The sequence below is a fragment of the Panthera leo genome, chromosome B1 (assembly GCF_018350215.1).
Source record: "Panthera leo isolate Ple1 chromosome B1, P.leo_Ple1_pat1.1, whole genome shotgun sequence".
Lineage (NCBI taxonomy): Eukaryota > Metazoa > Chordata > Mammalia > Carnivora > Felidae > Panthera > Panthera leo.
In genome coordinates, this window is record NC_056682.1 from 63,625,806 (window position 1) to 63,742,031 (window position 116,226).

Consider the following 116,226-nt stretch of genomic DNA (forward strand, 5'->3'; position numbering starts at 1 on the left):
TTTTTAAAGCAATATGGATTATAAGGCAAGTTTCAAAATTCTTGACCTATTATTAAAAAGCACTATAATACATTACTACATCTATAATATTATCAAGGACTCTTAATCCAGTGATTATTCGCCTGCTAGACAGTGAATGAGTCACATTTTTTAGAAATATTGTGATTTATCATCTTAATAGGAACTTGACTATTTTAGAAATGAGATGGGCTATAACCTCAGGACTCTTTTCTGCTGTTGCCAGAGTGCTTTTTCACCTGGGAAGTTTATATAGCGAACAGTTAAAAGGATATGCCCAATGAATGGTGTCTCTGCTGCATAGCCCGATTGCTTTTTCATTTTTCTTGTAAATTCCTCTAGGCATTAGGCCACCATAGAATACTGGCCAATGACTCATTGCTTTTAAAAATGTAAAGGGCCCATATTCAAAGGATTCTCAGCCTTCTGCCTTTCTCCTTGTTTTGTAATACATATAACCTGCTATCTTTGGTTATTGTGTGTGTGTGTGTGTGTGTGTGTATGTGTGTGTGTGTGTATATATTTTTTTTTTTTCCAAAACAGAGAGAGCACGAGTGGGTGAAAGGAGCAAGGGGGTGAGAGGGAGAGACAGAGAGAGAGAAAATCTTAAGCAGGCTCCACGCTGAGCATGGGCTTGACTCCATGACCCTGGGGCCATGACTTGAGCCAAAATCAAGAGTGGGATGCTCAACTGACTGGAGCACCCATGCCCACCCATGCTCCCCTGGTTGTTGTATTTTTAAATAAAAATCCTCTCTTATAGTCTTCTTCTTGCCCTGTAGCAGCCCATTCACAATTCTTGGAGCCACAATAGAGAGCAGAACTATGCAGAGTTTAGGGTGCAGGTATAGATTGGGTTTTTAACACAGAAGGAATCCTGAGGTTCTTAGGAAAAGTTATTCAAGTCATATTGAAAATAGTGGTGTTTTCACCATGGTTAACTAATGTTTTCTCCTTTCCCTTCTGGTTACAGTTTTTCCCTGCTTTAGGGAGCTGCACTTACTTTTGCTTGTTCCAAGACCATCCTCTTGGTCACAGGAGTGATAGTATTACTCAAGATACAATACGTAGAGTACTTGCTTATTTTTCATTTTGTTGCTTGTGCTTTAGGGGTCATATCCAAAATATCTGTGCCAACACCATGTCAAAGGACTTTTCTCCTGTGTTTTTTTTTCTGGGAGTGTTATGGTTTCACATCTTAAATTTAAGTCTTTGATCCATTTCAACTTAATTTGTGTAGTATAAAATAGGGTCTAGTTTATTGTTTTACATGAAGATTCAAATTTGCCAGCACCATTTATTGAAGAGACTCTTTTTTTCATTAAATATTCTTGCCTGCGTTCTCAAATATTGCTTGACCATGCAAGCAAGGGTTTATCTCTGGGCTCTTGATTCTGTTCCATTGGTCTATGTGTCTGTTTTGATGACAATACCACTCTGTTTTGATAACTATAGCCATGTAATATAGCTTGAGCTCAGGAAGTGTGATGTCTCCAGCTTTGATCTTCTGTCTCAGGATTGCTTTGGCTATTTGGGGTCTTTTGTGGTGTATTTTTAAATATCAGGGAAAATTGCCACTATCAGCAAAACTAATACAGTCAAACTAATAGTATCTTATTATGAATGTTTTTTCTTAGCAAAAAAATGTTTATTTTATATTAATATTTTAATTTTTTGAATGTCAGCATTTTGATTAAAGTTTTAAAGTACTTTAAGTATGAAATGTGCTTTTTTTTTTTTTTTAAAGTAGGCTCCATACCCAATGTGGGCCTTGAACTCACAACCCTGAGATTAAGAGTTGCATGCTCTACCAACTTAGCCAGACAGGCGTGCCTGAAACGCTCTTTTCATTAACAAAAATAAATTAGGCACTATGTTGAAATAAGGGATTACACAGACAGTTTAGTCTTCACTATTCTTGTCTTATTTAAAGTTTAAAAAAGCAGGACAAAATATTCTGCCTTTTCCTCTCATAAATAGTTTCTTTATTTAGAATGAATGAATAATATATGAAAAAGAAATACTCATTTTCTAACTGCAGCAGCAATTACTACTATTACAAACCAGATTATCTTTAATGGCTTCTGATTACCCAGTACTTCAGTGACTTTCTATGAGGTCACTTGGGGAGATATTCTTTAAAACTTCGCAGGTTCCTAAAGTTCACTGTGGTTGGTATTATGAATCATATTTATAACATTCCTGTGTCACTTGTGGTTTGTTGCTACAAGAGATTTCCTTTTGTGCTACACTGACAGGGACAGAGAATTGGCGGCATCCCCAAAGGCCCGATTATAGAACAAGAGGGCTGAGGTCTCTGCAGCCTAACAGGGTTGGGTGTGTAAACACAGGAGAAAGAAACATGAGACTGTTGTTTTGGGTGTTTCAAAGCTGTTTGAATCTGGGAAATCTGATGTAGAGGCGGGGGAAAAGCAACAGGAGCATGCTTTTGGAAAGGGTCAGACTGAGAGGAATCGCAGATATCTGTTCCACTACATAAACTTGGAGGTCTGGATGAGAAGGGTGGGGATGTTGGGAAGATCCATGAGCGACTATTAAGGAGCTGGTTGTGGGGATGTTGGGATAGAGCACCCAGGAATCTGGATGCTGGGTAGACCTGGACCCCAGGCATGGAATTCCAGCACTGGGAAGAGTGTGGGTTCAGAATCTGGGTAATGTAAGAGTTAAGTCACTGAGGCCCTGGGTACTGGTCAGGAAGCTCATTTTGCACTGGTTGTGAGGAAGGGCCCAGTCATAGGGAACTCAATCAATCCAGAACTGCTATGGGCTTCCTTGCTCCAAAGAATATGCTCAATTATTCCCAAATTAGACTGAAACCAGACTAAAAATAATATCACCAATACTAATAGTAGCTAAGACTGATGACTTTCTACATTCTAAGCATTATTCTAGGTTCTATCATATGTATTCATTTAAATCTCCAAGCAACCCTATAAGGCAGGCTCTACCTTTATCTACATTTTACAGAAAAAGAAAGGCTAAGTGACTTGCCCACAGCCATACAGCTAGGAGGTGGTGAGCCTAGATTAGAACCAGACGGTCTGACTTCAGAGCCTGTGGTCACTTTGCCATTGGGTGTCAATGTCAAATTGACCATATCAATGTCAAGCATTGTCCCAGGTTGGGATTTCCGGGAAGCAGGTTCTGAGATAGAGCTTAGTATGCAAGATGATTTTAGGGAGTTCCCTTGAGATAAACACCTGTGGGAAAGGAAACATTATTGGGGAGTTGGAGAAGTCAATCCATGGGGAGCTCTGAGTCTAAATGACCTGAGAGAGTTGTCTCGTGTTGGAATGAAACGGCCTGGGCTGCCCTAGGAAAGGCACAATCTTGGGACAAGACAGCCCTCTGTAGCTGAGGCATGAATGAAGGGACTGACAGTGGAGGCTGCCTGTCTACACCATTCCTAGGAGTTGGGGAACTTTCTTAAGGTGGGGGGGGGGTGTCTTATCTGAGTAGTACATCTCTATGTCCATTACAAGTATACTCATATTTCTGAAAGTTTCTAGAAAATACTAATTAGGATTTATTCCACCTATTCCTGTTCATTTATAGAGTGAACTTAAATCCCTATCTGCTCAACAGTCTTCTGGTTTACACTTGTATTTCCAGGATAATTATTAGTAGTTCCCCCTTTTACTCTTAAAAGTGTCCTGGTTGGATATACATTGTTTTGCCTTCCTAACGTTCTTCTGCTTCTTCTTGTTCCTCTACTAATCATACTTTGTTATTATAGTTTCTATAAAAATTTTATTTTTATAGAAATAAGCACCCTGATTTGTGTACAAAATCTTTCAAAGATAAACAATTACCAGGTTTGCCACCATTTATCTGTTACAAGCAGGCTAGCTGAAAGAAAAACTCAAAGTTTGAAAATCACAGCTAAATATCTCTTCTTGGGGCACCTGAGTGGCTTAGTCATTTGGGCATATAAATTTGGTTCAGGTCTTGATCTTGCAGTTCGTGAGTTCCAGCCCCCCATTGGGTTCTCTGCTGTCAACTTAGAGCCCGCTTCAGATCCTCAGTCTTCCTCTCTCTGCCCCTCCTCTGCTCATACAAGCTCTCTCTTTCTCTCTCAAAAATAAATAAACATTAAAATTTTTAAAAAATAAATATATTTTATTATACTGATATTCATGGGATACTATTACCTATTACTAAGGATAACTTTTCTTTAGTCTTGTAAAATATAATGTAAAGATGACTCTAGAATTCCTTAAGACTGGCTACCTAAATAGAAATAACGTCCATTGTCACACTTTCATGAAAATTTACACTTAATTCAAATGAAGTAACATCAATATAAACATGTGAGTTTTGCTAAGGCATCACTCACACCCTATACCCCTTACCTTGAGTCCAAAATAAGTTTACCAATTTTTCTCAATTATTTGTGTGGATTTCAAGGAGGTGTCCCCTATGTCCTGAGAAATAAGACCGTGCATATTCTTCTGCTATGGCCTCCTAACTAAATTGTTATTCTCACAAGCCATCAGAAAGGACAGCCTGGCTTTTAGAGGGCAGCCACCATTGCCCTTGTGATCACTGTGTTTCCCTGATAATACGCTGCAGTGCTCAGAGCTCTCCGCCTCATGGCCTCTGCTATCTCCTGGGTATGGGGAGTTGCCCCTCCCCATGTCAGGGCTGTGTTCAGATGCAACACTGATTGTTTGGAGCTTCATCAAGATAGTCCTGTTACTTGCATACCTTGGTCTTAGTGGATCACATCTACTCCCTGGAGTGGGGCCAAGGACAGATCACAGATACTCTCTATTCTCTTGTGTCTCTCAAGTTTGGTCCAGGCATCTCAACACAAAATATCAAGGGCAGTATTGCACCAGGCACACAAACTCATTAAACAGATGCCTCGAGATCACTGACCCATCAGTTTGTCAGATATTTTATTAAGGTAACATAGTGTTATAGTTAACATTTTATTAACATTTCATTAATGTCATTAAGATTGTATTTTCAAAAAGTTAAGTAGGTAAGTCCCTTAGTGGGTACATGTTAAAGATTCATAGATTTATTTATCTTATTGATGATACATTATGACAAAATTGATTAGAGACACACATACACAAATACACACACGTGTGTGTGGAAAATGAATTATGGAAAGAATTCTAAGTAAGAGTAAAAACTGCTTAATGTCCTACAGGGAAATACAATGGTAACCTTTGAGTTATCTTACCTATTGTAATAGAAACCATATTCATTTCTCCTGGACAAAATAATTTGTAACCTATACATTTTCTAGAAGAGAACATCTAATTTTTCAAAGTCTGAGCCCTAATAACAGTAAATAATAATTCAAATAAAGTTACATTTCCTAGGGAGACAAACAACCTTCAGGGAACCAGTTATCCCCCAGATGGACTTGTTACACAATGTTCTGGCATGATTTTGAAAGAGTTTGCTGTGATATTCTTGCCTTGTTTTCAAGTTTTGGATGAGTTTTTCTAATATAGATATACCATAACAGGACTCTGATTCTCTATTTAGGCTCAACTGAATCCCCACACATATAAATATGGATGCTCAGAAATAGAGTTTGTATTTAGTGAATATTAGGAGCCCCAGTAGCTCACTATAGGGAACAGCTTGGTTGGCATTGCATTTTTGAAAAGATCATTTGTTTCTGAAAACTTCCCCAATTCTACATGTGGATAGCTACATGACACATAACAACACATCGGTGTGTTAGTGTCTTAAAGCACTTTCTGAATTTTAAGTAAAAATTAAGTATTTTGCAAATGCATATGCTTTGTGCATATAAACATTGAAAATAAAGTAATTATATGTAATGTAATTGAAATTGTAAAGATTTTTCCACTTCCAATGTGGGAGGGAATATAAGAGCTTGCTAATCTCATATGGCAGCAGCTTTTGCCAACTGGCTTTTCTCCAGAACTATTACTTGTTAATGTTCCTAAATGTGCTACTATTATCACCGTTCAACAACGTGACACTGGTAACACTGTGCAGTGCTCTGAAGCATCTAAATTGAATTGAGAAAACCGTACTGCCCCTGCTTTTGAACTATTTCATTTTTTTTTCTAGAGGAGGAATCCAAGAACTAGCTTAAGTAATAATTATTAGTTATTAATTTAAATATATCTTACAGGCTGTTAAAGATATTGGCAATCGAGGGCACTTTGTTGCACGTGAAGGAAATCTGGAATTATTTTTTCCAGTAAAAAGACACCTTTTATTAAATTCTAAGTTGCTACCTACATTAACCCACATTTTTTGATATATATTTATCTTTCAAAGAGCTTTGTCTCATTACTTATATTTTTATATGGTCATATATGAAATAAGTCTTTAGATAGGGCTCACTTCTCTGAAGCACCATTCTTTACTGTGCACTGAAACTCACTAAGAAAAATTATCATTCATAAAGACTTCAGAGTTTTTAGGAAGGCACAAAGAAAATGTGAAATATTCATTATAATGGGAACATTTAAACATTTTTTCTTTGACTATTATTCTGCAGAGAATTTTACCATTATCTACTAAGAAGTTCATATTTGGCTGTTTTTAAAGAATTTTAAATAATTGGTGATGTTGACCCTAATTCACCCAATGACTTTTTTATTTTTTATTTTTTGCAAGATGGACATTAACCTTCCTGCCTCCTAAGTATTTACTTTATTAAATCTAGGTTCTATGTCCACCACACTATAGAAATATCCTATGGAAAATCACAGAAAATTAAACTTGCTTATCTATTGTTGATTTGATATTCAATGGAATTATATTAAAATTTTTGTCTTCAGTGACTGCTTTTTCAGAGGTCATAGATCCAAGCTTTTGTAATGCACATCACTGAATATTTTTTCTCATGTTACTTGGTAAAATGATGTATTTCAGATCAGGGAGATACGTTAAGATACAGCTTTTTGAAGACAACTTGATCAGATTGCAAAAGGTCATTCAAGTACCTTATTTTATTTTCAAAGTGGTTGGCTTATAGTCAGACTAAGCATCAAGAAATTCTATTTACCCAATTGTGCACAGCAGGGATAGGAAAAAATGTACACAGGACTAAAGTAGTAGGGGAAATCAAACATAATCCAGGGGCAATCACATCACACCTAAATGGGAAAAAAGTATTTATTGGTTGACTGACTATAATGTAGCACCATTTTATACATAGTAAAGAAATATGAGCACTGGGTGTTCTATGGAAACCAATTTGACAATAAATTATATTTCAAAAAAGAAATATGGGCACAATTCTTTTCCCTTTTCTTTTGAGAGAGAGCGAGCATGAGCAGGGGAGAGGGGCAGAAGGAGAGAGAGAGAGAGAATCTTAAGCAGCCTTCACACTCAGCACAGAGCCTGACATGGGGCTCGATTCTACAACCCTGGGATCATGACCTGAGCTGAAGTCGAGAGCAGATGCTCAACCAACTGACCCACCCAGGTGCACCATGCATACTTCTTACCTAATAGTTCTTCCAATGGCCATAGGGTGCAGAAATATTTTGAAATTTTTTTAATGTTTTTTAAATTTATTTTTGAGAGAGAGAGAGGGAGAGAGAGAGAGAGAGAGAACAAGCAGGGGAGGGGCAGAGAGAGAGGGAGACAGAATCCACAAAGTAGGCTCTAGGCTCTGAGCTGTCTGCACAGAGCAGGACGCAGGGCCTGAACCTGTGAGCCACGAGATCATGACCTGAGCCGAAGTCAGACGCTCAACCTACTGAGCCACCCAGTCACCCCATAGGGTGCAGAAATATTTTGAATTTCTGTTGGTCCTTCTTGTCTGCATTACTTACACTATGTGTATCCAGAAAGATGAAAGAAACTCCTTAAATATATGGGTCCATTTTTGAGACACAATGCAAAGATCCACTATTCTTAAATACTTAGCAGATGTTTCTTAAAGGTACAAAAATGAAGACAATTCCTATATTTATTTTTGAATTTTGAAAGAAGTCTTAAAGCTGCATAGCTGAGATATGGTTAACTCCATCCTTCAAACATGAATCATCACTCAACATTCTGACTATAAGTCCATATCAAAGAAGCAAAACATTTTATCTTTTAGCATGTAAATGATATGGAAAAAAATTACTTCTTCATTGAAGCCAAATGCTATAAAATCCTACTTATTTTTCTAATTACTTTTTTAAATTTATTGTCAAGTTACCTAACACACAGTGTATACAGTGTGCTCTTGGTTTGGGGGCAGATTCCCATGATTCATCACTTACATACAGTACCCAGAGAACTGATAAAATAAATTATGGCATATTATTGCAATGGAATGTTCCGTAGCTAACTAAATATAGTGGAGTAGATTCATAATGGAGTAGATGAAAGTCATGTATTATATAGTACTAACTGCATAAACAAAGTTTTAAAAGACTCCATTCTGTATGGCTTTTATTTTTGTGTACTCCAACAGTTTCCTAGAAGGAAATCTAGGAATCGCCAGTGAAAACTTGGGCTGTTTTGAGTGGGAAAACTTTTACTTTAGTATTCTTATGTAATGTTTGGTTTTTTATTCATGTTGATGTTTTATAATTCAAAAAATGATTTTAAATATCACTTGGTTTGCTCAGACCCTGCTTTCTTGGTGTTATATTCCAGGGGTGGAGGTTTAAAATAACAGAAACTCCACTTAATCTTGCTTATGCAAAGAGCAGAAGATTTTTTTTTTCATTTTTTATGTTTTCTTTCTACCATTCTTTATGAGTTGTCTCCATTCCAACTTCACAATGTTGTGAAGGAGACAGCTACTTCCAGCTTTTTTTTTTTTTTAATTTTTTTTTTAACGTTTATTTATTTTTGGGACAGAGAGAGACAGAGCATGAACAGTGGAGGGGCAGGGAGAGAGGGAGACAGAATCGGAAGCAGGCTCCAGGCTCTGAGCCATCAGCCCAGAGCCCGACGCAGGGCTCGAACTCACAAACCGCGAGATCGTGACCTGAGCTGAAGTCAGAGGCTCAACCGACTGAGCCACCCAGGCGCCCCAGCTACTTCCAGCTTTTAAGCTCACACCCTCATGGCTGTACCATTAAGCATAAAAGGGCTCTTCTCCCCAGTCACATGAAGGAGCTCTGTCCCAATTTGAGCCATTTGCTAAAACCCTGGACCAATCTCTAACATAAGGAATGGTGTTTGCAAACATGCGTAATGTGATTGCTCCAAGACCCAAGGCCAATTATTGTGGTTAAGAAAACACAACCAGAATTAAAAAGGGTGACCTCTTTCCTAAATAAGAGAGAGGTGCTAGGCAAGCAGAAACCACACCATATACACGTTTGGGAAATGCATTTTGATATTATTATGATTAATAAAGTAGAAATCATTTAAATATGTTAATAATAAATCAATAGTAGCTTTTGCCATTATAGGTTTTCTCAAACATTAGACACTAAAAGTGTAAGTTTCTTTTTGTAGGAGGGAGAGACAATTTTCATGACATTTAAAATCTCCTCGTGTTCAGAGTTGAGACCACTGGTTGAGGTCTGAAGTAGACTATCGCTAGTATTCATGGAGAGTGGGTACAGATGAGGAGAGATTTTGGTAATAGAAAGTAGAGAAGCCGGAAACTGCCAATTATGGGGGCAGAAAAGAAGAAAGAGTAAAAATTATACAAATGTTCTGATAATTATTTTTAAAATTTCATAAGGAAATAAGAGTGTCTAGATAAATGACAGCCAAGAATCAAACCTAGCAACAAATATTTTGTCTTTCTGCTTTGCATTTTACCCAATACACTTATGTAGAAGCAATGTATCTTTTCTTATTGTTTATTTAAAAAAAGCGTATTATTGTGTACAAGAGTATGGGAATGACATACCTAGGGAGAAGTGGGCAGGCTAGGGAGACAAATGCAGGACTTTGGGGTTTGAGTTTGGTTTCTATAAGGAGAACTTTCTATAGCAAATGCTTGATGGCACTATCAAAATGTTTTTGGCAGAACAATATCGAGAAAACCCACTGGCCTCTGAGGACAAGAAAGAGTTATTTCATAGTGATGCTGCGTCTTGGGGCTGCTGTTTGGGTCCGATAGCCAGTGCACTTTCAGGGTGAGTAAACTGAGGTGCTAAGGGAGTTTGAAAGGATCAGCTATTACATTTGAAAAATGTTTTTCACTGTAAGAAACATCACCACCATCATGAACAACACACACATATTTTTAAACACCTACTTTTTGATATAGTTCCAAGGTTTCTGAAAAGAATTTGAATTGCCCCTTGCTTCCAGCAAGGAAATTCATTAAGGGAGAATATGCCATCAGCTCTGCTTCCTAATGTAACTTAATGAATACCTGGTTCATATAAATCACAGTTAACTTAATGCTTAGTTAATATTTATGGCCCAAAGTGAAATCAGTCCTACTGAAGTTCATGACACAGGGTGTTTTCTGGGACTGTCCAGTCTGGGCTTTAGAATCTTCCCTGAAAGTGGCAGCTTTGTTTGTTGGGTTGTTTTGTTTTGTTTTGTTTTGTTTTTTGTTTTGCTTTGCTTTGTTTTGTTTTGTTTTGTTAGAGTCAGTATCTTTTTGACAAATTTTTGAAGGAACTTTTTTATTTTAGAATTTAAAGAAAGCCAACAGAAGAAATTTTAGTCTCCCATTACTAAATGTCTCCCTGACTGCAGTAGCTGGGACAAAAAAAATGGCTCAGTGAGTTGGGAGTGGGAGTCCCAGCACCTGGTCCCAGGAGCCACATAGGGGTGGTCATGACCACTGCAGCAGTTTTGCCCAATGCCCCATGGAGGCAGCCACCTGCAGGTTGTGCAAGGTGTGTCGGGGCAGCCCTGGCTTCCTGGGGACTCTGTTGTGCCAGTCCTGAAGGGCTAGGACCGGCTGAGGAGCCCGTGCTTGTCAAGGCCGAGAGTCAGTGGTGAACGTGGTTCTTCTGGGCCCATGGCCCCTTGAAGTAAGAAATTAAGAGTGAGCAAGGGAGGAAAACACAAAGGAGGAGGTGCTGATGGTGGTAAAGTGCCACCAGCGGCAGCTACAGGCACCACACAGGTCTGGGCCAGAGATCTAGCCCCCATTTCCTTTCGGAAGGAAGAAGACAAACAGCCAAGCGTCATCTGAAATTATGATTGGCTGACTAATAATCCTAGGGCAAATTAGAGCCTATTCAAGTCTAAATTTTCCTAATATTGCTACAGAGATGTTTGGTGGAAAGGTTTGCTCAGTATGTTATGGAATGGACTGTGAAAGCCCCACATGGCTTCCTTACAGCAGTTCTGTGGGCCCCTTCCCCTCTGCGCCTAGTGAGTGTGAGCTGTCTTGGAAACTGGCCCAGAAGACAAAGGCCAGAGAAAAAGAGCAAAGGAAGAAATAAATATTGCAAAAGCTACGCAACCAACACAGAGTTGAAGAAATAGACAGGCTCTCCAGCTAGAATGAAATCATTTGGCATATTATGAAGCTCTGGAAGGGACCCACTAAGATCTTTCTTTTCTTTCTTTCTTTCTGTTTGCATTTTTTTTGATAAGTTTATTTATTTTGAGAGAGAGAGAGAGAGAGAGAGAGAGAAAATATGAGTGGGGAAGGGGCAGAGAGAGAGGGAGAGAGAAGTCGAAGCAGGCTCCATTGGGTTTAAACCCACCAACTGTGAGATCAGGACCTGAGCTGAATCAAGAGTCCAATCAAGAGTCAGATGCTTAACCAGCTGGGCTTCCCAGGCTCCCCCACACCCCACCCCGCCATAATACTTTATGAAAGTATTATTTAGTAAATAAAGTTGTAGGTTTGGGAGTAGAAATTGGTTGGGTTTGTTGACAGTCATTGTAAATTAGCATTTTTTTATGCTACAAATTCATTATAATTGACTTAGTCATTTGCTGTTTTGTAGTTTATGTACTGAAATGAAAACATCATATGGAGAAAAATGACTTTAGAATATGGATTCTATTCAAATAATGGTTTAAAAGAGGATCCTGTTCTGGATGAAGGAAATTGAGAATGAAAAAGTCAGAACTGTCCTCCTTGAGGTGAAAATGTGCTTTGGCTTAAAAGAGATATGGTAGATTCATCACACCTTTTATCATTATTGCTAATTGGTTGAAATAGAGTTATTTCTGGCTTTCTCAAAACTAAATAACATTATGAGTGAGTAGTTCTATTTTCTGTGGTTTTCTGATTTTGGCCTTTGAGGTATTAGTAATTATTGACATTATTTTTTAAGCCAAATTTTATAAAGAATTCCTTTACCTTAAAATGTAGAAAACCATCTACTGGATATAACAGTTTTGGTAGTTATGAACACTGACATTTTCTTAGAAATGACGTGTTGGAGAAGACTAATGCTGTGACTTAAAACTTGCAGTAAAAATGTTACATATTGTGGTCCCTCAGAGCCAGCTTATTCTTATTTGTGCTGAGCAGAAATGTGACATAGTTAAAATGTCTTGTCAGCTAATTTGCTGACTATATAGATATCACTTTTGTTTTTTATTCCATTCTTTGTTTCATCTCTCATGGTAGTGATGTTCTGTACTCTTTGATCAAGCAGGTTCAAAGCAAAAATTTAAATTTCAAATTCATTTTAAGGAACTCTTAAAGAGTAACAGCTGAGTTATACTGAATAAGTGGTAAAGTATTAAAATTTGAAAAAAAAATTGTCAGGAATAGTAGTAATTTGGTGAAAAATGTAAATTATGTTAAAATGAGAATATGTTACAATTAGGGGAGCTGTAAGATTTTATTCAATTAAGTAGTATAACTGAAACTTTATACTATTAAGTGTAGCTTTTATAAATGGATGACCCCCCAATTTTATTTGCTGTCAGGATTTAACAGCTTATTACTGTTTTCCCTACCTCTGATAAAGAATTTTGTTACAAAAACTGCCCAACAGCTCTAATTCAAAACTGAAACCAGCTACAAATAAATTTGATACTTTTTTATAAATAAAGGAAACAATTGATAACACTATTTAAGTGTTCCAGGCTCTCTACCATAAGAATTATTCCAGGGTATTTTTATAATTCATTTGTTTAACAAATTTTTATTGAAAACCTACTATATGTGTGGCTCTGTGCTAAATATTAAGGATACAAAGGAAGTAATTCACTGTTTTTATTAGTCTTATAATTTAATGAGAGAAGATAGACATTGATTAAGCAATAGTCAATTTTCATTATTTGTGGATTCCATATTTGTGAATTCATTTACTTGCTAAAATGAACTTTTGTTGTCCTTTGAAGACATGTTCAGAGTGGCAAGAAACCTGCAGCACCTCTGCATGTTTCCAGTTGAGGTGGGACAAGACAAGGCTCTACCTTCTCGTTTTAGCTTTCATACTGTAAACAAATGTACTTTTCACGCCCTGTTTAGTGCCACATTTTCCACATTATTATACTCTTTGTGGATGGTTTCTCCATTCTGAATGGCCCCCAAGCATAGTGCTGGAGTGCTGTCTAGTGTTCCTGAGCTCAAGAAGGCTGGGATGTGCCTTAAGGAGAACATATGCATATTAGATAAGCTTCCTTCAGGCATGAGTTAATAGTGCTGTTGGCTGCGATTTCAGTATTACTGAATCAACAATATATAATAAGTAAAGTGTCTTTAAAACAGAAAAGCATAGAAAACAATGTCATGTATTGATTAGTTAATGAAAATACTGTGACTAGGGGCTTGCAGGAACCTAACTATTCAATGTTCATGGTGAATTTATATAGCATAACCACCAATGAATAACAAGAATTGACAAATTAAGAGGGAAGAGTTAAGATGGTGGAGGAGTAGGGAGACCCTAGACTTGCTTCCTCCCTTGAACACAGCTAGATAAATATCAAATCATTTTGAACACCCAAGAAATTGATTTAAGGACTGAAAGAGCAAAATACACAACTAGAGATGAAAAAACTGCCACATTGTGGAAGGTGGGAGCTGTGGAGGGTTAATTTGGGGGAGAGAAGAGCTCTCTTTCCCTGGGAAGGGAATTCTGATCAGGGAGAGAGGAGCAAGAGAGAAAGAAGGAGAGGGAGAGAAAGAGTGAAAGTGTGTGCAGGGACTTTCACAAGAAAAACTCTTCCCCAAAACCATAGTATGGGAAAAGGAGAGGGGCTGACTACTGCAAGTTTTTATAAACAGCTGAGTGCAGAGGCTGAAGTTTCAGAAGTCTGCACCATCACCAGGGTCATAAGTGGTGGGCTTTAGCGGTGCTCTGGTGGGGAAGTAGGATGGAGACATGGGAGCAGGCAGTGTGGTCTGAGAATCTCCTGGGTTGGCAGGGGAGAAACATTTCCCCTGCTTGGAGAAGAGGTGATTGTTTGCTTTTCTATGAGAGCTTCCTGAAGAGTGGCAGATGCGAGCTCCGCACTCTGAGGGTGGACAGTGGGGTGTTGCCATTTTCACCCTGCCCATCAGCACTGACCAACTTCAGTGAGCAAGACAGCGCCACCAAGTGGAGGCCAGAGCCGCTTACAATAAACCCTGCCCCCTGCACCCTGTAGGTGTGTCTCCACTAGGACAAGTCAGCCTGAGAATCAGCACAGCATGCCCCACCCCCAGAAGATCAGCATGAACCCCCTCTCTCTACAAAGTTAACTGCTCAGAGAGTGCTGCAAAGCTTCAGCTCTAGGGGAAATAGGACCTAGCTTCATTTTGTTTTGTTTTGTTTTGTTTTGTTTTGTTTTGTTTTCCTTGGGTTACAGAAAAAAAGCAATTTTTAAAAAGTTATTTTTATTTTTACTTATTTATACTTAATTTTTTTTGGTTGGATCAGCTGTCTTTAAGAAGCAGACCAAAACACACCTAGGATCTAGCTTCCTTTTTTTTTTTTTTTTTGACCTTGACAATATGACAAGATGGAGCAACTGACCCCAAAAGAAAACAGGAAGAAACAATGGCCAGGGCTTTAATCAATGCAGATATAAGTAAGATGTCTAACTAGAATTTAAAAGAACAATTATAAAGATACCAGCTGGGCTTGAAAAAAAAGCATAGAAGACACTAGGGAATCCCTTACTGCAGAGAGAAAAGAACTAAAAACTAGTCAGGCTGAAATTAGAAATGTAACTGAGATTCAACCTCAAATGGATATGATAACAATGAAGATGGGTGAATCAGAAGAACAAATCAGTGATATAGAAGATAAAAATTATGAAAATAATGAAGCTGAAAAGAAGAAAAGAAAGGTATTAAATCACAAATGTAGACTTAGGGAGCTCAGCGACTTCTTAAAGTGTAATAACATTTATATCATAGGTGCCCAAGATGAAAAAGGGGAAGAAGGTTTATTAGAGTAAATTATAACTGAAAATTTGCATAACCTAGAGAAGGAAACAGACATCGAAATCCAAGAAGCACATAGAACTCCCACTAAATGCAACAAAAGCTGGCCTTCATCAAGACCTATCATAGTTAAGTTCACAAAATATTACAGACAAGGAAAGAACCCTGAAGGCAGCAAGGGGGAAAAGTCCTTAACCTACAATGGAAGATAGATCAGGCTCGCAGAAGATCTCTCCACAGAAACTTGGCAGGTCAGAAGGGAGTGACAGGATATATTCAGCATGCTGAATATTAGGTCATATATTTATGTGCTCATTCAGAATATAGAACATTATGTCCTCTTATGTTATCAAAATGCACAAAATGTATATTCAATTGAACATAAAGCAAAAATTTCCACCTAAAAGATTACAGATGTTTGTACTTCTGTCTTATAAGTTATTATCGGTAGTATCTGTAACTCTCCTTTGCTAAGATTCTTTAACATAATCTGAATTATTATACTACTTCATGGCAATTGGCTCTAAGGTGTGGTATCTGGGAATATGTGAAGGAGCAAGACAGAACTTTAAGTACTTCAGTGCTCCTTAAATGTATTGGGTTGGAAAGTAAATATGTCTACCCACATTTTATAAGGTTGCACTGATTGTCTTTTATGATTTGTATACGTGCATCTTGATTTATTTAGTATTTTTAAATTTTAGTTTTTAAATATAGGAAAAATATTTCAAGAATCCTGACTATCATCATACCTCCCTATGACCTAAATATGTAGTCTTTATGAGATATCAAAGAAAGCTAAGATTAGTATATTTTTGACCTCTGACAATGTGAATTACTCTTTTTGTTAATCAAAATTAAACAATGGAAGTTGCTCCTGAAGTGCTGTGCATAGTTAGCTATCACTTGGAAGTTTGAAAAGTTTTGTTTAACTACATCTCCTTATTTTAACAGAGCAAAAACTTCTGCAGGTCACAAAAGCAAGAAAAGGATGAAAACATTAGGTGAATCATGTAAAACTGCAGTTTTTGTAGCTCCAAATTGTCAAAAGTCAGCAATTTTGTATGGTTTCAACTTAGTTAGCCAGCTGGTGGCGAGCAGTAGCTGATAAAGCTGCCAAATGGAGGCTAGAGGTTTGGAAGCAAAGACTGTCAACAGGAGCAATGATCTTTTTTGTCCTGTTTCCTTTTTTTCTCTCTCCCTTGCACTCTCTTTTCCTTCCTTCCTTTCTTTCTTTTTGGTAACAACTTCATTGAGATATAATTTATGTCGAATTAAATTCACTTAACTTTTTATTATATATAAATATATGTACATTTTGTATGATATATATATATATATCTATATATATATATATATACATATATATATATATAGATATAGATATATAAACAAGAGGACAAATATACACTTTTGTTTACTTACTTTTCAATAAGTTTAAACCCTTGGGCAGGGGTAGGGGGCAGCATCACACAGGAAAAAGCAATGGCCCTAGCAGGAAGGTTGCTCCAGAATTTGGCCTGAACTATGCCACTGTTTCCATGAGCATGAGTTACTTTTCCCTGGATAATTCTGGTTTTGTTCAGCTTGCCACCAGGAGTCACTGTGTTGTTCTTTGCTTTATACCCATAAGCACATGGCTTGCCTACATAAAATTCAGTTTCATCTCAAGTATAAACACCTTCAATTTTAATAAGAGCTGTGTGTCCTCTGGTTCCAGAGACCTCGCTTACAGCCAGAAAATATGGTCTTGAACCACTGTCTTCCAGACATATTTGTCGTTTCAGCAGCTCTGTTTCCAGTGGTCTCCACAGGTTCCAAGATGGTGGTAAAACTTAACCACTCATCTTAAGTATACAAGTCAATGGCTTTTAGAATAATGAATTTTTAAAGCTAATGCAAGATCAATGGCTGGGAGTTACTCATATGGTTGATGATTGTCTCAGTCAATGTTAACTAGAAAAGCAGAGCCAGTAGGAGATATTATGGAGGTAGATTTCAAGTAATTGGCTTATATGATTGGGGGGGGGCTGGCTAGGATAGTCTGAAATTCATAGCACAAGCCTTCAGAAAGCGCAGGCTGGAAGATCTTTGGGCAGGCTGAAGTGGCAATCCACAGGTGGAATTTAATCCTCAGGGAAATTTCAGCCCTGCTGAATTGAAATTCCTTTGAAACTGGTTGACTCTGGTCCATCCAGATTATCTAGGATAAATCTCCCTTACTTAAAACCAATTGACTTTTTTTCCATTTTAGTCCTTATGATTTTTTTCTGAATTCATTTTTAAAATTTATTTATTTATTTATTTATTTATTTATTTAATATGAAATTTATTGTCAAATTGGTTTCCATACAACACCCAGTGCTCATCCCAACAGGTGCCCTCCTCAATGCCCAACACCCACTTTTCCCTCCCCCCCCCCCCCATCAACCCTCAGTTTATTCTCAGTTTTTAAGAGTCGCTTATGGTTTGCCTCCCTCCCTCTCTAACTTTTTTTTCCCCTTCCCCTCCCCCATTGTCTTCTGTTAAGTTTCTCAGGATCCACATAAGAGTGAAAACATATGGTATCTGTCTTTCTCTGTATGACTTATTTCACTTAGCATAACACTCTTCAGTTCCATCCATGTTGCTACAAAAGGCCAGATTTCATTCTTTCTCATTGCCAAGTAGTATCCCATTGTATATATAAACCACAACTTCTTTATCCATTCATTAGTTGATGGACATTTAGGCTTTTTCCATAATTTGGCTATTGTTGAAAGTGCTGCTATAAACATTGGGGTACAAGTGCCCCTATGCATCAGTACTCCTGTATCCCTTGCGTAAATTCCTAGCAGTGTTATTGCTGGGTCATAGGATAGATCTATTTTTAATTTTTTGAGAAACCTCCACACTGTTTTCCAGAGCGGCTGCAGCAGTTTGCATTCCCACCAATACTGCAACAGGGTTCGCATTTCTCCACATCCTCGCCAGCATCTATAGTCTCCTGATTTGTACACTGTAGCCACTCTGAGTGGTGTGAGGTGATATCTGAGTGTGGTTTTGATTTGTATTTCCCTGATAAGGAGTGACGTTGAGCATCTTTTCAAGTGCCTGTTGGCTATCTGGATGTCTTCTTTAAAGAAGTGTCTATTCATGTCTTCTGCCCATTTCTTCCTTGGATTATTTGTTTTCTGGGTATGGAGTTTGGTGAGTTCTTTTTAGATTTTGGATACTAGCCCTTTGTCCGACATATCATTTGCAAATATCTTTTCCCATTCCATTGGTTTCCTTTTAGTTTTGTTGATTGTTTCCTTGGAAGTGCAGAAGCTTTTTATCTTCATGAGGTCCCAATAGTTCATTTTTGCTGCTAATTCCCTTGCTTTTCGGGATGTGTCAAGTAAGAAATTGCTGCGGCTGAGGTCAGAGAGGTTTTTTCCTGCTTTCTCCTCTAAGGGTTTGATGGTTTCCTGTCTCACATTCAGGTCCTTTATCCATTCTGAGTTCATTTTTGTGAATGGTGTAAGAAAGTGGTCTAGTTTCATTCTTCTGCATGTTGCTATCCAGTTCTCCCAGTACCATTTGTTAAAGAGACTTTTTTCCATTGGGTATTCTTTCCTGCTTTGTCAAAGATTAGTTGGCCATACTTTTGTGGGTCCAATTCTGGAGTTTCTATGCTATTTCACTGGTCTATGTGTCTGTTTTTATGCCACTACCATGCTGTCTTGATGTTTACAGCTTTGTAGTAGAGGCTAAAGTCTAGGTTTGTAATGCCTCCTGATTTGGTCATTTTCAATATTACTTTGGCTATTCAGGGCCTTTTGTGGTTCCATATGAATTTTAGGATTGCTTGTTCTAGCTTCGAGAAGAATGCTGGTGCAATTTTGATTGGGATTGCATTGAATGTGTAGATTGCTTTGGGTAGTATTGACATTTTGACAATATTTATTCTTCCAATCCATGAGCAGGGAATGTTTTTCCATTTCTTTGTATCTTCTTCAATTTCCTTCATAATCTTTCTGTGGTTTTCATCATACAGATCTTTTACATCTTTGGTTAGGTTTATTCCTAGGTATTTTATGCTTCTTGGTGCAACTGTGAATGGGATCAGTTTCTTTATTTGTCTTTCTGTTGTTTCATTATTAGTGTATAAGAATGCAACTGATTTCTGTACATTGATTTTGTATCCTGTGACTTTGCTGAATTCATGTATCAGTTCTAGAAGACTCTTGGTGGAGTCTATCTGGTTTTCCACATATAATATCATGTCATCTACCAAAAGTGAAAGCTTGACTTCATCTTTGCCGGTTTTGATGCCTTTGATTTCCCTTTGTTGTTTGATTGCTGATGCTAGAACTTCCAACACTATGTTAAACAACAGCGGTGAGAGTGGACATCCCTGTCGTGTTCCTGATCTCAGGGAAAAAGCTCTCAGTTTTTCCCCGTTGAGGATGATATTAGCTGTGGGCTTTTCATGAATGGCTTTTATGATGTTTAAGTATGATCCTCCTATCCCGACTTTCTCGAGGGTTTTTATTAAGAAGTGATGCTGAATTTTGTCAAATGCTTTTTCTGCATCCATTAACAGGACCATATGGTTCTTCTCTTTTCTTTTATTAATGTGATGTATCACGTTGATTGATTTGCGAATGTTGAACCAGCCCTGCAGCCCAGGAATGAATCCTACTTGATCATGGTGAATAATTCTTTTTATATGCTGTTGAATTTGATTTGCTAGTATCTTGTTGAGAATTTTTGCATCCATATTCATCAGGGATATTGGCCTGTAGTTCTCTTTTTTTTGCTGGGTCTCTGGTTTAGGAATCAAAGTAGTTTGGCTTCATAGACTGAGTCTGGAAATTTTCCTTCCCTTTCTATTTTTTTGGAACAGCTTGTGAAGGATAGGTATTACCTCTGCTTTAAATGTCTGGTAGAATTCCCCAGGGAAGCCATCTGGTCCTGGACTCTTATTTGTTGGGAGATATTTGATAACTGAGTCAATTTCTTTGCTGGTTATGGGTATGTTCAAATTTTCGATTTCTTCCTGTTTGAGTTTGGGAAGTGTGTGGGTGCTTAGGAATTTGTCCATTTCTTCCAGGTTGTCCAGTTTGTTGGCATATAACCTTTCATAGTATTGCCTGATAATTGCTTGTATTTCTGAGGGATTGGTTGTAATAATTCTACTTTCATTCATGATTTTATCCATTTGGGTCATCTCCCTTTTCTTTTTGAGAATCCTGGCTAGAGGTCTATCAATTTTGTTTATTTTTTCAAAAAACCAATTCTTGGTTTCATTGATCTGCTCTACAGTTTTTTTATTTATTTTTTTTTTGTTTTATTTTTTATTTTTTTATTTTTTAATATATGAAATTTATTGTCAAATTGGTTTCCATACAACACCCAGTGCTCATCCCAAAAGGTGCCCTCCTCAATACCCATCACCCACCCTCCCCTCCCTCCCACCCCCCATCAACCCTCAGTTTGTTCTCAGTTTTTTTTTTTCTTTTTTTTTTTCTTTTTTTTTTAATATATGAAATTTACTGTCAAATTGGTTTCCATACAACACCCAGTGCTCATCCCAAAAGGTGCCCTCCTCAATACCCATCACCCACCCTGCCCTCCCTCCCACCCTGCCCTCCCTCCCACTCCCCATCAACCCTCAGTTTGTTCTCAGTTTTTAACAGTCTCTTATGCTTTGGCTCTCTCCCACTCTAACCTCTTTTTTTTTTTTCTTCCTTCCCCTCCCCCATGGATTTCTGTTAAGTTTCTCAGGATCCACATAAGAGTGAAACCATATGGTATCTGTCTTTCTCTGTATGGCTTATTTCACTTAGCATCACACTCTCCAGTTCCATCCACGTTGCTACAAAAGGCCATATTTCATTCTTTCTCATTGCCACGTAGTATTCCATTGTGTATATAAACCACAATTTCTTTATCCATTCATCAGTTGATGGACATTTAGGCTCTTTCCATAATTTGGCTATTGTTGAGAGTGCTGCTATAAACATTGGGGTACAAGTGCCCCTATGCATCAGTACTCCTGTATCCCTTGGATAAATTCCTAGCAGTACTATTGCTGGGTCATAGGGTAGGTCTATTTTTAATTTTCTGAGGAACCTCCACACTGCTTTCCAGAGCGGCTGCACCAATTTGCATTCCCACCAACAGTGTAAGAGGGTTCCCGTTTCTCCACATCCTCTCCAGCATCTATAGTCTTCTGATTTGTTCATTTTGGCCACTCTGACTGGCGTGAGGTGATATCTGAGTGTGGTTTTGATTTGTATTTCCCTGATAAGGAGCGACGTTGAACATCTTTTCATGTGCCTGTTGGCCATCCAGATGTCTTCTTTAGAGAAGTGTCTATTCATGTTTTCTTCCCATTTCTTCACTGGGTTATTTGTTTTTCGGGTGTGGAGTTTGGTGAGCTCTTTATAGATTTTGGATACTAGCCCTTTGTCTGATATGTCATTTGCAAATATCTTTTCCCATTCCGTTGGTTGCCTTTTAGTTTTGTTGGTTGTTTCCTTTGCTGTGCAGAAGCTTTTTATCTTCATGAGGTCCCAGTAATTCACTTTTGCTTTTAATTCCCTTGCCTTTGGGGATATGTCGAGTAAGAGATTGCTACGGCTGAGGTCAGAGAGGTCTTTTCCTGCTTTCTCATCTAAGGTTTGCTGGTTTCCTGTCTCACATTCAGGTCCTTTATCCATTTTGAGTTTATTTTTGTGAATGGTGTGAGAAAGTGGTCTAGTTTCAACCTTCTGCATGTTGCTGTCCAGTTCTCCCAGCACCATTTGTTAAAGAGACTGTCTTTTTTCCATTGGATGTTCTTTCCTGCTTTGTCAAAGATGATTTGGCCATACGTTTGTGTGTCTAGTTCTGGGGTTTCTATTCTATTCCATTGGTCTATGTGTCTGTTTTTGTGCCAATACCATGCTGTCTTGATGATGACAGCTTTGTAGTAGAGGCTAAAGTCTGGGATTGTGATGCCTCCTGCTTTGGTCTTCTTCTTCAAAATTACGTTGGCTATTCGGGGCCTTTTGTGGTTCCATATGAATTTTAGGATTGCTTGTTCTAGTTTCGAGAAGAATGCTGGTGCAATTTTGATTGGGATTGCATTGAATGTGTAGATACCTTTGGGCAGTATTGACATTTTGACAATATTTATTCTTCCAATCCATGAGCAGGGAATGTCTTTCCATTTCTTTATACCTTCTTCAATTACCTTCATAAGCTCTCTATAGTTTTCAGCATACAGTTCTTTTACATCTTTGGTTAGATTTATTCCTAGGTATTTTATGCTTCTTGGTGCAATTGTGAATGGGATCAGTTTCTTTATTTGTCTTTCTGTTGCTTCATTGTTAGTGTATAAGAATGCAACTGATTTCTGTACATTGATTTTGTATCCTGCAACTTTGCTGAATTCATGTATCAGTTCTAGCAGACTTTTGGTGGAGTCTATCGGATTTTCCATGTATAATATCATGTCATCTGCAAAAAGCGAAAGCTTGACTTCATCTTTGCCAATTTTGATGCCTTTGATTTCCTTTTGTTGTCTGATTGCTGATGCTAGAACTTCCAGCACTATGTTAAACAACAGCGGTGAGAGTGGGCATCCCTGTCGTGTTCCTGATCTCAGGGAAAAAGCTCTCAGTTTTTCCCCGTTGAGGATGATGTTAGCTGTGGGCTCTTCATAAATGGCTTTTATGATCTTTAAGTATGTTCCTTCTATCCCGACTTTCTCAAGGGTTTTTATTAAGAAAGGGTGCTGGATTTTGTCAAAGGCCTTTTCTGCATCGATTGACAGGATCATATGGTTCTTTTCTTTTTTTTTTTTGTTAATGTGATGTATCACGTTGATTGGTTTGCGAATGTTGAACCAGCCCTGCATCCCAGGAATGAATCCCACTTGATCATGGTGAGTAATTCTTTTTATATGCTGTTGAATTCGATTTGCTAGTATCTTATTGAGAATTTTTGCATCCATATTCATCAGGGATATTGGCCTCTACAGTTTTTTTAGATTCTATATTGTTTATTTCTGCTCTGATCTTTATTATTTCTCTTCTTCTGCTGGATTTAGGCTGTCTTTGCTGTTCTGCTTCTATTTCCTTTTGGTTTGCTGTTAGATTTTGTATTTGGGATTTTTTTTGTTTCTTGAGATAGGCCTGGATTGCAATGTATTTTCCTCTCAGGACTGCCTTTGCTGCATCCCAAAGCGTTTGAATTGTTGTATTTTCATTTTCATTTGTTTCCATATATTTTTTAAATTCTTCTGTAATTGCCTGGTTGACCCATTCATTCTTTAATAGGGTCTTCTTTAACCTCCATGCTTTTGGAGGTTTTCCAGACGTTTCCCTGTGATTTATTTCAAGTTTCATAGCATTGTGGTCTGAAAGTGTGCATGGTATGATCTCAATTCTTTTATACTTATGAAGGGCTGTTTTGTGACCCAGTATGTGATCTATCTTGGAGAATGTTCCATGTGCACTTGAGAAGAAAGTATATTCTGTTGCTTTGGGATGCAGAGTTCTAAATATATCTGTCAAATCCATCTGATCCAATGTATCATTCAGGGCCCTTGATTCTTTATTGATCCTGTGTCTACATGATCTATCCATTGTTGTAAGTGGGGTATTAAAGTCCCCTGCAATGACCACATTCTTATCAATAGGTTGCTTATGTTTGTGATTAACTGTTTTATATACTTGGGGGCTCCTGTATTCGGCACATAGACATTTATAATTGTTAGCTCTTCCTGATGGATAGACCCTGTAATTATTATATAATGCCCTTCTTCATCTCTTGTTACAACCTTTAATTTAAGGTCCAGTTTGTCTGATATAAGTATGCTACTCCAGCTTTCTTTTCACTTCCAGTAGCATGATAGATAGTTCTCCATCCCCTCACTCTCAATCTGAAGATGTCCTCATATCTAAAATGAGTCTCTTGTAGACAGCAAATAGATGGGTCTTGTTTTTTTGTTTTTTTTTTTTTTATCCATTCTGATACCCTATGTCTTTGGGTTGGAGCATTTAATCCTTTTACATTCAGCATTATTATAGAAAGATATGGGTTTAGAGTCATTGTGATGTCTGTAGGTTTCATGCTTGTAGTGATGTCTCTGGTACTTTGTCTCACAGGATCCCCCTTAGGACTCTTGTAGGGCTGGTTTAGTGGTGATGAATTCCCTCAGTTTTTGTTTGTTTGGGAAGACCTTTATTTCTCCTTCTATTCTGAATGACAGACTTGCTGGATAAAGGATTCTCGGCTGCATATTTTCTCTGTTCATCACATTGAAGATTTCCTGCCATTCCTTTTTGGCCTGCCAAGTTTAGTATATAGGTCTGCTACTACCCTTATGTGTCTACCTTTGTAAGTTAGGGCCTGTTTATCCCTAGCTGCTTTCAGAATTGTCTCTATATCCTTGTATTTTGCCAGTTTCACTATGATATGTCGTACAGAAGATCGATTCAAGTTACGTCTGAAGGGAGTTCTCTGTGCCTCTTGGATTTCAATGCCTTTTTCCTTCCCCAGATCAGGGAAGTTCTCAGCTATGATTTGTTCAAGTGCACCTTCAGCCCATTTCTCTCTCTCTTCTTCTGGAATTCCTATGATACAGATATTGTTCCATTTTATTGCATCACTTAGTTCTCTAATTCTCCCCTCATACTCCTGGCTTTTTTTTATCTCTCTTTTTCTCAGCTTCCTCTTTTTCCATAATTTTATCTTCTAATTCACCTATTCTCTCCTTTGCCTCTTCAATCCATGCTGTGGCCACCTCCATTTTATTTTGCACCTCATTTATAGCATTTTTTAGCTCCTCATGACTGTTTCTTAGTCCCTGATCTCTGTAGCAATAGATTCTCTGCTGTCCTCTATCCTTTTTTCAAGCCCAGTGATTAATTTTATGACTATTATTCTAAATTCTTGTTCCATTATATTGCTTAAATCAGTTTTGATCACTTCGTTAGCTGTTGCTACTACCTGGAGTTTCTCTTGATGAGAATTCTTCCGTTTTGTCATTCTGGGTAGTCCCCACAATAGCTCCAAACTTCAGGGCACTTCCCCTGTGCTGTCGGGAGTAACTTGTGTTGGTGGGCGGTCTGCAGTCAGACCCGATGTCTGCCCCCAGCCCACCATTGGGGCCACAGTCAGACTGGTGTGTACCTTATCTTCCCCTCTCCCAGGGTAAGGACTCACTGTGGAGTGGTGTGGCCGCTGTCTGGGCTGCTTGCATACTGCCAGGCTTGTGGTGCTGCCTGGATGGGATCTGGTGTATTAGCTGTGGTGGATCCACAAGGTGCACAGGTTTGGGAGGGGCAGGCTTATCTAGTTTTGCTGTCGGTGGTCCCCTGAGGGAGGGGCCCTGCAGCACTGGAAGGGAGGCAGTCCCATCCGAGGGATGAATCCACAGAAGCACAGTGTTGGGCGTTTGTGTGGTACAAGCATGTTTGGTGAAGGGTACCGGTTCCCTTTGGAATTTCGGCTGGGGGATGGGACAGCGAAATGGCGCTTGCCAGCGTCTTGTTCCCTCACTGAGCTCTGTCTTTCTGGGGCTCAACAATTCTCCCTCCCGGTGTCCTCTGGCCCTCCCCACACTCCAAGAGCAGAGCTGTTGACTTTTAACATTCCAGGTGTTAAGTCCAACTGGCTGTCAGAACTCACACAGTCCGGGTCCCCGCTTTTGCAAGCCAGACTTCAGGGGCTCTGCCTTGCCAGATGGGCTGCCTCTCCACCACCCTGGCTCCCTCGCTCCAGTCTGTGTAGCATGCACCGCCTTTCCACCTTTCCTGCCCTCTTCTGTGGGCCTCTTGTCTACACTTGGCTGTGGAGAGTCTGTTCTGCTAGTCTTCTGGTGGTTTTCTGGGTTATTTAGGCCGATGTGGTGGAATCTAAGCGATCAGGAGGACGAGGTGAGCCCAGCGTCCTCCTACACTGCCATCTTCCTTGTAGTCCTCTGATTATTGACTTTAATCACATCCACAAAATACCTTCATAGCAACAACTAGATTAGTATTCAGTTGAATAATTGAGTTCTGTAGCCTAGACAAATTGACACATCACGTTGACCATCACAGTGACTTGGAAAAATCCTTTCAACATCTGAGTAGAGATATGAAAGGATTTTATAGAAAGATGAACACAAAGCTCCCATAGCATTGAATTCTAGTCTTGCTTCTGATAGCTTTCAAGAGTGGTTGAGGCAGATCAAAGAATCAAGATTTTAAACTGAAATTAAAAAGTTTCTTTATTATAAAACACCTAAAACATTTATATGCCAAAATAGTCAAGAGAATTATTTTGTGGTTCTCTCTTCTGAGAGCAAATTGAGTTGTTCTTATCTGGATTTTATTTTAATTTATTTATTTGGTTAATTAGTTAGTTCTTACCTAGATTTTAGGCTAATTTTAATGTCTGAGTAATATTCCTTAACCATATGCATCATAACTTACTTTGTCATAGAACACTGGGAAGGCTTCCAATATTTCAGTTATAAATAATGTACCAGTGAATATTGTTCTGCACATAACGTCTTCTCTTTTAGTGTTTTAGAAAACTTTTTCTTGAGAAATAATTCCAAATTTATAGGAAATTTTCACAAGTAATCCAAAGAATTTCTGTATGCACTTTACCCAGATTCCCCAAATGTTAATATTATGCCATATTTGCTTCATTTTTCTCTCTCACTTTCGCTTCCTTTACTATTTTCTATTACTATTATTATTATTTCCTAAGAAGTTTTAGAATAAGTTGCAGACATGATATTTTGCCCCAAATGTTTTGGTGTAAATTTCCTAAAGATTGACATTTTCTTACACAACCACAGTAATTAAAATCAGGAAAATTACAGTACATAAACAGAACAGTACTAAATTTTATGGATCTTATTAATATTTACAACCATCTCACAAATTATAGCAGAGAAAATAATCATTTAGAGTGTATCTAGAATCACGCATTGCATTTACATAATGCCTTTTTAGTGTCCTTAATGGAATAGTTTCATAGTCTTGGTCTCTCATGACCTTGATATTTTTTAAAAGAACAAGTTGTTTTTTTTGTAGAATGTCCCTCAACATGGATTTATCTGATGTTTCTTCATGATTAGATTCAAGTTACACATTTGGGGCTGGAATACCATGAGAGTGCTGCTCTGCCTTTATCCATGACTTATATCAGAAGGCATATAGTATTGATTGCCTTTTACTGGTGATGTTAACTTTGACCACTTGGTTGAAGTGTCATTTGCTAAGTTTTTTCACTGTCAATTTACTATTTTTATGTTTGAAGTTAGTAAGTATCTTGTGTAAGAGATACTTTAAAACAATGGAAATATCTTACGAGCAAGAGAAGAATAGCTCCTGATCCAGGACTTGGCCTGGTATAACCATATAGCCCTTGATATTGCTATGAACGGTCTACGGCCATACTACCCTGAGTGCACCTGATCTCCTCTGATATTGCTGTGAACTGGCTGAGTTAGGATTTGACCAAAGATGAAAACATAAATATTGCCCAAACCACAAAATGTCCAAACATCCCCATATCCTGGTTACTATGCATGAGTGTTGCTTCTTTACCAATTAAAACTATAGCCTTATTCTAGTCTTTTCTCCTAGATAATATTTATTAAGATAATCATAGAAATAGCCCCATCCAAAAAAATCCCCCTTCCTTAAACCCTCTTGGACACCACCTAACACAAGTATAAATCCTAAAGCAAGTACTTTCTAATACCTTCTTATAGAGGAACAATACTGAAAGAAAAATATTCATGATTTTACTAATAATCAGAATAACAGAGATAAAATTACTACATTGAACTTAAGGACTTATTTCTTTATTAAAGATGCTTGACGGAAAGTGATAAGATAGAAAAATAAAAGATGTTTGTGATATATACAACTGCCAAAGAATTGCCATAAATCAATAAGAATATAGACTCAAAATCAAAATGGAAAAATGGACAAAATTTGTGAAGAAACTTTCACAGGAAGAAAATATGAATGACAAATAAGTATTTCAAAGTATACTTAACCTGATTAATAGAGAAATGAAATATAACATTGTTTATAGCTACTAGATTCACAAAACCTGAAGCCTATCAATATCAAGTGTTGCAGAGAATGTGACTCAGTAGGACAGCTTAAATACACTGTTGGTAGGAGTATAAATTAGTGCTAACAAATTGGAAAAATATTTGGCATTTTCATATGATAGAGATATTCCCATTTAAAGTGAATTTTCTAAATTAACTTCTGTACCAGAGATGTACAAAGATGTCCCTAGCAGCACAATTTATTATAATAATAATAATCAAGACCAACTCAAATATTTGTCAATCAAAGGTAGAATTGGAAAAAAAAAACAAAGGTAGAATTGGAAAAAAAAACACACATTGATGGGTTATGTCAAAGGGGCAACAACAACAACAAAAGCCAACTGAAAAATCTCCCAGTGGCCAAAACTTAAACAATTAGAGGAACAAAATTAACTAATTAATGAAGCAGTATTTAGTTATTACCTGAAGTTAGAATTAGATTAGATAGAGATAAAGGTTGCACACATTGTGAATACACTAACTGCCACTGAATTATTTGCTTTAATGCGGTTAATTTTATGTTCATGTGAATTTCATCTCAAACGAAAGTAGCAATTGGCAGCAGGATTAACAACAACCCTTAAGAGCACAATAATAATAAAGTCGACAGAATAGCATGATATAGCTCCACATTCTTCCATAACAGTCTCTGTTTCCTTAGATTTTTAGGAAAAAAAATTCTACGGTGAGAAATATTGGATTTGCATGGTAGGGAAATAAGAGCTCAGATAACTGATATTTGGAGAATTACTCTATAAGGTGTATGCTCTCCAGAAAGTGTAGCTGGGGTCGTATCGACTCAGAGTATTAACAGTTGCTATTAATGAATAAAGGGATTTTTCATTTACTAAATTATTTTTTAAAGAATGGGACACTAAAAAGCTGATTGGGAGCTCTTTGCACATGAATGGGGCTTTTTAAAATTTAAACTGTTTAGGGGACACTGAATATCAGTATCTTTAGGTTTTCTCAAAGACTGTTCAGATTTTTCAAGCAAGTAGGTTGCCATTTTTAGCAAATAAAAATTTAAAGTGCTCAATTAAATTTTATTTTATTTAAGCAAAGAGTAATTTTTGTAGAAGAAATGTGGCCCAATTATCCCAAGGGAATATACTTACATTGAAAAATTATTCATTCTTTGCCACGTAGTATTCCATTGTGTATATAAACCACAATTTCTTTATCCATTCATCAGGAGGGGAAGGAAAAAAAAAAAAGAGGTTAGAGTGGGAGAGAGACAAAGCATAAGAGACTGTTAAAAACTGAGAACAAACTGAGGGTTGATGGGGGGTGGGAGGGAGGGGAGGGTGGGTGATGGGTATTGAGGAGGGCACCTTTTGGGATGAGCACTGGGTGTTGTATGGAAACCAATTTGACAATAAATTTCATATATTGAAAAAAAAAAGAAAAATTATTCATTCTTTATCTGAAATTCAAATTTAATTGAGCACCCTATATTTCATCTGACAACCCTGTAGACAAGTCTCTTACAATCTGCTGCTTGGGATGTAGACATTTTTTTTCACGTTTCTACCAATTTCTTATTATTTTTATTAAGTTTTTATTTTAATGCCAGTGTAGTTAACATACAGTGTTACATTAATTTCAGGTGTACAATATAGTGATTCAACACTTCCATAGCATTCCAACACCCAGTGCTCTTCACAAGTGCCCTCCTTAATCCCTATCACCTATTTCACCCATTTCTGCACCCACTTGCCCTCTGGAAACCACCAGTTCGTTCTCTATAGTTAAGAGTCTGTTTCTTGAGTTGTAGAATTTTTGCTGCCAGGATTCTTAGAGTTAGTTTCAAACAAAAGGCTGGAGCTACCATTTTTCCTATATAAAATTTCAAAGAAAGCCTCAGTTTTTAGTGTTGCTTTTTTACTCCTTTGGGAGAATAAACTTCCAGTCTTCTGTGGGGTGGAGAAGGCCATTTAGCAACTTAAATATTCTTAATCAACTTTTAAAATTCTATACCTATTTTTAGTTCTATGTTTACACCTACCTTCAGTTCTACCTTCATCCTCACTTCTAGATGTATGTTTCAACACCAGTTCCTGGTGAGTTTCACCATCTCTGGTGACAATTGTGTCTCTTCCTGGCTTTCTTTGCACCCAATTTAGGATTAACTTTACACTTCTTCTATGACAGTTACCACTCATTCATCTATTTTTCAGCTTTATAAATCCCTCCATCTGGGAAGGGAGCAGAGGCACATATTCACTTCAAATATTCTTTGAGCAGAAATCAGCCTATCTAAGTCTGTTCAGATTGCTTTAACAGAATACAATAGACTATTATGCCATACTGGTTATAACAATAGAAATTTCTGTGTAACAGTTCTGTAGGCTCGGAAGTCCAAGATCAGGATGCCAGGAGATTTGATGTCCCGTGAGGTCCTACTTCTGATTCATAGAGCTGTCATCTTTCTGTGGAGTCCTCACATGATAGAAGAGGCAAGAAAGCTCTCTGGTGTCTCTTTTATAAGGACACTAATCCCACTCTTGAGGAATCCACCCTCACGACCTAATAACCTCCAAGGTCTCTTCCTCAAATATCATCATATTGGGGATTAAGTTTCAATATATAAATTTCAGGGGCACATGAACATTCATTCTATAGCACAGATCTGGATGTTATAGTAGATGGCATTTAAAAAACAGATAATCTTGAGGCACCTGGGTGGCTCAGTCTGTTGACTCCAGCTCAGGTCATGATCTCATGGTTTGTGGGTTTGAGCCCCATGTCAGGTTTTGTGCTGACAGTGCAGAGCCTGCTTCAAATTCTCTCTCCCTGTCTCTCTGCTCCTCCCCCAGTCGTGCTCTCTCTGTCTCAAAAATAAACATTAAATTTTTAAATAGGTAACAGATAATCTTAAGTAAACTCTTTCTGACACTAAAAAGTGAGAGGACAATTCCCACTCATTTTATGAGGGAATATAATTTTGATTAAACAAGTCAGAAAAATATTTGCAAGAAAATGCATTTCACTTTTTTCACAGATATTAGGAAGCTATATCAAGCAATTTATTTTCTGTTAGAGTATTTATATTAAATTATTTATACTAAGATATTGAAAAATAAACATCTTGAGCAAGTTGAATTTATACCAGGAAAGTAAGGATTTTCTTAACCTTAGAAAACATGTTAATGTAATTAATCAAAAGACACAAAGTAAAAATATATAAACGGAAGAGGCATCTGATTAAATTCACTATCTTTTTAAGGGGAAACATTCACAGAAAACTAGAAATAGAAAAATAGGGATAACTTATATTCCTACCAAATATCAAGACTAAATAGCATATTATCTACCAAATATCAAAACTAAACTTCATATTTATCATTAATTCCAATTCATGTCAAGAACGACGAAAAGATGCCCACTATCTCTGGTATTAATCAGATTGTGCTAGGAGCTTTAATCAGCTCAGTAGGTGGGAATACGAAATAAAAGAAAAATAAATATAGCTCTCACTCTTTACATAAAAAGATGGTCTACCAGGAAAATCCAAAAGAATCTACAGGCAGACTATCTAAGAGAACTCAGCACACTGTGATTGCACAATAAATATACAAAAGCCAATTGCATCTTTCTACATCAGCAACATTTATTTTAATTGAAAATGTAGTTTTTCAAAGACAGGAAACCTAAGTACTTAGGTAAAATCTAAGAAATGAAGTTTTAGACTTTTAAAGAGAAAAATATAAAATTCCGTGGGAAGATATATTAGAATACCTGAGTAAAAGGAAGTTTGGAGTTTGGAAAATTCAAAAGAACAAAAGTGTCACTTAGCTCCTAATTTATTTTTATTACAATCGCATTTAAAGTTCAATACAGTTGTTTTCTCATGTGATTTTATATGGAAATTTAAAAGCCAATTCAAAAATTCTCATTTATCAGTAAAAGGTGAAGAATAACCCTAAAAATTTAAGGAGTACAGACAGGATAGATTCACCTCGGCAGATATGAAGACCCATGATGAGGCTGTCAAAATGCAAAAAGTTACAAACTGATGCAGAGTTTGAATATCAGTCTAATGTAATGCAACCAAGAGCTAAGAATGAGACTCATTCGTATGAAGCCACTTTGTAAATTATAGAGGTGTCATTACAAATCTAGGAAGGACAGATGGTCTGTTCAATACATGGTGCTGGGACAATTGGGACAATAAAATTATATTCTTATCTCACAGTATGCATAAATTAATTTCAGATAGATTAAAGGCCTAAATATGAGCAAGCAACACTTTCAAATATTTAGCAAAAATATTGGGGAAAATATTGTGTCAGCATAGATAGAGGAGACTTTCTTAAGTAAGATGCAAAAGACACAAACAAAAAGTTAAAATAATTGATAATTTGGTTTACATCAAAATTATAAATTTCTGCATTCAAAAGACACTATACTCAAAGTCATAGCTTGAGGAAAAAAAATATTTCTGACAAAGGATTAGTATCCAGAAGGTTTAGAGAACTGCAAATCAATAAGAAAAAAGACATCACACACAACTCATAGATAAGTAAGCCCAAACTGGCAATTCAACTGTGAAGTGGCATCATTATTAGCCAGGAAAATACAAGTTAAGATATGGACGAAATACTTTATGCTCATCAGATTGGAATATTTTTAACTTGGTTTATTTTTTTATTTTTTAAAATTTACATCCAAATGAGTTAGCATATAGTGCAACAATGATTTCAGGAGTAGATTCCTTAGTGCCCCTTACCCATTTAGCCCATCCCCACTCCCACAACCCCTCCAGTAACCCTCTGTTTGTTCTCCATATGGAATATTTTTAAATTTATATTTAATTTAAATTTTAGTTAGCATACCATGCAATATTGGTTTCAGGAGTAGAATTCAGTGATTTATCACTTACCTACCACACCCAGTGACCATCACAAGTGTCCTTCTTGGTACCCATCACCCATCCAGCCCATCTCTCACCTACCTCCTTCCATCAACCCATGATTTGTTCTCTACCATTAAGAATCTCTTATGGTATATTTCCCTCTCTTTTCTCCCTGCCTTCCCGTATGTTTATCTGTTTTGTTTCTTAAATTCCACATTTGAGTGAAATCATATGGTATTTGTCTTTCTCTGATTGACTTATTTCACTTAGCATAATACACTCTAGCTCCATCCACATTGCAAATGGCAAGATTTCATTCTTTTTGATGGTTGAGTAATATTCCATTATATATATATTCATATATATATGAATATATGTATTCATATATATATTCATATATATATGAATATATGTATTCATATATATATTCATATATATATGAATATATGTATTCATATATATATTCATATATATATGAATATATGTATTCATATATATATTCATATATATATGAATATATGTATTCATATATATATTCATATATTCATATATATTCATATATTCATATATTCATATATACATTCATATATATTCATATATATATTCATATATATTCATATATATTCATTCATCTTCTTTATATATTCATCAGTAGATGGATGTTTGGGGTCTCTCCATAGTTTGGCTACTGTTGATAATGCTGCTATAAACATTGGGGTATAAACACATCACATCTGTATTTTTGTATACATTGGCTAAATACCTCATAGTGTAATTGCTGGATTGTAGGGTGGATTTTTTTTTTTAATCTGAAAGTACTAAATGCTGTTGAAGATTTGGAGGAACAGGAACTCTCATACACAGCATGAAGGGGAGAGTGTAATTCAGTACAACCATGTTGGAAAGTTACTTGCTTATATTTACAGGATACTATTGAAATTTCAACCTGGAAATTTCATTCTAGGTACATATGCATCAGGAAATATATGGTAAGAATCTTCAGTGAAGCATTGTTTTTAAGAGAAGAACTGGAAACAACTTAAATATTCATTAGTTGGATAATAAATGTATTAGTTGTGGTATTTTCATACAGCAGAGTACTATTCAGCAGTTAAAATGAATGAATAGCACTGTATGCATCAACATTGACAATGCTATTCAGAACATGGAGAATAAAAAATGTGAGTTGAGAAATAATAGGTACAGTTTGATACCATTTTAGAATTAAAAATTTGTATAATAATATAGGGGCACCTGGGTGGCTCAGTCGGTGAAGCATCCGACTTCGGCTCAGGTCATGATCTCATGGTTTGTAGGTTCAAGTCCTGCATCGGGCTCTGTGCTGACAGCTCAGAGTCTGGAGCCTTTTTTAGCTTCTGTGTCTCTCCCTCTCTCTCTGCCCCTCCCCTGCTCATTCTCTGTCTCTCTCTGTCTCTCAAAAATAAATAAATGTTAAACAAATTTTAAAAATGTGTACAGTAATATAAAATATTGTTTATGGCTACATGCACATGTAGCAAAATTGTAAAATTATGCACAAAAATGATTCATGCCAAATTCAGGATGGAAGTTATGTCTGGGAAAAGAAGGAGAATGGAAAATCGAAAAGGTATACAGTAGGCTTTAACTGTATCTGAAATGTCTAATTTCCTAAAAAAAAAAAAAACTCTAAGGCAAATATAGTGTAATATTAAGGTTGACAAAGCTTGTGTTAACTGTATTGTTATATCGTTTTTTCATGAAATATTTTATAAAATGTAAACAAGGTGAAGATAAAAGATCTGGGCATAAAAATAAGAAACTTCAGGGGATAAGTTAAAATATTAGATGTACCATGCCATAGGTCACTCTAAAAATGTTTCAGCTTCTTTCTTCACTTTTTCCAGGGGGCAGTTTTTTCTAGTATGCCCCCCTAATGAAGAAAACCTGGTAGCAGAGACTTTAATTGTATTTTAAATATAGAGATTAAGTCTTGTTACAAGTCAGTGGGCATCTAAGTGTTTTTATTGGCAGGTTACTTGGCAATTCTCTGTACTACTTCCAATAGTGCCCATTTCATATCTTCACCACTCTTTTCCCTGGTTACATTTAATCTTGTTTTCTCATTCTTGTCCAGTGACCTGTCCCTGAGGAGATGCCAGGTGGGAGTGAACTCAGATACTTGCATCTGCTCCCATCTTTTCCCTTTCCTCTCTAGTCTCAGAGGATGATAGGTCCTGCCTTTTATGAACTTGGTGCTGCACCATAGGCCTCTCTAGAGCACTTCCTCCCTTTCACTGTATCTGCAACCTCTTCCCTCTGACTTACTTTCTCTGTGTCTGTTCTCTTATCTGTAAAATGGAGGCAGTATATACTAATTTCCATCATTGTGATAAGCATCAAATGAGATCAGAGAACCTATGTAAATGTTAACTTTTACTGGAACAGCCATATGTCTTCAAGATATAATAATTTGTAACCTAGGTTTTTAAGTATAGAAAGACTTTATTGCCTTCCTTGCAAGGGTTCTTTTGATATGATATAATATTTTTCTCTAAAATACCTACAGAAAGCACTTGCACAAATAAATTCATAAACAGAAACCAGGAAAGGAAAAGAGAATTAAATGTATGCCAAGTGTTAAGAGGGAACTACAGGGAAGATATTCAAAAGTTTGTAGAGAATTATTCATTTGATAATCATTTTGGATTGCCCTCACTCTAATTTTTTTTTCTCATAAGGTGATATTTTCTTCTCTAGAGCTAATCAGAAAAATGTTTGAGTTCTGAAAGTACATGTTTTAAAGTTGATAAAAAATAGCGTGTTGTCTTATGTTCAAATTTGTAAATTGATAGTGCTTTGAATGAACAGCAGGACATAAAAACACTTTTGAACAGGAACAGTATTATGAAGCATTACAGATGCTCCTTTTGGACTAGCTGCTCACTTCCTAAATAGATTTATTTGATAGCTTTTCTCATTTAATAAAAGTATGAATTAGAAAAATATGAACAGATTGTAATAACCAAAAATAAATGAACTTGACAACCTGGAAGAGGAGCATTTGCCAACGGACTGAATAATAATGTAGGAGAACTTTGGCATGCACAATTTGTGTATGAATAAGAAACAAAATTTTTGACATTTAAGTTTAGAACAGACTGCTTAGAAGTGGATTTTGGAAAAAATAACATTTTTAATATCCTAAAATGTGTTTTCTAAAATATAGAGTCAACTATGTTTTACCTGATAATTTTAAATATCTTGTTTCTCTCTGTCCCCCCTTCTTTCTTCTTTCATTTCAAAAATGCAAAAATATAATCCAGATAAAGATGACTATAATGAACACTATTGAACTTCTGATTTTGAATCCATATTACCCATGAAAAGTGTAAAAGTCAACCTTTGACTTAAATATCTTGATGACAGTTGATAGCTCTGAAAGTAGAATCATCATCTTTTTAGAAAACTGGCATGTTCATTTCAGCTGTTTCCTGCTACCTGTGTAATTTTTTTAAACTTAAGTTTTATTTTAATTCCAGTGAGTTAACACATAGTGTTGTATTAGTTTCAGGAGTACAGGTTTACAGTATAGTGATTCAGCACTTTCATACAACACCCAATGCTCATCACAAGTGCACTCCTTAACTCCCATCACCCATTTAACCCATTCCCCGCCCTCCCTCCCCTCTGGGAACCATCAGTGTGTTCTCTATAGTTAAGAGTCTCTTTCTTGGTTTGTTTCTCTCTCTCTCTACTGCTCTTTTTTTTCCCTTTGCTGGTTTGTTTTGTTTCTTAAAATCATATGGTATTTGTCTTTCTCTGACTAACTTTTCTCGTATACTCTCTAGCTCCATCCATGTCATTGCAAATAGCAATATTTCCTTCCTCTCTATAGATGCATAATATTCCGTTACATATATATATACATACACACACACACACACACACATATATATATATATATATATATATATATATATATATATATATATATATACCACATCTTCTTTATCCATTCATCAACTGATGGACACTTGGACTGCTTCTGTATCTTGGCTACTTCTGTATCTTGGCTACTGTAAATAATGCTGCTATAAACATAGGGGTGCATGTATCCCTTTAAATTAGTGTTCTGCTATCTGTGTAGTCTTAAGCAAGTCACTTAACATCTCCAAACCCCAGATTCCTTATATATATGAAGAAAATAATAATTTAAGAGTGATATGATAATCAAAATGAAGCAATGCATCTGACAGTGTTAAAAACTATACATTTTATAAACTATGCAAAAAGAAGATATGTATACATTTTACACATCATCATTTCCTCACTGTAATTGTCTAGAACCATATATCAGAGCATCCAGGCAACTGAGCTTTTATTTTTCTTTCATATATTTGGCATTGTGTAGAATCATCCAAGTCGCCATAAACCAATTGTGCTTGAATCTAGTTAAGCATTTAAGTAAAGAAGCTTTAAAAAAAATTTTTTTAATGTTTGTTTATTTTTGAGAGAGAAAGAGACTGACAGAACATGAATGGGGTGGGGGTGGGGAGGGGGGAGACAGAGAGAGATGGAAACACAGAATCTGAAGCAGGCTCCAGGCTCTGAGCTTCAGCATACATGGGGATTGAACTCATGAGCTGTGAAATCATGACCTGAGCCGAAGTCGGATGCTTAACCGACTGAGCCACCCAGGCACCCCTAAGTAAAGAACCTTAAAGAGGTGATCTACTCTCTTTGTATTATAGCTAAAGAAACAAAGGTACAGAGAAGGGAGAAACCCAAGGAAAAAGAAGTAGCTCACTAATAATTAGAGCAGGACCGAGGGCTCAGGTGTTCTGAATCTCTCCTGATAGTAATCTTTTTATTCTTCCATTCTCCCTTCCTACCCAAAGGATAGGGATACAAACCCGTGCTTATTGATTTTGTGAACCCTGTGTCAGGTATTTTCTATGGGTTCTTCCAAATGACAAACATTTCCTGAATACCTGATGTGGAATTGGAATTTAAAGATAAAGATAAATAAAGTACCACCATTGTCCGCCAGCAACCACAAAATAATAGAGGAATAAATGTGTCTGAAAAGAGCTGCAATAAATTGGGATATGCGCTTTAACAGAAGTATGTTTTTATAAAAAGGGTCAGGAATAATACTTTAAAAAGGGACCAGAGAGGACAGGGTAGATTTCTGAAAAAGGAGACACTAATTTTGATGAGTCACATCGTGTGTGTGTGTGTGTGTGTGTGTGTGTGTGTGTGTGTACAAGAAGGTGGGAGGACTTGAAAGAGAACACCCCCCCAAATGACAACACGTGCAAAAGTATGGAAGAACAACAATGACAACAAAAACCATGATGTGTGTGCAAAATAGACAGCAGGCAATTTAGCTGTCTGTATACTGTGTGTAAGGGAGGGAGCAATAGGGGGCGGGTCGCGAGAGGGAACAGCTGGAGAGAGGTGAGTCCAGCTCTGACCTGAGTCTAACTCCAGACCTGAGTTAAGATGCAGGAATCAAGAGTCAAAGCAAGTACTGTAGCGTGGAGTGCTTACAATCAAAACCAGCGGGAAAGCTATTAATGGGTTTCATGTTGGTGGACTGGACTCCTGTAAGTATTGCTTTTGGTGTTGTTGTTGTTGTTGTTTTTCCAATTAAAAAAAATCTCCCTGGAGCAGAACCTAGGGAGAATTAAGATGCTAAAAACTGGAGTGGAAAGGCAAGTTAGGAGACCACCGAGAAATGGCGGGATTTGCTGTGAAGCATCGGGAAACATGGAAATGCAAGAAGAGATGACAGAAAAGATAAGGTGGGTATTGATAGCCCCATGCCGCAAGTGAACAAATCAAAGCTCAAAAAAGCTAAGTAATTAGCCCAAGGCCACACAAGCTGGGAAGGAGAAAAATCAAGATTGAAACATCTGTCTCTGTTAACTCTAATGCCAGGGCCAGCCTCCAAGCTGCATTCCCTTGGGTGGGTCCCATCTTCTTCCCTGGAGGAAGAGGACCACTTTCTTCACACCCAAAAGCTCTGTATGGCCGGAAGGTGGCGTTCTTCAACACAATTCTTTCTTTTTTTTTTTTTTTTAATGTTTACTTATTTTTGAGAGACAGAGTACGAGAGGGGGAAGGGCAGAGAGAGAGGGAGACACAGAATCCGAAGCAGGCTCCAGGCTCTGAGCTGTCAGCACAGAGCCTGACATGGGGCTTAACCCTCAAACCATGAGATCATGACCTGAGCTGAAGTCAGACGCTCAACCGACTGAGCACCTAGGTGCCCCAGCACAACACTAATTCTAATGTGGCAGCATGTGTCCTCGGTTAGACATTTTACTTTAGCAATGTTATATTTACTCTTGACAAAACTGCTGCGAGAATACATTTTACTTACTTTTTGGCAATGTTATTGATAGTAGTATCTCTGAGTTAGTCTGAATCCCGGGGGGGGGGGGGGGGGAATGTACTTTAAAAATTTATTAATACAACTTGTTTTTACTTCTGAATAGGCTCGCTGATCCTAAGTAATTTGTCTAGACTTCTCACTCTCTCTCTCTCTCTCTCTCACATTTTCTTATAGAATGGTGGGAAATAATCTGTAAAAATTATGAAGATAGGGAAAATTTGATAGAATTTTAGTAAATTTTAATAAAATCAAAGCTTGCTTACTACTTGGAATCATTTAAAATTTTTCATGTATATTAAATTTAATATACTGTTTAATGTCTATTTTATAATAAAAATAAGATGAAGATTAAACTTTTTCTGACTTTTACCTGGATACTAATCTATAAATAAGAAAATCACTCTTAGATTTCTTGTAGAAATCTTTTACTTGACTAAATGAAACTTTGTCAATGGAACTCTAAAGTAAAACAAATTCTTTTTTCCACAAAACTGTACAATTTTGAATTGTATAATTCGAATACTTAACAGGACATTTTAATCTTGGCACGTTTGGGAGGGGACCATTTTAGGGACAACTTTGGTCAAAGAAGTGAAAAGATTTGCAGAATCTAGGCTTTCGTGATGACACTGGGTCAAACTGACAGCTGCTTTAGGTGTGAGTTGCTCTTAGTAAATTTCCTGTCGTTGGAATAAACAAACTCACGTTTTATGGGTGCTCTCAGCTACGTGGAATGTCTGATTATTTAAGTGCCTTGTGGTTCAGTGCTTTAAACAGTAGAATTAAAAATGAGCTTAAGAAATTGTGAAAACCCAGCCAGGGGTTGCAAGTTGATTCAAGACAAATGTAGCTAACAATCCTCAGTTTCCTCATCTAAGGACAAAAAATAACAGTACCTATCTGTGTTAGCCAGGGTGCTGCAGAGAAACAGAAACGATAGGATATGTTGCAGAAAGAATTGTCATCTGAGCCCAAAGGCAGTCAGTTGTCAGAATTCCTTCTTGCTGGGGGAGGCCATTCTTTTTCTGTTAAGGTCTTCAATTGATTGGATGAGACCCCTCCACATTACAGAGGGCAATCTGCTTTACTCACTGATTTAATTGTTAGTCTCATTAAAAACAAAAGCAAAAACAAACAACTTTCACAGAAATATCCAGAATAATGTTTGACCAAATATCTGAATGTCATGGCCCAGTCGGGTTGACATAAAATTAACCATCATACTATTTCAAAAGAATGTTCTGAGCATTAAATTATTTAATACATGTAAAACACTGTATTAGGACATTGGCACCTAACACGCACTGAATATTAAATCCTATTATTTTGTTGTTATTAATATTCAAGCAGTGACCTAGAGTGGTAGTGAAAAAAAAAAAAAGACTATTGTTTTATACCTTGTATAGGAACGATGAGAGACATTTTAAGTGAGCATGAAAAATAGTGAACATGATGTAGATAGGAACTTCCTAGTAAATTATCAGATGTTCTCATTCAAATCGAACTTTTGTGAAGAGAAATGCATTTATGTATCTATCCCAAAGTAAACACACTGAGAAAAAAATTATTTTACATCGTTCTCCTTGGCACTTTTAGAGATACAACTCTTTCCTTTCCAGTGGCAAGAGAGAGTTCAATTCTTCAAATCTGGTCAGGAAAAGCAGCTTGCTTCTATTTAAAGTTAAAATTCATTCTTCATCTTTCTCTCTCCCTTTTGCTACTGCTGGGAAATCAGTATAAAATAAAGGCCCATCTCATAAAATCTTAGGCAGCAGCATAGTTACATTATTCACACTTAGTTCAAATGGAGAAGTTCATTCCAACCAGAAAAGTTATGAAAGATATGCAGTTCCCAGGAGGAGTGGGCCTTCTGCCAGATAAATCATTCACCAACGCACGAGGCTGCAGCCTGGCCTTCCCTCCTTGCACCTGTTTCATTGCAGGATCCTTTACCGCCTGGCTTCGGCTGCCCACGTGCTCATCTAACAACTGAAGCCCAAAGTTCAGAGATCAGCAGTTTCTTGTTCTGACAGTGATGATGATCTCCCTTTCTTCATTAATTGTGAATTCTATGGAGTTTTTTTTTTTTATTATTATAATCTGTCAGGAACTCTTTACTCAGACTCCTTAATAAATCATCTCTTTTCTCAAGCGACTGTTCTGACTTTCCATTTATTCCAAGATGGGTTGAAATTACTAACTTTTATTATAAACACCCTTGGCTCCTTTTCTCCCCCCTACAGACTTTGAATTGCTTTCTTTCCCCTCTCCTGTCATCTGGGAGTTCGTTCTGTGTGCAGAATGTTTTGCCGCTTTGGGTATGAGAAAGCATTGTTCTGCTGCTCTTTTCTTGTCCTGTGTTCTTTGTTTCTCAGCCTTATTAATAGTTAATCTTATAAAGGCCTCTGCTCACTTTGCAGTTGCAGGTGTGCTAGGCAGGTACTGGTGTAACTCAGCCTGCCAGAGGGCTGGACTAGCTGCTCAACTGGGCAAAATGAGAAAATGAGGCAACAATGCTATGCTGCCCTTTGCCTCTCCTCTTGGGTGCCCACCCCTCCAATTCTTTTGTTTTTAATGTTTATTTTTATTTTTGAGACAGAGAGAGAGAGAGAGCAGGGGAAGGGCAGAGAGAGTAAGACAGAGGACCTGAAGCAGGTTCTGTGCTGACAGCAGGGCTCAAACTCACGAACCGTGAGATCACGACCTGAACTGAAGTTGGAAGCTTAACCAGCTGAGCCACCCAGGCACCCCAACCCCTCCAATTCTTGAAGCTGTGCTCCCTTTCCATTCCCCCAGCCAATTCTCTTCCTCAGCCTTAAGGAAGCTAATTAGCTTCTCCAAGAAGCTAATTTTCATTTAGGAGCTAAGGATCTCATGTTGCATGGTACATGCTGGTTAGGTAGCTTGTGCAAGCACACCCTGAATGCCTCTGTTAATCACTCTATAGAGAATGTAGAGATCCTGTTCCCCCTCCATATTCCCATCAAACAGAATATGCAGAAGAATGTTTGCTCGGCATTCAAGGTCAGGGGATCTGGGGATGGCCATCCAGGAGCATCTCCCTTATAATGAAAAGCGTCTGGATGGCAGGCCTTGATATCCTTGGAAACAGTGGCTGTGCAGGAAGGGGAAGGGCCATTGATAGTTGCTAGGTGAAGTTCCTATGATATAAAAACTTGCTGCACATAGATCCTGTAGTACATGGTTTGTCCAATTGGCCGCTCTTGGACTTGCTGTATATAAGTTCTCCCAATAAACCTATGTCTCCTTCCCTGTTTCTGGGTCTTTTCTTGGCTTAGAGTCTACTGGGGGTGCGGCTACACATGTTACCTCTTATTTCCATTATATTTGAGTACCATGTGAAGAGAGAAGTATTCAACCCAAAGAAATAAGAGTTGAATATCCTGGCTCATTTCAACCACATTATATAGGTAATTACATACTCTATTTGTTTGGGAGTCTTTAAAGAAAGTCTCATTATAAAGTAGATTGTTCTGGATTCCTGATAAGCATAGCAAATGTAGTGGAAACTTCTGGTTTCCCATTCTGACCCCCCTTGCTGTGCTGGTATAGTCATCCCTAGTCGCTTACAGTGTTAGCTGCTAATAGTTCACAGCTATACCCTCCCAGAAGAATTCCCATTCACCAATTGAAGCCACCTAGCCTGAAATTTTCTGGGAAGTTATGCCCATCTCTGGGACAATCTACGGCTATGGCCAATGGCTGACTGATACACAGTACAAAATCCCACCCAAAGCTAGAACTACTGAGGGTTACCATTCAGGCTCCTGAACCCATAAACTCAGCCTGAAACTGGTTTCGGTTAACTCACATCTTTGTTTAGGATACTACGTATGCATACTCTGTTTCCTTCACTTCCGTCTAGAGTTATCCTGAGAAAACTGTCTCAAAATCAGTTGCACAGGAGCACCTTGATTGATAAGTTGGTTTCGCGTCCAACTTCAGCTCAGGTCATGATTTCGTGGGTTCGTGGGATCAAGCATTGCATCTGGCTCACTGCTGTCAGCCTGCCAGCACTGAGCCCCCGTTGGGTCCTCTGTCCCACTCTCTCTGCTCCTCCCCCACCCATACTCGCAAAAAATAAATAAAACATTAAGAAAAATGAGTTGCACTAGAATGTACTTTTAGACTCTTGCTTCTAGGAGACTTGACTGAAGACCCTGAGAATAAGCTTTGGGAACCAGCAAACCATGAGACTGGAAAGAAAGGAGGGGCATTTTTTTGCACAAAAAATTGGTATTTCAAATTTTAAAAAATAGCATTGAAGCACTCATCAGAGAGAAAATCAGAATTTTGACTTTTTAAAAGAGTTTCATATTGCTTTTATTTTGGATTACATGGGGCAGGACACACAATCTCCTGAGTGCTCAGTTACTCTGTATGTCTTAATCAAACATTGGCAGTAAGAAAAGGAATCTATCACAAACTCTTGTTTTTCAGTCATCCAAAACTACATGCCTCTATGGCTTCATGAAAGAAAAACATACATAAATAGTAGAATTCACAAATTTAACTATGTGCAAATCTCCTAACTATAAATGAATCTTCCAAAAGGAGAGCATTGGTGAGTTGCTAGGTGGTGATGTCTACTGCAGGATTTTGCACATGGCCATCTAGGAGCAAATTATGGTGCAGGGAGGTGTGGGAGGCTCTGGTATTTTCTGTGTATTAGAGGAAGTCAGACCACTTCTAGTCAAAACCGTGAGCTTCTTTTGCTGGGCATCTTGTGTAGAAATCTATCTCAAACACAGAGAAAACCCAAAGATTTTATCCTTCAGTGGCAGTAGGCTCCTTATTGAACACAGAACCATTTAAATGTAGGTTATCCTCTTATTAGATGGGCCATATCTCTTCAGTTTTCTACAACCCAGAGTCATGTCTATCTATGCTCGCGTCTCAAATTTAAAGCAGCTAGATTCATCCATGTAAAGCACACTTTCTACCCATGAAATTAACACCTTCCTTGTTCTCATTCTTCATCTTCTATGGTTCTGCCCTGATTGAAGGATTTTTCACCCCATCCCTGATCTGCCTCTGGACCTTCTCATTGTACCATGGTGTTTGGTTTCACTTGGTTTGACTCTCTGCTCCTCCTTTACTTTCCTCTCTTCTCTACCTCTTCATACAAGCTCCTGCAGATGGATAATCCACTTGGGCATCCTCCGGAATAAGTGTACCTGCACTGACTCATTCTTCAGTCATACCCCTGCCTCATAATGTTTTTGACAATGTCTTCAATGTATCTTTTACAACAGAATAAGACAAATAGAACACAAGGGAAGCCACCAAACAACCACTGCCAAGCTCCAAATAGATTAAGCTCTGAAATTCTACCACCTTTGCTCCAAGTTTTGTGAGATCCCAGTGGGATGGAAGGTGAGCTGACTTCTGAAATCTCTCCATTGACCTGATCCCATCAATCAGTTTTCTCACTAGGGGGATGCTAGCTTACAGAATGCCTCCTGTCCATGTTGCAATTACTAGAGCTCTGGGAACAGGGTCAAAACTCTTTTTGTATAATGACTGTATCTATTGCTGAGTATCTCTTATTGCACAACAACTACATGACAGGCACCATGCCAGATACTTTTTTTTCTTTATTTTTAATCCATATTGCTGCATGCAGGCATAAGTATTATCTCCATTCTTCAAATGAAGTTGTGGTTTAGAGGGGTTAAAGTCAGACATCAGACATAAAGGGACAGATTTGGATGTGTCTGTTTTCCAAGGCTGTATTTCATTCTCTCTCTTTTCATTGTCATCCAACTACTCACCTCAGCCTAGCAACTATCCACTTGCAGAATCCCCTGTATTAGTTATCTATTGCTGGTAGCAAGCTTAGTGACCTAAAACAACATACATTTATTATCTCAGTTTCCATTGGTCAGAGGTTGCTATGACTTAGCTGGATTCTTTGCTCAAGGTCTCAAAAAGTGCAATCAAGGTGTCAACTGGGCTTCGTACCTTTCTGAAGCTTGGTGTCCTTTTCCAAGGTATTAACAAAATTCATTTCCTTGCAGCTGCATGGCTGATAGCTCTGGCTTTACTGGCTGTTGATTAGGGGTCACCGTCATATCCTAAAGGTCTTCTTCCAATTCCATTGGCAAAATATGGTGGTCACTTCTTGAAGAGCAGCAGGAGAATCTCTCTGCAGTGTGTTATGACAGAGTCTTATCAACTTAACCTAATTAAAGGAGTCATCTCTCACACCTTTGCCATATTCCATTGATTAGAAACAAATCACAAGTCATACCCACACTCGAGTGGAGGGGATCCCATGGGGAGGATCTAATTGGGGGTCACATTAGGGTGTTTCTGCCACCCTCCCTTTCCAATATTCTCACAGGGCTGCTGGTGAAGGTTCAAGAAACACAGCCCAGAGTACAAGAGATAAAGTTCCCACTGAAGCTGCTGGTTCCAGCTGCCATTTTCCTCCCCCATTTAAGTGGGGAGGATATTATTTATCTACTTTGCTGGGGCAGGGTGACAATTTGGCCATAGAATGCTTTGATACCCATGATGAAAGGCTTCTTTATAAAGCCAAAGTACATTTTTTTTTTCCCAAAAAAGAAAAATAGAAAGAAGTCATCTGTTGCTAGGGAAACCACAACCTTTTGCTGTGCTTATTTAGAAAAGAGACATATTCAAGACTCTTCACCGTAGGAACTGGGGTTGTGCTTTATGTTGGTGAGAATAAACAAAGAAAAAATATCAATCCTATCAAATGAAAAAAAATCCATTATCTTGTATCTTGCTGAAAAGGTTTTATTCTCAGGGGTTCAATTCAAGATTCACCCCCTCTTTTCCCTTGCTATTTTTGTCTAGAAATTTCCTTTAAATTCGGCAGAATCTTTGGGTCTCAGCAAAACATGAGAAGCTGAAGGGATATTGGGCAAGCTAGAAAAATTCATTCCAGAAGGGCATGGCTAAGAGGCTATAGACTCTTCCCCTTCTGTTCAGATTGTGCCTGGGCACTAAGTCAAGAAAGAGTCTCAGAGAATTTTTTTAGTACTCTTGCTTAGTATGTCATTAGACTTTTCATATTGCTTAAATGATCACATTCTTGCACACATACTGTGGTTCAAGTCACACTTTTAAAAGGCAGTTCTATTTTCAGGTGTCTGGAATTTTAGCTAAAATAGTTTGATGCAGGGGTGCCTGGGTGGCTCAGTCAGTTAAGCATCCGACTTCGCTCAGGTCATGGTCTAGTTCATGGGTTTGAGCCTCCCGTCGGACTCTGTGATGACAGCTCAGAGCCTGGAGCCTGCCACGGACTCTGTGTCTCCCTTGCTCTCTGCCCCTCCTTCGCTTGCACTCTGTCTTTCTCTCTCTCAAAAATAAACATTAAAAATTTTTTAAATACAATAAAATAAAAAAAATAAAATAAGTTTGATGAAGTTTGACCCCAAACGCTTCCTTTTCAGACCCTTTAGATCCAACTCTTCTTTGTGGCACGATAAGAGGCTTCCTCTTCTAGTGCCCTGGTGAGCAGGCTCACTGAGACAAGCCTCCAAACTGCTAGGCCAGACTGCCTGCCACCATCTCTTGAGGCCCAATGGAGCTTCTGGTTGACGTCTCTTCAGGGATATTCTGGGGGATACTTTACTTGTGAAAATGTGGAGATGGGACAGGATGGGGCAAAGAGATAGTAACTAGAATATTCTGACCTACGGAAATAGTGTTACATAACAATGGTGTATGCCTGAGGACATGGCCCTGATTAGCCTCACTTAAAATCTAAAAATGAAAAGTCGTGTGGAAACTGAGGAGAATTTTATTCTGGATTGGCCTTGTGTGTAGTCTGTATGTCACTAATTCCTCTGTTGTTAGTCTCCGTAGGAAAAATATCCCAAAGTGGGTTTTTGGCTTCTCTTCTCTACTCCTAGGTGAAGAACGTGTGCTATTGAAGATCATTCTCTCCTATTTCTTCAAAAGGCCCATGCTCATCAAGAGGCTAGGGAGAGGAGTGTGGATTCAGGAACCCGAGTTATGGAAAGCCCATGTACTGGGTAAGCAGAGCTTTGCAGGCAGTTTGCTACAATGTGAATTGCAGATAGTTACCTAATAAAGGGAACGGCTATTTTATTTCTTCTTTTTGTTTGGAATGTGTCTTTCATATATCTGTGCTCTGTGAGCCTATGTCTGTGTTCATGAGGTGATATTTTATTCAGTATTGTGGTGACATTAAAGCTTGTTAAGTCAGGCTCTAAATCAGACTCTAAGTCAGGCTGGTTAAGTTCTCTAAAAAAAATTCTCAAATTATTACAGCCAAAGTGTAACCAATGTTACACTGAGAATCATAAATACAATTCAAATAAATACAAAATAAAAAATGTATTCTTTAGTTCAACTTAAAAGTTAAAATGTAATATTTAAAACAGTGGTTTGTATCACTATTTTGTCATAGTCATTTTTATGATACTAAAAGAACTATGTGAACTACGTTTCTAATTATCATTTAATCTCAATAGGGTTTAAATGTATAACTTTCTAAAGAAAAGGCAGCCATTTTAATTTCTGCATCTGCAAAAGTAACGTTACATGAGGCCAGATGTGTGAATTACTTCAAGTTATATGGAAAATTTTGTCTAGGGAATATTAGAAGGATAAGGGTTTGAAAAAATAAATATGCCATTGTATTCCCCAATTTTCAGTATTACTATACTAATAACTATTAGAAACTAGGAGTGAAAATGCTAATATTCTTCTAATTATAAGTTATGGGCAGCACAATATGTTCCTAATAGCACTACATGCTTTGTTCATATTCAGTAGTGTAAGGAAAAAAATTAAAACCACTCAGTTTAACACGGTTGCATATCAGTAAAGCTTAGCTGTTTTTAAGCTCTTCTTCAAAAGTAAACCCGACAGGCTGGTTTAAAAATATCTACCCATAATCTCTGCCTCATAGGTGTCTATGTTTCTGTAAGGTAAAAAGCATCAAGAAGGTCAATGAAATGTGCAGAAAGAGTAAGAATAACTGGAAACACTTACCTGTGGTTAGCCTGCTCTGTCTGAATATAACAGAGTATAATGGCTTACAGTGGTGAATTGAGTCATCAAATTTATTTACTGATAGTCCATCTACTTGCTATTTTAGATCAATTCACAACTTTCAGGGGGAAATAATTTCATAAACTGGAAAAGAGAATTAAAGATGAAATATAATTCTAGAAAACAATTCAAGAAAAAAATTTACTGAGTTTGAGAAAAACATCTTTTGATATCAAACTAAACTTAATTCTAGACCACACACAAATATTTTTCTTCTTTTTAAAAACTGTTGGAAATTGAAATAATCATGGGCTTATTTGGAAATAATTTAATTACCTTGGATCACATATCAAGTCATAAACATGAACTGCATATTTAGTGGTTATAGAACTTAGAAATAAGATTTCATCAACCAACATTCTAACCAGCCTATTCTAAAAGTTAGTAATTATATGCTTTATGACCTTCTCCATGTACTCTCTGCCTGTGAAGTTGTTCCCCAAAATATTTTCAATAGAATTTGACAATTAAAATGGTGAAGTTTCAAATACCTGATTAGAGAATCTCCTAATCTTTTGCATTGACCAGATCATTTCATATGGCTTATCACTAACCTGTGGAGTGAGATGATTACAGACCCATTGTTTCTACCTTGTTTTGCTCTCTGGAAGATGAACAGAGATGGCACCAGATTTTTTTCAAATCCCGCACTCACTTTGTACAAATACAAATGCAGACAAAACATTGCTCTGAAATGTACTTTAGCAATGAACAAATGATAGATCTGAGACTCAGATAAAGGTATTTGCCTCAGGTTGTGAAGACAGCATTGGAGCTGAGACGAAAGCGAAGATTTCCTGGTTCTTAGTTCAGCGATCTCACAGTACACTGTTGAGGCATCAGAATTTGTTTTAATTGTGGGAAGGAAATACAAAAGTACTACACTGTGATTTTCAGAACTATTTATGGACTTCCATAGGACACAGTTTCCAAATTATTTTGGAAACTTAGGTTAACACCTGCTACTTTTATTTTTATTTTTTTTAAATTTTTTTTTCAACATTTTTTTTTTTTAATTTATTTTTGGGACAGAGAGAGACAGAGCATGAACGGGGGAGGGGCAGAGAGAGAGGGAGACACAGAATCGGAAACAGGCTCCAGGCTCGGAGCCATCAGCCCAGAGCCTGATGCGGGGCTCGAACTCACAGACCGCGAGATCGTGACCTGGCTGAAGTCGGATGCTTAACCGACTGCGCCACCCAGGCGCCCCGACACCTGCTACTTTTAAATAAAGGAAAACATTTTCATTCTTTATACAATTTTCCTGCTTCCACTAGAAGTGCCAAACAGTACACAAGCTGTCAGTATCTCCATTAAAAAAATACAACAGAAAGGGGTTTAAAAAGTTTTATTAGGGAAATGAGGAGCTTAAGTAGAGCCTGTTATGCCCAGAATTCGTGATCCCCAAAGACCACTAGGGAGCCGAGTCGGATGCAAAAGCAAAAGAGACTTTATTCGAGCTAGCTTGAGCTCAATCCCCTACCTGCACGGACGCAGCGGTGAGATACCAGGGAGAGAGAGCGAGTTTCAAAAGCATAAAGGTTTTATAGGGGTCTAGGGGCAGTTGGTGAGGTAATGGCTGTGGCCTCGGCCGATTGGCTGGGGAAGGGTTGGAGTCCTGTTAGGCAGGTCGCTGGGCATGTTTTGATCAGTAAGTTTGAATGGGTGAGCGGGAGGTTACTCAAGGGGAGGAGGCACGGTCTGAGGTTTCTGCGATTTTCCCAGAAAAGGGGTCATGTCAGGGACATAGTCACTCAAGGTGGAGAACACAGAGCAAGATGGAGTCGGCGGGTGTAGGCCCGCCCTTTCAGAGCCCAAGTTGTGGCTCTGCTTTCTCCAGTTGGATGTGGTTGGTTACTAATTTCCATAGTTTGATCACCTTTTATATTCCCATAGGTACTACACTGTACAGAAACCCCAAGAAGAGTGAGCAGCAAGTTAAACATCTTTTACTAAGGTTAGCATATTTAAAAAGAAACAAGAAATGCATTTGGCTGGATTTCAGCGTCTTTTCAGTGAATTGTTTCAATAGCAATGCTGTTGCCAGTGGATTTTAAATATCTTAAAAGAGTTTACAGGTGCACACCAAAATTCTGTAACAGCCCATGGTCATTTGGAGCTCAGTGGGTAAGCGCTAATGTCAAGGGTTCTAGCCTGTATTTTCCCTGAAAGCACAAATACATGATATGATAGAACTTGAATTCACACTTGCCTTGTCAGATAGACCGAGGCACATAAAAGTTGGTTAGCGAGAAATGATATTGAACTTACCCTTAGCTTTCCCAGTAAAGAGAAGTTCTTATAGGAACTACTTGTTGGGAACCACAATTTGGCCTTGGCATCCTCAGGTCAAGCTGAAAATCTTAGCTGCTGTCTGACTACAAATTGCCATTTTGAGTGGCTTGCATGCATAGTAACCATGAGTCCATACTTACTAGATATGATTCTAATTGCAGTTAGATGCATGATGACTGTAGTAGTGTATTATCAAGGAACCAGTGGTTTACAAACCTACAAATATTTTTGTTGGCAACACTGCTGTGGTTTTTAAATCTAGAAAAAAAATGTAATGAGTAAGTTTTGGTGGGACATTTTCCTCTCACTACTGTCACTTGGTACAATGCAATGAGAATACACCCAGATCTTAAAATTGGGTACCTGTATCTTACCTCAGCTAGATAACAGTTCTCCCTGTTTACTTTGTGATGTGTCAGAGTTACAAACTTTCACTATAAAGGGCAAGATAGGAAATATTTTAGGTTTTCCAGGCTATGTGGTCTCTGTCACAACCACTAGACTCTGCTGTTATAGTGCAAAAGTAGCCACGTGCAGTAGGTAAATGAATGAGCGGGACTGTGTTCCAGTACAACTTTATCCACAAAATCAAGAGGTGGGCTGGATTTGGCTGACGAGCGGTAGTTATAGTAACATATCTAGAGTGAGAAAACTCTTCTTAAAAAATCCCTAAACTTTAAAAGTCTCTTTGCTTCAACCCCTGGTAAAAGCATTCCATAGAATGAGTTTTGCAAAAATAGCTATTTTAACTTTATTTCAATTCATGGGATATGTGAAGATATATTAAGGTTAGTTGGTGGGAAGTAAAAGAAAAAAAAATTGGCCATTATTTTCTTCATTGAACAAATTTTAAAGGAGTATAAGAGTTGTTTTTTTTTTTGGTTTTTTTTTTTTTTTGCAGAGATTACAAAATACATTTAACTGATTTGTCAATGTCAAAAGATAGAAGTAATGAATTTAGATCACTACAGTCAGGAAGTCTACTAAACAGAATGAATTATCCAGCCCATTAATTTAAGAATTGGCTTGTGTTGTGAGAACTTCTCTAGTTATTGATACTTTCATTTGTATTTTGGTCAATAGAAGGATGACTTGCTATTAAAATTGACCTCTTAGATCTTGGGGAAAAAACACTAATTGATAATTCCTATTTTAGAGGCATATGTTTTGTCATCTGAATTTGCTAAGAATTTGTAATACCACTAGATAAATAAATAAGAATTGGCCAAGAATGATGCTTATGGAAAGCCAGGGACCCTGCCAGATTTAAAAAAAAAATCATATATAGGAAAATTTGACATATTCTGCCTCTATTCTGACATGCTATTTTTATGAATATTTCATTTGAGTTTTAGTCTCCATTTAGAGAACAGAAGCTAGGAGAGTATTGTTTCTAGATACACTATATTTGTGTTGTTATAACTTACATGACAAGTAGACTGACAAGGGCTGAGGAGGTTTAGGATCAAGAATGAAGTTGAAGGGTATGATGAAAATAATAGAACCAATATGCCTGATAGTTTAAATAAGTTTATTATAGGTTCAATTATGAGTGGAAAATTAATAGAAAAGTTTTGTTAAAAAAGGAACATGATAAGCAGGTATGTAAAACTTGATTTAATCATATTCCAGTTCTAGAAAAGGCAAGGTGTGATAGCCAACCTCCAGGATGGTGCTCAATGTTCCTGCCTTCTGGTATTCAGTCCCTTTGTTTAGTACCGTACCACAATGAATAAATACTGACCTATAGAATGTGTAAGAAATAATGATATGTGACTTTTTAGGCTAGATCATAAAAGGTGTTTTGACATCTGCTTTGCTCTCTTTAGAATTGCTCGTTTATTTTAAGGTCTATGTTTAAAGTGTGTAACATGATGATTTGATATACATATACATGATGAAATGATTAGTCAAGCTAATGAATGTATCATCTCCTCACATAGGTACCGTTTTGTGTGTGTGATAAGGGCATTTGAAATCTACAGTATTCCATACAACATGATTGTCTAGGGTCACCATGGTATACATTAGATCTCTAGACTTATTAACCCTACATAACTGCAACTTTGTACCCTTTGAACAATATCACCCCCCCACCCCCATAAACAGCTTCTGATAACCACTGTTTAACTCTCTGCTTCTATGAGTTTGACTTTTTTTTTTTTTTTTATAGATTCCTCATATAAGAAAGATCATAAAGCATTTCTTTGTCTGGCTTATTTCCTTCAGGTTTATGTTGTCACAAATGGCAGGATTTCCTTTTTTTCTCATGGCTGAATAACATCCCAAGTGTGTGAGTGGGGGTGGGTGTGCGTGTATACATACAAATTTATATACATACATATACATATATGTATATGGACATTTTCTTTATTTATTCCTCTGTTGACAGACATTTGGGGTTTTTTTCATATCTTGGCTACTGTAAATAATGCTACAGTGGACATGAAAGTGCAGATATTTTAAGATACTGTTTTCATTTCTTTTAAATATATACCCAGAAGTGGGATTGCTGAATCAAATGGTAGTTCTATTTTTAATCTTTTGAAGACCTTTATACTATTTTCCAGAGTGGCTGCACCAATTTACATTCCCACCAACAATGTACAGAAGTTCCCTTTTCTTGACATTCTTGCCAGCACTTGTTATCTTTTCTCTTTAGGATCATAGCCATTTAAGAAGTGTGAGATGATTTTTGTCTATAGTTTTGTGGGGGCAGAGAGGGTACTTTTAAGATTACTTTTCTTCATCACTGATTTTTAAAAATTTGTTTATGATGTGTCTTGATGAAACATTTTTCATATACCTTGTTCCTGAGGTTTGTTGAGATTCTGGGTCTGAGGGCTTAAAATTTTCACCAAATTTGGGAAGATATCAGCCATTATTTCTTCCAACTTTTTTTTAAAAAAATATTTAAATCCAAGTTAGTTAACATATATATAACACCCAATGCTCATCCAAACAAGTGCCTTGCTTAATGCCCATCACCCATTTATCTCATCCCCCTGCCCAACACCCCTCCAACAACCCTGTTTGGTCTCTATATTTAACAGTCTCTTAAGGTTTGCCTTCTTCTCTCTTTTTATCTTACTTTTCCTTCCCTTCCCTATGTTCACCTGTTTTGTTTCTTAAATTCCACATATGAATGAAATCATATGATATTTGTCTTTCTCTGACTGACTTCTTTTGCTTAGCATAATACGTTCTAGTTCCATCCATGTTGTTGCAAATAGCAGGATTTCATTCTTTTTGATCACCGAGTAATATTCTATTTTTTTTTTTTTTTTTTGTGTGTGTGTGTGTGTGTGTGTGTGTGTGTGTCTGTACACACCACATCTTCTTCATCCATTCATCAGTTGATGGGCATTTAAGCTCTTCCCATAGTTTGGCTATTGTTGATAGTGCTACTATAGACATTGGTGTGCATGTGCCCCTTCAAATCAGAATTTTTGTATCCTTTGGATAAATACCTAGTAGTACAATTGCTGGGTTGTAGGGTAATTATATTTTTAATTTTTTGAGGAATCTCCATACTGTTTTCTTCAGAGAGGCTGCACCAGTTTGTATTCCCATTAGCAGTGTGAAAGTGTTTCCCTTTCTTTGCATCCTCGCCAGCATCTATTATTTCCTGAGTTGTTAATTTTAGCCATTCTGATAGGTGTGAGGTGGTATCTCATCATGGTTTTGATTTGTATTCCACTGATGATGAGTGACATTGAGCATGTTTTCACATATCTGTTAGCCATCTAGATGTCTTCTTTGGAAAAGTGTCTAATCATGTCTTTTGCCCATTTCTTCACTGGATTATTTGTTGTTTTGGATGTTGAGTTTGGTAAGTTCTTTATAGATCGTGGATGCTCTTTATCTGATATGTCATTTACAATATCTTTTCCCATTCCATTGGTATCCTTTTAGTTTTATTGATTGTTTCCTTCACTGCACAGAAGCCTTTTATCTTGATGAGGTCCCAATAGTTTATTTTGCTTTTGTTTCCCTTGCCTCTGGAGACATGTTTAGTAAGAAGTTGCTGCAGCCAAGGTCAAAGAGGTTGTTGCCTGTTCTCTCCTCTAGGATTTTGATGGTATCCTGTCTCACAAGTAGTTCTTCATCAATTTTGAGTTTATTTTGGTGTATGGTGTAAGAAAGTGGTCCAGGTTCATTGTTCTGCGTGTCGTTGTCCAGTTTTCCAACACCATTTGCTGAAGAGACAGTCTTTTTTTCCACTGGATATTCTTCCCTATTTTGTCAAAGATTAGTTGGCCATACACTTGTGGGTCCATTTCTGGGTTTTCTATTCTGTTCCATTGATTTATGTGTTGGTTTTTGTGCCAGTACCATAATGTCTTGAAGTCCAGAATAGTGATGCTTCAGCTTTGGTCTTCTTTTTCAACATTTCAACATTATTTCTTTTTCAACATTACAACGTTCAACATTACTCTATTTGGGGTCTTTTCTAGTTCTATGCAAATTTTAGAATTACTTGGTATAGCCCTGTGAATAATGCTGATTTTATTTCGGTAGGGATTGCATTGAAGGTGTAGATTGTTTTCAGTAGTGTCAACATTTTAACAATATTTGTTCTTCCAGTCCATGAGCATGGAATGTTTTTCAACTTGTGTCTTCTTCAACTTCTTTCATAAGCTTTCTATAGTTTTAAGTGTATGTATTTTTCACCTCTTTGGTTAGGTTAATTCCTAGGTATTTTATGGTTTTTGGTGCAATTGTAGATGGGATTGATTTCTTATTTTCTCTTTCTGCTGCTTCATTATTGGTGTATAGAAATGCAACCAACTTCTGTACATTGGTTTTATATCCTACGACTTTGCTGAATTCATGGATCAATTCTAGCAAGTTTTTTGGTGGAGTCTTTCAGGTTTTCATGTAGAGAATCATATCATCTATGAAGAGTGAAAATTTGACTTCTTTCTTGCCTATCTGGATGCTTTTTATTTCTTTGTGTTGTCTGATTGCTGAAGCTAGGACTTCCAACACTAGGCTGAACAGCAGTGGTGAGAGTGGACGTCTTGTCGTGTTCCTGACCTCAGGGGTAAAGTTCTCAGTTTTTCCCCCAGGGATGATGATATTAGCTGTGGCTCTTTCATATATGGCCTTTCTAATCTTGAGGTATGTTCTTTCTACCCCTACTTTCTTGAAAGTTTTTATCAAGAAAGTGTGCTGTATTTTGTCAACTATTGAGAGGATCATGTGGTTCTTGTCCTTTCTTTTATTAATGTGATGTATCATGTTGATTGATTTGTGAATATTGAACCAGCCCAGCAGCCCAGGAATAAGTCCAACTTGATCATTTGAATACTTTTTTTTTAAGGCATTGCCGGATCCATTTTGCTAGTATCTTTTTGATAATTTTTGCATCCAAGTTCATCAGGGAAATTGGTCTATAGTTCTCCTTTTTAGTGGGGTCTTTGGTTTTAGAATCAAGGTAATGCTGGCCTCATACAATGAGTTTAGAAGTTTTCTTTCCATTTCTATTTTTTGGAACAGCTTCAAAAGAATAGTATTGATGCTCCTCCTCCTCCTCCTCCTTTTAGTATTGACTTTTCTTTAAATGTTTGGTAGAATTCCCTTGGGAAGCCACCTGACCCTGGACTTTTGTTTGTTGGGAGATTTTTTTATTACTGATTCAATTTCTTTACTGGTTATGGGTCTGTTCAAATCTTCTATTTCTTCCTGTTTCAGTTTTGGTAGTTTGTATGTTTGTAGGAATTTGTTCATTTTTTCCAGATTGCCCAATTTGTTGGCATCTAATTGCTCATAATATTCTCTTAGTATTATTTTGTGTTTCTGCTATGTTGGTTGTGATCTCTCCTCTTTCATTCGTGATTTTACTTATTTGGGTCCTTTCCTTTTTCTTTTTGATAAATCTGGCTAGGCAATGGACAGTTCATCTAAGCAGAAAATCAACAAGGAAACAATGGCTTTGAATGACACACTGGACCAGAGGGACTTAACAGATATATTCAGAACATTTCATCTTAAAGCAGAAAAATACACATTCTTCTCAAGTGCACATGGAACATTCTCTAGAATAGATCACACACGAGGTCACAGATCAGTCCTCAGCAAGTACAAAAAGATCTAGATCATACCCTGCATATGTTCAGACCATAACACTACAAAATGTGAGGTCAAACACAGGAAAAATTTTGGAAAGACCACAAATACTTGGAAATTAAAAAACTTCCTTCTAAAGAATAAATGGGTTAGCCAATAAATTAAAGACAAAATTGAAAAGTACATGGAAGCCAATGAAAATAAAAACATGACAGTCTTAAACTTTTGGAATGAGGCAAAGACAGTCATAAGAGGGAAGTAAGTATATAGCAATCCAGGCCTTCCTAAAGAAGGAAGAAATGTCTCAAATACACCATCTAACCTTACAACTAAAGGAGCTGGAAAAAAACCAGCAAATAAGTCCCAAAACCAGCAGAAGGGAAATAAAGAGCAGAAATCAATGGTATTGAAGTCAGAAAAACAGTAGAAAAGATTAAAAAAAAAAAAAACCAGGAGCTTGTTTTTTGAAAGAATTAACAAAATTGATAAACTCCTAGGCAGATCTATCAAAGAGAAAAAGGAAACGACCCAAATAAGTAAAATCTTCAATTTTCATTCTGCTCCCCTCCTGACTTCCATGGGTCAGGCTCATTTTTTCTCATTCCATAGCTCATGTCACAGTTTTTTTTCTTAGTCTTATTTCTTTCATTTTAGATAGCTTCTACTACAATGTCTTTATAATCATTAATATTTTCTTATGCAGTGTTTAATCTACTGTTAATTTCATTCAGTGTATTTTTTCCATGTATTTCTTTTTCATTTCCGGAAGTTTGATCTGGATTCTTTACTTGTCTTCCATGTTTCTTATTATGCTCATACTTTTCTCTACCTTCTTGAATATATGGAGCATATTTATAATAGCTGTTTCAGCATTCTTGTTTATTAATTCAGTTTATCATCTGTATCATTTTTGCATCCCCTATAGTTATTTACTCATTGCACATTGTGTTTTCCTGCTTCTTTGCATACCTGTTATTTTCTGATCGAATTCTAAACTAGACATTGCAAATTTTACCTATTACATGCCAGAGATATTGTTTTGGTTTCTTTAAATATTTTTTTGCCTTTATTCTGGGGTGGAATTAAGTTACTCGGAAATAATTTGATCCTTCTAAGTCTTATTTAGAAGTTTTGTTAGATGGTCCAGGACAGCTTTTAATCTGGGCTAATTTCATATCAGCACTATGGCACAATATCCTTATAAAGACTCTTCGTGATGCCTCGTGTTAGAAAGTCTCTCCATTCTGTCTGGTTAGAACATGAACTATTCTTGGTCCTTTTTAAGCTCTATGGATTTCTACTCCTTTTGAGTGGTTCTTTCCCCAGAGACAGAGTTTCTCTAATGGCATGCACTGATCAGTGATCAAGTAAAGACACAAAGAGGACCCCATGCATATCCCCACAACCCTCTTCCTCCTCCCGCCCCTCCGTGCAACGCTCTCCTCTTCAGTTCTCTGCCTTAACAGTTTTAGCTACTGCCTTTCTGAACCCTGAACTTTGTCTTCTCAACTCAAGAAAACCACTGAGTTCTGTTTGGGTTCCCCCTCTCTATACTGCAACTTGAAAACTCTCTCCTGGCAGTAAGCTGGGGCATTTTCAGCTTTCACTTTGTGTCTTTCTTCTCTCTCAATGCTGCTTGTTGTTTCATATATTTTGTCTAAGTCTTTTAGGTGAGAGGGAATGTCTAGTCCCTTCCATTCCTTAATGAATGAAAGCAGAAATTCTGGGCCTGAGGTTTTGATGGGATGTGGGAGGAGATTTTCTTGTGATGTAATTTTATATCTAGGACATGAGGTAAGGCTGTACTATAAGGCAATGTCCCTTAAAGGTAAAATCAATTTTAATATATTTTTCAAGTATATTGATTCTTGACTCTCATACCTTAAGTGGATGGTTAGGAAGATTATAATTGGCAATTATTTGCCTCATTAAGTAACTGTAATTTTCTGTTTTAGCATCATAGTATTTGTTATTAACTGATGAATTGAAGAAAATGTTATTTTTTCCTGTTTCATATTTGTAAGCATATATTTAAAAAATTCCATTAGTTAGGGGCATCTGGGTGGCTCAGTTGGTTAAGCATCCAACTTCGGCCTAGGTCATGATCTCACCGTTCCCAAGTTTGAGCCCCGCGACAGGCTCTGTGCTGACAGCTCAAAGCCTGGAGCCTGTTTCAGATTCTGTGTCTCCCTCTCTCTCTCTCTCTCTGCCCCTCCCCCACTCACACTCTGTCTCTCTCTCTCTCTCTCTCTCTCTCTCTCTCTCAAAAACAAATAAACATTAAAAAATTTCATTAGTTGGGGCGCTTGGGTGGCTCAGTCGTTTGGGTGTCCAACTTCGGCTCAGGTAATGATCTTGCAGTTCGTGGGTTCGAGCCCCCCCCCCCCCCCCCCCGCGTTGGGCTCTGTGCTGACAGCTCGGAGCCTTGGAGCCTGCTTTGGATTCTGTGTCTCCCTCTCTCTCTGCCCTCCTCCACTCATGCTCTGTATCTCTCTCTCTCAAGAATAAATAAACATTAAAATGATTCCATTAGTTAAAAATTTTAATTAATTGTATTATTTTATTGGTAAATTTTCTTTAGGTACTAATTATATTTCTTAAATTCTAAAACACTAAAACTATTGATTTATGATTTGGCTGACAATATATGGTTATGTTCTCTAAACAAGATGCCTGGATCAATTGTGTGTAACCATATGTAATTCTAAAGTTCTCCAGGAAATACTAGCTTTGGGGCACAAGTGAAATCACATTTTTTTATACCCCAATTCTGATGATTCTTGACAATAGCTTCATGTTCAAGCAGTGTCTCAAAGCATATCTTAGCTATTTGTGGGAACCCCCAAGGCATGTCTCATAATGCCTATAAACCAATCTTAATGCCAATGAATCACCTGCAGTTCATCATATAGCATCCACCATTTTTGACATCCACTGTGTATAAAGTCACTCTATGAAGCCACTCTGCTGATACAGCTGATGGCACTCATGGTGAAAATATCACAGTCCTTGCCAAGAGCATCATCTCATGATTCTTAGAGTAATAGTGCAGGATTAGTTTCTATAGGGAAGTGTTTGAAGTGTTTCCCCAAATCTCTCTTAAAATAGGTCAATTTCTGGCATTCATTCTTCACACAGAATCTCATCAAGTATTTTATGAAAAATAGTTTCATCAGCTTCTAGCCTTTACTTCTTTAATCAATGTGATTCGAACTGGCCTAAGGGAGCCTAAAGGGTAAGAGATATAATAAATTTACTTAATTTCCTTTTCACTTTCCTCCCTAGGGAAACTTGACCTAACCAAGCTACTACCTCCTTCTGCATTACAAAATAATCTCCATGTGTATTAAAGTATACAAATATGTACTAAAAGAAGATGGGTGCTATTCCCACCAAATCATATTGCCCAGGTACTTTTAGACAATTGATACCAGAGAAGCTTTAAACAAATACATTATAAAATTTCTAGTTTCTATTAGTTATGGATAATTAATCCTATTTTTGAAAAACCAGTATGTATCAATAATTGGGCCTTTTCCTATATCTAGGTTGTTCAGTTTATTTTCCTGAATAATGATCCATTGTTCTAAGTGCTTTAAATGTATTAGCCTATTTCTCACAATAACTTTATGCATTAGAAGCATTCATATTTCCATCTCCCAACTTGCCTGAGTTACCAGGGTAGAAAGTGAGGAGCTATAATCAGAGCTGTGTTAGTCTTGCTATGATGCTCTGCCACTCTAAAGAGGAAGTAAATTCTATAAAGATTTAACTTGATTATAATTTTGACCCCCACTTTGAACACTTGTGCATAAATTTTTTGTACCTTTATTACCTGCTTGTCCTTTAAAAATTATAAATAGTCACTCATCTGTGGAATTTAAGAAATAAAACAAATGAGGAAAGGGGAAAAAAGAGCGAGAAAACAAGAAGTAGATTTTTTTTTATTAATTTAATTGTTTTTAATTTTACATCCAGATTAGTTAGCATATAGTGCAACAATGATTTCAGGAGTAGATTCCTTAATGCCCCTTAACCATTTAGACCATCCCCCCTCTGACAACCCCTCCAGTAACCTTCTGTTTGTTCTCCATATTTATGAGTCTCTTCTGTTTTGTCCCCCTCCCTATTTTTACATTATTTTTGTTTCCCTTCCCTTATGTTCATCTGTTTTGTCTCTTAAAGTCCTCATATGAGTGCAGTCATATGATATTTGTCTTTCTTTGACTGACTAATTTCACTTAGCATAATACCCTCCAGTTCCATCCACGTAGTTGGAAATAGCAAGATTTCATTCTTTTTGATTGCCAAGGAATACTCCATTGTATATATATATACCACCTCTTCTTTATCCATTCATCCATTGATGGACATTTGGGCTCTTTCCATGCTTTGGCTATTGTTGATGGTGCTGCTATAAACATTGGGGTGCATGTGTCCCTTTGAAACAGCACACCTGTATCCCTTGGATAAATACCTAGTAGTGCAATTGCTGGGTTGTAGGGTAGTTCTCCATACTGTTCTCCAGAGTGGCTGCACCAGCTTGCATTCCCACCAACAATGCAAAAGAGATCCCCTTTCTCTGTATCCTCACCAACATCTGTTGTTGCCGGAGGTGTTAATGTTAGCGTTCTGACAGGTTTGAGGTGGTACCTCATTGTGGTTTTGATTTGTATTTCCCTGATGATGAGTGATGTTGAGCATTTTTTCATGTGTCAGTTGGCCATCTGGATGTCTTCTTTGGAGAAATGTCTATTCATGTCTTTTGCCCATTTCTTCACTGGATTATTTATTTTTGGGGTGTTAGTTTGAGAAGTTATTTATAGATTTTGGATACTAACCCTTTATCTGATATGTCATCCTGTCGGTTGCCTTTTAGTTTTGCTGATTGTTTCCTTCACTGTGCAGAAGCCTTTTATTTTGATGAGGTCCCAGTAGTTCATTTTTGCTTTTGTTTCCCTTGCCTCTGGAGACATATCAAGTCAGAACCCAACTGCCATTGTAGACTTGTAAAGTTCACCTTAAGCTTTTAGTTTTCATTCTGATCTCCAATTTCTCACCAGAAATGTAAGAATTAAAGAGAAAATGTAGTATAATTCAGTCTTTTTTGGAGAACCTCTATTATTGCTCATGCTCCCCAGGACTTCTGGTTGCATGAAGGGAGTGAAACCAGTTTTTACAAATCCATGTATCCTTTCTTGACCAAAATTTAGTGCTACAACATGAAGGTGGGGATTTGCAGACCATTAAGCTCAAACTTAAGCACCATCTTGTCTTTTTCATTAAGAAGGAAAAATGCAGCCTATGTTTCCAGCTTGATAAAATAGACTACTGCCTTCTAATTGGTCATTTTAATAAAAGAAAGTGACTTGTAATCATATAAGCTCCAGCTATTAAAAAATGTTGCTTCAGTAACTGTTGTTATACGTGCCTGCTCTAATGAGCTTTCCTAGATCTCTATGTGGTAGGAGATTCATTTGGGCCATTTAAAGTCAATTCTATGAACCTTTAAACATGCAAAATGATGTTAGTACCCTATCCTGTGGTTTCTAAATTTTAAACTAATGCTGAAATGGTTTTTATTGAGTTAATTGGCTCAAATATGAAGTTTCTAATTACCAAGTGCATACAGTATGTAGGGGAAAAAAAGATGAAAATCTGCTTTTATAGAATAAGATAAAGCTCTTTACAGCTTCAGTTGGCTAGCTGTTCAGAAATTAAAGAATGTAACAGTGAAAAACCCAGGAAATACTCCTCTTCCTGGAGTATTTTTATTCTCTAGTTTTCTAAAACCCTTATGGAATTTCCAATATGACAGTTTTAAAAGGCTGGGTCTGAAGTCAACATACCGACATTTATATCACAGCTCTTCACCTGTCATGCAAAAATGGCATTATTTAACTCCCTTTAGATCTGATTTTGTGGTCTATAACAAACTTCTTCAGGTCGTTGTAGTCACCAAATGGGAAGGTGTGCACGAAAGCACTCTGTAAGCTTAACAAGGTTTATACTGGTATCAAATTTTTTCCCTGTATTTTCAAAACTAGAAAACAGAATTGGCTTATTTTGAGAAAAGTTATTAGGTATTTTGTGAGGAAAATGAGGCAAACATATTCCTATCAAGAAGTCATCATTACTTAACCACAAAGAGCCTGTACAGCTTGGAAGGGCATCTTGACTATGACTCAAGTTGACGATCTTTGTGCCTTTGAGCTTTGTCCATCATAGAGTGTGCAATCAGACAGAAGTCTTTGCCAGATTCACTTGCTAAGTGACCACGTACCTCTGAATTTGAAATATCTACAGTTACATGTATTTGTTGAGGACTTGTTGGTTTTTATATAATGTACTCTTGCTCACATATTCATGTATATGCAAATTCTAATCATCCTTTTTTTCTCTTCTTTTTTCTTCTTATTTTAGTTAAAGAATACTTTTGCATTGAGTAATATGTGGCCATATATGTGAAATTATACAATAAGAAAATTCTTTCATGGCATAACTTGAACCGACATTATTTTCTTCCAACAGGACTGCCTTTCTTTTAACTATCTTTCTGTATCCTGGAGCTCATTGGTCTTACTGTGGCATTCTTCTGCGAAGGTAGTCTGATTTCATTAAGTGAGAGAGTGACAGGATGTTTCCTGAGATGTGTTTTGCCAATAGGAATACAGCATACAATGCATAAGGTATGTATTAAAAAATCATCAGAAATGCTATATAGGTATAAGTCACTACATCAAAACATATTTCTGTTCAAAACAATATATTTTTATTCAGTCCAGAAATACTTTTTGAATATATGTCAAAAGTTTTAAGGTGTTAATATCACATTGTATTCTTTAGCTACTCAAGAAGATAGGCATTGTCCCTTAGTTAATACATTTGATTTTCTTTGGGTTTTAAAATAAAAATTAATATACTCACTTTATTAAAATTTCAATATTACACAAGATTGACATAAAATGGAAAGTAAAGATCTCCTTCCTCCCTCCAAAATTTCTATTAACACTCCTCAGAAATAGCCACCCTTAACAGTTTTTTTGTGTATCTTTTCAAAATGTGTGTGTGTGTGTGTGTGTGCATGTGTGTGTTTAGTGTTTGTTCAGACTGCTATAACAAAATCCTTAGACTGAGTGCATTAAATAACAGACATTTGAGACATTTATTTACCACAGGTCTGGAGGCTGGGAAGTATAAGATCAACGTTCCAGACTTTTTGGTTTCTGGTGAAAATTCTCTTCCTGGCTTGTGGATGGTTGCCTTCTCACTGTGTCCTAAAATGGTGGAGAGAGAAATCTCTCTCTTCCTCTTCCCATCATGAGAGATTACTCTCAAGATCTCATTTTACACTGACTGCCTTTCAAAGTTCTCATCTCTGAATGTCATCCCATTGGGTTAGGACTTCAACATACAAATTTGGGGGAGGACACAATTCAGTCCATAGTGTGATAGGTAGATACACACACATATATATGTAAAGGTATAAAATATATATATAAAACACTTGAAGATATATGTAAATATATGAAATATATTATAAATATGTGTATACATAAAAATATTTGAATTTGAAAAAACATTTGAAGTATATAATAATTTGAATCATGTGCTAACAATTATAAAGCATTGTGATTTTTCACTGCAGTAATTTTTAAAAATTTTATTTTTTATATTTGAGAGAGAGGGAGAGAGAGACAGTGCACAAGCAGGGGGAGGGGCAGAGAGAGACAGAGAATCTGAAGGAGGCTCCAGGCTCTGAACTGTCAGCCCAGAGCCCATGCAGGGCTCGAACTCATGTTTAGCAGACTGAGCCACCCAGGCACCTCTAAAAAATTTATTTTTTAAAGCACTTGTAGGTTAACAGAAAAATTGAGTGGGAGGTATAGAGATTTCCCATATACCCCCTGCCCCCTCACATGTATAACCTCCCCCATTATCAACATCCCCTACCAGAGTGGTACATTTACTACAATTAATGGACATATTGACACATAATTATTTCCCAGAGTTCATAATTGAAATGGGGTTCATTCTTAGTCTTATGCATTCTATGGGTTTGGACAAACTTAGAATTACATGTAACTACCATTATAGTATCATACAGAGTAGTTCAACTGCTCTGAAAATTCTTTGTGTTCTGTTTATTCATCCTTCCCTCTCCCCTAATACCTGGCAATCATTGATCTTTTACCTGTCCCCAGAGTTTTGCTTTTCCAGAATGTCATGTAGTCAGGCAGTATGTAGTCTTTCAGATTGGCTTCTATCACTTAGTAATAAGCATTTAGGTTTCTTCCATGTCTTTTCATGTTTTGATAGCTCATATCTTTTTAGCTTTCAGTAATATTCCATTGTCTGGATGTACCACAGTTAATTCATTCACCTACTGAAGAACATCTTGGCTGCTTCCAAATTTTGGCAATTATGAATAAAGCTGCTATAAACACCCATGTGCAGGTTTTTGTGTCAACATAAGTGTTTAATTCCTTTAAGCAAATATTAAGGGATGAATTGCTGGATTTTATGGTAAGAATGTGTTTAGACTGCCACACTGTCTTCCAAAGTGGCTGTACTATTTTATATTCCCACCAGCAATGAATGAGAGTTCCTGTAGCTCCACATCCTCACCAACATTTGTTGTTGTCAGTATTCTGGAATTTGGCTATTCTAATAGGTGTGTAGTGCTATCTCACTTAAAAATATTTTTTTTAGTATTTATTTATTTATCTTGAGGGGCAGAGAGAGAGAGAGAGAGAGAGAATCCCAAGCAGACTCTGCGCTGTCAGTGCAGAGCCCAGTGTGGGGCTTGAACTCATGAACCATGAGATCATGACCTGAGCAGAAATCAAGAGTCAGAGGCTTAACCAACTGAGCCTACCAGGTGCCTTCACTTTTGTTCGAATCTGAATTTCCCTGATGGTATTTGATGTGGAACGTCTTTTAATATGTTTATTTGCCATCTGTATATCTTCTTTGTTGCAGTTTTTGTTCAGGAATTTCCCCCATTTTTAAATTAGGTTGTTTGTATTCTTATTGTTGAATTTAGGAGTTCTTTTTATTTTTTGGGTAACAGTTCTTCATCAGATATGTCTTTTGCAAATATTTTCTCCCAGTGTGTTTCTTGTGTCATTCTCTTAACAGTGTCTCTCACAGAACAGAAAGGATTTTTTTAATGAAGTCCAGATTATCCATTTTTCCTTTCATGAATCATGCCTTTGGTGTTGTACCTAAAATATCTTTGCCACACCCAAGGTCATTTAGATTTTTCTCTTATGTTATCTTCTAAGAATTGTACAGTTTTGTACTTTGCATTTAGATCTGTGACCCACTTTCAGTTAATTTTTGTGAGGGGTATGAAGTCTGTGTCTAGATCTTTTTTTTCTTTGAATGTTCATGTCCAGTTCCAGCTCTATTTGTTGAAAAGACTACCTTTTATCTATTGTATTGCCTTTGACTTTGTCAAAGATTAGTTGGCTATATTTATATGGGGTTTTTTTTTTTTTTTGAGTTCTCTATTCTGCCGCATTGTATTATTTCACCAATACCACATTCTCTGTATTACTGTTTTATCATTCATCTTGAAGTCAAGTGTCAAGTGTCAATCCCCCAATTTTGCTCTTCTCTTCTAACGTTGTGTTTGACTATTCTGAGTATTTTCCCTCTCCATATAAACTTTAGAATCATTTTGTTGATATCCACAAAATCATCTGCTGGGATTTGATTGGAATCGCATTGAATCTATATTTCAAGTTGGGAAAAACTGACATCTTGACAATATTGAATTTTTCTGTCAATGAACATGGAATATTTCTCCACTTATTTAGTTTTTCTGTGATCTCTTTCATCAGAGCTCTGTAATTTCCTTCATAAAGATCCTATACGTATTTTGTTATATTTGTAACTATTTCATTTTGAGGGGTGCATTTGACTAATTTTAACATGAATAATTTTCATTGTATGAATAATGCAGTAAAAATATTAAGAGAAATTTCAAAAAACTGAAGTCATCAAAATAATGTTGCTTATCTAGTTTTGCTTATTAATATTCTCTTCCAGTTCTTTACTACCTGAATACCTACTTTGCACAGTTATATTTGCATTGCACATACCATTTTTAAATCCCATGCTTAAAAAATTGACATTGGTGTGAATATTTTCCTCATGACTATGTGGTCTTAATAATTAGCCTTGTCGGGGCACCTGGGTGGCTCAGTCGGTTAAGTGTCCAACTTCAGGTCAGGTCATGATCTCACAGCTCGTGGTTGAGCCCCGCATCGGGCTCTGTGCTGACGGCTCAGAGCCTGGAGCCTGCTTTGGACTCAGAAGACACAGAATCCCCCTCTTGCTGCCCCTCCCCTGCTCATGCTCTGTCTCTCTCTGTCTCTCAATAATAAATAAACGTTTAAAAAAATAATTAGCCTTGTCAAAAATTAAAAGTGTGTATATCATTATTCATTGTTGTTGATACCTGATTTTTTTTCTTACTCATAAGTAAGAAGTTGGCTTTGAAGTTCACAGTTTCCTAGGAAAAGTACTATAAAAATACTCATATATGACTACAAGTGTTGTGTTACTTTCTAGCTATGTGGCTCTAAGTTCAAAGTTTAACTGTACCTTATTTTTCTCATTTGTAAAGTGAGTTAAAATAATACAGCTATCTTTTTCTTGGAACATAATAAAGGCTAAACCCCATAAACCATTTAAAGCTGTTAGACTATTTACTAGCATACAGTATGAGCTCAATAAATATTATATGTATATATTTATTAATCAAAAATATTATTCACAAATGCTTATTAAATGATCAACAAATTTTAAATGTTAGTTATATAGTTAAATCAACATCAGATGATTTAAGGTCCACAAATCGACCAAAAGATACAGCAATAATTTTAGCAAAAAAAAAAAAAATCCAGTATTAAAGCTATCTTTCTTTTCTGTTAGCACAACAGTAAAAGATGAATAGGCCAGTCATAGATGACTCAACTTTCCCCATTAATCAGAAACTTCAGTTGACTCAGTTGATTGCTGACAGCTATTTTCTGAATATTTACAGAAGACAGTGAATTGATGACCTACAGAAAATATTATTATGAGAATATGCCAGATAAAAATGCAGTAGACCATGAAGAGTTTACTGTACTTAGCAAAAAACATTCCCAGGGCTTCTTCCTTGCCAGTGATGAAATAGTAAGCTTTTATGCCTAAAATGCTGGCATTCCAGAGAGATAGATGTCTTTTCTTTCAAGTTCTCCCGAACAAGCCATGAAGAACAGCATTAGCTGACCCTTAGGGTATGGTTGATTTTGCTACACAGAGCAGCAAGAGTGACCTCAATTCCATATCCATCAATGAGATTTATGATCTGCTTATAAAAGGCAAAAAGCAGAAAATGCATTAAATGCTAATAGAATCCACAATATAAAGGAATATACATATGCATGTGCATATGCACACATGTACATACATGGATATACTTTGTCATTTTGCCAGAAAGATATACATAAGAGCCTTCAGTGTGTGACTCTTCTTGATTAAAAAATTGCTGAAAATAATGAAAAAATATATTTTAAAGTAAATCATGGCTCTATCCTCCTTCTCTTTACTTCTAATGATCCTGAAATTTTCCCTTAATGTTTTCATTCTGGTTGAGAAGAAAGTCTGAGTAGGCTGGATCTATGTAAAATCATTTTATGGTGGAGCAACATTTTATGTTCCTCTATGACAATCCAAGAGAGACTGGGATTTCTTCCAGGAGCGATCCCATGCTTCATTAATTTTAGGGCCACCTTCAACTGCACACTTCATAGTTACTTAAGAAGAATTCTTATACCATAAGGACAGATAAAATTTCTATTGGATATTTAGGCGTTTGATTCTTTTCCAAAAATCATAGAGAATGTTTTCTGAAATTCTAAGGACAAATGCAACATTTAACACATTCAGTGATGGGGCCATCTTGCTTTGCAATAGTTTATGTAAAAAATATTTGAGTATATTATGCATCACAAGTTGTTTCCTGCTCAGGTTAAAATAATAAAATAGGATTCAATAGAACCATTGGAGAAAATCAGAAGTTGAAATTTGGGTTACCACCAAATTTTTAATAGTCTAATAACTCCAGTCTTATTTTTACAAAACTGGGGGGGAAAAGATAAGAAAATCTTACTATGTATGGAGATTTTTAGTTCATAGAATCTCAGGCAGCTTGGATATCATTCAGCAACCCCACACCACCCCCATTAAAAGACCATCTCTCATATCTCCCATGGTGTTTTTGTCATATGATCATTCAACCTCTCCTCCGATGTCCCAGCAGTTCTACTGTTGGACACTTCTAGTTGCTGAAGTCCCTAATATGGAGATGAGACTCCTCCCTGAAATGCTCACTAATTGTTACTGGATCTGCCTCTGAATAGGAGAGAAGATTTGTTCCTTTAATTTACTGATGCCATTTTATAAAATTAAAAAAATCATAATAGCTTTAGGAAAACTTTTTTGTTATTCTCAGTCTTTTCTTGCTTAGGTTAAGCGGAGTTATACACACAGGCTTTGGAGCCAAGCTGAGATAAAATTCCTCTTTGCCTCTTCCTAGTTGTGTGACATTACTGAACTAAGTCTTAATTTCCTTGCCTATAAAATAGAGAAGAAGCAAGTAACCTTATACATCTCTGATGATTAAATAGCAACCCATACTTTTAACTATTTTTTACTATAGTAAAAACTTAGATTGCGAGTAACTTGTTCTGCAAGTGTTCCACAAGACAAGCAAAAATATCTAACAAAATTTAGCTTAATACAAGAGTGATGTCTTGCAATGCAAGTAGTACATGACGCCGAATGTCACATGATCAAAACAGAGCCAATGGTTCTTGAAATTTGCTTTGATATACAAGTGCTTTGGATTATAAGCATGTTTCAGGGATGAATTATGCTTGCAAACCAAGGTTTTACTGTATTTTTATTCTCTTCAACCATTCCTTGTGTAACTTAAATCCTTAAGAGCTAGAATGGATCCAGGTAAGTTTGATTTGAATCCATTTTTTTGAAAAAGGTCATTGTTTAATTTCTATAAATTTCTGGGAGTGGAGGTTGAAAGAGGCAGGCAGGGAGGGAGGGAGAGGTATTTGTGTGATGCAGTTACATTTCTCGGGCATCTGAGGCTCTGAGATTTTATCTCCATTGAAGTCTTGCTTTCTATTATGTAGGTTATGTTACTTCCTTTATTTCTCCTGGAGTCAATCTAAACATGAAATTCAGACCCTTTTTTATTTTAAAGGGGTTCAGAACAAGTTTCCCCAAAATGTGCCACTTTGGGGACATTTTGTGGGCTATTTTGAACTGAAGGCAGTTGTGATCCTCTGGGCTCAAGGAAAACTTTTTTCCTCCCTTAACAAATCTAGAAGAATATAAGTTGGAGTTATTTCCCAGACTTAAGAGTTATTACCAGAGTTAAATTTTATCTGGGTGACCCATTTGTATGGCAGGACAAACATCTAGTTATTAAACATCTGCTCATCTTATTGCCTGTGAGTTGCCCTCCTTCCTTTGAAGCCCCAGGCTTCTATCCCATTGCTTAGCTCAAGATGGCACATATACCTCATTTTACATTTCTGCATTTGAATCTCTCATGTAAGTACGCTTCCTGTATACACAAAATTAGATTTTCTCCTGTTCACCTATCTCATGTCAATTTAATTTTTAGATCAGCCAGAAGAATCTTTGAAGGATACAATAGCATTTTTCCTTCTCAACAATTACATACACTCATCCCTACACAGATATACACACTCATGTCAAGTCTCTGAAGATGTAGCAATATTAATAAAAGTTTTGGGAAATTAAGTCTTGGCATCATATAAAAGCTTAAATTGAATATCTGACATCTTTATTCTTGCAAGAAAGGAAAAAAAATCATTTTCCCTCTATCCTTCTGGGTTCTTGGCCGAGACCGATCTGTAATAAAAAGATAGAGTGGAGTACCTGGGTGGCTCAGTGGGTTAAGTGTCTGACTTCAGCTCAGGTCATGAGCTTGCAGTTTGTGAATTCGAGCCCTGCGTCGGGCTCTGTGCTGACAGCTCAGAGAGCCTGGAGCCTGCTTTGAAATCTGTGTCTCCCCCTCTATCTGAACCTCTACCGCTCCTGCTCTATCTCTCTATCTTTCTCAAAAATAAACATTTAAAAAAATTTTTAGAAAGACAGATTAACAGGAGAATAGCAAACAAGTTTAATAATGTGTATAGCTCCTGTGTACATGGGAGATACCCAGGAAAACTGAAATACCCAGAAATGTCCCCCCAAGCCACCACCTTAAGTACCATCTCCAGCTAAAAACAAGAGATGTTGGGGGTGAGGTGGGTTCATGGGGGGAGACCAGTTATGGGAGTCTACCAGAAAAAGCACGATAAACCAGGATAAGGTTGCTATGCATTAAGCCATCGCCTTCTCCCTTGATAAGAGTTTCTTGAGACTTAGAGGCATCCTCCTCTTCCTGGTACAGAGAGGGAGACACCCTTCCAAATGGAGATCTCTCTTATAAATGTAAATGTCTCTTACAAAAGGGTAACTTCTACCTAGTTGCCAAAACTTTTCCTAGCTGCTGTTTCTTAAAAATAATCACCCTAAAATAATCCTTTTGCCAAAGAGAACTATTTCGGTGTGGCAGATTCTTCTCTTAAACCATTTTCTCTACATTCACATATATGTCTTTGTCGCCTCTCCTTGCTGGTCTTCTCCCTCTCTTCCATGAGCAAAAGCTCCAAAACTCCTCTAAGGAGTTTTTCTCATTAAAATGATCAGATTCTTAAGATTCAATTAGTCTAAGAGTATTAGTGACAGGTATTAAAAAAGTGATTTGGCTCTAATTAATACATTTCTCTTTTTTTGGAGATCATATCCTTTTATAGAATTCAATAACAAAATAATGTAATCCTTACAGAAAGTTTTTGGTATCGTCAATTTGAGGAGGCAATTTAGCTATTTATGGAAGATCTTTAAACAAGATCAGTTTTTATTGCTTTGAAATCACTTGCAGATGTTATTTAATATCTTCACTTGCAGATGTTATTCAATATCTTCACAGTTGCCAGATCAAGACTAAGATATGGCACTTGTTATGGGCATCTGTTTAATGCTTCATTGAGAAACCTTATTCTTTTAGTTTTTTCAGGATTACTTTTATGAGTCTAAATTCTTCAAAGGTGAATGTTTAAAATCACTGTCTTCGTGAGTACCTAAGTACTTCCTTGTGGGGTTCTAAGTCTGTCTTCACTGCTAAATGAGATTGTGGGCTATACAAAGGCAGACCTTCTGGCTGCGTTGTTTCCTGTTATTTGCTTATCACATGGCCCAATGTCTGGCACATGGTAGAGTTTCAATGAATGTTGGTCGAATGAATGGGTAAATGAACACAATTTTAAGATTCAACAGAATAAAAATGGGAAAATCACCCTTAATTCATTTTTAGATAAGGAAATAAGAGCCTTAACATCTGTCTAGTTGCCTCGTATTTAAAAAGTTAAAACCACAGTTTCAATAATTATAAGCATTGTTACTGTGATTTGGCATTAATCATAACTGCATAATCAAAATGCCTAATTATGAGTTGATATTAAAATTAAAAGTTAAGGAGAAAAGCAAAGAAACAGTGCAGTGAGGCCTAATTTGAATTATTTGGGTAATGGTTGATATTTCTGTTCGCTATTCATGTTAGAATAATACTTATTGGTAAAAAATACTATAGGAATAACCTGTTATCATTTGGATAAATGTAGATAGAATTTTTCTAAGAACCATTTCTCAGATATTAATACACAAGTGCCACCCTCCCCTGTCCTCCCCCAGTGAAAGGCAAATTGACATAGAGGTCCAAGAGGATGAACTCTGAAGCCAGGCTGTTTGAGTGCAAATCTTGGCTCTGTGCCTTGTGGGAGGCCGGACCCCGGTGCCAGGCTGAGACCGGGTCGAGCTCCCTGTTGACTCAGCCAACCTGGTGGCTCCCCCTCCCATTCCCCCACTTGCAAAGGCATACGAAAGCCTTGTCAAGGCTGAGAAATCTAATTCCTGAAGCCTGTGGTCTGTGGGTGTTGGCAGTAATGTTACCCCCCTTTCTACCCCAGGTCAAATAGAAACAAACATGGGAACTGTGTTTTGCTAGCAATCTATCAGCAAGGTCTTGTTGTGACCCGTTTAGAAAGTTCACAAGGTACACAGAACTAAATGTTTTGGCTGGCAACGATCATGTGAAACCTGTTTATTCTTAGAATGACCTGATCCATAAGAGTCTTGATATAAAAGATTGTGTACAGCACAGTAAAGCCGTCACTTGGGCCATCAGCCCAGGGGACCCTCCTGTTCCCAAACTGGCTTCTCTTCTCTTTTCTTTCTTACATCCCCTACCCTCAGGACCCTGATCGCGGTGTTTGTTGCGCCGGTTGCAACAGTGCCTCCCAAGTCATTAGTCTCTGGACAAGCTGTATAACTCTCATTGCTTCATTTCCCTAATTGGAAAATGGAAAATGACAGTGTGCCTATTCCCTAGTATTATTTACTATTTCTAAATTTCCTAGCTCCCTCCCTCTTTCTCTCTGTCTGACTTCCTTCCTCCCTTCCTCCCTGCTTCCTCCCTTTCTCTCTTCCTTCTTTCCTTCCTTCCTTCCTTCCTTCCTTTCTTCTTTCTTTCTCTCTTCCAAAGTAGTGTCCCCTTAATCGCTGCATCCTTTTATAACAATTTTCTTTTTTTTTAATGTTTATTTATTTTTAAGAGAGAGAGACTGAGCTCAAGCAGGGGAGGGGCAGAGAGAGAGGGAGACACAGAATCCGAAGCAGGCTCCAGGCTCTGAGCTGACACCACAGAGACTGATGAGGGTTCAAACCCACACACGAACCATGAGGTCATGACCTGAGCCAAAGTCAGATGCTTAACTGACTGAGCCACCCAGGTGCCCCTTTATAACAATTTTCTAATCTATTTTATATTTAATTGAGCCATATAAAATTGGCTCAATGTTGAAGGGGAGCAGAATATATCACTACAAATCTGCCTCTTTGGAAAAGGCTTATTTTAGGTTGATTATTTTTAAAAAACAGGAGACACAGGAGAAGTAGAAGTTACCCTTTTGTAAATCACATTTACAGGGGAAATCTCCACTTATAAGGGTGTCTTTCTCTCTATTCCAGAAACAGGAGGATGCCTCTAAGTTTCAAGAAACTCTTAATCAAGAGAGAAGGCAATGACTTAATGTATAACAACCTTACCCTGGTTTATTGTACTTTTCCTGGTAGCCTCCCATAACTGGTCTCCCCCCACCAACCTACCCCATCTCCCTCAGTTTCTTCTGCTTTTAGCTGGAGATGGTACTTAAAGTGGTCACTCAGAGGCCCATTGCCAGGAGTTACTCAGTTTTCCTGGGTATCTCCCATGAACACAGGAGGTATACATGCTATTAAACTTTTGTTTGTTTTTTTCTCCTGTTAGTCTGTCTTTTTTATTACAGATCAGTCTCAGCCAAGAACCTAGAAGGATAGAGGGAAAATGGTTTTTCCTTTCCCACAATGTTTTTTGGAGGGATTATAAAATGGGAATGTATAGCTTTCAGGAAAAAGATACAGCAAACTTAAATAAGCAGGTAAACATAGTCATGCCTAGATGATGTTTAAATTAAGATTTGATTTATTCTCTGTTTTCCATAAGAGTTCATTTTATTTCCATGCTGAAGAGGACTATAGCAGCTATCACATTATTACACCGATTACTTTATTTTATTTTATGACATATTTTTTTCACACTTCCATGTCTCTGAAACTGGGATGCATTTTACAATCCATAGAGTTTACTAGCTGCTGTCATAGAGATGCTCCATTTGTCATAGAGTGGCTGTCATTGTGTGTACATGAATCTAGTCATAACTGTACATATTGTCACTGGAGTTACGTGCATTGCTGATACTACACATTTGAGTTGAATTGTGATTTCAAATGCCTAAAATATATTAACCTATGATTTGGCTTTTTTTCCCCTAAAAGCCATAAAGAAAAGCAAAGGAAACAGAACAATGAGGCCTAATTTTTTTATATTGATGAAACAAATATTTGTCATTGCAGCAGTAACCACAATTGCATTATTTTCTTTGAAGGTAAATATACATGCTTTGTGGAAACTCACAAGAGCAGAGTCTCACAAGAAGATAAAGTTGTTTTATGTTTTGTTACCAAACTATTTTCTCAATGATTACATCTTTCACAGTAATGCAAGTCAAGGCAAGATAAATTGTTAAAATCTTCAGATGAGATTTTTTTAAATTTCAAAGTAAAGAAAGACTGGTGTAATGAAAGAGGCATTTCAGAAAGTATAATGTGAAAAACATTCCTAAGTGAAAAGAAAACATCATATCATAGTGTAATTTGTAGTATTTAGTTAGTTATTTTAATAAATGCTACATAAAATAAGGATCTATAATACAGTAAGCATCATTTTAGATTCATTGAAATAAAAGATAAAATATTTTGTGTTTAGGCAGTAAGCGCAATGGATTTGAATTTCTTTGAAATGTATTACTTCACTGCTTCCCACATGTAAGACAATAAATGAATTCAGTGCTAAATTAGTTTCCTAGGGCTGCCACAAAAGTACTACAAAGTTGGTAGCTTAAAACAATAGAACTATATTGTTCTACAGTTCTGGAGGCTAGAAGCCACAAATTCAAAGTGATGGCAGGGCCTGTTCCCACTGGAGCCTGGAGGGGAAAGTCCTTCCCTGCCTCTTCCTAACTCTTTGTAGAGGCTACCAATCCTTGATATTCCTTGGCTTGTAGCTGCATTACTCCAATTTCTGCCTATGTTGTCTGTCACATGTTGTTTGTCTGTATCTGGATCTTCACATGGTCTTTATCTCATCTTATAAGGACACCAGTCATATTAGATCAGGGCCTACCCTAATGACCTCATCTTAATCTGCAAATACCCTATTTCCAAAAAAGGTCACATTCACAGGTAACAGGTTAGAATTTAAACAGAGTTTTTTGGCAGACACAAGTCAGCTAGCTCATAACAGATGCTATTTCTAAAACAGAAAATATAAATATGTGTTCATCCCACAAACTGTTTACATTCTGGTAAAGTATTTATTATATTATTTGTATAATCCCCTCCTTTGAGTTTGGATGTTCTAAAAATGGAATACGGCAAACATGATGGGACGTCATTACTGTGGTTACATTACAATATATGCTACAAGACTGTCTTGCTTGCAGACATCTTAGAGAGGTTGCCCTCCAATGGCTCTGAAGAAGCAAGCTGCCCTGTGTAAGTGCCCATCTTGGAAAAACCCATGTAGTGAGGACCTATGGGCAGCCTCCAGGAGTTAAGGGTTTACCAGCAATAAACTGAAGCATTGCTATCATGCAGACACAAGAGGATGAATTGTGCCAACAATCCAAGGAAGATTAAAAGATCTTTCCCCACCCACACCTTTATTGAGATCACGCCAGAACCTAAATAAGCAGTATGGCAAGAGCCTAAAGCAGCCAAGCTATGCCCGGAATTCTGACCCACAGAAATTATAAAATAATAAATGTATGTTGTTGTAAGTGGCTAATTTGTAGTCACTTTTTATGCAGCAATATAAAACTAATACAATGTAGATGATATTATAAGCTTTTCAGAGTAGTTGTGAGAAGTAAAAAAGGGATGCATCTAAAAGACTCAGGAGAGGGCATAGCATATCATAGGCACTAAACACATTAGTCCCCATGAGTTTCCTTTCTCTGAATGCAGAATATGAAATTCTAGTCACAACTTAAAACTAGGTCAACATATAAAAGGTGGAAAAACAGACAATAAATTGGCCTGTGTAAAGATTAAGTGTATTAACACATGGCTGCTTTTAATAGCAGTAATTAAAAAATTCAAATCAAAATCTGTTAAAATTTCCATACGACACAAAGAGATCTACAGATTCAATGCAATCCTTATTAAAATCTCAATGGAATTCTTTACAGACCCAGAAAGACGATCCTAAAATTCACATGGAACCACAAAGACCCCACTAGTCAAAGCAATCTTGAGTAGAAAGAACAAAGCTGGAAGCATCATGCTTCCTGATTTCAAAATATATTACATAGCTACAATTACATAGCTACAAAATCATATGGACTGACATAAGAGCAGACATATAGCCCAATGGAACAAAATAGAGAACCCAAAGATAAGCCCACACATGTATGGTCAACTTATCTTGGACAAAGCTGTCAAGAATACACAATAGGGGAAGGACAGTCTCTTTAGCAAATAGTTCTGGGGAAAATGGATACCCACATGCAAAAGTATGAAACTGGAAACTTATCTTACATCGTACACAAAGATGAACTCAGAATAGATTAAATATTTAAATATGAGACCTGGAACTGTGACACTCTTGGAAAAAAACATAGGGAAAAACTTCATGACATTGGTCTTGGAAATGATTTCTTGGATAGGACATCAAAAGCACAAACAACAAAAACAAAAATACAAAAAAAAAAAAAAACAGTGGGACTACATCAAATTAAAAAGCTTCTGTATAGCAAAGGAAACAATCAAAAGAATTAAGAGGTAATCTACAGAATAGGAGAAAATCAATCTGATAAGGGATTCATATCCAAAATATATAAGAATCCCTACAACTCAATAACAAGAAAGTGAACAACCAAATTTAAAAATGAGCAAAGGACTTGAATAGACATTTCTCTAAGATTCAACAGGAATATGATAAAATGTTCAATGGGGAGTCAACAGAGGAAGGGTTAATCAAAAATCACAGGGGTGCCTGGGTGGCTCAGTCGGTTAAGCAGCAGACTTCGGCTCAGGTCATGATCTCGCAGTCTGTGGGTTTGAGCCCCGCATCGGGCTCTGTGCTGACAGCTCAGAGTCTGGAGCCTGTTTCAGATTCTGTGTCTCCCTCTTTCTCTGACCCTCCCCTGTTCATGCTCTCTCTCTGTCTCAAAAATAAATAAGTGTTAAAAAAAATTTTTTTTTAAATCACAACATTACATCATGCCTGTTATGATGGCTATTATGAAAAAGGATAATGAGTGTTGTCAATGATGTGGAGGGATTGGACATTCATATACTATTGGTGGAAATGTAAAATGGTGCAGCCATTATGGAAAAGACTTTGGTGGCTCCTCAAAACTTTAAAAATTGAATTAACGCAAAGTCTGGCAATCCCACAGAAGGATATATCCAAAACAATTGAAATTAGGATCTTAAAGAGACATATGCACTCCCATATTTATTGCGGCATTATTCAGAATAGCCAAAAATATAGAAATAATCTAAATGTCCATCAACAAAGGAAGAGGTAAAGAAAAAAATCGTCTTCATTGTCTTATAAACATTCATTGCTGATGAGAAGTCTTACATCAGTCTAGTTTTTGTCCCTTTGTAAATAAACTCTTTTATTTCTTCTTTGGAAGCATTTCAAATCTACTTTTCATTATTGGTATTCTGAAATTTTATAATTATATGCCTTTCTTTGTGTTGTAGTTGTTTTTAATTTTATTTAAATCCAAGTTAGTTAACATACACAGTAATAATGATTTCAGGAGCAGAATTTAGTGATTTATCACTTACATGTAACACTCAATGCTCAGTATTCTATTTGGTATTTGTTTGCATGTTTGTTTGGCTAATATACTGGGTAGTTGTAGGTGTTTAAATATGAAGGCTTGTGTCTTTCAGTTCTAGGAAATGCTCTTATCTTTTTTATGGTTTCGTTGTCCATATTTTCCTTATTCTTTCTCTCTAGAATTTCTAAAATCAGAAGGTGGACTATTTCATTTATGTGTGTATTTTATCTTTCCTCCTATCTTTTAAATTTAATCAGTCAAGAAATATACAGCCATAAGTATTTTGCACACTGCATTTCTTCTTTATCTTCAGTTCTACTATTGGATTTATATTAATTTCTGCAATCATCTTAATTTCATAATATTTTTCTTATTCACTGAACAAACATTCTGTTCTTATTCTATGTATGCATTATCTTATTAAGTGACTCTGAAGTATTAATCTTTTTAAGTTCTCTTCTGTTCCTGGAATTGTCCCTTTTTGAGATTTTTTATTTTTAAGTTTGAAATTCCTCTTTTACATTCAAGGTGCTTCTTAAATATTTGGTACTTTTTAGTTGTCCTGTGTATGACTGAAATAAAATAAAACTTGATTTAAGACTGGTGTATTGAGGGGCGCCTGGGTGGCGCAGTCGGTTAAGCGTCCGACTTCAGCCAGGTCACGATCTCGCGGTCCGTGAGTTCGAGCCCCGCGTCAGGCTGTGGGCTGATGGCTCGGAGCCTGGAGCCTGTTTCCGATTCTGTGTCTCCCTCTCTCTCTGCCCCTCCCCCGTTCATGCTCTGTCTCTCTCTGTCTGTCCCAAAAATAAATAAAAAACGTTGAAAAAAAAAATTAAAAAAAAAAAAAAAGACTGGTGTATTGAGCTTGTCTTTTGATAGTCAGGTGTCACTTTAATACGTTTGACTGGTAAACACTAATTGACAATATTGGGGCCATGTTGCCCAGATCACAATCCCAGAAGGCAGAATATTCATTTAATTTTAGTTTACTTAGAGAAAATCTTCTAGATTTTTGTGCTTTGATTTTTTTGTTTAAGTCAGGGAGTTAAACAATTTTGGAGGCCATTGGAAAATGAATATTTGTATGTGCATGTTATAAATATACATGTATTTATATATATTCAGAATATTCTTATTGATAAGAGTACATGATCAAAAAAGAATTCAGAGCTCATTGTTGACAATAATATATCTATTCAAGTGAATATGATTGTTCAAATGAACATGAATCAAATGAAATGAATGAATGAATGAATGAATGAAAATGAATTCAAGTGATTTCAAATGAAATGAATTTCAAATGAAAATGATTGAATCATTAGACTTTGGCTTATATGATACCAAATTAAATGGCCTTTTATATTACATGTAATGGGCAGCTAAATTAACTTTAAAAAAATTTTTTAATGTTTATTTATTTTGGGGAGAGAAAGAGAGACAGAGTATGATTGGGGGAGGGGCAGAAAGAGGGGGACACAGAATCTGAAGCAGACTCAGCACAGAATATGAGCTGTCAGCACAAAGCCGGACCCGGGGCTCGAACTCACGAACCAGGAGATCATGACCTGAGCGGAAGTCAGCTGTTTAACCAAATGAGCCACCCAGCAGCCCCCTAAATTAATTTAGGTAGGTCATTTATATAACTAAAATTTGGAGTGGGATTGCAACAGGTGAGAACATGAAATTCATTTATATTAAGACAGGTAACTTTATGTGTACTGGTTCATTGATATAAAATATAGTTTATATAAAATCACTCTAAACAGAATGTTATCCTGCTTGATATGCTCACATGTTGAGCTCCTTTCTTATCTGAATCCTCTGAGCTTTTGAAGCACAAGAGAAGTAGTACTGTAGTGCCCTATCCAAAATGCAAGCCAGCAGAATTCTGTAGAAGTTCTACCCGTGACAGTATACCATGACACAATGAGTAATCTGGCTTATTCTTTGGGGGATCTTAAGAAAGATCTTTTATTATGGAAATTATCTAGTTTCTGTCTTCTCATTAATTATCAAATACTTTGTGCAGATACTTTACCAAGCAGTCTAATAATAACAATTATTATTATTAATATACACAAATGACCAAATATTTCTATGTGTAACAAAAATTTAATATAATTTCCACTTTCAGAAAGTTTTCTGAATGTAAACATTTTATTTTATTATGGTAAGAACATAATATGAAATTTACTCTCTTAAATTTTTAAGTATAACAATGTATTATTGTTGACTGTGGTTACAATGTTGTTTATCAGAATGCTAGCGTTTATTCAACATGTTTAACTGAAACTTTATGTTTGTTGATTAGTAACTCCCCATTTCCCCCTTCTCCCAGCCCCTGGTAATCACCATTCCACTCGTTGAATCTATGAATTTGACTAATTTAGATACCTCATATAAGTGGAGTCATGCAGTATTTATCTTTCTGTGGCTAATTTTACTTAGCATAATGTCTAAAGTTTCATCCATGCTGTCCCATATTGCAGAATTTTCTTCTTTTTTAAGGATAACTACTCTTTTAAGGCTAAATATATACAATGGTATGTGTTCTATTACATGAATATGTCATGTTTTCCTTATTTATTTATCAATGGACAGTTAGATTGTTCCCAAATCTTGCCTATTGTAAATAATGCTGAAATGAGATAGGACTGCTAATATATCTTTGAGATCTTTATTTCAATTTTTTTGGGTAAATACCCAGAAGTGGGATTACTGGGTCATATGGTAATTCTACAAAATTTTTTGAGAAACTTTCATAGTGTTTTCTATAGCAGCTATATCATTTTGCTTCTTGCCAACAGTGGGCAAACCTTCAAATCTCTCCATATCCTTACCAATAATTGTTATCTTTTGTTTTTCTTGATAATAGCCATCCTAACGGGTGTGATATTGCATTGAGGTTTTGATTTGCATTTCCCTGCTAATTAGTGATGTTATGTGTTTTTCATGTATGTGTTGGCCACTTTATGTCTTCTTTGAAGAAATACTTATTCAAGCCCTCAGCCCATTTTTAAATCTGGTTATTAGTTTTTTTAATTAATTTTAATGAAACCTAATTTACTGTGCAAAGGGTATTTCCAATGTATTTGGTTAGACAAAATAACTAAAATATAAAGGAAAACTCACTTTGCCTTTGCCTTCTGCCTCCTCCCCAACTCCTTCCTCCCCTTTATTTGCTCTTAATTCTGAGAGAATAAACTGAAGTAAAGGGAGGAATGGCTCTGCTGTCAGATTTCTCTTTCTAATACCTCTTAATTGTGATGCTGAGCAAATTGGTTGCTTAGTCAGTTTCAATTTATCATATGCATAAGGATAATAACAGCAGTGAACCCACTAGATTCCTTGGAAGATTGAATGAGATAACATATGTGACAGCGCCCAATATTGGCTAAGTATACAATGTGATCTTGGAAATAATATTCCTTTTCCAGTCTAATTTTTACTCTTCCTGCCCAGGTTTTTCCATAGCCCAGTTGACATTTAGTTAAGCTCTTTGCAATGTTGTTCTCTCCCCTCTAGTACGCAACATCCTTCACATCTTAATCCTTAGGCAATTTAGGTCCATGGGAAAATATAGCCCACCAATGCAAGATCCCTTAGCCAAGCTAGACTCAGCAATTCTTTTATGAAGAGATTTCCTTTGTAAGAGAAACCAAAATAAAAGTTCTATAAATATAAGATTTTTGGGGGGCAAAGACCTTAAAGAATTCTTTCTGTTCTTCAGTATGTTAAAACAAAACCAAACCAAACCATATTTTTGGAGATAATCTCATCATTTCACTGAATCATTAACCAACTCTTGATTTTTGTGGGAGCAATTTTTTTACTTTGTAGATTATCCTTGTTCTTCATTTCTCCACCATTTTTTTTGTCTGCCTCTTGGCTATTTTTATAGCTCATTAGTGCCTCTCTCAGAGGATGAGAAATGGAAATAAAAGAAGTTGAAAGTCAAACGCAGGCAGTACCTATGTAACATAAAACGGACCTTTAGGGATGAAAGAAAACCCACGGGGTTGACTGTAGGGATCTTAATGACAGAATTATACTCACTATTTGATTTCAGACTGTAATCCACAAAGTGCTGGCCAGCTACTTAAACTCATTTTATTCTTGAAATAGTTGATTGGTACTCATTACTACAGTGCTATCCATCAGCCACCCAGGCCATCAAGCATGTTTGAGTTATTGTCATGATCTTTGACTGGTAGGCATGTGTCTACACATAGCTTTTAGCCTCACCCTAGTCTGTAATGCTGACTCACTTACCTATTCTCATTCCACATCTGCTTGCTAGGACTTGGCATCTCAAAACAACTTCAGATTTAGTAGGGACCTGTCACATACACTGATATCCTGGGAACCAATATAGCTGGTGACTTCAAGTGCATAAAAAGATTGGACTTCACTCACTTTTCATGCTTCGGTGAGAAAGGATTGGTTTACATTCTTGAGTGATCTGTTCTGTGTAAGTTTTGGCCACCAATAGTTTTCCATTTTTTCCTGAGAGTGTGTTTTTCTATACATGTCATAGTCCTTGTCAAAAATATAACTTTGACAAAAACTGGCTTGTTTTTCAAAACATTAAAATCCAGTATTACAACCAAATTACATCATATATAGTTATCTTTGTGTTTCTTATATTTTGTTAACATTTCCTAATCATACAATTGGTTGTGGGACTATGGATGTCTATGTATTTCAAGTAAGTCTGCTTTAATTTCTCATTAGCATGAGAATTAAGAGTGACATCGTTGTGTATTGGCTTGATATGATTTCAAATCCACTTGTTTGTGACTTAAGTGAAGTTGTTTTAATCCACATGTTTATGACAAAGACAAAAAAATGAGGTCATGTTCAGAAATAAAGTCGTTTTGATATAATAGCGAAGTAAGTTGCGTCAGGATATCATCATCTTATCTGTTCTTACTGATAAGAACTAAGTAGACCCGCTGCTAAGGGCCGCCACTGGGGGCTTATCAATAAAAACATAGGAACATGCAACTATGGCAAGGGGACATTTAGATTATAATTACTGAGAGTTTGTGAAGACTATCAAAGTGTGCCAGCGGGCCAGGCAGCACTTTGCTGATCTAGGATAGCTCTCCAGGGGCACCTGGGTGGCTCAGTTAGTTAAACGTCCGGCTCATGGTTTCGGCTCAGGTCACGATCTCCCTGAGCTGGAGCAACTGTGGCAGAAGTCTTTTCTGGCCAGGTTTATTTTTGCAATACTTAGACTGAAAACGTTTATGACAGGACACGCTGATAAGGCAAAGAAAAATGGGATTAGGAAGAAAAGGGAGGAACAGAAAATTAGTGGGGGAATTTGTGTGAAGAATAAGGAAGAAAAGAGCTGCGGTCTCTTGATTTAGGACTGTATGAATATGTTCTGCGTCCTGCAATCTGAGAGAGAGGTAAGCCAGTTGCTGAAAGTCTACTCTTCTTTGAATACCTCTTTATTGTTATTATTTCTGGAGGAACTAGGCTGAAAAAGAAATGTGTGAGGTAAGTTGGCAAAGTGTAAAATTCATTTCACACCCATTACTGGGTCTCAAGAAACTGGCTCAAAGATTTGAAAGGGCAAGTCACTGTATGTGTGAGGAGTAATGACCAGGTCTTCAGAACACTGCAGTGGCAGACAATAATCCCATTGTGAAAACTTATGACAGTAGTGAAATTAATTAGCTCTCTCCGCCAACTGTGTGAAGCTACAGCAAGAGTTAGAGCTCAGATGAGCACCCCAGCAGGGGGCATGGACTTCAGAGGGGAACAAGGAGGGGAAGTATTTTTCCCTCACCAAATTGTCATGTTCATGTCACAAAGAAAATGGATGCAAACAACAAAAATGGCACTTTTTCCCCATCTTGAGCATTTAATTGAGATCTTAGGTTGCTTTTAAAAATGAAATATGGGATAATTAACTCTCTTATCAGACAACAGCCAGACTGCAATGATTATTTAGAAGAATTAGAAAGGGAGTCTGTTCTACAGTCAACATGACCTTTTTCATTTATTAGGTTGTTTATCTGGCTGCTTTAAAAAGTTTTTCCAGAAACTTTTCTTTTTAACGACATGGGTAAATATCTTTGTAGTCTATATTAATTGATTTTTAAAAGTCATATTCAGAATTCCATGCCTTGCATTTGCAAAGGTCAGGAATGTGTTGCACATAAATAGCATGGGGGCCATCCTATAAATAATATTTCTGATTTTAAAAGGTCATATGAGAAGGAAGAAAAAGATCATCTTTGTATTTCATGTGTCTCAGACATATCATGTGCTTTTTTGTAAATGAGTCCTTTGCCAACATGTCATGTAATAAGCTCTTCTTAACAACATTTCCCCCTCTATAATCTGGATTTTACTGTAACTAGGTTAGATGGAAAGGGTATGCCTCATATGGCTTACATCTAACTAGGGGAATCATTGGAACCATGAGACTTTTGGAATTCAGAGGAATGTTAAAAATTAGCTTAAATACTCTCTTTTACCAAAGGAGAAATGAAGACCAGGTAGGTTACATGACTGTTCCAGTAAAAGAAGTACTTATGTCACAGAGGAACTAGAACTTAGGTGCCCTGACTCCCAATTTTGTATTCTGTTGATGTTACTTCAATGAGCTGCTGGAAATACTTCCTTTAGAAGGAGGGTCTTCACAAAGCTCATTCTCAAAAAAAAAAAGTCCTAATTAGAATTTATTTTGTTTTATTCATATTTTATTTTAAATGTCTTTAATGAAGTATTATATAAATGTATGAAGGCATCAAATAATACATGTATAGTTTGGTGAAGTCACAAAGTAAAAACATTCAGAGAACCAATACTCAAGGAAATGGAATATTGCCTGCAACCCAAAAGCTACCCCTAGAATCTATTTTCAATCACTATGACCTCCTGTCCAGAGACAATCACAATCCTGATTTCTGTCACTGTATATTGGATTTTGCCTGGTTTTGAACTTTATATATAAATACATTCTTCTAGTGTGGCTTCTATTCCTTCAAGATTTTGTTTGAAAAATTTATCAATGTTGTTTCACAAGGTTTGTTCCTTTTTATAGACGCACAGTCTTCCTTTGTATGAATATGTCACCATGTGTTTATCTCCTCAAAGACTGATGAATAAGTAGGTTGTTTCCAGTTTGGGACAATTACAAACAATACTCCTATGGACATTCTTGTTCTTGTCTTTGGATGCATGTTTATACCATATGTTTAAGTATATTCCTGAATCGCTTCTCGGCCTTTTGGCTAAGATCAAGTGAAGTATATTCCTGAAAGTGAAATAAGATTACGAAATATGCATATGTATAGTTGATGCGTTCAGCTTTCCAAAGTGGTTGTGCCAGTGTAAACTCCCGACAGCAGTATGTAACTTGCTAACACTCAGACCAAAACATGGTGTTACCACAGTTTTTAATGTTACTTATTGTGGAATATAAATAGTGGGGTCTTACTGTGATTTTGCTTTTCATTTTCCTGGTTGCTAATTATTTTGAACACTTTTTCATATTGCTTATTGACCTTTTTGCATTTTCCCTTTTTGAAGTGACTGTTCAAGTCTTTTACACATTTTTCTCCTGATTTGTCTACCTTTTTTCTTATTGATTGGTAGGAGTTCTTTAGGCTTTCTGGATGAGTTATGTCAGTTAAACACATTACAAGTATGTTTTTGGCTTTTTGCTTTTTTAATAGTGTGTTTTGATAATAAGATGTTCCTAATTTTAATGCATTCCAAAGTAACAAGTTTTTCTTTATGGTTAGTGTTTTTGCGTGTGTGTTCTGTTTAAAAATATGTGCTTACCCTCAAGACCTTGAAAACATTCTCTCATGCTATTGTTTAGTTGATTTATTGTTACACATCTATAAGTCACCTGAAATAGCTTTTATGTGCATGATATAAGGTAGAGAATTGACATTAATTTTTTTTTCTCACAAAGACTTCAATTTTTTCAGTGTGATTTCTTGAAAAGACTGGCCTTTCACCACTGCTTTATTTTTAATTCATTTCAATGTTTATTTATTTATTTATTTTGAGAGAGAGAGAACATGAACACAGATTGGGGAGGGGCAGAGAGAGAGGGAGACAGAGAATTTCAAGCAGGATCCGCACTGACAGCATGGAGCCTGATGCGGGCCTTGAACCCACAAACTGTGAGATCATGACCTGAGCTGAAATCAAGAGTTGGATGTTTAACCCACTGAGCTACCCAGGTGCCCTTCACCACTGCTTTATAATTCACTTCCTTCATAATTTGTGAGTCCATATATGGGTGTTGTTCAAGGCTCTATTCCATTCCATTGGTCTGTCTTTGTGCCAATATCCTACTGGTTGAAATTCCTTCTATTTTTTAAAACATCTGTTTATTGTAGGAGTTGGCCCTTTCCTTCCATGTTTTCGTATTTATACACACAACATTCTGGGTAATTTTTTCAGATTTGTTTGCCACTTTCTTAATTCCTTCTTCTGAATATTTAATTTGCTGGTAAATCATTCCATCAATATTAAATTTTTGTCTTGAAGTTCCATTGAAGTCTAACTCTATCCCTATGATTGTGTTTACTTTCTTATGTCTTTAAACATGCTTATATTCTCTTTCAGATTATATTCCATTTCACAAAGTTTTTTTTTTATATTAGTGTTTATTTGATGACTCTCACAATTGTGTTTGTTTTGTAAGTATTGATTATATGTTCACCTTTAGTTAGGATTTTTTTTTTCCTGTGATAATCCCTCATGACAACAAGCAATTCCTCCAAAGAGGTTTAGAGGTATCTAATCTTCTGTTGGGTATCTTATGTATATCATTATTCTGGGGCTAATTTTAATGTTAAATCCTAGCTTTCTGGCCCATATACTAATTCAAATTCAAAATCTGTGTTAAGTCAGGCCCAAGATTTCTTGGTGGTTTATTTTTTACCTGGAACCCTCATAGTCATGGACCTTATTATACATCAAAGAGAGTAGAATTAAGGTCAGGTGTGCTCCTGGCAGCAATATATGTGAAATATTCCAAAAAGGAAAAAGTATGGAACAAATATAAATTGTGAGGTGAAGATGTAAAGCAAAGGAAACCCTTGTGCATTGTTAGTAGGAGTGTCTATTGGTACAACCTCTATGGAAAACTATATGGAAGTTCCCCCCAAAATTAAAAATAGTATTACCATATGATCCAGCAATTTAATTTCTGGGTATTTATTTGAAGAAAATGAAAACACTAACTTGAAAAGATATACACACCCCATGTTCACCACAGACATACACACCCCATTTCATACACCCCATGTTCATTCACAATGGCCATGATATGGAAACAATGTAAGTGTCCATCCATGGGTGAATGGCTAAAGAAAAAGTGGTATAATATACAATGGGATGTTAGCCATAAAAAGGAATAAAATCTTGCCATTTGAAAAAAACATGGATGGAACTTGAGGGCATTATGCTAAATGGTATAAGTCAGACAGAGATAAATAGATACCATTTGATCTCACTTATGGTGAGATCTTTGGTTTGTGGAACCAAATGAAAACAAAAATCCAAGATTGTAGATGCAGAAAATAGACTGGTGGTTGCCAGAGACAGGGGAAGAGGGAAGATGAAATGGGTTGAGGTCAAAGGTGCAAACTTCCAGTTATAAAATAAATAAGTTTGTAACCTGCAGTATGAGGACTATAGTTAATAATAAATACTGTATTGTATCTTTGAAAGTTGCTAAAAGAATGGATCTTAAAAGTTCTCAGCACAAGAGAAAACATTTTGTACTTATGTATGGTGACATATGTTAATTAGAATTATTGTGATCATTTTGCAATATATACAAATATTGAATCATTCTGTTGTACATCTGAAACTGATATAAGATTATATGTCATTTTTACCTCATGAGCAAATGTCATTTCCTTTTATATAAAGATGCTATTTGTATATGTTCAATACCAATAAACCTTACAATACTTAACTGCATTCATTATTACAACAGTTGCAGTAATGAATTGAAAATCTAATTTAAAAACTACAGGGGGAGGGGAGCCTGGGTGGCTCAGTCGGTTAAGCATCTGACTTTGGTTCAGGTCATGATCTTGTGGTTCATGAGTTCAAGCCCCACGAGCTCTGCGTTGACAACTCAGAGCATGGAGCCTGTTGCAGATTCTGTGTCTCCCTCTCTCTCTGCTCCTCCCTTGCTTCTCTCTCTCTCTTTCTCTCTAAAATAAATAAACATTAAAAAAATTTTTTAACTACAGGGAGGAATTTTTCTGTGGTAGTCTGCCCACAGAATATTGGAACTGAAGGTGCCCACATTTTGCTTTTTCCCCCATTTACATTTTACAGTACACCTTACCTCATCTCTCCCCTTCCCCGCTTTGTTTAATAACAGAACGTGCCTGCCATGTCGGATGCATAGGGAAGTATACAAACTTAAGTCATTGCTTCAGTGACTATGTATTAAGCAGAGCAGGTGAACCAGAGAGTTTTCCTCCTGTCACTAGCTGCTCTAGAAACTAAGTCTCATTACATATACTAAAGGTAAATACACAGCACTTTGTGAATCATGCACTCTCCTTCAGATCAATGGTCAGAAAGATTCTAGGCTTAGCAAAGAAGGAGATAATGAGAGAAAAAAAATCAAGGAGAGCAGGGTTGGAGTTAATTCATCTTTGTTACGAATCTTCATTGCAAAAATATTGGCAGCACCAGCCGTGAGATTCTAGCTAAGGATAAAAGGAAGAAACTCCTATTTTCATTCTCCTGGGGAAATAAGGACTAAGAATGAATTGGGCTGGGGAAAAAATACCAAGCAGAACATTCTCATCTGACTGAATAAATTTCTTCATAAAGCTGCATATCTAAGATTTTGAACTTGCTCCTGGAGAGAATTGGAAACATGGAGAGATACAAATTATAGGTGTGGTAAGAAGGAAAGTAAATCCAACAAAAAGCTTTCATTCTATTTATTTAAGTGAAATATCTCTGCATTTCTTAGTTCCTAAGTTAGTTTTTTTTTGTTTGTTTCTCAGTTATTTATTTATTTATTTATTTATTTATTTAACTTGTTTTATTATTATTATTTTTTAATTTACATCCAAATTAGTTAGCATATAGTGCAACAATGATTTCAGGAGTACATTCCTTAATGCCCCTTACCCATTTAGCCCATCCCCCCTCTCGCAACCCCTCCAGTAACCTTCTGTTTGTTCTCCATATTTATGAGTCTCTTCTGTTTTGTCCCCCTCCCTGTTTTTATATTATTTTTGTTACCCTTCCCTTATGTTCATCTGTTTTGTCTCTTAAAGTCCTCATATGAGTGCAGTCATATGATATTTGTCTTTCTTTGACTGACTAATTTCACTTAGCATAATACCCTCCATTTGCATCCACATAGTTGGAAATGGCAAGATTTCATTCTTTTTGATTGCCGAGGAATACTCCATTGTGTATGTATATATATATATATATATATATATATATATATATATATATATATATATATATATACCACCTCTTCTTTATGCATTCACCCATCGATGGACATTTGGGCTCTTTCCATGCTTTGGCTATTGTTGATGGTGCTGCTATAAACATTGGGCTGTATGTGTCCCTTCGAAACAGCACACCTGTATCCCTTGGATAAACACCTAGTAGAGCAATTGCTGGGTCATAGGGTAGTTCTATTTTTAGTTTTTTGAGAAACCTCCATACTGTTTTCCAGAATGGCTGCACCAGCTTGCACTCCCACCAACAATGCAAAAGAGATCCTCTTTCTCTGCATCCTCACCAACATCTGTTGTTGCCTGAGTTGTTAATGTGAGCCATTCTGACAGGTGTGAGGTGGTATCTCATTGTGGTTTTGATATGTATTTCCCTGATGATGAGTGATGTTGAGCATTTTTTCATGTGTCGTTTGGCCATCTGGATATCTTTTTGGAGAAGTGTCTATTCATGTCTTTTGCCCATTTCTTCACTGGATTTTTGGTTTTTTGGGTGTTGAGTTTGAGAAGTTCTTTATAGATTTTGGATACTAACCCTTTATCTGATGGGTCATTTGCATATATCTTCTCCCATTCCGTTGGTTGCCTTTTAGTTTTGCTGATTGTTTCCTTCACTGTGCAGAAGCTTTTTATTTTGATGACGTCCCAGTAGTTCATTTTTGCTTTTGTTTCCCTTGCCTCTGGAGACGTGTTGAGTAAGAAGTTGCTGTGGCCAAGATCAAAGAGGTTTTTGCCTGCTTTCTCCTCAAGGATTTTGATGGCTTCCTGTCTTACATTGAGGTCTTTCATCCATTTTGAATTTATTTTTGTGTGTGGTGTAAGAAATTGGTCCAGTTTCATTCTTCTGCATGTTGCTGTCCAGTTTTCCCAGTATCACTTGCTGAAGAGACTGTCTTTATTGCATTGGATATTCTTTTCTGCTTTGTCAAAAATTAGTTGGCCATGCCTTTGTGGGTCCATTTCTGGGTTCTCTAATCAGTTCCATTGATCTGAGTGTTCTTGTGCCAGTACCATACTGTCTTGATGATTACAGCTTTGCAATATAGCTTGAAGTCTGGGATTGTGATGCCTCCTGCTTTGGTTTTCTTTTTAAAGATTGCTTTGGCTATTCAGGGTCTTTTCTGGTTCCATACAAATTTTAGGATTATTGTTCTAGCTCTGTGAATAATGCTGGTGTTACTTTGATAGGGATTGCATTGAATATGTAGATTGTTTTTGGTAGTATCGACATTTTAACAATATTTGTTCTTCCTATCCAGGAGCATGGAATCTTTTTCCATTTTTTTGTGTCTTCAATTGCTTTCATAAACTTTCTATCGTTTTCAGTGTATAGATTTTTCACCTCTTTGGTTAGATTTATTCCTAGGTATTTTATGGTTTTTGGTGCAACTGTAAATGGGATCGATTCCTTGATTTCTCTTTCTTTCTCTTCATTGTTGGTGTATAGGAATGCAACCAATTTCTGTGCATTGATTTTATATCCTACAACTTCACTGAATTCAGTAATTAGTTCTAGCAGTTTTTTGGTGTAATCTTTTGGGTTTTCCATACAGAGTATCATGTCATCTGCGAAGAGTGAAAGTTTGACCTCCTCCTGGCCAATTTGGATGCCTTTTATTTTTTGTGTTGTCTGATTGCAGAGGCTAAGACTTCCAATACTATGTTGAAGAAGAGTGGTGAGAGTGGACATCCCTGTCTTGTTCTTGACCTTAGGGGGAAAGCTGTCAGGTTTTCACCATTGAGGATGATATTAGCATTGGGTAGTTCATATATAGCTTTTATGATCTCGAGGTAGGTATCCCTACTTTCTTGAGGGTTTTTATCAAGAAAGAATGCTGTATTTTGTCAAATGCTTTCTCTGCATCTGTTGACAGGATCATGTGGTTCTGGTCCTTTCTTTTGTTGTTGTGATGAATCACATTGATTGTTTTGCAGATATTGAACCAGCCCTGTATCCCAGGTATAAATCCCACTTGGTCGTGGTGCATAAGTTTTTTAATGTATTGTTGAAGCCGGTTGGCTAATATCTTGTTGAGGATTTTTGCATCCATGTTCATCAGGGAAATTGGTCTATAGTTCTCCTTTTTAGTGGGGTCTCTGTCTGGTTTTGGAATCAAGGTAATGTTGGCTCCATAGAATGAGTTTGGAAGTTTTCTTTCCATTTCTATTTTTTGGAACAGCTTCAAGAGAATAGGTGTTCACTCTTCCTTAAATGTTAGTAGAATTCCCCTTGAAGGCGATCTGGCCCTTGACTGTTGTTTTTTGGCAGATTTTTGATTACTAATTTGATTTCCTTACTGATTATGGGTCTGCTCACATTTACTATTTCTTCCTTTTCAGTTTTGGTATTGTATATGTTTCTAGGAATTTGTCCATTTCTTCCAGATTGCCCATTTTATTGGCATATAATTGCTCATAATATTCTCTTATTATTGTTTTTATTTCTGCTGTGTTGGTTGTGATCTCTCCTCTTTTATTCTTGATTTTATTTATTTGGGTCCTTTCCTTTTTCTTTTTGATCAAACTGGCTAGTGGTTTATCAATTTTGTTAATTCTTTCAAAGAACCAGCCTCTGGTTTCACTGATCCATTCTACTGGGTTTTTTTTGTTTCAATAGCATTAATTTCTGTCTAATCTTTATTTTTTCCTATCTTCTGCTGGTTTTGGGTTTTATTTGCTGTTCTTTTTCCAGCTCTTTAAGGCATAAGGTTAGGTTGTGTATCTGAGATCTGTCTTCCTTCTTTAGGAAGGCCTGGATTGCTATATACTTTCGTCTTATGACTGTTTTGCTGCATCCCAGAGGTTTTGGGTTGTGGTGTTATCATTTTCATTGACTTCTATATACTTTTTAATTTCCTCTTTAACTTCTTGGTTAGCCCATTCATTCTTCAGCAGGATGTTCTTCAGTCTCCAAGTATTTGTTAACTTTCCAATTTTTTTCTTGTGGTTGATTTCGAGTTTCATAGCGTTGTGGTCTGAAAATATGCACGGTATGATCTTGATATGTTTGTACTTACTTAGGGCTGATTTGTGTACCAGTATATGGTCTATTTTAGAGAATGTTCCATATGCACTGGAGAAGAATGTATATTTTGCTGCTTTAGGATGAAATGTTCTGAATATATCTGTTAAGTCCATCTGGTCCAGTGTGTCATTGAAAGCCATTATCCATGTTGATTTTTTTATTAGATGATCTGTCCATTGTTGTGAGTGGGGTGTTGAAGTCTCCTACTATTATGGTATTACTATCAACAAGTTTCTTTATGTTTGTGATTAATTGATTTATATATATGGGTGCTCTCACATTTGGTGCATAAATGTTTACAATTGTTAGGTCTTCTTGGTGGATAGACCCCTTGATTATGATATAATGCCCTTCTTCATCTCTTGTACAGTCTTTATTTTAAATTTAGATTGTCTGATATAAGTGTGGCTACTCCGGCTTTATTTTGTTGAACATTAGCATGATAGATGGTTCTCTATCCCCTTATTTTCAATCTGAAAGTTTCTTTAGGTCTAAAGTGGGTCTCTTGTAAACAGCATATAGATGGATCTTGGTTTCTTATCCATTCTGTTACCCTATGTCTTTTGATTGGAGCATTGAGTCCATTGATGTTTAGAGTGAGTACTGAAAGATATGAATTTATTGCCATCATGATGCTTTTAGAGTTGGAGTTTCTTGTAGTGTTTTCTAGTCCTGTCTAATTTTTGTTGCTTTTGGTATGTATGTATGTATGTATGTATGTATTTATCTTTTCACGTGTTCTCCCCTCAGAGAGTCCCCCTTAAACTTTCTTGCAGGGCTTGTTTAGTGGTCACAAACTCCTTTAATTTTTGTTTGGGAAACTTTGTATCTCTTCTTCTATTTTGAATGACAGCCTTGCTGGATAAAGAATTCTGGCTGCATATTTTTCTGATTCAGCACACTGAATATATCCTGCCACTCCTTTCTGGCCTGACAAGTTTCTGTGGATAGGTCTGCTGCAAACCTGATCTGTCTTCCCTTGTAGGTTAGGGACTTTTTTTTTCCCTCGCTGCTTTTATGATTCTCTCCTTGCCTGAGTATTTTGTGAATTTGACTTGTGATATGCCTTGTTGATGGTCAGTTTTTGTTGAATCTAATGGTGGTCCTCTGTGCCTCCTGGATTTTGATGTCTGTGTCTTTCCCCAGGTTAGGAACGTTTTTGCTATGATTTGCTCACATAACCTTTTTACCCCTATTTCTCTCTCTTCCTCTTCTGGGCCCCCTATGATTCTCATGTTGTTCCTTTTTAATGAGTCACTGATTTCTCTAATTCTTAAATCGTGTTCTTTTGCCTTAATCTCCCTCTTTTTTCTGCGTTATTATTCTCCATAAGTTTGTCCTCTATATCACTGATTCTCTGTTCTGCCTCATCCATCCTTGCCGCCAAGGCATCTATCTGTAATTGCAGCTCAGTTATACCATTTTTAATTTCATTCTGACCGGTTTTTTTACTTCTTTTATTTCTGCAGAAAGGGATTCTAATATATTTTTGACTCCAGCTAGTATTATTATTATTGTGATTCTAAATTCTGGCTCAGAAATTTTGCTTGTATCTGTGTTGGTTAAACCCCTGGCTGTCATTTCTTCATACTCTTTCTTTTGGGGTGAATTCCTTCATTTTGTCATTTTGAAGGGAGAAAAGGAATTAATGAGGTAGAAATATTAAAATTAAAAAAAATAAAATTAGAAAGTATTAAAATTAAAAACTTGAAAATACACACACACACACACACACAAATATAATAAATGATGCTAGATCCTATGTGTGTTTTGGTCTGGGTGTTGAAGGTGGTTTGAAAGATTAGAGAAAAAAAAGGGGAGGAAATCATTTGAGAATTTGAAAAAATGAAATCACTGAAGTAGACTAAAGTAAGATGATGGGAGTAAAATAGAATTAGAAAAAATTTATATAAAAGTAAAGAATATAGTAGGAAAAAAGTTAAAGAAAAATATTTTTAATAAAAATTAAAAATAAAAATGACTTTTTTTCTTTTTCTGTTTTCAAGAAAAAGAAAAGAAACGAAAAAGAAAAAAGAGAAAAAAACGAAATCGTTTGAAAATTTGAAAAAGTGAACACACTGTAGTAGACTAAAATAAAATGATGGAAGTAAAATAGAATTTGCAAATATTTACGTAAAAGCAAATATATATATATATATATATATATATATATAGTAAAAAAATTAGAGAAATATATTTGAATAGAAATTGAAAGTAAAAATGAAGTTTTTCACTTTCTGCATTCAAGAAAAAGAAAAGAAATGGAAGAGAAAAAAAATAAAAGAAAAAATAAAGCAAGGAAATCATTTGAAAATTTGAAAAGGTGAATACACTGAAGTAGACAAAAATAGAATGATGGAAGTAAGATAGAATTTGAAAAAATTGACACAAAAGAAAAAATATAGTAAAAAAATTAAAAATATTTTTAATAAAAATTGAAAATAAAAATGAATTTTTTCGCTTTCTGTATTCAAGGAAAAGAATAGTGTAAAGGAGAAAAAAAAGAAAGTTGAATAGATGGACCTGCTAACAGATTGAAATAGGACTGATATTAATTCGTTTTCCCCTAGAATCAGACTATGTAGTGCTCTATAGTCCATAAATTAAGTAGGTGGTGAGACTTGTGTTCTTGAAGAGCTAGGTTGGCCCATTTGGGCAGGGCTCAGTGTAATGGCTCCCTTCTCCACTAGATGGCACTGCTAGCCTGCTGGGGTGGATTGTGGCAGTGCTTGTAGGTGCGTATGTGCATGCGCCGGAGTGGTGAAAATGGCGTCACCCAGCTACCCAGTCTCTAGTATGGGAACTGTTCTCCCTGATCAGCAATCACACACCCATCCTCTGTCTTTAGCTTTCGTCCACTTCCTGCTTCTTCACTGTCCGTGCCCAAGCCCCAGGCAGTACCTCTCTCTCGAGCTTTGTCTCAGATGTGGCTATTTTCCCCGGCCCCTTACTTCTAAAGGACTGCGGCTTTGACTGGTTCAGCCCCTCTGTGGGAGGGTCTCATGGAGCAATGGCCGAATGCCGGCTGCACCCAGGAATGCCTGCTGGACCCTGCTGCTGCCGGTACCCTGTGACTGTGGCCAGGTTCCAGCCAGCCCCAGAAAAAGTTCACGAGATAGTGTAGCAGCAGGGTCTCAGGGTTTGTGGAAAATCACAACACACATCTGGCGCCAGGCTTCACCCTTAACGACCTTGTTCCAGGAGCGAATGTGGCCGTTTTCTGGGATCTGCTGGGACCAGGTGGTCTCAACAGTCTCTACCAAATGTCCTTCCAGCAGTGGAACTGCTTTTCCCTGTGTGGCCTGAGAACCTCTGGGACCCCACTCTTCCTGGGGATTTGCCCTTCCCACCAGAGCACTGCCAGGTATTGAGCTGCGGAATTGCAGACTTTGCCCTTCTCTTGTTTGCAGTCTTAATGGAATTTAAACCCTCTTCTTCCTCCTTTCTCCCTTTTTTGTTTAGTCCCTGTGGCTGTTTCCAATTTTCCACTTTCTTTCCAGCTGCTTTGGGGGAGGGGTGCTTTTCCCATATTATGCCCCCCCCCCCACAGTGTCCCTTCTCTCTGTGCCTGCAAAGGCGGCTCCCTGCCCACTGCATTTTCTCACTCCCCAAGTTCACCTCTCCATGCCACGTATCTGCTAAATTCTGTGGTTCAGGTTGTGCAGATTGTTGTGTTAATACTCCAGTCAGTTTTCTAGGTGTGCAGGATTGTTTACTGTTGGTCTGGCTGTATTTCCTGGATGCAAGACACACAAAAATCTTCCATGTTGTTCTGCCATCTTGTCTCCTCCCACTTTTATTCAGTTTTTATTTTTATTATAGTTCATGTAATTCATGTAGTTCTTAGGACTGCAACCATCAAAACTTTAAGCCTCCATCTCTATGCTAATGTGTCAAATGGGAATCTTTTCCTTTTGTATCATCTGGATTTAAATGCTCCCTCAATTAAAAATTGCCTTAAAGTGGAAGTTGACCTGATGAGAGTTGAGAGTGCTTTTGTGCTAGAGATAACTTTATTGAATTTGTTAAAAATCTAAGGACTTTAATAATGGATGGTTCATGTTAAAATGTCATAATGGAGTTTGATTTTATTTTGTATACATCTTTTTTAAAGTATCAATTAGCTTTTTCTTAGATCTGACTCTACAATGAGTTATAATGACTATGGGCTCATACATGAGATAAGTAGGATGTGTAGAGTTGTTTGTTTTATTTTATAGTCACTATTAGGTTGGTGGTGAAATTATTCAGGGCAACAGCAAGAAGACCCACATTCTAAACCATCTACTCTTTGGCTGTGCCAAGATACTAGCTCCCACTAAACTGACAAATGCTGTCATTTCTATCTTTCCCTTCTCAATAGGAAAAAATTCAATCTTTCTACAGGTAGAGGCTGGCTATTTAATACACCAAATAAATGAAATTAAAGAGAAAATGGAAACTTACCAGAATGCCCCAAACATTTATAGTCATTCTTAGTTTGACCAAATGCTAGAAGTAATTCATTTCTGTAGAGGTAATAACAAATGCAAATATTTAAGGCCAGATACACACCTACACTGGAATTAAAGTATATTTAAATTTTTAAAAAACTTACATCTATCTAGCAAGATTTGTCTCTTTGTCCAAGCAGAATGATACAAGACCAGAAGTCTAACAGAAATTTGCCTACTCATGACTTAACTTTCTATTCTGCTTTAGCTTCAATGAATATAAATGTATTCTTACCTTAATGCCATCTATGAATAATAGCTAACAGCTAATGTTTACTGAACACTCATTTTACAGAGTTCTAGAAGCACTATCTTCTTTAATCTCATGAAAGCTTATGAGATAGGTTCTATTTTTATTGTGTTTATTTCACATGTGAGGAAACTGAGGCTTAGCAGAGGTAGAGCTAAGATTTGAAATAAGGCTTTCCAAAACCCAGAAGAAATCAGGATTGCCACAGATCTGGCAATCCAGGCAGATAGCCAGTGAATTATTGATCTATCTATCTATCTATCTATGTATCTATCTATCTATCTATCTATTATCTGTCATTGATTCCCAAAGAAATGTGTGCAGAAATTATATTTTCTGTAAATGAGGGTTGTGTTCTTCTATCCAAGAGTTTAGGGGCTGCATTTTTTTTTCACAGCAAAGCAACATATTGAATTTGTTTTGCTTTCTGAAGTTTCTTCATATGTCTCTCTTAAGATTAAATTACATAGTATCAGTTAGTATTCTTCTAGTTATAAAAGAAAGAAAGTACTTACTGGTTTAAGCAGAAAGCATAGTAGTAAAATATTGACTTATGGGATGAAAAAGTCCAGGGATAGTATGAGGGACAGCTTGATCCAGAGGCTCTAGAGATCATCAGGATCACATTTCTTTGTATGTAGGGACAATCCTGGCTGCCACCAGTATCATGTTTTCATGTACTGAAGACATGAAAGAGAACTTGCTTTCTTTCCCCAGTAGATAGGTCCACACATATTCCAGAGCTAAATTTACTGAATCTGATTTTGTCATGTGGCCATTAAGCTAATCCCTGGGCTTAGAGAAATGTTATGCTTTACTTGTCCAAGTCTGGGTCATATGTCCACTCTTGGTAACAGGTTGAGGAGAGTGGGTAGTCCTGTGCAGTCCGTGGGGACTAATGATGGACATTAGTAGGTTTTCAAATAAAATTTATCAAATTATTATCATACGAAGCGGGTTAGATGCTGTATGGTAAAAAAAAAAAAATTATACTACAGTGTTTCTAATAGTTCAAAGTTTTTTACAAGTGATATGGAATCCCTTTGTAGGAAACTCATGTTGTTAGGGCAGAACTAATGGAAAAAATGCATATCAAATACTGAATTTTATGGCAGAGCATTTAAAAATGCCAGCTTTTTTACCAAAGACCAAATATGATTTTTGTAAGTTAGCTATATAAATGATGGATGATGAAAATAAGATTATCAACTATAATTGATGACAAAAAATAAATATAAAATGTTTACTTTTAAATGCTAAAATTTTTAAATATTAAAAATACTTGGTCCTGCTATTTGGGAGGTAAGAAATTCTTCATTGAATTAAGAATCTAATCTATGCTCCAATCCAGAAATTTCTGCTGAGGGTCTTATTTTGCGGAGCAAACAAAAGGCTGATACCCAGAGCATCAGTTTTTCTAAATGATCTCATTACAATGTAACCCTATGTCAGCACACTTCACAAGTCCCCTGGGTCATTAGTTCCAGGATTATTGTGTTTGTTGGTTATCTCTTCTCCTAATATTGTGGACAATGTCTGAAATATGGGGCTGGTATGATCTACTCAGTCCTCCTGCTAGCACTACTAACACAAGATTATTGGAAATGGAGTTTAGCTCATAGGAAAGGAAATACAAACTCCAACAACAGAAAGTAAATGGAAACTGAAATCCTTCATGTCACTTTATGCCCGTGGTTTAGATATATTTCTATGTATATCTAACTCTCAGTGTCTAAAGAGATGGCACAAATTTTGGTATTATGATGTCACTGATCTTAGAAAATTATACTCAGTTTAGCCCTAGCTATAGTAACTAACCTTCCCAGGTGTTTGCATACATTGCACTTGATTCTGTGTCTTTTGGGAAATTAAGATTTTTTTTTTTTGCCATTTTATGGCTGTCATTAATGGAAAAGGTTTTTATCTTATTTTTTCCAGCTTTATTGAAATATAGTTAACATACAATCTTGTGTGAATTTAAGGTGTTCAACATGATGATTTGATACATGCATTTATTGCAAAGTGATTACCATAATAAGGTTAGTTCACACATCTATCACCTCACATAATTATCATTTGAGCGTGTGTGTGCTTAACATTTAAGATCTAATCTCTTAGCAACTTTCAGGTATATAATATGGTATTGTTAACTCTAGTCACCATAGTGCACACTAGATCCCCAGAACATATTCGCTTTACAACTAGAGGTTTATACCTTTTGGACAATATGTCTCCATCCCTTCCCATCCAGCCCCTGGCAACCACCATTCTACTCTGTTTCTATGAGTTCAATGTTTTTTGGATTTTACACATATATGAGATTATACAGTATTTGTCTTTTTCTGTCTGATTTATTTTACTTAGCATAATGCCCATGAGGTCCATCCATATTGTTACAAATGGCAAGATTTCCTTCTTTTTAGGGTGTGTGTGTGTGTGTGTGTGTGTGTATAGGTGTATATATATATATATATATACCCATATATAAATATACCCCTATATACCTATATATACATATATATATATATATATATATATATATATATATATATATATACCTATATATATATATATACCTATATCTATCTATCTATCTATATACACACATATATATACCTATATACCTATATATATGTGTGTATATATATGTAGATATATATATCACATTTTCTTTATTCATTAATCCATTGATAAGCATTGATGAACACTTAGGTTCCATTTCTTGACTATTGTGACTAAGGTTGCAATGAATATGAGGGTGCAGATATCCTTGCAAGATAATGATTTAATTCCTTTCGATATATACCCAGAAGTGGGATTGCTGGATCATGTAGTAGGTCTATTTTTAATTTTTTGAGGAAACTTCATGGCTGTTTTCCATAATGTCTATACGAGTTTACATTCCCACCAACAGTGCACAAGAGTTCTCTTTTCACTACACTCTCACCAACACTTGTTATTTCTTATACTTTGGATAATAACCATTCTAACAGGTGTGAGGTAATATCTCATTGTGGTTTTGATTTGCATTTTCCTAATTATTAGTGGTGTTGATCATCTTTTCATGTACCTGTTGGCCATCTGTATGTCTTCTATTCAGGTCCTTCGCACATTTTTTAATTGGATTATTTGTTGTTGTTTTGTTGTTGCTGCTGTTGTTGTTGAGATGTATGAGTTCCCTATATATTTTGGATATTAACACCTTATCAGAGAGATGGCTTGCAAATATTTTCTCCTATTCCATAGGTTGCCTTTTCATTTTGTTGATTGTTTCTTTTGCTTATAGAAGCTTTTAATTAGATGTAACCCCACATATTTCTTTTTTATTTTGTTGTTTGTGCTTTTGGTGTCATAACCAAAAAACTGTTTTCAAGACCAATGTCAAGAAGATTTTCCTTGTGTTTTCTTCTAGGAGTTTTATGGTTTCAGATCTTATATTCAAATCTTCAGTCCATTTCAAGATAAATTTTTAAGTGATGTAAGATAGGGGTCCAATTTTATTCTTTTGGATATGAATATCCAAACACACCAAAACTAATTATTGAAGAGACTCTCTTTTACTCAACAAATCTTCTTGGCTCTCTTGTCAAATATTTGTTGACCATATACAGTGGGTTTATTACTGGGCTCTCAATTCTGTTCCATTGACCTATGTGTCTGTTTTTATGCCAGTACCATATTGTCTTGACCACTGTATCTTTGTAATAATAGCTTAAAATTAGGAAGTCTGATGCCTCTAGCTTCCTTTTTTTTTCCCTTCAGGATTGATTTGGTTTCAAGGTCTTTTATGGTTTCATACAAATTTTAGAATTTTTCTCTATGTTTATAAAAACTGCCATAAGAATCTTGGTAGAGATTGCATTAAATCTACAAATGTCTTTGAACAGTATGGACATTTTAACAATATTAACTCATTTGATACTTGAGTATAGGATATCTATTTATTTGTGTCTTCTTTAATTTCTTTTATCAAAGTCTTATAGTTTTCAGTATACAAATATTTCACTTCCTTGGTTAAATTTATTCTTAACTATTTTATTGTTTTTATTGTATATTTTATTTATTATCTCTTTTTCAGATATTTCACTGTTTAGTGTAGGGAAATGCAACTAATTTCTGTATGTTGGTTTGTATCCTGAAACTTTACTAAATTTATTAGTTCTAACAATTTTTTTGGTGGAGTCTTTAGAATTTTCTATATATAAGATCATGTCATCTGTAAACAGAGATGGTTTTTCTTTTTCCATTTTGATTTGTATTCCTTTTACCTGTTTTTTTTTTTTTTTTCTTGACTAATTGCTCTGGCCAGAGATTCCAGTATTATACTGAATAAAAGTAGTGAGAGTGTGCACCCTTGCATTGTTCCTGAAATGAGAGAAAAAGCTTTCAACTTTTACCACTGAGTATGATGTTAACTGTGAAATTTTCATATATAGCTTTTATTATGTTGAGGTATGTTCCTTCTACAACCAATTTGTTGAGAGTTTTATCATGAAAGAATGTTGAATTTTGTCAAATATTTTTTGAATCTATTCAGATGATCATATGATTTATATCTTTCATTTATTAATGGGGTATATTCATATTATATACAATATTTCATATTATATATAATATTTCATATTGCATAAATATTTCATATTGTATATAATATTTCTTGTGTATAATATTTCATATTATATAATATTTAATAACACGTATAATATTGCATATTATGTTTAATATTTCATATTGTTATCTCTTTCTGTGAGAGCTACAGAGAAATCAGGAGGAAAGCAAAGGGCCACTGGCCCTGGGGACTGGTGTGAGGACATGTGTAGGATGCAGTGTCCAGTAAGATCTATGTAAGAGTGACAGTGTCCGTCTAGAGTCTGTAGCTCAGGGGAGTTAGAAGGACCTGATAGAGAAAATTCAGAAGACATCCAACTAAATACGGTTTTTAAACCATGGGATTAAATGAGAACAGAACACAGGGTAGGTAAAGAGCGGATGAGAAAATCTGTGAGAATCTAGCTTTGGGCAAACTAGTCTGTCTGTGAAAACATGCATCTACATTGTCTCCTCTTATTTTGTGGTCGCTGTTGTTTGCATATCTAAGGAGGTATACAAATGAAATATAACTGAATAACTTATGTCTTATGTCTCCATATATATATTATTTCATAGTATGTATAGTATTTCATAGTGTGCATATTTCATATTATAAATATTTCTTATTACATATAATACTTATTATTATATATAATATTTCATATTGTATATAATATTTCTTATTACATATAATACTTATTATTATATATAATATTTCTTATTATATATAATATTTCTTATTACATATAATATTTCATATCCTGGCATTGGTTCAGGCCCTCTAGCACTGGGAACACATGCAGGTCATAGGATACAGAGAAGGGCTTGGAAGGCTTTCCATGAAGACTTGGGCTTTAATCTCATTGTTCTTTCTTTCTGTGAGAGCTACAGAGAAATCAGGAGGAAAGCCTGGGAATTGGCATGAGGACATGTCTAGGATGAGGTTTCCAGTAAGATCTAAGTAAGAGTGACAGTGTCTGTCTAGAGTCTGTAGCTCAGGGGAGTTAGAAGCATCTGGTAGAGAAAATTCAAAGACATCCAACTAAATAAAGTTTTTAAACCTTGGGATTAGATGAGAACAGAAGACAGGGTAGGTAAAGAGAGGACGAGAAAATGCGTGAGAATCTAGCTTTGGGCAAAACACCCTGTCTGAGAAAACATGCATCTACATTGTCTCCTCTTATTTTGTGGTCACTGTTGTTCGTATATCTAAGGAGGTATACAAATGAAACATAACTGAATAACTTATGTCTTTCGTCTTCATATTTCATATGATATAACATATTTCATTATGTATCATATTTCATGTGGTATATCATATTTCATATGGCATATCATATTTCATATGGTATTTTATATTTCATATGGCATTTCATATTTCATATGAGATTTCATCTGATATACCCTATTTCATCTGATGTATACTTTTTTCATATGATGTATCCTATTTCATAGGATATATCCTTTCTCATATATCATATTTCATATGCTATATCCTATTTCATATATTTCATATGATATATCCTCTTTCATATGATATATCATATTTCTTATGATATATTTCTTATGATATATCATATTTCTTATGATATATTTCTTATGATATATCATATTTCTTATTATATGCAATATTTCATATTATATAATATTTCATATTATATGTAATGGTTCATATTATATATAATAGTTCATATTATACATAAAAGTTCATATTTTATATAATAGTTCATATTATACATAATAGCTCATATTGTACATAATAGTTCATGTTATACATAATAGTTCATATTATATATAATAGTTGATATTATATATAATATATCACACTGATTGATTTACAGATGTTGTACATCTTTGAATCCCAGAGGTAAATCCCATTTGATCATGGTGTATGATCCTATTAAAGTACTGTTGAGTTCATTTGGTAGAATTTGGTTGGGAATTTTTGCATCTGTATTCAGTAGTGATATAACCTCTGGTTTTCTTTTCTTGTAGGTTCCTGATATGGCTTTGGTGTCTATGTTATGCTGCCTTAAGGGAAGGGTGACACAGGTAAAGTGAAACTGTTCCTCTTATTCTCTTCAATGCATCTAATCCTGAATTTGTTTTTTCTCCAAGAGTGTGCTGAAACTCCTTTGCGGGACTCCTGAACTTCTACAAAGACTTGTTTGTTTGTTTGTTTGTTTGTTTAATGGTGTTTGTGTAAGTAAGTATTCTCTGAGGGAAAAATGATAGAAAACTCTTATTCTCCAAGGTTGATGATCTCACTTTCCATTATTGGAGGAGATTTAAGCAAAGGCCTGATAAACTTTGAAAAGCAACTGATTAACCACAGGGGAAAAAGTATGTTACCAGAGGTTGAGCGATTAATGGAACTTTTGACTTGGAGTCCAAGATGAACATTAGCCTCAGTACTGATGTTTCCTTCAGAGGCATATGAAGATAGCATTTTTGCTTATTTAAAATAAAGTGGATTATGTTTATATTTTCATCAAGTATAAATTTACCACCATTTCAAAATGAGTAAAAGAGCTTTATGACTGATTGGCTTTGGTTCTCTTGGAGTCTTTTGCGTATTGGTAATGGTTACATTTCTATACACTGATAGTGATAGAACTCATAATACTATTACTAATAAACATAGGTGAACTTATTGAATGTTGACTACGTGCCATGTAGTCTTGTAAGAACTTTTTGAGATTTTTCTCAGCCCAGACTCCTGAGCGAAAACCAAACCTGTATAACTAACTGCCTACTGGACATCTTCCCTTGAGTATTTTGAAGGCATCTTATCATCTTCAACCTCAAGCTTTCCATTATTCTGTGTTTTCTAGATTAGTAAACTGCATCTTTGTCCACTCAACCCCTTAGTCTTAGTGCTGAACATCATATTTGGCCTGTTGTTCATCCTTTTCATTCTGATTGATGAAGAATCAAGTCCTCTACAGAAGTCAATTTTAGCATTGCAAAGGGCCAACCATTCTTTATCTACATGGCTGTCACCTAGCTTATACCTTACCTGTTCCACTGCAAGACGCTCTTAATGGATCTCCTTACATCCACCCTTGTTGCCTTTGAACTGTGCTTCACTCTGCAGTCAAAAGCATAGTTTAAAGTGCCAATATGCTCATGTCACTTCCTTATGAAACACTGTTCTGTAGAAAAAAACATTTACCTTTCCATTCTGCTTCATCTGCTGTCTCCACTCTCCATTCTTCATCATTTCTCAATATTCAGGTCTTAGTTTAGAAAACACTTCTTCAGAAGGATTTTCTTGATTCCTTACAATCATTTTGGTACATCTATTATAAATTGACAATCCATTTTACTTTTGTTTTAACACCTCACAATTGTATGTATACTATCTTCTCCATAAGACATAGAACACATAAAGGCAGGAAATACAGTCATGCTCACCATAATATTTAGATTGTCTAGCATAATGCAAGCACTCTGTAAATATTTTTAGAATTAATGAATAAATCCTACTTGGGTTCTCCAGTTCCAAGCCTCGGCTCTTTACACTACCCCAGTCTACTTTTAGATACATTTCTATTTAATTTTCATATCATGAAATTTAAATATTTGCCACAGGGCTCCAATAGGAATACTCAATATATTCAATACAGACATTTACACTTTGGTTTCTATTTTAGGCACTAGCTCAGGTTTTCATAGTAATAAATTTCTCAGGCTTTTTTTTCTTTTTCTTTCTTTCTTTCTTTCTTTCTTTCTTTCTTTCTTTCTTTCTTTCTTTCTTTTGAAATCTTTAGTAAAAAGATCAGAAAGGAATGGATGCTTTTGAGAGAAAGTGATTAAAGCACATTTCAAATAGTGCTGGATTATCCTAAGGCAAATTAAAAATGTGCTTCAGGCAAGAGATTTTGAATATTGACATTTCTTGAGAAGAAAAAAAGTAATCCTGATGAAAAAAGTCAGAAATTTGTTAAAGTTCCTAAAACTATTCTTTATCATTGATTTTACTTTTAATTATACAAGAGGGCCCATAATATCAGGATCACTGACAGCCTTAACAGGATTCAATTTTGAATATTAGTATTGAAGAAAAATGTTTGATTTTCGACATTCTCTAAACCAAGGATCTTTCCCTTTTTGTAATAATAAATGAGGAGTAGTATCCTATCTCAGATACTCTGGTAGGTATTTTACATGTGTTCTCACTAATTCATGTGATCACGAAAGTTAGGCATTATCCTCCTAGTTTTATAGATGGGAGAAGTGAGAGTTAGAACAGTCAGGCCACAGTAAGCTCCTCAGCCTGTGCTCTTTCTGGCAGGTCACACTGGTTCACTGTGTGTGACAGGGGATAGGACTTCTTCCTAATCATATGCATCCTAGTAAGACAATTCCAATGCTGACTATGCAGTAGGATTGCATATAATGCTCCAATCTGCTTAAATTGGCTACTGTGCAAAACTGATGTGAAGCCCTCGCAGCTCAATAGAAAATCTATATGTTCCTACAGGATGCCCACAGGGAAGCAGCAGATCTCTAATTTGGAACAATCAGCACAACAGGGAGTGTGGCAGGGCTGTTTTGAAGAAATATACAAGAGTTTCAGTCATCGTAGTTGACAGAAGAACTGAGATTTATAGTGGAAACTAAGCATTTTCTTTAGAATCAGTCATTGCATGGGTCTGGAGTCAGCAGCTAAATTTCTTTCATTCAGGGGCTGGTTATGTCACTAACTGGCTGAATGATGTTATTTAGACAGAGACTAGTGTTCAGCATTCATAAAGCTATGGATAACATTTGAATAATTGAAGTAAATGGTAAAACCAGTGTGATCCAATGAAGTGACTGAATAAATCAAATTTACCTGAGAAAGTTTGGAAGTGCCTAAAATGAATTGAGGAAATGCTACAATTGTAATTTGTGGCAGGTGTTTTTTGAAAATGTGGTCTACCTTAACCTTTTAGAATTCTTTGGCTTCCTTCCCTGAGGCAGACCCTTGACATGATGTGGGTCAGGTCCAGCTCGTCTCCTTTAGTGGCGCTGGTATATTCTGGATGCCCAGAAGAATGATGGTCTTGAGCTAGAGCTGGTTACAGTGTCAAGGAGAACCCAATATGTATATATTTGTAGGGATTTCTGAATAAATGTATGAGAAAGGTGGTATGAAAAGTTAATAAATCATGTGGTCATTTAGTCAATGTGAAATGAATATCTAAAACCAATGAACCACCTTTACCACAAAGGTAGAGTAATAACATTTTCCCTTAGTTTTAATTTACTAGAAAATTTCCTTTCTCCTTTTTTTAAAAATTTTTCCTTATAATTCACCAGTCTAAGGGAGCATTTTCCTTTCTTTATTTTTTTAAATTTTTTTAATGTTTTATTTATTTTTGAGAAAGAGAGAGAAACAGAGCATAAGTGGGGGAGGGACAGAGAGAGAGGGAGACACAGAATCTGAAGCAGGCTCCACGTTCTGAGCTGTCAGCACAGAGCCCAAAGCAGGGCTCAAACTCATGAACTCTTGAGATCATGACCTGAGCGTAAGTGGGATGCTTAACTGACTGAACCACTCAGGCACCCCTAGCACTTTCCTTTCTAAGCCAACCCCTGTTGCCTATTAGCCCCTCCCCAACCGTCTTAGTGCATTTTCATTCCCTGAGACATTGCTTGTCTGACTTTCTACTTGATGCTTCTTGCCTGTTCATGTGAATTTCAGTGAGTAATAGTGACTGTGCCTATTATAACAATTCAACATAGCTAGTTCTGTAGTTGCAAATGCACCAACTTTCTCGATAGCGTGAAACATGATGTTTAGAATAGAGTTCTAATAAGGCCAAGTGTTTTTATCCTAATTATAGGTTAATTAGTATCACTCAGAGAAATCATCCATTTTAAGGGTACTATTAGGGATAATAATCTCTGACCCCAGAGATTGGGCATACAAGGTAAAGCATATAAGGTCATTGCTTATAAGGTAAAGCAAAGGTTGCCCATGTCCCCTGATATCCAGTGTCCATTCTCTCCACAGAAAGAGTGAATAAACACTAAGGAAAAAGGCTAGTCAGCATTTCCCAGCTTCCACTGCAGCAAGCTATACTGTAGGGGTGGTAATGATAAGCTTGAAGAACCTGGGTACCTAAGCCTCAGAGCAGGAGAGCTCAACCCTGAACTGCCTATGTCCAACCTTCTCCTTGAGAAAGAGATTAACTCCTGTCTTGTTGAAGCCAATGTTATTCTGGGTCTCTATTACTCAAGAGTAGCAGTAAAGGATTCGTTCAAATCCTAAGTGATTTTATTATAAGGAAAGAAAGCATGTGTTCCAAATTCAGTATATGTGCTGCTGAAGCCAGAACTATAAGGAAAAGAGTGTGAATGTCTCATTAAACTACAGTTGGTTTAATTTAGAAGTCATGTCTTCAGAATATTAGTCAAAATAATGAAAATACTTGGGCACAATACTTAATAAGTGAGCATTCAAGATTATAATTTTCATTAACAAATTAAATTTAACAAAAAATTTTTCAGTGTTGTCTATTAGAATAAGTGAGAATATATATACTCTATTTGATTAAGTACCAAGTGCATAATGATTGCTCAATAATAATTATATTTTCCTCCTTCTAATTAAAGTCAGTGGGTTTCCTTTAAAAAGTTCTTGCTATTTATTTTTATTGTAAATAAAGTATTTTATGTTTTATTATAAATATAAAATAAATTGCAAAATAGTATAATAGTGACTTGCCCTGACCTAAAAGCTGCCTCACTGTAAAAGCATTCAGATAATCTGGTTACACTCCTTTAGAATATTTTTTTCTGAACATACAGGTTGTTTTATTTAAAAGTAGCATTTTTTCCCCACTGTAGTACATAGGCAACAAAATTGGCTCTCCATGAACCATACCTCTTGCAAGCAATGCCCTCATGTAGTGATCATCCCCAACAACACTGACACCCAGCTTAGTCAGGTGATTTGCTTTGGTCAATGGGACATCAGCAAACATATGGCAAGCAGAAACTTGATATATATTTACACATTGGAACTTACCCTTTTAGAATGTTGCTGCCACCATGTGAAGATGCTAGGACTAGCTTCCTTAAGGATGAAAAATCACGTGGAGAGAAGGGTCCAATTGTCCCAGGTCTCCAGCTGAGCCTACCCCTCAATAACCCTCCAGTTGAAGAAAGCTGTCTATGTGAATCTGGGTGAGATACCAGAAGAACCAGAGTCATGAGAAATAATAAATCATTATTGTTATGCACAAGTAAAATCTGGGGTGATTTGTTACTCAGCTGTAGGTAACAGATACATTCACATATACAAACTTCTTTTAAGTGTAAGAAGTATATATGTATTTCATAAGAAGAGATAGATTATATGTTGATATCACCTTAGCAAAAAAACTTCCCTCATCTTTTATGTGTTCGACAGAAATTGTAGGAAACTACTAACTACTTGGGCATTGTGTAAGCTCTGACCAAAGACTGACATTTTGGTTAGCTGCATTAGGAGGCTATCCATATAACAACACTTTTTTAAAATTTTAGAATAATGTATCATAATAACCTTTAAGTATTTTGTATTTAAATTTCAGAAACTTTAGTGGAAGTTAAACTCAGGATGGGAGACAGAAAGAGAGGAAGAGGGAGAGAGAGGATGAGAATGAGATTGTCATTCTGACTATATTTTTAAGAAGCAAATGACTGAGGAACCAATCATACAACATATTACACTATTCCTTGTTTTCTAAGATATCCCTGTGTGCGTTTATTCCGTTAGTGAAAGATAGTGATTGTAAGCTACTAGATATGGAATTAATTTGCAAACTAGGCAGAATCATATTCCCATTTGCTTTTCTATCATGATGATCTGCTTTCTAGACCAATGTTTTCTAAATGTTATGTCTTGAAGTATTTTTAGGACATATAGAAACAAAATATAAATATCATTTATATTTAAGTAGTATTTGTTCCATAATTTTAAAATCCCTATTCCAGCTATAAACTAACTGTCCTTATCATTTGCAAAATAAATGAACTCACAGGGCACCTTGGTGGTTCAATTGGCTGAGTATCCAACTCTTGTTTTGGGCTCACGTGATCCCAGGGTCGTGGGATTGAGCCCTATGTCAGACTCTACACTGAGTGTGGAGCCTGCTTGAGATTCTCTCTCTGTCTCTCTCTGTCTCTGTCTCTCTCTCTCTTTCTTCCCTTCCCTCTGCCCATCTCCCCCTCTTGCATTTTCTGTCTTGCTCTCCCTCTCTTAAATAAAAACAAACAAAAAACAACAAATGAACTCACTATTAATTAATGACTTTCTTCTTGATTCAGGCTTATGATAACTCTGAAACCTTTATAGTAAAATATATATTTCATTATAGTTTTGTTACTTTTATTATTCATTTTTTTATATTTATTCCAAGGATCTTTTGTCATATGCATAATGTGGTGGTTAAATGCTGAGTCTGAAAGCCAGAATACCTGAATTCTAGACCCAGAAGTAATGTTGCATAATCACATGACTTTTAAGCAAGTGATTTAACTTCTCTAATTAGCACTCACTTTAAAACATGGTTTAACAACATCTTCTCTCTTTTCTCCCAAAGATTTTTGAAAAACCAAGCAAGATCACATATGTGAAGTTATTAACTGATATTAATAATACTTTATAATTTAGAAATAAAATATTTGAAATTATAACTGAAAGATCTGTCCTTAAAATCTTTGCAATAGTTCTTAAGTATATATGCACTATAAATTTTTTGACCCAGTACATTGAAGATAATTCTATGGACAGTGGACTAAGAAATAACCATCTCTCAATATATTTGACAGAATAGTATTGAGGAGACACAAAAAACCTTTAAATCTAGAGAAATAAAAGCATGAGGAAATGACACATTATTATAAAAGATCCTGTGTCCGGCTTGGGGACTTTCCAAAGTCACAATAGAATTATTTTGACATTTTTTTTTTTATTTAAAGTGTAGCTTAAACATGATGTGAACCTTATTTAAAGTGATATTTGATCTATTTTGCTGCATTTCCATTATAACTGACTTTTTTGCTAATATATCTTGGCTCTTAATAAGTAAAATGTTTATTATGTCCTCTGAACACTAAGTTTTTTTTTGTACAGCAAAGACTGGAAAAAAAAATATCCTAGACTCTACAGAACAAATATTACAGACAATGTTATTTGCATACCATCAATCTTATGTTTGACTTCAAAAACATTATTTGAATCATTTGCACGAAAACAAAATCTTTGCCTTTTAAAGAGTTTATCTCATCCTGTTGGTATTTATCTTATGCTGGATTATGACTTCAAGTGAGGGAAACACAGCAGGAACAGATGAACTCTTAAAAATAAAGACCCTGTTTTCATGCAAATACCTCTAATAATTAAAACAGAGAAACAGGAGAAGTACAATTCCTACACAAATTCTCTGACAAAATCCAATAGAGTTTTTCAAGAATGAAAAGGCTTTCATGTTTTGATTTAACATCCGAAGTCAGTGGAGTTTGCATATGTTACTTTGATCTTTAAAACCCTATGTGGTCTGGGTGCCAGTGACTTTCCATGAGGCCTCTTAGGTTTCCTGCAGTCCTCTTTCTCAAGAGGCTAGGGGGAAGCTAAACAATTGTTTTTTCTCAGAGTTTAATTTGCAAACATTTGCTGTGGTATAAGATGACAATAATAGTGTGGTTTATAGAGACATGTGTATGTATATGTATCTAATTGTTACAACACTTTATTTGATTAACTATTTAAATTAAAATATATTTCTCTGACAAAATAGTGGTTTTCAGTCACTTCAAAGATGGGAGTCAATTTTTGTTATCAAATAATTTTAAGTTCCCATCCACCTGATAAATGTTTTATTTTTATTTATCCTAACTTTGGACAATGCTTATTGTGTTATAGAGATGTTTGAACCTTTTTTCTTAGCTGTGCTTAACTCAGTGGTCTTTCCAAAATTGCCAAGTTGCTATATATGATATAATTACTTATTACTCATCTCTGCTCTGTGTAGTGTCTGCAGGGGCTTGTGGATCTGCTTCCATGATGGCTTGCTCACATGGTTACCAAAGTTGGGTGCTGGCTGGTGGCTGGGAGTTCAACTAGACTATTGGCCAGGAGCCTAATTTGCTTTCCATGTGGGTCTCACCATAGGCTGATTGGGCTTACTCACAGCTTGGATGCAGTGTTCTAAGAGTGACTATTCCACGAGACAGGACTAGAAGTGACTGGTCACTTAATTTCTGGGCTCAGAAATTTGGTATAGCATCATTTCTCCCATACTTTATTGGTCAAGCTTTCACAGAATCAACATGAATGAATTCACTCCTTGGTGAATCAGAAACTGCACCAGGTGAGTTGTTGCACAAAGAAAAGTTTTATTTATAGAAAATAAGGAGATCAAGCTTCCAAAGCCTTGACTCCCTGAGGAGGATGAAAGGGGTCCTTTTGTTTAGGGTTCAAATGAATATTTAGACAAGGAAGCCTTGTCATTGTATGTAGAAGGCATAGGGTCCTGTAAGTGCCTGAAGGAAACATGCTTGGGGCGCCTGGGTGGCTCAGTCGGTTAAGTGTCCGACTTCAGCTCAGGTCATGATCTCGCGGTCCGTGAGTTCAAGCCCTGCGTCGGGCTCTGTGCTGACAGCTTAGAGCCTGGAGCCTGTTTCAGATTCTGTGTCTCCCTCTTTCTCTGACCCTCCCAGGTTCATGCTCTCTCTCTCTGTCTCAAAAATAAATAAACGTTAAAATTTTTTTTTAAAAAAGAAACATGCTCATACATACATTGTATATAAGTGAGGCTGAGGCTCCTTAGGTGGAAATCTTAGTATTATTATAAGATAAAGGTAATGGTAGGTCATTCTCGACGTCACTCCTTGGTGCATCTGCACAGATGTGAGTTGGGGGTTTAGCTCAAAAGGTCTGGGTGATCTAGGCCCACAAGAGATCTTGTCAGGGCAGCTGCCATCACCTAAGGGGTGGTTTTTGGTTTCATTTGTCTGAGTTAAGGGGTAAGCCAGAAAGAAGAGCTTAAGAAAAAACATTAAGACCGATGTTAATAAGTACAAGCCCATGGGCAGTAAATGTCAAGTCTTGTGGTCTCTCTGGTGGCAAACCCACCCAGATGCAAGGGAGAGGACATAGACCCCACTTATTGATAAGAAGACTCTCAGAACTTTTGGTCACTCTTAAAGTAGTACAGTTTATTTTTAAAAGTGAATCAAGGATCAGATATTGGTAATCATGCTTTACCTCATTCTTTCAAAAGATCAGCATCCCCTGCCAGTCACTCTGGAAGAGTGTGTCCACTCTGAATGGGCACAGCACATTCAGGAAGATCTTACTCTGCTCCCTTTGCTGTGTCCTCTGCTAGGGCCTGCCTAGGTTTACATAACAACTCTGCAGCTATGCAAAACACGACAGAGTTGTTTACTCATGTAGCACCAGTGTGCAGAGAATTGAACCTCACAGTGACACTAGCCCTCACTCCCTCTGGTTGAGGTCCTTGATGACCTTCAGGCCTTCATTGGGAACATTCAGTCCTCCTGTAGCAACAGTAAGCAAAGAGTGATGGAGGGAAATCCTGTAATAAAGGAAAGTATGGAATTAATGAAAGCCTCCAGTTTCTCATCCTCTCCTGAAACCTCTTTCATCCTCATCTGTTAAAGTCTATCCTCCTTCCTGCCCAGTCATGAAATGCATAGAGTTTTTCTTTTTTCCATTGTTGGTGAGATTCCTTGTTAGTCCTTTGCCACAACTTTGTAATTAGCAAGAGGCCTTACCTGAGAAAGTTAAATGCAAACTCAAAGAATACTGGATTTGGTATTCAAATGAGTGGAGTGTTGATATTTTCTAGATGTGAGGACTTATGATTGGCTTCTCAAAATAATGATTTTGTGGTATAGGTAGTGGTCACGATTTCAGCAGATAGCATCACCAGGATATATGAATGTCATTTGGGACAAAGGTTAACCTTTGTAAATAGGCTCTGCTCTCTTCCCAGGTCTTCACCTACTTGGAGCCTCATACATAGTACTTCTTTCTTCCTGACACCTTAGGCTGAAGGTAAACTTCCCAAACCTACCTCCTTTTCTTCTACTTTGAACCAGATATCTATATAGATAGATGTCTGTCTAGTGTGACTTAGGCTTATTCATGTTTAAATAGATTGGAGGAGGATGGAGGAGATCATCTCAGTATTAAAACAAAAGCAAAAACAAAAAAAAAAATGACAATGACACTCTAAATTCTAAGGTCAGACCTCTAGGCCGATTGCACCTTCCTCTGAAACAGAAACAACCAGCCAGGTCAATCCTGAAAATGTTATGCCTCTCGATTACAAAGGACTAAAACCAAGTTTGTGAGAATGACCTATTCTTATTTAACCATTCAGTTTTAGTTATTTCTGTCATGTTTTACTTTTATGATAGATAATAAAATATGCAGAAGAAGCAAGTTGATTTTCAGTTGTCCTATTGCCTATAAATCTTGCAAGGGCCATTCATTTTTTGTCATAAATTCAACCAAATACAGGAATATCTAAACACATCAGTAGTTCTGTAATACCTTCCTGGTATTTGCACATGATCATAGCACAATCAGATGTCATCCTAAATATGAGAGTGTGAGACTTTCATGGCTAGTGAAGACACATTCATGAATGGTATTGACTATACTCAGACTGGCCTTGTCATTCTGCCCCTGGGCCTATTTCTCCTATTCTGGAGCATTGCCTTAATGTGTCATCAATTTGTTTAGGGTAATGGACTGTTTTTAGATTATACCTGTTTTAACTGTAAATTATTCACATAGAATGTTAAGAAGAAGAGTGTACTAATGAGCAGGCTAAAATTGCTGACATTTGAGGGGATGACTCTTCCTTCTAGAGTCTTCTTTTCCTCCTTATCATTTCCCCTTTGGTCATCATAGATGTGCCAGTTTTCCTTTCTTCTCTTGCTCTTCTAATCCCTCCAGATTTAGGACAAAATATTTTTGCTTAAACTTTGTTTTTTATTAATGGCACAACTTTAGATAACATTCAGAACTTTACTAGCCTAACTAACACCTTCTGTGTTCTGACTCTAAAAAAAAGTGAATTTTAATTAGTAGTCTTTTTGATTCCATAGAATTGGCCACAGTGAGTTGGAAAAAGATTTCTTTTCCAACCTTTACTGAATGAGCTACCCGATTGACCATTGGATATTAACAAAGTCCTGTGGTGTGAGACACCCAATTTAAGAGTGGTAATAATGAAAAGGTGAAGAAAGGAAAGACTGCCTGTGTCAACTACAAAAATGAGATAAAAACATTTCTTTAAGCCTTTACTATGTTATTAACGCTATCTTTCCCTAATTTAAAACTTCCGTTGGATTTGAAAAGAATAGTGAAGACTAAATGGAATGTGTGATCAAAGAATTATTTTCTGATTGAATATCTGCACATAGCTCCGTAGAATAAATACCTGTTACCTCTCCACCCAAAGCATTCTCATTCTATGCCAGCCCATAGTCTGGGCACTCAGTCCCATTAATCTGATGCCCTGCAAGGCTATACCATAATTATATAGGTCCAAAATATGCTTAACAGATATTTGCTCATTTCTGTTCCATTAAATCTAGTTAACTTTCCCCTTCTAATATAATAACTACACCAACAAAGTGTTTTACTGTTCAACCAAATGACAATTAATTTAATGGGACAAGTTGGTTCGGCCATGCAGTACTCAGATATTTGATAAAACATTGTTCCTGTGAGAG

At 36.4% G+C, this 116,226-nt stretch overlaps 1 long non-coding RNA gene across 1 annotated transcript; it reads left to right on the top strand.

Annotated features, from left to right (window-relative positions):
- Nucleotides 1–47,493: 47,493 nt before the first annotated feature.
- LOC122216940 lies at nucleotides 47,494–111,092 on the top strand. Its single transcript, XR_006201198.1, has 6 exons — nucleotides 47,494–47,610; nucleotides 50,552–50,612; nucleotides 63,554–63,711; nucleotides 104,473–104,529; nucleotides 109,507–109,656; nucleotides 111,057–111,092. It is a non-coding gene; the product is annotated as an uncharacterized LOC122216940 (long non-coding RNA).
- Nucleotides 111,093–116,226: the final 5,134 nt, after the last annotated feature.